The sequence below is a fragment of the Puma concolor genome, chromosome B2, assembly GCF_028749965.1.
Source record: "Puma concolor isolate L17-30 chromosome B2, mPumCon1.1.hap2, whole genome shotgun sequence".
NCBI classification, from domain to species: domain Eukaryota; kingdom Metazoa; phylum Chordata; class Mammalia; order Carnivora; family Felidae; genus Puma; species Puma concolor.
Window position 1 is genome coordinate 77630950 of NC_141671.1, and position 144179 is coordinate 77775128.

The 144179-nt window shown below is 39.4% G+C and overlaps 1 protein-coding gene and 1 long non-coding RNA gene across 2 annotated transcripts; one reads left to right on the plus strand and one right to left on the minus strand.

The window, feature by feature from the left end:
- Positions 1-377: 377 nt before the first annotated feature.
- On the minus strand, positions 378-30720 carry TBX18 (T-box transcription factor 18). The gene is made up of 8 exons (XM_025925708.2): positions 29908-30720; positions 28549-28753; positions 26271-26372; positions 22895-23066; positions 14846-15013; positions 11314-11378; positions 4938-5032; positions 378-3386 (listed from the first exon to the last, which is right to left on the minus strand). The coding sequence occupies exons 1-8, from the start codon at positions 30701-30703 to the stop codon at positions 2662-2664; spliced, it is 2328 nt and encodes a 775-aa protein (XP_025781493.2). The 5' UTR covers positions 30704-30720; the 3' UTR covers positions 378-2661.
- An 8415-nt stretch (positions 30721-39135) lies between these two features.
- LOC147581062 (uncharacterized) lies at positions 39136-106276 on the plus strand. The gene is made up of 5 exons (XR_015251370.1): positions 39136-41252; positions 42116-42183; positions 84564-84750; positions 101204-101502; positions 101821-106276. It is a non-coding gene; the product is annotated as an uncharacterized LOC147581062 (long non-coding RNA).
- The last annotated feature ends 37903 nt before the right edge of the window (positions 106277-144179 follow it).

Here is a 144179-nt window from a genome sequence, read left to right on the forward strand (position 1 = left end):
CCTCATCACAATGTCCCTTGGAATGTTTTCCAGTCAAGGGGTCTAGAAGTGATCTGTCATCACTGGTCAGTGGTAAAAGCGCCTCATTCTTGTATGCTTGCCCTTCTCCCCTGGACCAGAAACAAAACATACCACCATGTCCTTCTCTTCTTACATTTGAATTTTCATGTGTTCAACATTTGTCAGGGCTTCACCTTCAATGACATGGTCAGGGCACCAAGAAATTATATTTAACACATGAAAAATGAATGCCAGACCCATTTTGCCATGCCTTGTAATCGAAAGCTACAAAATTTGTGTTTGGGGTGTTCATATGTGTGCTTGTTCCTGGAACAACATTTATAGACACTTTAAATGATTACCCTCCAAAGTCGTAAAAGGGTTTAGTAACACACTTTAATATATAATTTCTTAAGCACTTTTTTAATAAAATACAGATATATAATTATAATTATCAATGCATGTATGTCATTTAATATAATGATAAAAGGCTAGTCTTTGAAGTGACATGGTGATTAATATTTACAGTAAAGCCTAAAGGAAACAGCAATTTGTACAATATTGCTAAATCAAAAAAATTAATAAAAAATTCTACTCGTATTGTGGTATCATTTCATATCACCAACAGCAAAAAGGAAAATGCTCTCCCTATTAGTATTTATGGGGATGGATCATTAATTAATTTCCATGTCTTATTAAGATAGAAAACTCTTGTTCTTGAACTGTACTAAGCATTAAGGCTGGGATGTACTCATGAGGACTTTTCCTAAATCTCTGTCAAGCAATCAACACCACACACAAACATCTTATACAGATCTACCTACTGGAAATAGTTTGTGTCCCTTCGTGCTAATCTTTAATTTAAAAATCAATACTAATTTGATGAATTGTTACAGAATCCATGGGGAAATTTATCAACATCCATAAACAGAGTCATATCCTGTGCAACTACTTTTCAAATAGTTATCAGCCTAAATATTTAACAGCCATGTTGTTTTAAAGTAAAGAAGCAAATCAGGAACTACACCCTTTCCCATCTAAACTAGGGAAGAGTTAAAGCAATTCTGTTTACAAATGGAAGGAAATCACACTGCTTTAGCTTGACAAATATATGAAAGGTCGTTAATGAGTCAAGGAACAGACGTATTACTTTAGTTTCTCAACAGACAGATGGTAATGCTCCTCACCATGCATTGTTAGCCTTTCTGATTCATCTCATAATGTGCTATCGAAGTTACTTGTTTTGAAATCTTCAACCATGTATACATTATTTTAGGGATTTTTCAAAAACTAATTCTGTTTTCATTTTTCCAGTTTTGAGGTCGAAAATGCTGCTGAGGTTAAAAGTTTTATAGATCCTTTATCATAATTAGTATCTTCCTCCTTCATCCTGTAAGAGGGTCTTTATAGTAATGGGCTTTGGCCTTTGCACTACAACCCCCAAAAGACAGATTGCTGGAGATAACCCCCTGAAATTCCTCACAGTGTTATTTAATACCATAAAAGCCTAGAATCTATCTGTTTCAGGAAAGACTCAGAGAAACAAAGTTAAGGAGGAAGGGAGGTTTCAATTTGTAGGAGTTACGAGACGTAAATAAGTAGCATAAATGCCTTTTTCCTTATAGATCATGGATCAGGAATCTCAAAGCAAAATGGAAAAAATATCCTGAATGAAAAACCACACTATAAAAATCTAAGGGATAGCTGACAACATTATTCCTCTTGATTTAAAAAGACAGACACTTCTCATTGGAATCAAAGAATTTGAGGTGGATTTATTTTCTTTTTACCATTCCACTCATATCATGTGTTCCTTCCCTGGCAAAAACTGGAATTTAAAAATGTTTACTAGGACATTCTTTAACGGTCTACTTAAACTAAATAAAATGAGCAAAAAACCCAAAATACTAGAAATTTATTCTCTGCAGATGAGTAAGTACCTCTTATATACCCAATGGAAAGTGAAAAGAAAGTACAAGCCTCTCTTCCACTTTACTTAAGTGAAAAATTATCATAGGTCATGGATTTTTACAGAACCAAGGTCATCTACTATCTGTGACAAACAAGAGCAAGCAAGAACACAAAAGCTAATCCTTCATGATTACAAATACCTCAGAACTAATACCAAGACCTCAACTGGCTTTTGCATTTTAGGTTCTCACATTGTGCCCAAGAATAACAGAAATCACAAGACTCCATGTGCTGGTTACTGTTAGTTATCAACACTCAAGTATGAAACTGTGTAGAGCATTTTTCTGATAAATTAAGTTATAAGTCTTGGTCTGGTTAGTATCACTGCCAAGTTTTAAGTTTGCTGTTTGGTTTTTAAAAGAGTCTGAGAATTTTGGTTAAACATTATTACTTATGCCAATACTCTGTGCAACTAGACGAAATGGGTGGGGGGGAGGGAGGATGTGGTTTTGTAGGCTGCAAAACTCCACATGCTATATACGGTATATGTATATACCATAGATAATTACAATCTCACCATGAGAAAGTCAAAACACTCAGTGAGCCTTCACTTCCTATTATATGTAAATCTTACAAGCTACTGATAGTTTCTTTTCATATTGCTTTCAAAAAAAAAAGAAAAAGAGAAAGAAAACAAGAAAAGAAAATACATTAGACCAATCTGAATATGGTTTAAACTTCAAGGATTCATCAGACCATATGTGCAGACACTTGAGATGATGACAGAGTTAAGCTTCCTAGGGTCCTAGAGTCAAAGAAACTCTGCTGACCCCCACTGCTAAGCAGGTGCACTCCTTCCACAGGGGGCAACATCTGCCGATCGGTCATGGTCCCACTCGGTGAGGACCCCAAGAAACTTCCTTGGGAAGAAACAATTTTCTCAGGACTGGCAGCCAGCTTGGGGGATGTAGAGAAATTATATCCATACAAGGCACAGGGGCTGTGTAACCTGAAAGTGTTATAGGAACCCTGATGGGTCTGGTTAGCAGCAAAGGCGTTGCTGGAAGGTGAAGGCATGATGTACTGGAGCTGGGGGGACATCCCCGAAATCTGCATGGACAAGCTGGTCTGTGGGCAGCTGAAAGTGTCCCCATCAGCGCCGCCCATGGACATGTTCACAGAGGTGCTGCTGCTCACGCCCACATAGGAAGGAGTCCTGGGCGCGGCGAAGGTCTCGCCGGTCTGGTTGGTGAGCCTGTTGTAAGTCTCGGCCAAGGATGTGCTGTATCGGTTGAGGGTGAGGCCAGAGCGGGCACAGGCAGAGTAGTCAGCTGGGGCCAGGCTACACAGCTGGCTGGTGTTGGGCCCCAGATGGAAGGCAGGAGAGGAGCAAGGGGAGCCAGACAAAAGATGAGGGTGGGTGGCAGGGACACCACTCCCAGAGCCTTGGAGCAATGTGGAGGAACTCGTACTTCCTACAAAAGAAGTTGAAATGTAAAGAGCAACGACTCTACAGCCATGTCTGCCTTTCGATTTTGTGAGCATGAGCGAGACACAGCTTGTCACAAGGAAGCCTACGCTGAACAACGAAAAGGAGATGCTTTTGTCTCTCAAGGAATTATAACTTAACTGAATTCCGACAGCAACATGTTAGACACAGATCCTCTCAATATTCCCAAGGCAAATGATCTCCCCAGGCAATAATTTTTTTTTTTACTGCAGAGGATATTAGGACACTGCCACATAGAATTTTCACATTTTCTCCCTCCATCAGCTTTCCCAAAGGCTTCGGATTTTTCTCTAATAAATATTACGAATACTGACTTTTCTGGCAACTTTATAAATTTCATCTCACTCTGTATCGTCTTCAGAAAGTATAGTCATCATCTGTCTTCTTTCCTTATTTTACTTTTTCAGCAGACCTTGCTCTGGGTCGATATGTTTTCTTGCAAGAAAATAGAAGTAACTTAAAGGAAAGAGCCAAACTGGTCAAAGACACATCCTGCCTCAAACACATCTACAGCTTCCCACCAAAAGCTTGTGTGCATCAATGGCTGTACCCCAGAGGGCTATTGCAAGAAGACAATAGTCTAGAACTTCAAAAATCTTATTTCCAACCAGAAAACAGGTTGGTGACTCACATGCTAACACGAGAGCAAAGGCCCACCATATAAACAGTCCTTTGAAACAGAGAGGGTGGTTAACCCTGGGTCCAATCAATAATGGTGGTGGTGGTCCTCTTCCCCTCTCTGGATTCGCTGGCAGATTGATGTTTGCAAACTTGACAGAAGTTAGGGGGAGAGGAGAATTCCAACAGGCTGGACAGGTTGTAAAGCCTTCATTCCTCCAGCAACAGTGTTTTATATAGCTTCTCAAAATAATCTAAAAGCCCAAGCCGGTCAATGATAATTATCTAAAACCCAGAATGTTAATTGTCACCAGGTTGCTGGGCAGGATCAGGCATAAAAAGCCTGAGTGCAGGAGTGGGCTGAGCTTCCTACCTACTGAGCAGAGAAGGAAGCATCATTCCTTGGCATGCAGCTCTCCATGAGGAAACACTAGCCTGAACTTGGGGGAAATACTCAGAGGTGAGCCAGAGGAAGTCTGCCTGAGTGTGCCTGACCTTCTCAGCATAAATCCAACAGGAGAACCGTGTCTACAGGCAATGCTGCTGAAGGAAGTGAAGAAAGAAGCTGGCAAGAAAGGGTGAACTGGGACCACCACTGGCGACTCCCTGCGCAGTGCGCCTGGCACAGGAGCTGACAGTCCGATGCTAATTTTAACAAGATGTTTAAGGGTGACATAAAGGTTGTGAAATATATAAACAGCCTAAAACATCCAAGACTTCACCTATGACCATTTTTCTGGTCCCCATCCTCATTCCACACAGAAGAGATGGATCCTGTCACAAGAGGATGTTGGTAATGAGGTCACCATTGTAGATGCAAATGACTCATTCATTTTTCAGTGCCCGAGCTTCCAGTCAAGAACTGGCTGTATCTATGACCCAGGAGACTTTGTTTTACCTTGCTTGGGAATTCCAGGGATATCTTCAAAGGTGAGAGTCCGCAGTGAAGGTCTCCAGAATGCGTATGACTCCACAAGGGCTTCCAAACCCATTCTAAATGGAAGGATCGGGATGGAGGCGGACAAAAGAAGCCTAGTTAGGAGCAGTTGGAGCTTTTGGCAGTAATAAGCAGCTCAGAAAACATCACCGGTGTTGATGGTGGCCCCCCCACATTGGTAGGGTAGGAGTTTGGCACAGGCACGAAGAAATGCTTCAGAGATGGGCTACATTCTGTCACCAGGTGCACAAGATGATGGAAACCACCCAAGATGTCCTGTTAACGTTCTCAGAAAACTAAGCCGACCTCGGAGAATAAAAAGCTGTCCCTCTGTGCTAAGGAACTGAGGCAAAGAGGTCCATCCTAGCTGATGTGAGTCCAAGGCCCTGCTGGGATCTGGAATCCACCCTCTTTCCCTGTAACATTACTTCTCCCTCTGATGAGCAAGGCTTTGTGACAAAAGCATGACCCTGTAAAGCCAATTTTGCTGAAGAGGCACTTCTGCCCATCATTCAGTGCCTCGGTAGCCAACTTTAGAAGAGCACTCATCCAAAGAAAACTGACTACTCTCTGGGGGGTGCAATCTCCACCACACCCAGTAGAGCCAGGATGGGCTCCCCTCCAGCAACAGGGAGTCCAGGAAGGTAGGAGGCAGCACTGACCTCTCAGCCCAACATGCAGAAGGAACACAGGAAGGTGATCTCACAGGCTGGTGTAGTATCTGGGGCTAGTATCAGCATCATTCTTTTCAGGCCTTTACATACACTTAATGAATGGATACTTAAAGACACAGGACAAGTTGGTTGTAAACCATTTACATGAAATATGTATATTTGAAAACAAGGGTAACTACTCTAAATACATACATAAAGGTATGTATGTATCTCCTACCATAAGTGATTCAGAATCTTCTTCTCCTTATATCAGATAACTAAGTCCTCTATGTTCTGGAAATGAGGCGCTTCACTCACCCATTCTCAAGACCTCAGTCTTCCCTCAACTACCACAGCCCTAAGCGATTTGTAGGAAATGCCTGCTTCCTGAGTGTCCAGCAATACTCAGACATCTCTTGTGATTGTCAAACACACTTTTATTTAACACAGATAATCTATATTTAATGCAAATGTTAAAGATCAGGTCTTTCTCTAATAGCTTGTGCTCAACTTGCTACTTCCTCTGGACACCTTGCATCCCCAAATAAGAACTATGAACAAAGACTACAGGAGCCCCCTCATCCTGGAGTCATATCACCTACATGACACGGGGAAAACTCTCTAAACACTCATAGTGAGTGCTATATGCAGATAAAACCATCTTATACAACTTGCCCTACTGTTCTAAGGTTTTACACACTGAATTTACTTCCTTAGAGTGTTCAGAGTATAGAATCTATTAATTTGTTGGCATCTATCATGACTCCACGGAGCATCACTACCACATCTTAGTGACAGAAGGGACAGCGATATGTGTGTGGATGCGTGGTGTGAGTATCCATCACCGGTTGTGTGTATGAGCCATCCTCACATGAGCACAAGCATGGACCTGGCTCATCTCTCAAGTCGTAAGCTCAGGGGGTGCTGCTTTTAAAGCACTTCAAAGAGCCATCACCAGCCCCACACAGGTGCTAGTACTGGGCTGCCAAAGGGGAACAGAGTGGACCCTGCACATGCCTTACACCTGGGCTGCACTGAGAGTGAAGGGCAGAATCTGGCTTTGGATATAATCAGTGTTGCACAGAGAGAGGATTATTTCATGGTAAGAACACTGGATTGGGGGTCAGGAGAATTGGGCTGTGGCTGCAACTCATTAAAATTCATTGTGTGACCCTAGGTAAACGTTCTAACCTCCCTGAACTTCAGTTTCCCACAAAGTGAGGATTCTTTACAAAAGCTCTGCCTCATTTCCTAGCGCTAAAATTGTTTGCTACTAAGTGATTTTTCCAAAACCAGACATCATATCTGTGGCTGACTACAAGCCAAATGCAAGATCACTCTACTCAGTAATATTTTACATACATGAAAGTATTGATTTGGGGGCAGTTTGGCAGCTTGGTCAGTCCCAAAACCCATGTAGCCTGCAGGTTGCATTTAATACTCAACTAATGAATGCTGGGGACTACTTATCTGATTCATCTATATTTAGCTTGTACTCAGTTTTTATGACTTTCTAGAAACAAGCTTTTTTTTAATCTTAAAGAATGTTAGGATGCAGTTTTGTATAAAACTGCTTTTTTATTACCACATGGATGAGTTCTAGTAATCACAGTTCTAAGTACTAAGGATACCAAAGTGGTCACGGAGTGGTCTCGAGGGGAGTTTGCTAAGAGGTAATTAATAAGCATCCACTGGACTTAGACATGTATTAACTGCAGAGATGTGCATTATTGCATTATCTGTTTTAGTTGTGTAAACTTTACTATGCTTCAAATACAAATCCATAGACCAAATTCTTGGAGAGACGTTACTGATCATCACAAACGTATAATCCCAAGCTTTAAAGGGATGCTCTAAAGGTGACATATCAACAAGTCAGCTGACTTGGAGCTATCGATATTTTTCTCGAGGCTGCTGTTTCACACTGCAAGTTCCAGAAAGGATTTCAGATATTGTGCAGGAAACAGTTATAAAATATTTATTAGCTGAATCTGGACTTTTTAAAAAAGGCCTTCATTTTCTCCAGTAATGGAGACTTTTCCCATCTAGTTAAAGAAAAGATAAAAGCACCTCCTGCAGGAGTGTAGCCAAGGCGATAATTTATACAAGATGCCTTTGAACAATTTCCACATTTTATCACCACCCTAATTTATGCTATCAAATGGCCAAGTTTATTTAGTAAAATGGTTATGTTTTTCCTGAAGTATTTAAAGCAGAGAAATTTCTGTACCTTCCTGAGTAAAAAATTTTATAGGGTCAAACCCAAGGCCTAACTGAAGAATGAAACTATTCTCAGCACATAAATTCTCTTTCACGTAGCAAATGTCTTGCAGGAGAGCTTTTAAGGGTTGAAGCTACTGATTCCTATAAAATAGGCTGTGGAGCCATAAATAACCAGGAAGGGATAATTTTTAATTAAAGCAAATTGTTTTATAAAGTTTAAAAAATCACAAGTCCATGTTTATTTCTTGTCCTGCTTAATTTGTTTATTTCATGTGTGGGGAAAAATAAAAACAGAATTTATGTTAAAAAGTAGTATCAACAAGACAACACAACCAGGGGTATTAAAGAAATATAATTAACTTTTTCTCTTGGGCTTTCTTCTCTATTTCTGTGAAAAAAATATCACTCCTTCCCCAAGCCCTCAACACCAAGGCACCCTCCAAGTCTTACATATAACTTACTCTTTTTTAAAGGAAAATAATAGGTAAGTTAGAAATCTTCAAAGCTGACCAAATCCGCTCCTCTATACATGTGTTTTTGCATTTATCAATAGAAAATGTTAAAATTAAATTTTTAAAAAGAGGATATTGATTTATAAATATTTAGCATTCCAAAATAAGGACTGAAGAGCTATCTATCATAAGCAGGAAAACTAATTTTAATAAGCTAAAAATTAAAATTATTTACTTCACTAACAAAAAGCTATAGATAGGTTCAACATGTTTTTCTTGTACTGCGACACTGCTTAAATAATTGGTGCAAACAAAAAAAATTTAACAAAGTGTTAAAACTTAAAATTTAGTAAGTGTTAAAACATAATTCATTATGTTCTGTATGTCCATTAAAAACTAAAAATTTTAGGGGCACCTGGGTGGCTCAGTTGGTTGGGCATCCTACTTCGGCTCAGGTTATGATCTCTCATCGCGTCGGTGAGTTCGATCCCTGCCTCAGGCTCTGTGCTGACAGTTCAGAGCCTGGAGCCTGCTTCGGATTCTTTGTCTCCCTCTCTTTCTGCACCCCCCACCCCACACTATGTTTCTCTCTCTCTCAAAAAAAAATAACGTAAATTAAAAAAAATTTTTTTTTAAACTAAAAACTTAAGAGTCAGTAAAGAAATAGGAACAAGCACTATGGATGCAACAACTCTATACTGGTAAAACAAAGGGAAGGAAAAAATTCGTATCAAACCTAGTATTTTGACTTCATGATACCAAACAAAGACTTAGTTTATTTTCACCAAACCCACAGATTTTTTTTCACTGACCAAATTTTAAAAACCCAATGTTTTTCATTATGCTGATGTTTCTAGAATTCTTTGTGAAAACTTGTCATATGCATCTCATCATCTCACTTCTATTTGTAGGCTCATTCACTATTGTTATCTATCCAAAATACACCTTTAAAAATATTTTTAAATGTATTGCTTCAAAAATGAACCGACAGTATACAAGCAGTGTGATTCTCCCAGTGTTGACAGCAGTGATGTGTTTGGTAGGTTAGTCCTATAGGAGAAGCTGGACACAGTTCCTGGCTATATATTCTTTACCCCTCAATGCTGCCTTCCTGGAGTTTCAGCGAGTTTTAATAAATGTATTCTCTGCTTTAAAAAAATAATGAATTGGAAGTAATGTAAGACTCTTAAATGAATAAATACTATACTGCTATAACCAAAACCACAAGATGATTCCATTAAGTGCTTGTCAAGGTAGAAAAGAAGTCACCCCAAAGGCTCCCTTCAGTCCCTCACCAGTGACCACCTCGGTTACTAAATTATTCAGCTTTTAAAAACTCCTCTGAACAACAAAGTTAACTAAGAGCTAATGTAACAGCAAAAGCCAAGCAAAGTTTTCTCCACACTGAAACAAACATCTAAAAAAAGACAGAATAATTTCAATATATCAGACAACAGGTATTATAGGAATACCTGCAAATCTTCTTACAGAATGAAGAATTTCAGAGGGAATTATTGGCCAGTCCTGTTATTTGTCAGTCTTGTTGATCTACCTGCACTAAGTTAAAGGCTACTCCACTCTCAGTGCATTTCAGCTGCATTTTAGTCCTCCCATTGCACGGTGTTTTAACAATGCCATTGCATATGAAGATGAAATCAAACCTCTTCAAGCACTTGAGTGTATTCTGAGAAAAAAATCTCTGTCTGCACCAACCTTGCCTGATTAATCAACTGGAAGAATGAAAAATCTGGACTACTACCTGACTGTTTCCTCTCAACAATTTTAAATCAAACAGTTCCTAAAACAAGGTAATTGGGATTTTGACTTCCTATAGACACAGCCTATGAATACCAAGTTTTCAAGAAGTATTAGAATAATTTCTGGAGTAAAATTATAAAACTTTATCAAATATTTCTTTCTAAAAGCAAAATGCTTTTAAAAACATTTAAGGCTGGGGCGCCTGGGTGGCGCAGTCGGTTAAGCGTCCGACTTCAGCCAGGTCATGATCTTGCGGTCCGTGAGTTCGAGCCCCGCGTCGGGCTCTGGGCTGATGGCTCAGAGCCTGGAGCCTGTTTCCGATTCTGTGTCTCCCTCTCTCTCTGCCCCTCGCCCGTTCATGCTCTGTCTCTCTCTGTCCCAAAAATAAATAAACGTTGAAAAAAAAATTTTTTTTAAAAAAATAAAAACATTTAAGGCAAAGCCTTACCCTGAAAAGGCCTCTGGAGAACGTTAGTCTATTATAACTGTTACTATCAATACTTATCTTAGAAAATGTTGCACCAAACTGTATTGGAATAGAGTCATATCAATAAATTCAAAAACCCTTGGCACACAGACTAGGGTGATCTGCTTTTTTGATAAAAGTAATAGAGTGGAATTCATTATTGTAGCTCTCCCACTTAGTACAAACACCATAAAACACGCCACAGAAAAAATAAACAAGTGTGTGGCTGTCAGCGGAGCCAAGACAAATTTGGAAACTAAAGAACATCAGCTCTCTTGGCAAAGGGGAGTAGTTTCATATTCTAGTTGGAAATCTGAGGGAAAGAGAAACCCCATCATGTTCGAAAGACAGAATCAATAGATTGTTGTGATATCACTAAGCAAATTCTAAACCGTGAGCAGATGCACAGAGGCTACTGACTTAGAATACTGAAGCCCCAGGGCCTGAAAGGCAGGCTATTGATTTGAGATACTGAAGCCCCTGTGCCTAAAGGGCAGGTCTCCTCAAGCCCCCTTCAGAGGTGGCCTGCACTGTGCACCCTGAGAACTTCCATTTTTCAGCCAGCATCACACATCAGAGTTCACCTTAGGAATGGGCAGACCCCAGCACTAGACCCAAAACTAAGTTACCTCCAAGGCCCAGTGTTAGCGACAAATTTTAATCCTCATCAGAAAATGATTTCAAAATCATGTCAGTAAATTTAACTCTTTACCTTGTAATGGAAAATTCACAATAAAAAGCCAAATATATTTATCAGAGCCAAAATGCTCTTCACTAAGACTTACCGGTTACGTCCAGAGTCTCGAAAGCCTTTGGCAAATGGATTCCTATCTATCTTCAGGCGAGTAATCTGCAGAGCAGGAAAAAAGTCATATCAAATATTAGAAATGTCAAGGAAGTTTATTAAAGACAGAAATGGTAGAAGAACTACAAGTAATTCCAAAATTGACTCTCCCCTATTTCTCAGGTATTTTATTATTTTAGCTGCAAATCAAAAGAAAATTTCAGAAATCACCTAGACATTCATCTGCTAAGAAAAAGACAATCCCCATCCATACTCAAACTCTGTAAATAAAATTTGTTTTGCTTTTAATATCACTAGAGAAGGAAATTCTGAATCTTCTCTTGATAACTTGTCCTTTGTTTTCAATCCCTCTGAACTAAAGCACTTCCATTTAACTCTGACATGGTTTAATCCTATTTTTATTGGTAATGGGTAACAGCTAATATCCAACTTCTATTTATTCAAGTTATTTATATGCTTGAATGCTATTAAGCTTCAACATATTCCTCTCTTCTTCTGAAGGTAATATACACTTCTTTAACTTATCTGCCTTTGTATTTTTCTTTGTCTCTCTTTGTTTTTTGGTTTTTTTTTTAAATTTTCTTTTAACGTTTATTTATTTTTGAGACAGAGACAGAGCATGAATGGGGGAGGGTCAGAGAGAGAGGGAGACACAGAATCTGAAACAGGCTCCAGGCTCTGAGCCATCAGCCCAGAGCCTGACGCGGGGCTCGAACTCACGGACCATGAGATCATGACCTGAGCTGAAGTCGGACGCTTAACCGACTGAGCCACCCAGGAGCCCCTCTTTGTCTCTCTTTGAATCATCTTTATGGCTCTCATCTTAAAGTTTTATTCTTTCCTGTTTTTTTTCTGTTGAATCCTGACCTGGTCAGAGCAATATAGTGAATGTCTAACCAGAGGTAACCCTACTGGAAGACTCTAATGAGATTAAATCCTATTCATGTAGTAGAAATAAATGATGTTTTAATTTTAACTAAAATTTGGGGGTAGAATTTTTACAGATGGCCTAATCATTTCCATTAAACATATTTTTTAGTTATACCATCTTGTAATTGAGACTAATAAACAACATCTCATCTATTTCTTAACAGATCTGCACCTTGCCCAAAGGAATTTACAGCCTATTTTCAAAGAAGCACATCATGCTTTGTTTTTTATGCTCTTTGGTTTAGTGGAATCTACCAAGTTAATGAACATACTTCCGATGGTACCATTTTGGCTAAGGACAAATGAAAACTATTGGATAACACTAAGACCAAAAAGAAAAAGGGGGGGCATCTTTGAAAAGTCTTCTGCAGTCCCCTATATTGTCCTCTGTGTGCTCTGTGCAGTACCTGAGATACATGTGCTCCACATGATACTGTCTTAGTATGTGGATAAAACTACCTTATAAAGGATATAATGTAAAGGTTTGCTAATTAATTCAGCATGACTGCCATTCTGTCATTGATGGAGTTCTTTATAATTCATTATGGCTTAATTCTTTGTTCATTTAAATAATATTTAAATAACATTAAATAACTTAAATGTTCATTTAAAGTAGTATTTCAAAAAAGAGTACAGATTTATATAATGGTGCCTTGTCTGAATAGAGATATACTACTATTATCATTATTTTTATTCCTGAGTGCATACTATGTATGCTGTAGTGAGAATTTTATACACATATTTCATTTAATTCTCATGGCAATTTATACGTAGTTATTATCCCAATTTTATGTTTTTTTTTTTTAACTGAGGCTTAAGTTTCCTATGGTTTCATAAGGTTACTTGGCAATAGAATTAGGCTGGGACTCTAGGCTTCAGAACCCATGCTAACCACCAGGCTAAGCTGCCTACCAATTTTCCATGAGTTCTTAAAAATAGTAGCCAAAAAGATAAAAAATGATCATTGCATTTTGTCATTATCAATTTCCTTTCTAAGTTTCTTACCCTATTAATTGATTGATTTGTCAATGTTTATCAACTGGTGTTAGTCACCAACATGTACCAAAAGCTTATTGTATCTTGTTTATTGTATCACAGAGGCTGGGAGAATACACACATTTGACATGGCTAATTTGTTTGTGCTTGAGACAGAGAAAGAGGCAGAGAGAGAGAAAGAAGATAACTGGGGTTCCTTAAAAGGTAGTGAATATCTCAGCTCTTTTTCTCTCTATGCATTTTTCCTAAAACAAAAAAAAAAATTCATTATCTGCACCTAACATATTTTAAGAATATCTTCCTAATAATCTCCAGTCCTTCTAAAGGTTAATTTCATGCTTGTTTCTAAAAGTCTATATAAAAGCATGACAACGTGAATGAGAGAACAGGACATCTTCAGCTGTGGGGCTGGCATCTCCCCATGGATGAGAGGGGATGAGCCTCCCAGCCCTAAAGTAAGATGCAGAGGACAGAATCCAAACCTCCTCATAAGCTTTAAAACAACAGAAACCACAACAGAGTTTAACATCTAACTGAGATGTAAATAAACGTAATAAGTGGAGAGCTAAAATAATTCTGTTGATCACTAAAACCTAAAGAAAAAATCTACCACATACCATATCAGCCTCAACTACATCACAATTTTTTTTTTCAACGTTTATTTATTTTTGGGGGGACAGAGAGAGACAGAGCATGAACGGGGGAGGGGCAGAGAGAGAGGGAGACACAGAATCGGAAACAGGCTCCAGGCTCTGAGCCATCAGCCCAGAGCCTGAAGCGGGGCTCAAACTCACGGACCGCGAGATCGTGACCTGGCTGAAGTCGGACGCTTAACCGACTGCGCCACCCAGGCGCCCCTACATCACAATTTTTTACGAAAACTCGCTGTAACTGCATGGACTAAAAAACTGCCTCAAATCAATTTTCCACTTACTTGACACAGCCTTAAAGAAATACATACACTTACCAATATCAAAAAGAAATACTTCACCTCTGAAATTATTACTAATTTTATGAAAAGATTACTCCACAATTGATCTCTCAGCTTATAAGCCTATGTATCACCCTCTGTCACAATTAAAGCCTATCTTGAAAGAAACAGCCCTTTTTGTATATGTACCAAAATGACTATATAAGATAAATGCCTCTGAAATATTTCCTATAATACATGGATTATAGTTTTAAAATAATGTATTATCTTTCAAATTCTACTTGTTTATTTCCTAGGCAATCTTTCATATTCTTCTTGTCTATTTCCACATGCTTTTTAATTTTAATTATGACTTTATCATTCAATATCTCAAAATGGAAAGTAAACCTACATTGCCAGTCATGAGACACATTCTTGTCTAAAGAAATTCTCGCGATAGTAGCCTTACTTGAAGAATCACAGAAAAAGAATTATTTTTATACACACACACACACACACACACACACACACACACACACACACACACCCTGGATGTCTTATATGGCAAATGCTTTATGACAGTTGGTAACACTGAGATACAGTGAAAAGGATAGCTAGCTTTCAATTTACCCCTGAAACGAAAAGTCTAGAAAGATACAAATTCTGAGAACAATACCTGCTGATTCTGATAGGCAGTGACAGTCGTGAAGACAGTTTCTGGGAAGGAGAATGCCTTTACTCCCTCCCCAGATGGAACAGGCTTGATGGGAGAAAGATCATCCCCGCAGTCTTTACGGATGACATGGACTCGTGGTTGGTATTTGTGCATAGAATGAAGAATAATCTGTATCAAGGAAAGAAGGCCAAAAATATCAAGAACTTCTGCCCAGTCTTATCACCATGACTAAATATTTAATGTGTAAGAAAAATTGGCAGAAGTGCCAGTTTAATAAAGTATATCAAAAAAATAAATAAAATATATCAAAATTGTAGAGGGAGGGCTAAGAAGTTATTTGTAAAATATGCATAAAACTACAAAAGGAAAAAGAGAGTCATAATTTTGGTGGAACCCTGTGAATAATCATGAACTTAACATCTAATTTTCTGTTTCTGAAAACACAAGAATAAATTCATCAACATTTTATTTTTTTTTAGTTTTTTTAAATGTTTATTTATGTTTGAGAGACAGAGAGAGACAGAGTGTGAGTGGGTGAGGGGCAGAGAAAGAGAGAATCTGTAGTGAAGTAGGCTCCAGGCTCCAAGCTGTCAGCACAGAGCCCAACGCAGGGCTCAAACTCACATACTGTGAGATCATGACCTGAGTGAAGTTGGACACTTAACCAACTGAGCCACCCAGGTGCCCCAACATTTTATTTATAATGAGCCAAATGGAACACAAAATCCAAATCAGTAAAACTAAAAATGAGATTTAAATGATTATTTAAATTCCACCACAATCATCCCCTAAAAATAAGTATTTGCACACCAAGGTTTTTCTTAAGAGAGCATTTTTCCTCTATTGGTGATGACAACGTGCCTATTCAAGGGCAAAAGGAATTTTAAGAACACCCAAGGGTCTGCCTTGTGTGTGGCTTGCAATATCCCTGGTTTGCCCAGAGAACCCAGTGTCTACACCTTCATGACAATGAAACTTTCAAAACCCAGGCACCTGGGAATGGAAAAGCTAATGCACTCAGACTCTACTAGGGAAATCTGATAATATGGTTCAGCTACCTTCTACCCAACGATTTCACTTCTGAGAATTTATCCTAAGGAAATATTTCAAATCCAAAACAGCACTTCATGTAGAATAGGCAGTGCACCATTTATAATGGTGGAAAAACAATAAGCCACATGAGCAGATTGGTTAGGTCAATGAAAGTCTATACAATGAGATAGGTGTTATTCAGCCATTACTAAAGCCTGTTTAGGACATTTTTAACCACAAAATAAAATGCTTCAGTTTAAACGTTAAATGTTCCAAGTTTATAAACTTATCACAATTATATGAAAATAGACAATAAAAAGAACCCACCAAAAGCTATGAACAGTGGTCATGTTTAGATGATGGGATTGTGGGTGAATTTTTTTCTCCTTCTGTATACGTTTTATGCTTTCAAGGCATAGGAGGTAGAGTAAAGAAATATCCTTGTCCAGTGAAATTTTTTATTTGCTGCTGAGAGTCCACAGTCAGGTATTCATTAATTAGTTCAGTTAACAAAGCTATATCTTTCCTGAGTTACACAATCTGAATTCAGACTTGGGAGTTTGGGAGTTAAGAAAAGAAATACTTAAACAAAGTCTTGGAAAAACACAGTGATTGACCTGCCTCATGTTTTTCAGGATGCAGACAGTTTAATGAAGCCAAATTCAGAATATTCGGTCAGCCCTAAAACAAACAGCTCTATACCTGGAAAGCATGTTTGCTACCATAAGAGGATGTCTCTACTCCCAGGCAGTAACGAGCGCAGTGGTCAATTTTGTTTTGTTTTTCACCCTAAAATTTCCTCTCAGGAGAGGAAATGCCTGGGTGGCGGATCTAATGATAGTGCCTACCAGACCCATTTGATGGGAAGGCGGTTAGTCGTATAAGGAAAGGGTAAGGGAATACAATAGCTCTCATGGTCACGTGTGGACACACACATGAATCTGCAGCCTCTGGAAAAGTCTCTTTCCAGATCTAAAAAAAGGAGAGAACTTCAATAACCCATTAGTGGCTCACAAAAAATCAATTTAAAAGGTCTCAACAAGAAACTTTTTAAATAAATAAAATTATAAAGTAGAAACATCGAGTGTGCTCCTTATAGTAAGGATAAGTACTGTTTTGCAAAACATTGTTCACTTTGTGTGTGTTTACTTACACTAGGTCATAATGTAACATGTACGTGTGGTTGTGTGAGCCAGGTAAAACACAAATGCAAGATTTATTCTAATGATTCTAATGATCAGTAAATTCCAGAGAAGAAAAAATGGAGAAAGCTACCTCACATCAAACAAACAAAAATAAATACATAGCTAATTTTGGAAGACTAGAATAAACTAACTTGGAATAAAGGAAACTAAAACTGATTTGGGTTTCTGTTTACTAGTCAATGAACGTAGGTTCTGATTTTATGAAGTCTTTGTTCTCTCAAGCAGATTTCTCCATATTGCTATATATACTTAAGTTTTATTTCCTTCTTTATATCCTTACAGAATTTCCAAGATGACCTAATGTGGGGTATACTGGAGTAAGGTATAGAAGTAGCTGATGTATGCCTATATTTGCACATTAAATGGCAACTGCCTATAGTAAACTGGAGATCGATCATTCAAGCAAAATAACGTGTTTTCAATATTATCTATACGGATTTAGTATATTCCTGGACGTTTTCAGGTAATGCTAAACAAGCCTAGCTCTTCTGAATAAAATAGCATTATTTGCTTTTTAATGATCTATCAAACTTACAATGATGAGTGGTCAATAACATTTTCCTTATTTAATAGAAGAAATAAAACCAGGAGAACTATTGGCCTTATAAACAAGGAGCCCACCATGATAATGCTGAAACTTAAATAATTATATCGGATCTGCATGTACCATGCATGCTCTCTGTTCTGTTTAAATGGAGGATTTTTTTGTTTTCTTTTTGGCATTACCTAGTAACATAGATAGCTACATGGACTAATGTTCATAAACACAGTTTTCTTTGATACATATTTTTTCCACTTTAAAGACACTAGTTCTGAGTCAAAAGAAGCATGATATTACTTATCTCTAGTATGAAGGGCCTAAAGTGCCTGAAGTTTGACAGACAGGCCAGCTGTGCCTTATAAAACAGCTCAATAAGGAAACATTACCTGCTGACTCTGGAAATTTTCTAGATGACCTAAATGCCAGTGTTGGAACAAGTCAAGCAAAGGGCCGAGGAAGAGCAGATACTTAGCTCCCTGCATTATTGGTGATGACTGGTACTGACTCATTTTAAAGGTAGGGGTCAAGACAGTAACATCGGATCACAAGCTCCATGGCAAGATGGCCTTGGTTTTGTCTCAGATGTGATGCTGAATATACAACACTCCTTACAAATATGTACTTTCAAGTTCATCACCTCATCTGATTCACTCAAAATCCTCTGGTTCTACTAAAACACATGAGAAAAACAAGCCTCAGAGCACAAAAGTGACATGCTCATGAACATGAACATGTTGGATCTCCAAGCTGTTACAAGTTTTTCTCAAGGAGATCTTGGCAATCTCCCTGGTAATGCCTTGCTTCCCTACCTGAATCTCAAGCAGAAATGAAAGAGGGTGAGGACAAACTTAGAGCTAGGGTGACTATGTCACCAACCCTTTGGCAGCTGAGAAAGAGACCCTCCACAGGTCTCCTGACTATGGCAAGCTGGCCATGCTTCCTTCCAAAGCACCCCAGCACTGTGGGTAGGAGTCCTGCCAATGTTTAAAGACACCATTACCTGTTAAACGTCTTCTAATTTTTCAGAGATGTTCATGTAAAATGTGTCCCTCCAGACAACAAACTCCAGATGAACAGGGAGCCATGCACATGATGAGAAGGAAATACCTTACCCAAGCATGCTAACCATCTACACATGGGTAGCCCAAGGACCGGTCTTGGCTGTATACAATCCAACGTAAAGCTGACTACAGATTCGCCATGAAGTAGAGATTATAAAGTCTTTACAACATTCAAGGATTAGTTGTGGAGGGGTAGGACATTCCAGCCTAGATTCTCTTCAATATTCCTCTCTAGATAATCCCTGGTATTTGGAAAGATGAAGTCACATTGAGGAAAACCTAGTAGCACATAACCTCATGTCTCATGCAGTTCTAGGTTCAGTCACAGCCCTGTGAAGATTTGAGTCCTATGTTAAACACACTGTGTTTAATAAAAGTCCCAAGTCTACATGCAGTTCTCAGGTCACTATGTTGAATGCTTATATACTTTTAGAAGAGTAAAACTGGGAGGTGAGAGGCCAAAAAAAAGGTAAGAAAGCAAAATTCACCTCTAATTTGTGTCTACAGCTTGATTAATTAGAAATTACTATCACTTCCTTCAGAATTTGCAGTTAGGGGGACCTTCACCATCTGATGACAGAGGGGTGAGTTCCTAAGAGGTCTCTGAGTCAAGAAAAGGACTACTGAATTAGAAAGTTCCACCATAATGGCACTACTATCTTCCTAGATGCTGAATCACATCAACAATAGAGTAAGAGGGGCACCTGTGTGGCTCAGCTGGTTAAGCATCTGACTCTTGATCTCAGGATCCTGAGTTCAGGCCCTGCATGGGGCTCTGCACTAGGCGTGAAGCCTACTTAAAAATAAACAAATAAACAATAGAAGGAAGAACAATTTCCTAATCTCCAATCTAACCTCACTTGGGGTCATCAAACTGAGTAAAAAAATACAATAGACACCTTCTTCATGAAGCCTTCCCAATCTCTCCTGGCTGAAATAATGTGGCATCTGTATTTCTCTGGGCAGACAGCATGATCATCTGTATGCATGTCTTCTCTCCCCATCTAGGTTAAATCACTGAAGGCAGAGACTATGGCTTTCTACATTATAATACATTTTACAAAGTCTTAAAAAATATTGTTTTAAGGGGCACCTGGGTGGCTCAGTAGGTTAAGCATCTGACTTCAGGTCAGGTCATGATCTCATGGTTCATGAGTTCCAGCCCTGCATCGGGCTCAGTGCTGACAGCTCAGAGCATGGGGCCTGCTTCAGATTCTGTGTTTCTCTCTCTGCCCCTCCCCCACCCATTCCGTGTGTGTGTGTGTGTGTGTGTGTGTGTGTGTGTGTGTCTCTAAAATAAACTTGAAAAAAAATTAATAAAAATAAATTTAAAAACATATAATTTTTTAAAGATAAATAATGGAAAAGAGCATCTTCCCTCCTACATTCCCCTCTAGTATCAACTGATTCATACATTTTTACCACGTACAAAGGCAATTTTCTTGCTTCCAAAATAGGTACATATCTTTATCTCCCTGTTTCCCACACTCATTAATTACCTACCCTGTATTAAAATATTATATCCTGCCATAACCTTAAAAGAAAAATTTCATTGATAGATGACACATTTCTCTAGATTTTACTGTTTTCTATGTTTTTGTTTTTCGTAAAAGTGAAATATTATAATTATTTAGGTATAAGCAATTGAATTTCAATTGCAATGTATTCTTTTGTGTTTAAACAAATGCTATGTGATGATTAATTTTATGTGTCAACTTGGCTGGTCCATGTTCCCTAGATATTTGGGCAAACACAGTCTGGATGTTGCTATGAAGGAATTTGTAAATTTTTTAAGTTTATTTATTTATTTTTGAGAGAGAGAGCATTAGAGCAAGTAGGGGAGAGGCAGAGAGACAGGGAGACAGAGAATCCCAAGCAGGCTCCATGCTGTCAGTGCAGAGCCCAATGTGGGAATCGAACTCAAACTCACAAACCATGACAAGACCTAAGCCAAAATCGAGAGTCAAACATTCAACTGACTGAGCCACCCAGGTGTCCCAGTGAAGTTATTTTTTAGACAAGGTTAATATTTAAGTCAGTAGACTTTGAGTAAAGCAGATTACCCTCCATAATGTGGGTGGGCTTTATTCAATCAGTTGAAGGCCTTAAAAGAAACAGACTGAGGTCCCCTGAGGAAAAAGGAATCCTGCTTTGAGACTGCCTTCATGCTTGAGATGCAGGATCAACTCTTCCCTGGGTCTCCAGCCTGCTGCTGTAGTTCTGGGACCTACCAGCCCCCACAATTACGTGAGCCAATTCCTTAAATAAATCTCTCTCTATGTATATATTTATACACATTCTACTGGTTCTGTTCCTCTGGAGAATACTGTTTGACAGAAAGTCTAATGAGATTACAAACTTTAAATTATATACATAAATTACCATATCTACATCAAATATTGCAGATACATTAAGTATTAGATATAAAGCCAGTTACCTGATGTGAAAAATTTAGAATTAGAAAGTGATTTAAATTACGGAAAGAAGTATGTACTTTATATATGACAGTGTATAGTTTTTAGACCCAATTATCTCTTTAAAAGATATATTCTTAAACTGTAGGACTCTGAAAAGTAGAAGATACTTAAGCTTTTGAAAACAAGTCACACTTAACAGTATTATTTTTAAATTAAAAATATTGTTTAACGTTTATTTATTATTGAGAGACAGAGAGAGACAGAGCATGAGCACGGGAGGGGCAGAGAGAGGAGACCCAGAATCTGAAGCAGGCTCCAAGCTCTGAGTTGTCAGCACAGAGCCTGACGCGGGCTTGAACTCACAGTGAGATCATTACCTGAGCTGAAGTCCGACACTCAAGCAACTGAGCCACCCAGGCGCCCCTATTTTTAAATTTTCTATTCCAAAAACAAAAGACCCCTCAATGAACAGGCTGGCAATATTTCAGTCCGCTCCCTCAATGAGACAGAAGAAACTAGTGTTCCTTCCCTGAAGTCAAGTGAAAACTGTTACAACTTGACTGTGTAAATAAAGAATAAAAACAGAAATAACTACTGCACTAAAATAGAGCATGAAGTTGGATTCAGAAATGAAATCTACTATGTTGCTTTTCTGATTTTTTTTTTTAAGTAGGCTTCACACCCACCACTGTGGGGCCTGAACTCAGAACACTGAGATCAAGACCTTAGCTGAGATCAAGAGTCAGACCAATTAAGCCCTCTGATTTTGTTTTCAATCATAAAAGGCAACAAACAAACAAAAGCAATGTAAAATAGATGTGTCTTAAAAATCTAGATACTGAATTTGTACCACAATGAAATTTATACTTGAATGTTTCTAAGGTCATTGCGTAAGATACTATCTAGCAGTTTACAAATCATACCCCGTCATAAGTGTATTACTAGGTTATGACAGTTTGCATTTTTGTTTGAAAAGATTTGCTTATAAATATGCTATCTTTATGTTACACTTTGAAAAATGAACTAGTTGATATTCGATATTCCTTTTATGTATGATGTGTTCTTCAAAAGATATTTCAATCCTGCCTCAATCAAAACCCTCTCAAATAACAAAAACCTAATAGAAATGCTAGCTTTTGATGGAAATCAGCATGTATCCAGAGTTACTTATTTATTAAAATAATAAGGTAGAAATATTGCCTACGAATAATATTGCATAACAATAAGGCATTAAAAATCACTATATTATTGGAATGACTGACTTTGATTTACATATGTTTCAGCAATTTTAAGACTAAAAAGAATTGTTACTGTAACATTTTGACACATTAGATTAGATTATAAAAATGGGACACAAATAGTGTAAGCCTAGACCATTACTGAGAAGCAATAAGCTTCAAGAGGGAAAAGAGCTAGATGCAGGCAGGACACAATAAACCATTATCCCTGTTGACCCAACTCCTAAGTATTCATAGTCAGACCATAATAATTAGCACCTTATAGGGTTTCAAACATATGTTTTGGCTAAAAAAGTCTGCCTGAGATTCTTTCATTTTAATACAAATGCAGTATCTAGTTTTAACCTATTAAATGTTTCATAGGATATGCTTCAGGCCACAGGCGTAGTCTCTGATGCAAATATAACCTTGATTTTGCACAGATTAATTAAGCACATGCTGACCAACCAAGAGAGGAATATTATGATCTGAGAGAAGTTCATGCCATTCAGTCAGACACAGTACATATATGTCTATACCACCAATGGTGGCACCTTAGGGAAGCCATCTACTCACATGGCCTTGGTCATCCAGTTCATTGTTGGTGAGCTTCAGCTTGTCAAAGCTGATCACTTGTCTCATCCAAGTCTCCCCGGAGGCAGGCGAGTCCGGATGAATGTACACCCGCGGTGGCACAGGGGAGTCAGCATTACCCGCCACCATCCATTTAGAGCTGTGGTAAACATACCTAGAAGGCAATGACAAGGCTCAGTATATAGAATATTGCTTTCTTGGAATTTCCAAGTCAGTAGAATCAGACAAACTGAATATCTTATTTTTTTTAAGTCTAAAAAACAATTTGCTCTTTACATCCAATACACATAAAATAACATTTCAAGCACTTTTCAAAAACTCTCGGAGGCAGCCGTGGTTTACAGACCTTTCAGAGCAAGTGATGTGTTAAGGGTTTATGCACATTATCACCACCATAAATTCAAGTATCTTCATTCTTATGATTCACACTTATTCACACTAGACATTCCATCTGCATACTGATATTTTCCATTTTTCATCTGGATATTCAATTGACATGAAGAAACTATTAAGTTGTCAAGCTCACCTTTAAGTGAATCTCAAAACACCTTGAGAGCTATACCTTTAAAGTGCCCCACTTCCTTTAAGACCACTTCCCATTTTAGGAATGTACAGGCTGATGAGGTCAATGGTAGAAAGGCAAGGGGAAACTGTCAAAAGTTCTATACTTTCATTTTCTTAGAAAAAAAGTTTAGCTATTATCATTTAGAACATTTTTCTAATTCAATTAAGCTAAAAATTGCAGATAATGTATTAAGTTTAACTTAAAAATTTTGTATAATGAAAAAATGTAGGTCTTTATAGCCTATATTTCTCTTTCTCAACCCTTATAAGAAAATTCTTCAGTTTTCAAATTCCACTAATAAAAATATACATCAAACTTTGAAAATAAGGGCATATCTAATTAATATTACTTTTCAAATAAAGAGACCAAACATCCTCTTCTGTTCATTTAAGTGTTTCAAATATATTGACTCCATAAGAACAATACATTTAAATAATAATGTTTTAGGTAATAAATAAGATCATAATATTCAATCCTATATTCAGATTATCATTTATTTTTCAACGTTTATTTATTTTTGGGACAGAGAGAGACAGAGCATGAACAGGGGAGGGGCAGAGAGAGAGGGAGACAAAGAATCGGAAACAGGCTCCAGGCTCTGAGCCATCAACCCAGAGCCTGACGCGGGGCTCGAACTCACGGACCGCGAGATCGTGACCTGGCTGAAGTCGGACGCTTAACCGACTGCGCCACCCAGGCGCCCCAGATTATCATTTATTAATGTTAATCTAAAATTCGCTAATTCAAAAACTAGAAACTAGTATATGATGATTCACTTAGAAAAGGGTATAAAATGAAATTACATACTTAGGTGTTTTCCTTCCATTTGTATTCTAAAATATGACATACAATTTAAAGCAATAATTTGTGAATAGTCTCAGAGAATTCTACCGGTGTTATATGCAAATTTCTTTTAGAAATAGCATGACAGATTTTCATAACATCTCTGGTAAGGCTCTCTGTTTCAACTAATGTCATATATTTTATTCTCTTTTGAGCTCAATATGCCTTCTATTCTTTAATTCCTTTCCTTGGGGAAAAAATAGATAATCACAAAATTAAAAATAATTTTTAAAAATTTCCCTGAATTGGTATAATGAATTAGGCTTTTGTGAATATTAATTTTACATTACAATAAATCACAAGGATTTTTAACAATCAAATATCACTCTTTGATAGCAGAAAATAACCAAAAAATTTTTTCTACTACTCCTAAAAAAGTTAGAAAATAAAATGCAAATCTTAGAAATTCAAGAAAAAAACTGCACTATAGTTATTCCAAAAAAATCCACACCCACCAAGAGAATACACATTACATGTTACATATTCTTTGTGAAACATTCTTAATACAACTGCTAAAACCAAACTTCTTGGTAAGCATTGTAAGTGAAAACAAATTAATGATTTACAATTTGATCTTTCAAAATTTGACATCTTAATACTATACCTGCAAATACTATACTAGCAAATTTTCTTGCTTTATGTGAGAATAATAAGAATCAATTAAGTCAAAGAAACCACCCAAAATACATGAAAGATATTTGGAGAAATAGGAGAGAAGTTTGGAAGAGAAAGGAATAATTTCTAAGCTCATTAAGAATTACATTATCTTTCTCAACACAAAAGCCAAATTAGAATATGGATTTTTAAACCAAGTATATTTAAGGACTAAATGCCTTCTAGCTTCTACCACGTAGTAGATAATTTTAGCAAACTCCTTAATGAGTTGTTTAATTAAAATCAGTAACAATACAAAACACAAATAATAAAACTGTCTTTTTTATTACCCATTCTTTTAGCATTCCATGTGCGCCTGTACTAATTGAATCTGTATACTTTTGACATGATAAGCCTGTTTCAAAAAAGTACTCCCTAAATGTTAAAAAGTGATGAAAACCAAATCTGACTTCATTAAAAAACTTACTAAATGCTCTAGCTGTTTATAAAAATTAAAAAATACATAGAAACAAAGAAGAACAAAATTTAAAGCAGCATCTTCTGATCTTCTACTCGAAATTTCCTTTTTTAAATGTTAGCATTTTTAACTCCTCAGGAAAGTAAAAAGCATTGTCATTGAAAACTGCTGATTGGCTTATTTGCAGAGGTAGGTTTGAAACTGAAGAATGTGTATCTTTTCCAACTTTACCTGATATCCAAATAAATATATACTCTTTCAAAATCTAAATATTACAACATTCTTTTTAAATCTACTGTGTTAACTACTAACCAAAAAACAACGGTTAACAAATTCATTACCAGTTTAAAGATGTCCTAATATCGTAATGAATTAGGAGATTGTATTTCCTAAATTATAAAAATCCTCAATAATTTTCTAATATTAAAGGAAATAAGCCTACCAACAATTATGATTTTGAACATAACAAGGTAAAGGGAATTTCTTTAAAGATCGAAACAATCACAAAGAAAATGAAACATTTCATTGAATATTATGTATACCTACAAATTTAACATTTCCTCTCAAAATCCTAATTGAAAAGTGAATCATTATAAAAGACACAGTTTAGCAACACTAAACTAGCCCTTATTTAAAGTTATCAATACTTAAAAAACACTTCTTCTATATCTGTTAAAAGCAAAACAAAAATTAAGTTTCCACATTTACTGTAAGAGAAGGCACCATCTGGGCTACTGGAACTGTCGGGAGTTGGGTTATAGACCTAGAAATCCTACAGGCTTCTGGAAACAAACATCATAGTTATCACAGATGAAACAGGCATAGCCTGTAAACTCCTAGCATTTTCTTATCCTCTTGTATCCATCTGATCACTGTACCTGTATCTTTTGTTGTCCACTGGCACAATGTCCATGGCAATGTAATATTGCTGGTGAGGATCTAGTCCTGAGATCTTCACTCTCATTGCTGGAAACATGCGCCTATGCATACGGAGGGGAGGAAAGAGGTTATGTGTTTTGTTTTTGTTTGTGATTAGGCATGGACAATGAATAAGCCAAGAAACCTAGGGAAACCTCTCTGTTTTTCATACGGAAAAATTTGTAGCATTCACTTTGGTAATGTAATTCAAAGAATCAGAATACAGGACACATCAAAACTGAGGCTTATAAATATAATTTGTTGTACACTGTCATGCACCGTGTTTACTGAAATGTCAGTACAGCTTAAAAGGAAAAGAACTGTACACTGAAGGAGTAACAGCACTAAAAAAAAAGCAGCTTATGTCTTAAACAAAAATCAATAAGCGTATTTACTTTAATAATACGAATAATAAAATGTTCCAAATGGTAGAAATAGAAAATCTGAATTTGTACAAGTGATAAAATATATTATAATGTGAAATTTTAAAAGGGTTATAAAAAACCACAAGGAGCCAATGTGCCATGCTATAACCAAACAATATGTTCTTTATTGAGACAGGACTTCCTGTCTGCAGCATGGTAAAGGTGAAGTGCAAAAGTTGCTCTAAATTTGAAAGGTATAGTAAAACTTCTTTATTGAAAGCAGAAACTAAACACAATGTATATTTACCAAATCATTCCTTCCCCCACTATACCCTGGAAATACTTTCTTATTTAGCTGCACTTACTCAAACTTTGCTAATTAAAACAAATGAAAATCTGCATTTCTCTAGGCTTCCCAGAGATGCATATCAGAGATGCATATCAGAGATGCTAAAGTACACCCAGCTATCCTTTAAAAAGGATACAGTAGCATGAGTAGAACAGTAAATTATTGTATATTAAAAAACAAATAGAGCAGTTCTCTTTTTTTAAACTTTCATCTAGAGATTTATGTCTAAGACCCTGCCAGTTAATCTAATTTTTGCTAATTTAACCTTGTAACACAAATTTTAGTACTGTTATTTACTAAAAACTTTTTCTATAACACTAATGCCATTTAAGACCACTTCCAGAGTAAAGAAAGTCCATTATTCCTAACTAGGCATGAGAACAGTTTAATATGCTGCTGTTTTAGTGTTATTTCAGTGCACCTGTAAGATAAAGAGTAAAGGTCTTTAACTACATCCTTTATAAGACAACTGTTGCTTTGTGTTGTTGAAGACTGAATTTGGATCATTAATAAAAGCTCTGTGAAAATGTAGAAGGTAGCATATGGATTCAATAAAATATGTTTTTGTAATTTCTAATAAGTTTGGATACTTTTATGCTATCCAGGTTTTTGCCATGTGTATTCCCTGAAAGAGTTGCTGTGCTTTTTAAAGTTCTTTTTTAAGAAGATATTATTCATAGATTTCACTGCACTAAATGAACTGAAAACTTTAACATGCAAATACGTCCGTGCTTCCCTCAAATTAATGGTATCTGTCCAACAAAACTATTTATTTTACTAATGAGTGTGCAAATTTTACATTTTCAAAAAACAGATATAACTTCTTACATTTTTGCGTGTGTGGTATCCTTCAACAAATTTAGGCGAATGTGTTACATTTCATTTAGAAAAAAAATGGAACCATGTAACTGGATCCACCAACAGAATGGTTTTTAAAAACCGGGTAATTATTTTTGCAGCGATTGTACATGTATTACTGATAATTCCAGTAACTTTTCATTCTAATATAATATCAAAATAGCACAAGACGTTCTTACATTGCTAGGAAATCTTTTGATAAAGAACCAACTTGGAAGTCCGGAATCTTTTTTAAAAAAGAAGCAAATTATAGTTTTCTAAAGAGTAAACTGCGCTTTTTAAAAACGGACGGGTTAAGGAGAGTCGTCTGTTCCGTAGTTCCGGAATCGATAACTAGAGCCTAAATAAATACGTGGACAGACGTAAACAGAACCACGAATTTGGAACTACCCAGCACACGGAGTATCAACCGCAACAGCCACCGCTTCGGCGGGGACGGTGATTTTCTCCCTAACATCCAAGAGGGCGGCGGGGCTGTGCCCCTCACCGACTGCACTGCGGTGTGGGCAGGCAAAGCCAGTCTCAAAAGTGAACCACAACCCGGGCCTTGTCTTGTCCGTACAAAAGTGCTAACCAGAGACTCCACAGCTCTGCAGGCCCTCCTTCTTCCTAACCCATCGTGGGGTGAGGCCAGGGCCGGGGCGTTCGCGACAGATCGCCCTTTACCTGCCCGCCTTGGTGATGATCATCTCCGTGCCGATCTCGTGAAAGCGCTTCCAGAGCTCTGCTCCCTGCAGATCCACCCGCGGGGCCTGCGGCGAGGGCAGCGGGGTCCCCGGCCGTGCCAGGGCGGGCGCGGGGGACCCCTTCGGGGATCCTCCGGGGGACGCCAGCGGGGAAGCGCCCTGCAGGAAGCCGTCCTCACAGCCGCCTGGGCAGCAAAGGGCAAAGAGGGGTAACTGGTGAGGGCTTTGAGAGGGGAAGTCGAAAGGGGAGACTGACTCCTGGAGGGCGGCTGGGGAGACCAAAAGGACCAGGGAAAAAAGGGGGAGCTTTCGTGCCTTCGGATTCTTCTAACAAACTGGTCCAGGAGTAGACAACCGCTCTGCCTACCAAAGGGACTCGACGTGCAAGCGGAACCCCCGAGTCCCAAGGCACGAGGGCCGCGTCCACTCCTCCCTCCGGGCCTCCGCCTGGTCAAGGCCCCAAAATAAGTTTCGCGCCGCTGCCAGGGTCTAGATAAGTGCCCAAAAGAGTCTGAAGTGGGTTCCGGAGTCCAGACCCCCAGTGCAAACCCCGGCAAACCCGAAACGCACGCTGCAAAACCGCCTGGCGTCTGGATCCCTGGCCCGAAGTGCCTGGGCCTCCCTTCCCGTTAGGCTTCCGAGGCGGCTCGCTTTGGGCCCGGCCGGAGGCATCTTCTAGAAAGCTCTTCAGACTCCACTCCCGCCAAACTCCCCGACCGCCCTGAACTCCTTAGCCAAGCAGCGAAGGGATGAGAAGGGAGCCAAAAGCCAGCCCACGGTGGCCGTCGGCCTTGGTGTCGGGAATCCAGAGGGGTAGGGAAGGGTTCGGCTACCCCTCGGGAAACCACGTTTGCAAATACACCGCCCTCTTCCTGGTTTGCCCAAACTGTTTAGGGCATTCGTTCCGGTTTCGGGGGGGGGTTATGCCGTCGCTCCCCCCACCCCCTTGTTTTTAAAAGTTAGGAAAGAAAAAAGAGCACCCATTGGCTGGAACCCCAAGGGAGGCAGATGCGGAAGGCAAAGCCCTACACCGCCAAGAGCCGAAAAGAGCAGCGGCTGAGGGCGCGGGTCGCCAAGTGGGCTGTGGCAGCCTGAAATGCGAGGCTAGGAGCGGCATTTTAACCTTCTGGAGGGCGACCAGAGTTGAATGGCGAGAGCGGCCAGGGCGGCAGTGAGCTTCGCGCCGGGACACCCAAAGCCAACGCGCTGGTGGCAGAATTGCCTCAGGCACGGACGGGTACCGCGCGCGCGCACTCCTACAACTCGCCGAAGTTCAGATTCCCCGCGGGACCGGGAGGGACGCGCGGGGAAGAAGTTAGGCGGGAAAGGGCCGACTCACCCACGGCTCCCCGGGAGCCGCAGCTCCGTTCCAGATCTGCGCAGCTCCGGGCGGGCCCGGATACCGCCCCAGCCGGTGGCGGGAGTGCAGCGCCTTCGTCTCCCTCAGAGGATCCCTTTTCACCGGCGCCACCGCCGCGGCTACAGCCTCGGTCATCTACGGCCCCCGCAGCCTCTTCCGCGCCCAGCTTTCGTCGCTTCTTCTGAAGCTGTTGCTGCTTCTCGGCGCCTATCAGCGCCTCCACCGAGAAGGCGTGCGCCTTCAAGCTTAGCATGCTGCACGGCGAGCCCCTCCGCTTCTCGGCCATCCCCGCCGCCTGGCGCCCGCCCGCCCCTCGCGCATATACACTCAAGCGGGCACACGCACACACTCGCTCTACTCCCCCACCAAAATTTGAACGGCTCTCGGGGCCTCCCGCAGGCCGATCTGCCCCCTTCCCCGCCGCGGGCAAAAACAAATTTGGCGTTTCCTCTTTCTCGCTTGGGTTGGGATCCGAGGAACCAGCGACGCGCCCGCCAAGTTTCCTTCCCTCGGTCTCTCGCGCGCGCTCTCTCACTGATGCACTCCTTCGCTCCCACCCCCTCCACCTCCTCCTGCTGCTCCAAGATCTGCTTCGACTGATGCGCCAGAGAGGACTACCATGGGTAAAAAACACTCTGCGGACACAAATTAGGGATTGTAATTGAAATTTGTTGCCTTGATCTGTCAGCACTTCCAAGCAGGAGAGCGGTGGGAAGAACTTGCTCATTAGTGTCAATAAAGCGGCAGGGGTGGAGTCTGAGGCCATGTCAATCATCTCGCAGCCCAGCCAATCAGGAGGTGCCGACTCCGCGCAGCCCGCGCCCACTTCCTTACAAGGTTGCGGGAGGAAAAAAAAAAAAAAAAGGGGTGAAAAGCGCCGCCGTCTGGCTTGGAAGTGCCAGCCGCGGGCGCTGAACCCAGTCTTTCTGGCTGCCTTAACCCATTCCAGCCCCTGAGTCTCTAGTTTTCCTCACCTAGACCTGGAAAGTGTGAGGCTCCTGGCTTTAAACCGAGTTGATCACCAAAGTTAGAATATCAAGACTCTTCCAAAAAACCTTAAACTCCAGTCGGACTCCCTTATCACTTAATTTTGCTACAACTCGCAACATTTTCGGGTGGAGACAATTCACAGCCACGAAGCCCGCCTTTTCTCATTTAACATTCCTCATTTAAACATTCCTGCCTTTAGTAGCGCCCATTCTGTGCCACGAATGGCACTAGGGTTGCTTATTTATGTTTGTTTCTTTACTTGTGTTTTACTTAGCGGATTTTTCTTGGGGAACGTGTGGGAATTCAAGATATATTTAAGTCCTTTATATTTAAGAGAGCGAACTTTTTTTACATTATCGCTTAGTCTCTCATATTTACTAGTCTGTAAAAGCACGCCCTTTCTGAAGCCTCCCTTTCCTCTCAAAGTATGATAATTAATTTCAAAACGTAAGTCTTAGGATTTTAATTCTGTGTGGTTTCAATGATAAGGACTTAGCTTCAAAACCCCAAAACTTCGCACGATGAAATCAGTTTTAAGGCACGATAAAATTTCCATTGCAGCTTTTTAAAAAGCTGTAATTTAACCTAACTCCATATTTGTCCTGCTTTAGAAAATTTGCCACTTCTTTTCTCAGTTTTTTTAAGAGTCAACTTGTTTCTTCAAGACAAATTAAAAAAAAAAAAAACGCTTTTTAATTGAATAACACCAAACATGCATCTGTACTGTTTGTACTTTCAACTCGATTTTTTTGTCAAACCCCAAATGCGTTTGGTGTAAAGAGAGCAAATTTCGTGTAGAATAAAATTCCTAATACATATTACTCTTAAATCTTTGGCATAAAAGACACAACAAAGGGTTGTTGTTTGCTCACTCGCTCAATTCAACTTCTACAACCGCTGGGTTCCTCATTATCTCCGACTTCTCTCTAAGCTTTCAGTAGAGTAATACAGGGAGCAGCTTTCGCCACTGAAATCTTTGTACCGCAGCTCCCGGGAACATGCGGTTCCTCTGAGGTAACCTTCTAGAAGAGAAGGAACCTGAGCAGGCGGTGCCCTCGGTTATCCACGAACTCGCCGCCCTGCGGGGCCACAGCAACCTGAGTCAAAAACGACTCGGCAACACCCTCGCGGAAGAGGGCTCTTTTAAATGCTTAAGAAACCGATTCAAGTGGAGGGAGAGGTTTTGCATTTGTAAAAGAAGTCTTTGCACAGTCTGGAGCAGTGCAGACCCCGGAGGGCGCCCCAGGCGGGTAATACAGCCTAAAATGTAAGCGCTAACCCGATTTCTGAAGCCTGGCGGAAGGGGAAGCGGGCCTGGGAGAGCACAGGGTTCACCTGGAGGGCTTGGGCTGGGAGTGAGGGCGGAAGCGGGGTGCGCAAATGCGGCTGGAGGCTGCTCCGGGAGCTCCGCGCACTGGGCGTCTGAAGCCCGCATTGGCAGCGTGCGAGGTCCGAGCGCCCAGCTCCAGGCCCAGGATCTTGATGACGCGAAGGAGCGACCCACGGCTCCTTTGAGCAGCCCTTGAGACCTCGGAGGAGTGTTTGAGGCCCATGGGTGGAGTCGCCGGGGCTCTCAGGCCTACTCCGGCCCAGTGGCCCGAGAAAGAGTGGCTCATCCTGAGAAACCTGAGGCCGCAGCACGAACGCAATTTCCAGACGCGAAGCTTGCTTTGTAGACGGGTTCTTGTCCATTTATATGCTCCGAAGCTCAAATTCATGTAGGAGGGACTAGAGCGCCTGCAAGGGCGCTCTCCGGATCATGCAGCTCCAAGGCCTCCACTATCTCTCTGCCCCTTCTTTCACCTTTACCTGGGGCAGAAAGGGACACAGACCCCGGAACCCACAGACATGGGAGAACTTGCGTCCGCATAGACGACCAGCTGGAAAGATGGACCTCACAGACACCCAGGATGTCAGATAGAGATAATCCAGGTGTGCGCTGGGCGCCGAGGGCAGGAGGAAGCGTTGGTCCCTTTAGTCTAGGTCCAGACTGGGCTTTGGGAACCATAGCGGTGGAGCCCGCGCTGCCGCTCGCAGCCTGGGAGTCGCGCTGAAAGTGGATCAGGCTTCCGGAACTAGCAGGACCAGCTGTACTCGACCCCGCAAAGCAGCAAGTCGCAGACCCCACCGCACCCGGACCTTTGCTCCGGGAGAAGGGACGCCGAATTTCTCCCAGACGTGAGAAGGAAAGCAGGCCAGAGTCCGCGGGGAGGGGGGGGGGGCGGGGGGGCGTTCGCGGCCTTCCGAGGGATGGCGAAGCCAATGCCCTTACAAGGCGTTTTCTCAAAAGCGTGGCTGGCGCGTGCCAGGGCCGAGCCAGGGCCTTGCACGTCGCGAGTCTAGGGAGCAAAAGAAACGGGGACAGGATGCGAATCCTCAGAAGAAAAGCTCGGTGGAATACGTGTGCGCGTGTGCACATGTCTGTATGTGCTTGTGTGCACGTGAGTACGCCCGTGTGCACTTGTCTATACGTGCCTGTATGCGGATGCGCGTGTGTGCACCTGCGCGCGTGTAAACGTGGGTGAGAGCATATGTACAGGGAGCGTGCGCCTCCTGTCACTTTAAGAGAGAAAAATGCCTGTTCCCAGGTCGTGCTATATTAAGGAAATGATTAAAACTTAATTAAACCGTCAGGCCTCTGGCAAGACTATCCAGGCTCTATTTGTAATAAAAGTCATCCAGGGAAGAACATTATCAGCGTGGGTCTGTCTCTGAGACTCGGCGAGAGGGGAAAGGACATAAGAGCCTTGAATGTCCAGGTTTGGAAGAATGGTACCTAGTGGAATCTGTATCCAGCCAGAGAGCAAAACTAAGGCAGGGGTAGGCTAAAAAGCATATCTGGTTCGTCCCGTTTCTTTCTTTCTCTTCCTTTTCTTTCCTTCCTTCCTTCCTTCCTTCCTTCCTTCCTTCCTTCCTTCCTTCCTTTTTTTTCTTTCACAGTTTAAAATTGGATCCTTAAGAAAGATTTTTTTTTTAGCTCACTCTTTCTGTAGGCTTCTGCTGTGCTTTTAGCCAAGACTTGCACTGTATATCTATCTCTATACCTGTCTATGTTTGGAGATAGCTTGCTGCTGCTTCTCACCTAAGCTACTATTGTTTATATTTTTGCATTTCGTTCTGTATTTTATATTTTTGTACTTTATTTATAAACAACTATTTTTAATTCCAAATTTTAAAACCCTATGAGCCAGGATTTCATTCTCTAAATAGACTTTTTTTGTTTTTGTTTTTGTCTTTCTTTTACATTTGACAATCGATGTAAGAGTTTCTAACCTCATGTTTGATTTCCCAGACTCAAGATCTGACACAGGGAGATTTACCCTGGCATACAGGAGAGTCTGTTTTTTGCCCTGAACTCGAGGCACAGCACGTTGTCTCCGAATTTCCAAACAGGCAGGATCTGGACTTCCTTCCCATTCATTGAAAGACATTTATTATTCGCTAAAAGACTAGCCTAGCAAGAAATAGAGTAATAGAGGGGAGAGTCGGCGTGAGGGAAGGCCCAATCCAATTACCAAGAGGGATTCTTATTTGGCTGCCTTACTTTGTAACTTGATCTGGGAAGGAGCCCTATCCTAATTGGGGGCCACGGATGCCAGAAGCCGCCCAGCATCACGGGACTGTGCCACACACTTGGGCAAGGGCTCCCTCTCTCCTCCATTCCTTCCCCTACTTTCCCCACTCTCTTCTTTCTCCTTGTACATACTCTTCTTCTTGCCTCTCCCTCTTATTTGGGTTAATAAAAATAATAAGTTGCAACCTGCCAGCTTCCAAAGTCTACAAGAATAAATTCAGGTGGCCAGAGTCTGTCTGGCTGCTCCTTTGCCGGCTTCTCTGTGGAGTCTCTGGCTACTACTGCAAACCCAGGCCCTGCGGAGAGAGTGATCCAGAACCTCAGTTTCTCACTGCTCCCTCATGGCACACACAGACAGGCATCTCTGCGTGTGTTGACGACTGTTAACCATTCTTCTCTTCCACAACAAGTTTCTTCCCAATTCTAATCATCTGAGACACAATGCGTCCACAAAAGAACTCCAGCAGCCTATCCAAAGAGCCCTTCAGGGCTCCTCAGGGCCCAGAGAGATTGTCTTGCAGTGTTGGTTTTTAAATCAAGGATCATTTCTCGGTGGGGCTTAGAAGAGTACAGAGTTTTGGTAGAGCCAAAGGAGAGTGTGTTCTGAGGTTTAGCTTCCTTCCTCCATCCCTCTCCATCTCCAAGCACTCCAGCATCCAGAAGGAGAAGGAAGGGAGAGAATGATGCCTCTGACCTACCAAGTGGAGGGGTTGGACCTGTGATGTGTCCATAACAAAACTCACTCTGCTAGGCTAATGAGCTTCCCCATTCATGCCCAATTTCCAGCAGTATCTGCTCTCTGTCCACAGAGGATACAATTATTTTTCACCCTGTGCTAGAAAAAAATCGCTGCCTTCACTTGGTCATTCATTGACTCACACTCCTCCCACAACCCTACAGTTAGGGGTTAGTAACAGAAATGTCCGAGAAAGGCCACACTTTCTCTATCACTAAAACCTGATTCAAATATAAGATGGCTTGAAGGAAGTAATGGTAACATCCAGATGTAAATGAATACTAAAGATGGGTAGTTGGATGTTGCTGATACCAATATTGCAACAGGTCGATTTGGATATAAATCAAACTGAGACAATGAGTGGGGAAATTAAATAATATCCTCTAAGTAGTTAGTGGGCATTTTAGTAGCTTATGCTATATAATACTATGTTTAAATTGATTTTTAAAATACATACCTTCATATTCTTTCAATTAAATATTTAATATTATTTCCCTATAATCCAAGATTATCTTGAATCTGCTGCTTACTAAAATGAATTGAAAATGTAACTAAGTATCCCTGTCTAGGCTCCATGTAAGAAATACTAGGTATGGTTTTTAGCTTTTTGTAAAAATTATTACATCCTCTAATTGGCTGTAAATTGGGGCCTGTTCTCATATTTCACAACTGCAGATACCAAAGTTCTTAAACAGTGGAAATTTTGTGCGCATTTATATAACCTGCTGAAAGTATAAATAATGAAGAATGTGACTGGAATTTATTCATATTTTTCCACTGACAGATGAGACATTTCAGTTTCAGCTGAATGAAAAAATTTTTACCAGAGTAATTTAAAGTTAGCACAGGAATTGCACAAAAAGAAGTAAACTATAGAAAAATATTAATAGCATTGGGAATGAAGCCTGAATTTGAACACGTGGGCAAAAAGTCTGACAACAAACTGACGTTTCTGCATGACTTTTGGTTTTGTTTTCTTTTCACTTCTAATTGTGTGAACTCTCTCATCCTTTAAGAAATGTATCATGAACAATCGAGATAAATGAAAAACGAAGAGGTTAGAGTTCTTTTTCCTTTAAAAATATAGGGGGAAATACAAAAATATTAAACTTTGCATTAAATAAAATAAGCTTACTGGAATACATTTCCAACCTGGGTTTTCAGGAAGAGCCAAATGAGAATCTTCAAACAAAAGCCTAAAGAATGGTAATAACAAGAGGAACTCTAGCAAAACATTTCGATGTTTGGGAAATGCTGCTTGTAAAGAATCCTCAAAGTATACAATACTGCATTTCCAAATCCAGCCTCATGAAGAAAGAGGGAGGAAAAAAAACCTATCTCAGGCCATTGGTAATAGGTGATGTAAATTTAGAATAACTAGCATTTCTAGAAAGACTTCTGCTTTTTTATGTTAACCTTTAGTCTTTGGTGCGGGTTCCTTCTCATATTACATAAAATGTACTTTAAGAAGCACTCACTACCTGCTACAGATGTCCAGGAAAAAACTGAATTATGGAAGTCGGAAACATATGGCAGTTGCCTATTGCACAAGGAAGGTACATATGAAAGTTATAAATTTCTTTCTTTAAGTCAGCATTGTAAACGCATTTTATAGGGTTCACAGTATGTATTACATCTGTAGATTTAATTTTTGAAATATACATTTTTGGAGATATTTGTGGTTTGGGATTCTATGAGAAAGAACTCATCTTGATGTGTTAGGAATAAAGGGGGGAAAACCCCAAAAAATAAACATGTGGAGAAGCAAACATCCTTCTTTTAATTTCCCAGCTGGTTATACTGAAAAGGACATCAGACCATCTATTGGCAAAGGATGACTCACAACAGGGGTATTGCCCGGCAGCATAGCGGTCTGAATTTATTGAGAGAGATCCCTCTTCGAAGAAGCAGAGATGTCAAGTTGGGGAAAGCCAGCTTGGGGCCGATAGAAAAACCACCAGATTAAGAACTGGATCCCACAAATGTCAAAAACCCACCACCAGTTCACTTTACTGTTGAGGAAAAAAAAAATGCCCACCAAATCGCTGATCTTTTTTCCATCAAAAGATTAGATTTAATTTTATTTCATTTAACACCTTTGAAACTACATATTTTGATTGCAGTCATAATATTATATATTCAGTATATCGATGGATACCAAGTACTAGCAACTACCAAGGTATCTTTCCTTAAACCTTCAAAGTGATTTTAAAATAATCCCTCCAATTTTCTACCTGAAGCCCCCTGTGGTATCTTTAAGTTTAAATTTAATTTGTGGATTTTAAGAGTCACAGCTCTCTTGTTCAACTTTATTTGGAGAAATGTTAGAAGCAAGTTATGTGAAAGAACTTGGTCAAAAAGGAGTTTAAACAAATATATACTTGTTTAAACACCCTAAAAGCAGAGCAACTGCCTACAGGTAAGGTCGCTGTGGGTTCAAGTCAAGAAAACGGTCCTCAGATTTGCTCCGTGAAAGCCGGAGGCTGATCTCCCACTTCGGTGTGCTAGAATGAAATTTACCTGGGGTAGAAATAATGCAGAATGATAGCAGATGTGCCCTTTCTGGGCATAAGTTTTATTTGGTTGTGTTTTGAGTTTCCCTTTGTGATCAGTTGTTGAGTGGTCGGTCACCTGCATGGATTTTCTCTCTTTCTCTCTCTCTTTTTTTTCCAGTTCCTGTCTTACCGAAGGCTAGTCCTGGCCAGACTTTTAACCACTTGGTCTATGTGGGGCGGTAAGAAATTGAGCTTTCATTATTGGGGGCTTCCACTTAGGCGGAGACAGGAATCGCTGAGGCGCAGAAAACAATACCAAATTCTTTTCTATCTGTTCACAGAACTTTGTGAACAAGGCGAGTGCCAGGGCAATTTCTGATTTCCTTCTTTTCCAAGTTTTAGGTCACTTTCGAGCTCCCATCCTTTCCTTCCCAAACCATTCTGCACCCTCTCCTTAACATTTATAATTAGAGCTCTTCAAGGAGAGTTCCCCCAAAGCATTTCTCATTCAATAACAAAAACAGCAGTAACAATAAGAAATGAAACAATCAGTTCAGTTTCCGGGGAGCACCCTAGAAATTTCTGGGACGGATCTGGCTGGTAAAACATTTAGGAATTCACATTCCCGATGAGGTTCCACGTCTAAAATTAAAATCCAGTCTGGATTTCTGAAGTTCATTTTTCCTTTGGTCAATATGTGCGTTTTCTTTCATTTTATTTGTGTTCCCTTCTGGATTTGGTGCCTTTTTTCCCCCCCATTGCCGAAGACAATCTGATTTACAGTTTGACTGAGAGTTGCATTTCTGTTTAGAAGGTGAAACGTCCAAGTCAGTTAGCCAAATTATTCCCCGACGGCTCCAATATTGCGCCAGAGTCCCAGAGTCAGTTATTTTTATGTCTGACTGTATTTCAAATGTGCAGGGTGATAAATAAGACCCGCCTCAAGCTGCAAACTATCTCAGTGTGATGAAGAACAATTGACAAAAATTAACCCAGCCAAAGCGTTGGGGTTTTCGCGAGCCGCTGGAGCATAAATCAGCGTCGCGGGCGGCTTCGGGAAGCAGCGCGCTCCGAGCCGCGCGCCCGCAGCAAGCAGCAGCGATTTTCAGCAGCCGCTGGGCTCGCCTGGCCCAAGTGAATGGGGCTTAGTCGCGGGGATCCGAGCGACCCGCTGACTCGGTCCCGAGTTCAGAGTTATCCTAGAAAGGAACACAACACGTTGGGGGAGAACGGCATGGCTACGCCTTAGCGACCCCCCCCCCCACCCCCAATTCACCATCGAGAATTCTCCAGTGGGTGTGTGTGTGTGTGTGTGTGTGTGTGTGTGTGTGTGTGTAAAATCAAAGAGGACTAAGGGAAGCAAACTTGACGCGGGGTGGGGTGGGAGGGCGGTGATGAGCATGGAGTAACAACCTCCACAGTGTCTGGATCCCGGAGAAGGTCCTCTGCTCAAGTCACTTGAAAGGGATATTCGTCTTAGCTATTCACAGTTAACTCTTCTTACGGGAAATCAAGGGTGGCTCCCGGGGAAGTTCTCCGCGGCGGCGCCGTAGTTGTTGGCTGTCCGGCGCCCGCCTGCGCATTCGCTTTTCAATGCACACGCCCCATTCCGGAACCCCGGCTCCCGCCAAGCCCTCGCGTTTTTTCCGGGAGCGAGGCGGCTGGCCACGGCGCCCCGGGACCTGTAGGTCGGATAGGGCAAGGGGCGCCCCGACCGGCTGCCGCCGGCCCTCGCCACCTGTTGGAATGGTAAAGCCCAAGACCTTGCGCTGCCTGTGGCGGCGGCGACGCGCGGCTACAGGCGGACCCGCGCTTCAGCGGCCAAAGGGAATCCCAGCCGCGGGTTTCCGTTGATAAGTGTAAAGAACAACCCTCTTGGTGCTAAGTGCACAGTAAGTGCGAACAATAAATAGATCATTTCCCGGGGCATCTGTCTTGAAAAGGCCCCTGCTGTTCAGAGCCCGTAGGGAGTTATTGATTAGTGTGGGCGCCCGCGCCCTCCCCCCACGCCCCCTGTCGCCTGTGAGAGGGTACGAAGCCTCTGTCACCGCCTGGCGCGGCGTCTGGCTCTTGCTAGGGGACTGACAATAAGGACCATCAAGCCTCTCAGAAACCTCCCCACACCCTTAAGGCCACACCACCCTGCCGGCGGAAGCCTTGGAATCCATGAAGACCCCAGGCTTAAAGAGTGCGTGCGTGAGAGTGCGCGCGTGTGAGGCTTGGTCTGCCTATCTCGGTTACCACAGTAGAGCCGAGGAGGGAAACGAGTGGGGTAGAGAAGACGGTTCGTGTGTTGTATCCATTTGAATTTAGAATTTCCTTTAAAAACTAGGTTACAGAACAAAGTGAGTGAAAACTTAAGACCCCCTCCCCCCCCCCCCCCCCCCCCCCCGCGGGGAGCTCTAGTTCCGGAACTGCACGGGCCTCACTTTTCTGCGGGCAGCGCCAGCGGGTAGGGTGCACACCGCGCTCGCAGCTGAGGTCCCGCAGCCGCGGCCGGGGGAGCCGGGGCCTCCTTGTGGCTCCGAGGCTTGGCGACGCACGCGCCCCCTCTCGCGCTCCGCCCCGCGCGCGGTCCCGGGCCCTAGCGGTCCTCGGCAGCCGCGCCTCCCACCGCTTCCTCACCCCGGGGAGTAATCTCCAATCCACCCTGACCTCAGGCCTCGGCCTGCGCCCAGGCCAGTAGTCCGCCCTTCCAGAGCACTCCGGGACGGGACGGGCGGGGTGGAGGTGGCAGAACAGGCTGCGCTTGCGACGCGATTCCGCACGGGTTTGTTTCGTGACCTTGATCACGTCCCCGCCTTAACCTCCTCAAAGTTACAACTGGGATAATCTTTGCCGGACTCGCCCGCCGGGTGGTGGGGTAATAGATTGCGGCGGGGAGGCAGAGAGACTGTCAACTATCCCGCTGTGTGCCTGTTCACAGCCCGCCCCAGATATTTGGAGGTGGAGGTTGAGGTATTCAGGCCCTGGCCTGCGGCCTCCGGGAGGAACTGGGCTCGTGGACGTTTAGGCTCCTTGGGGCCCGCAGCGCTTCCGGAAGGCGGGCGGGCGCGGCCGGAGCGCCGGGTTGGGACACAGGGCGCCCTTGGCAACGTTGGCCGCATTGCCCCATCCCGGCCCGAAGCAGAGCTGCCGGGCCCGGCACGTCCCGCAGACTCAGGCTTGGCCCCGCGCCCCGTACTCGGCTCCGGGCTGACCCCTCCACCTCATCGCGGCGGTGGGCAGCAGCCATGGGACTCCGCAACCCGCGGCAGGAGCCGAACGTCGGCCTCCGCAACCTAGGCTGAAAGGGAAGCCGTGTGCGTTGTCCTGAAGCGCAGACGCTATGGAGACCACCCAGAGCCGCGCAGGAGATCCAGCCTCAGAGAAGGCATTGGTTTCTGACTTTGCCAAACCCAGGCGGAGAGTCTCTCCAGGAAGAAATGAACTTTTTCTCCCAGAAGTCTCCCAACCTTTCACAAAAATATAAAACCGTCTGGATAATGAAGCATCTACCTGGACGGAGAGACACAGTTGAAAATAAAAGGTAATTAGAAGGAGGAACCTGAAAGGATTAGTAATACATGTTTTCTTTGCTCTTGAATACAGGAAAACCCCAGAGTTTTAATGCTGTAATGCAACCAACCCTGAAACAGAAGACTTAAATCTCCCCAAGCCCTGGGCCAACCGGCGGCCGGTTTTTCTCAGCTTCCCACACGACCTGTTACCATTATCATTGCCCCAGATATGGGTTAGGAATAAACTTCTCCCCCATTGCCATTGCCATGTAAAATCCCAGGGCGCACCACCTAATAACTTCCTTGATTTCTCTCATTAGTGAGGCTCTCTTTTTTGTTTGTTTTGCTTTATTATTGTTGTTTATAAAGACACATTTCACAAGTTCTTTAAGATCAGCTGTTTCAAACTGCCTCACCTTCCTTCATAGCAGACCAAACAATGAGTGCAACAAAACCTGTGTATGGAGTAGTGATCTAAGATGGTCATGAGCTCTCAAATGCATAGTTATTTCTAAGAAGACTTCATTTTTTAAAAAAATGAAAAACATTTTGGGGCAGTTACAGTTACATTAGTACATATTGTGGAAATAAGCTTGCAGTTAGAGAAAAATTATTAGAAACAGCTGTGATGTTAATGTTTAAAAACCCAGAGTACTCAGTATGCTCAGTATCTACTTTTCATCATAAGTTTTTCTTGTGCATCCACATAATGCACTACTCTCTGTGTATAATATAAGACACTTGTTTAATAAAGCAAGTGATTGTCTGTGTCAGGGAGATTTGGTCCTCTCTGCCTCTCTCAGTCCATGTGCAGAGCAGATCAAAGGCCTGAATTACCTCTGCCTTTCCAAAGACAGCCAGATGGTGTCTTGATTTTTTTTTCTTTTTTCAGATTTGTTAGCAATAGAATGCAAAGGACGAAAGAATCTGTGTGATGCTACAGATGAAAGCTCTACCCAGGTAAGTTATTTTTTAATTAATATCATGCATACCTTATCTTATTTCACGGAAGTTTTGAGGACTCTCATGAGAGTGCACCTAATAAACATGAAAATGATGAGTAAATGAGTAGAACAAGGTAAAATAGAAATCACATGCTGGGGTCAAGATAAGAAGAAAATAAGAACCCTGATATGTATGTGGAATACTAGACAGTTATTAAAGAAGAACTTTAAATTTGTCTCTGAGCCTCCTAGCAGGAAGAGTGAAAAGTGAAACATGATCCTCAATGAGCAGAAGGAGAAATCATATCAGTTTCTTACAGTAAGCAGCGTATTCCTTGTGGTGGTGGTGGTGGTGGTGGTGGTAATGCTAACCATGACATTCCAGGCACCATAGCATGTTTTACATGCTGCTCTATTTGTGAGACCAACTGCTCCCCTCCCCCACCGCTTCCATTGTGATACTCTTTTTGGGATATTTTTACTTTGTTATGGTTGATATAAACCTGTTTTTCAAGCCACTTGGGTGGCTCCGTTAGTTAAGTGGGTTGGTTAAGTGTCTGACTTTTGATCTCAGCTCAGGTGTTGATACCAGGGTCATAAGTTCAAGCCTCTGAGTTGGACTCCAAACTGGATGTGGATAAATAAATAAGTAAATAAGTAAGTAAGTAAGTAAATAAATAAATAAATAAATAAATAAATAAATAAAGTTGTTTCTCTACATAGAGGCAGTTTGATGTCTGGAAAGAACTTTGGATTAGAGAGACCTAAATTCAATGCTGGCTTCTGCACTTAGGGTTCTGCTGTAACCCTTGGCAAGGCTCTTAATCTCTCTCTGAGACCCAGTTTTCTTTGTAAAATGGAGACAATCTATCCCATAGGTTTATAGAGAGGGTATTCCAGAGCCGGGCACTAAGAGACTTTTTTTTTTTTTTATAAATGTTAGGTTATTACTGCTGTTTTTTATTGTCATTAACATAATACAAACGTTAGGTTCCTTTCTATTTTTCCACAGCAATGTAATATTCAAGAGTACTTGTACTTTTGGGTTTCAGAGCAAATGAGAATACCAAAGTTTGGACGTGAAGATCTTTTAGTACAGTTAAGTGAACAAGGTTTCTGAGTTCCCTTACCCACCTTTCTTGCCCATAGTGGTTAAACCTCTGGAGACACAAGAGGGTGTTGGTAAGATAGGCCTTGCGCTGAACCAGCAAGGGTAGGACTGGGTCCAGAGGCTGCAGGTCCTCTGGTGTGTTCTATACAGTAGCTCCACTCCTAGTCACCAGTGGATGGCAGCTGTTTGGATCACCTTGATATTGGTCACTGCATGAATGAGTTCCAAGAGGAGGCTGATAGATCTCTGAGTATTATGTTGGATGGGGGTGGAAGCACTAAGGTTTTACAGGTCACTACAGAAAGTCAGTATTCTATTAAATAGTGGGGATTTGGGGCAGGAACAAAATACAACGTGATAGACCCCTTTCCCCCACTCACTCTGTCTCTTACTGTGTAGAGCTTTTAAACTGAGTACTTGCCGAGGACCCAGCAGTGGTTCTAGGTTTTACGGAGACCAATTCTCGGTCCCGGACCCACCACCTTTCTTGCACTCTCCGGGCAAATGGCCTCTGAGATTTTCTCTTTCTGTCCCTCTTCCTTTTTCTCTCTTTCACCTGCTCAGTACCCACTAACCTCTCACCCTTCTCCTCCTGCTAAATCTTGCAGGTTGATAATGGGTTAAATATATCAATCTAGTCCCTATATTTGCTGAGGTTAGTTGTATCTTAAAAAAGTATGGAAACTTATATGTATGTGTTTGACCTGTTTTGCTAGATTGTAAGCTTCCCAAAGTCATGAACTTCATGCTGCTTATGCATTGATTGGCTGAATATAGATTAGCAGGTAATTTGTTCCAGGCAGCCCCATGACTAAGCTGCTAAGAAGCAGCGTGGCATAGCAGGGTGGGCAAAAAGTTGGATTCAGAAGAAAGGGGCTCAAGGCTTCGTTGTCTCTATCACTGGCTCCATGATCTTGTGTAATCATCTAACATCCTTAGCTTCTACCTAAAGTCTTTACATGGGGTGAACTCAGTGATGCCACATAGCACCAATACTTTATGATAGTGAATCCAGCTGAGAGTAATCTCCTCTTTCTCTGAATTAGCTCTCATGGCATTTTATTTCTCCATCATTTAGGCACATAACACATCCTTCCTTACATTAAAATTATTGCAAACTATTTCTTATCTCTATCATGCCATAAGCCCCAGGAGTGCAGGAACAGTGTCTGCATCAGTGTTTCCAAAAGAGCTATTCCAGTGTTTTGTACCACTGTACTCAATAAATATTTTTGAGTGAATAAAATCTTACCCTTTATTCATAACATCCACTAGTTTGGTGTAAAAAGAGGGAAGGCTAAACTTTGGGAGGGCTGGCACACCTAGGCCTCATTCTGTGCCGAGTCCTGCTGTCTTATATCCATGTCAGCCAGGGTGCACAATCAGGCTTGTGTTTGTTGTTTCAGGGTATAGGCCAAATGATCTAGAACAAATATCCAGCTCCTTTCTTTAGCAAATGCACAGAATGTGATAGAAGGAGAATAGGCCTTATGATGGCAGAAGAGAGAGGCACATGAGGAACAAGTTTTTTCTCCTCATGAGTGTAGACAGTGGGCATTGAACAATGTGGTATGCAGCCAGCAATGGGGTCCATCCATCTCATGAAGGGAGTTCAGCGAGGCCTACCTGTTACTGTGGCATGATTTTCTTGGCCATGTTTGCCAACTCCCTGAAGCTCTTGCAGGGAAAGGGAGGTGGAAAGGAAGAGTGAGAAGACAGCCATACTCTGTTAACGGGTGTGCATCTGGATTCCTCTCCTGTCTTCAATAGATTCTGGAATATGGCTGTAGGCAGAACCAGTAAACTCTTTTCTAGACCAGTCCTGGTGGGAGAAGGATCTAGTAAATTCTCACAAAAAGGCACTTCCTTGCTACTTCCACCACTGAGGTCACTGGGCCTGCAACCCTGCCCCTTCCTCAGTCCTCGGTGTTCACCTTAAACTGAAGCCCCTCCAAGCAGCCCTTCATGCTGTGGCCCTCCCAGAGCCTCAACCTGCCCCAGCTGGCTCGACAGTCTTACACTTCCACTTTGAAGACTGGTGCTTCTGGAGCCTCTGCTGCTGTTGTTCACTGCCCTCAAGATACTGATATGATCTCCATAGTCATCCCAGCTTCTCATTGCCAGGCCTGGGCTCACACTTGGGACTTGAATGTTGGAAGCCCTGCTGACATGTTGCCTTCTTACCTGTATCGAGTTGGGCTGCGGTGGTCCAGATTACTTGCCTTTTCCACCTGCTGATTCTCCATTCTCCCTTTCCCAGCCCCACCCCCAGACAGCAGTGAAGGTCCCTGTTAGTGAGTTAGTACACTCCGGCTATTCCTTGAAAAGGTCCGATTGGCAGATCCCAAGGGTGTGGAATAGTACTTCCTGTGTACCTCTCCTCTTATGCACCTTTGTAGTGCAAGAAGTTGCCATGTACCCACATATGAAGGCTGGAGTCTGTTCTCCTTTGGGCCAGTTAGGTTTCCTTGAGGTCAACTGGCTGCATATTCATCCCCATCCATTTATGGTGCATTTATTATGTAAGTCTCAGACTTACCTATTTTAGAAAATTTCAACATTCTAGAAGTTATTTTTTTCCCTTTCTTTAGCATGTGAGAGAGAGAAGGGGAGGGGCAGAGAGAGAGAGAGGGAAATAGAGAATCCTGAGCAGGCTCCATGCTGTCAGCACAGAGCCCTATGTGGGACTCAAACTCATGAACCATGAGATCATGACCTGAGTTGAAACCAAGAGTCAGAAACTTAACCACTTAACCAACTGAGGCACCCAGGTACCCCTAGAAGTTATTTATTAGTCATGGAAATTAATACTAAGTGCAGTCTCAGACAATCTCTGAATAACAGTGGAATAACCCAATACTAGTTTGCTTCTCATTTACTTAAGATCCCCATGTGGGTCAGGTGGCATCTTTTCTCCAATTGTTGACTCAGGGACCTAGGCTGACCTCTTCTTATAGTTATACCATTCAGAACTTGACTTCCAAGTTTGATGTGGAAAGGGAAGAGAGAATGTGTGGGGAAAGCATGCCCATTCTTAATTACCTCAGCCTGGAAATGACACGTGTGACTTCTGGTCACATTCTGTTAGCCAGCAATCATTCCCAAAGCACCATGTACCTACAGAAGAATATGGGAAATGTGGTATTTCCTTTTTCCCAGGAAAATGGAAGTAAAACAATTTGATGTCTGAGTAGCTTTTTCTCTGTCACAAATTTTGAGGAGAAACTCTTCTCTTTTCTGGACAAGGGAACCTCCAAGCTAGTATGACCCATACTGAAAGGGCAAGGAAAATAGAAAACACTGTTTAATCAGGTACAAAAGCTAAGATGATTACTATAGGCCAGTAGTTGGGTTTTGCTCTGTGGAGCTAGTTCAAGGACAAAGTTCTCTTTGAGGTCAGGGGGAATTACATTCTGTGAAATTGAAACCAGGTATCTGGAGGCAGATGAAGATGTGAGGAGCCAAAGGATATCCCCTTATTGTAGAAACAGCCATATCAGTGTGAAAAGCCCTAAATCCATCTAGTCCAGATTTCCATAGTCTTTTTATTACCAGAGTCATTTCCAGTGTCTTGAAACTTGGGAAGGTTTAGCCAACAAGCTATAGTGATATTCCAAAGTCCAGGAATTAATCACATCTTTTCTGGCCTTTTACTTTTAGTCCTAATACATACTATCAGCACTCTGCCTTCCTTCTCGGTCTTGGTTAACATTTTATTTGTATCTTTAATGATTTAACAGATGTCAAATTTTGTTATGGATTTGACAAGGGCTGACATTGCTCAAACGTCTTTGCCCAGGTCTGGTCCATTTATGAGGGGCTAACAGACCACTGATGTCATTTTCATGTGCTTTGATGGAAGTTTTAGTGTCCCAACTCCCCTGTGGAAGGAGTTTTACACTTCTAAAGTGGTTGCAGCCTTCTTGTTAAGTTCTTTACCCAACACGCTTTTGCATTTTACCTTCTTACTGAACAGTTTTTGTAATAGCGTTTTAGAATATTTGGTTCAACACTAGTCAGCTCAAATTTTCCAGATGAGATGGATCGTTAATAGAAGAAAACTTGAAATCTTCAGTTTCTGGGAGAGATGATGGGCATTGTACATCGATCTGTATTTCTAGTCTTCAAAGAGACTAGAAAAAAAAAAAAAACCCTTTGTGTTGTCTGCCCTTAGAACAGTTGCATTTATTGTTTAAAATAGCCTGACATATTATTCTCATTCCTGAACTTATATGTGAGTAGGTCTTAGAAGTCCTGCCAGAACCTTAGAAACTGCTTGATTGGTTAGTATCCACTGGCCATTAAAGTACCCAAAGAAGCTCTGGCCAAAGAGAGAAACTAAATGGAGATCCATTGAATGCCAGAGACATATGTTGTGAACAGTGCTAACCATGGAGAAGATCTGGCCTTCACCTTCAAGAGTTTATAGCCACATGAACTGTGTGAAAAATAAAAAAAATAAATTAACTGTATTAATAGAGCAGGAAAAGCATGGTCAGAGGCAGACCAATCATACCTGAAGGAACCAATCATACCTGAAGGAAATATTTGGCTGATATCCTTTTAGGTGGAAATATAAAAAACTGTTCACGTAGGAGTCAGGACCAAATGAAGGAGTAAGAATTGAGAGTTTTATTTCTGGTGCAGAGCCCTTCCCTTATTGCCTGTGTGACTGTGGGGGGAGTTCTTTAACCTTTATAAGCCTCCTTTTCCTCCACTGAAAAATAGAGCAGTGTGGATCCTGGCAAACACATTAACTGATTGTGTGGATCAGATGAAACAGTATATTTGAAAGTGCTTTAAAATGGTGAAGTGCTGGGGCGCCTGGGTGGCGCAGTCGGTTAAGCGTCCGACTTCAGCCAGGTCACGATCTCGCGGTCTGTGAGTTCGAGCCCCGCGTCAGGCTCCGGGCTGATGGCTCAGAGCCTGTAGCCTGCTTCCGATTCTGTGACTCCCTCTCTCTCTGCCCCTCCCCCCTTCATGCTCTGTCTCTCTCTGTCCCAAAAATAAATAAACGTTGAAAAAAAATTAAAAAAAAAAAAATGGTGAAGTGCTACATCAAGGTAGAGGCAAAGAGAGGCCTTAATTCTGTACTCTCTACTCTCCTTCATCTGCCCCCCACCCTTCATCCACACACAAACTGCTGGGACTCTTTATTGCAGTGCAAGAAACACTTCTGGGTGGAGGTGGTGTGAATGTGAATGTTTTTTGGTATGTTATTTGGCACCACAAGTATATGTAAAAACAGTGATTTTGGTGAAGATCTTTTTCTTCCCTAAAAGTTTGCTTCCAGCTGCTGAAATCATTTACTCTGTGAATGGAAACACAGTTTAACTCCAGTAGGATGTGGCACTTGGTGGTGACACTAGACCAGTTCTCTGAAAATCAATTTGCCAAATTACCAATGGCAGGAACCCAGCAAGCATATATCTTTTACCAGGTAGAGGAGAGTTTGTAAAGAACCTTTTTCACCCGCAGAGGTAGAGACGGGCAGAGCATACACCTGCAGAAATAGAAAATCTGTAAAGTGCGTTTTAAGGAAAGCTCATCCATTCACATCTCCATGTTGAGTCCTGGAGAATTGCTTCAGCAACTGAAATGTGACTCATGGAAAACTGATAACTGAGCTACTCTGTCAAATCATCTATGAAAACTACTGGTGTGATCAATCACCAAAACTAAACTTTGACAAAAATTCAGCAGCAACTCAGTGAATTCAACAACTTGGTCAGACTAGTAGAGAGTGACAACTGATTTAAAAGAAAATGGGGGGGCGCCTGGGTGGCGCAGTCGGTTAAGCGTCCGACTTCAGCCAGGTCACGATCTCGCGGTCCGGGAGTTCAAGCCCCGCGTCAGGCTCTGGGCTGATGGCTCAGAGCCTGGAGCCTGTTTCCGATTCTGTGTCTCCCTCTCTCTCTGCCCCTCCCCCGTTCATGCTCTGTCTCTCTCTGTCCCAAAAATAAATAAACGTTGAAAAAAAAATTTTTTTTTTAAATAAATAAATTAAAAAAATAAAAGAAAATGGGTTGGGTCTACATTGCTTTTGCCACTGTGTGTGTGCGTGTGTGTGTGTGCGCGTGTGTGTGTGTGTGTGTGTGTGTGTGTGTGTGTGTGTGTGTGTGTTTGTGTTCAGGAAGAGTGCTGCAGTGGTGGCTTTTAGGTAATGAGGGTTTTCAAAACTGGGTGAGAGTTAGGATCATAGTTTTCTGTAGTTTATGCACTTTGGAGCAGGATCTAAAATGGTGTTGAGGATAGGAGGGGAATGGAGGCAAATGCTCAGTGTGAAATGTCCAGCAGAACCCAAGTGTACAGGGCCTGTCCCATGAATACTGGAATCCAGGCACAGAAAAATCAATCAGGTTTCAGAAGCATCCATACCAGGTTTACAGCTCTGGTTAGAAATGGCTCTGGGGCTCCCCAGGTGGTCAGAAATGTGGGTTGGATGGCATCAGTGCTAGCATCTGAGAGCAGTGAAGGACCAGGGTGGTTCATGCTGGATCAGAAGCCAGGAACTCCATATTCTGGCCCCATTGTTTCCCTTAAACTGATGTATACCAGTGCTTCTCAAATTCTCTATGAAGGACTTTATTTTTAAATTTCTAATCCATTTAGGACCAACACATGGTCCCGGTATCCGTGACATACACTCAATTTGTGCCACATGTGACTTACCGAATAATTTAGATGATACTTGAACTAGTCTACACTGAATTCAGTGAGATGACTATATTGATCATGGTGCATGTATCTGAAATGTCAAATTATTGGGTGTTTTAAAGTGTTCTCAATTTTTGATCTTCTCTCTTTCTGAGCTAATAACAGTTTGTGGACTGTCACTGGAAAAGGTGTTTTCTTTTTTCTTTTTTTTTTAATGTTTATTTTGGGGAGAGAGTGCATGTGAGTGGGGGAAGGGCAGAGAGAGAGGGAGACAGAGGATTGATTCCAAGCAGGCTCTGCACTGACAGTTCGAACTCCCGAACCGCGAGATCATGACCTAAGCCAAAGTCAGACGCTTAATCAACTGAGCCACACAGGCACCCCTAAAATATTTAATGGTAATATTAAACTTACCATTGAAAACTACATTTATTGGTTTATTTTTAAGCCCTAAAATGCTGTAAATGCATATTTTGCTACATCTAATTATTATTTTTTTAAATGTGAAATTTATTGTCAAATTGGTTTCCGTACAGCACCCAGTGCTCATCCCAACAGGTGCCCTCCTCAATGCCCATCACCCACTTTCTCCTCCCTCCCACTCCCATCAACCCTCAGTTTATTCTCAGTTTTTAAGAGTCTCTTATGCTTTGGATCACTTCCTCTCTTTCTTTTTTTTTTTTTTACCTTCCCCTCTCCCATGGTCTTCTGTTAAGTTTCTCAGGATCCACATAAGAGTGAAAACATATGGTATCTGTCTCTCTCTGTATGACTTATTTCACTTAGCATAATACTCTCCAGTTCCATCCATGTTGCTACAAAGGGCCATATTTCATTCTTTCTCATTGCCAAGTAGTATTCCATTGTATATATAAACCACAATTTCTTTATCCATTTATCAGTTGATGGACAGTTAGGCTCTTTCCATAATTTGGCTATTGTTGAAAGTGCTGCTATAAACATTGGGGTACAAGTGCCCCTATGCATCAACACTCCTATATCCCTTGGGTAAATTTCTAGCAGTGCTATTGCTGGGTCATAGGGTAGATCTATTTTTAATGTTTTGAGGAACCTCCACACTGTTTTCCAGAGTGGCTGCACCAGTTTGCATTCCCACCAACAGTGCAAGAGGGTTCCCATTTCTCCACATCCTCTCCAGCATCTATAGTCTCCTGATTTGTTCATTTTAGCCACTCTCACTGGCATGAGGTGATATCTCAGTGTGGTTTTGATTTGTATTTCCCTGATGAGGAGTGATGTTGAGCATCTTTTCATGTGCCTATTGGCCATCTGGAATAGGTGTTTTCAAAGTTGGTTTCTACTTGACAGTTTGCTAATGCAGATGTGGGAGGTTGACTCATCTTTCAAATATTGTGATGCTTCCTCTATAGGTCACTGTCAGAGGATGAGATTTTTTTTTTAAATGTTTTTATTTATTTTTGAGACAGAGCATGAACGAGGGGAGGGGGGCAGAGAGAGAGGGAAACAGAATCTGAAGCGGGCTCCAGGCTCTGAGCTGTCAGCACAGAGCCCCATGCGGGGCTCGAACTCATGGACGGTGAGATCATGACCTGAGCTGAAGTCGGCCGCCCAACCGACTGAGCCACCCAGGTGCCCCAGAGGATGAGATTTTTAAACTGCACATTAAGGAGTGCTTCAGAAAATAGAAGCTTAAAATGCTGGTTTAAGAAGATATTGGTTGTCTTGTAGCCTCCATTTTCCCTCCTCCTTTAGTATTAGAACCACAATCTCTAGATATGGAATAGAAACTGCATTTCCCAGCCTCCTTGCAACTGGGAATGGTCATTTGCTAAGTTCTGGGCAAGAGAATGTAAGCAGAAGTGGTATGACACCTTCTGGGAAGGCTAAAAGGGAAAGAAATGGAATGTGGACATAACTGCTGGGGCTCTACCTTTGATATGTTTAGCTGCCGTGAGAGTGAAAGCCCTGAAAAGCAGAGCAACAAGACAGATAGAACCTCCATCCCTTTTACCATGGACTCAATGTGCCACACTAGGCTGCAATATCAGAATGGCATGAGGGAAAGAAATAAGATTTCTGTATTTTTAAAGACTGTGCTATTTTGGTATTTCACTTATTTGCTAGATGCAATCCTAAGCAATGTAAGTACAATTTTAAAATCCTGATATTTTTAGTAAAGGATGTCTTTAACAAAACATCCTTATTTTCCCAATCCTTAAACAGAGAATTTAAAATATGATTTAATCTTTTTATGATTAACAAGAATCACCACTAAGAGCTATGATTCTATGTGCCAACGTCTAGGGGACCATGACCACCTGCTTGTGCGGACTGGGTTTTAAGATTGCTTACCTTGTCAGCTCTACCTCTTTCTACTTTCAGTGGTCTGCATCTAGAAAGTAGAACAATCTTTTTTAAAAAAGGTTTCTGCCTCTAGATGGCTGCAATATGGAAATCAAACATATTAAAACTGGGTAGATCAATCCTGCCTCTGTTTATTAAACACTTACTAATGTGCCAAGCCCTGAGCCAGATGCCAGGCATACGTAGATGAATCAGTATAATTCTTGCTCTCAGGTTGTTAAAAGTCCAATGGGACAGTGTTAGTGACATCAACAAAATATTCTAGGAGTATGAAAGAGGGAGCTATTATTTTGTCTGGTTCTGGAGTAAGGTTGTTAGAAGAGGCTTCACAGAAAAGGTGACATCACTGGAACTGGGTCCTGATGTGGGATACTACCACAGAAAGAAGTGCTGATCAAGTCACTTGTAGGGACACAGTTCAGGAGAGTTATGGCAGTAGTGCAGTAGCACAGGGAGGCTGGGACATGTGGCTGGACAGGAAAGTTGAAGCCACATTTAGAGGGACTTTAAATGTTTTATTTAAGATTTTGGTCTTTGTGGGAAGTTGGGAGCATTGAAGTGTGTTGTTTGTTTTATCTGTGTGATTCTAAGCAGGACATAGATATGACACAATCTCTGAGCTTAGGGAAATAAGTCAGACAACATAGTGAAAGATATATTGAATGGGGAAAAGATGATAGGAATCTACTGCAGTAGAGTATATACTGTGATCTACTACAGTATGGATGAGAACAGGACTCAAAACGTTGGCCATGAGGGAGAGAGATGCTTGTGAGATACGTTTGTAAAGAAGCAAGAAGATTTGGGGGGTTGGTTGTATATGTGGGATGAAGGAAAGGGAGGAGTCAGTTTCAATGTGGGTTATGATACTGATATCAGACTCAAAAGGAAAATAAATTTTATGCAGAAGGTTGGTTTTAGTACAACAGGGTATGTTAGGATAATGCCTAAAGAACATTACATTTTAATGTTTTCTCCTCTGCTGACCTCAACAAATGTGCCTGCTGCACAGTAACAAATATATGTTGAATTAACGATGAAATAATTCAACTAATAAGAAGATCTAAGGAGGAGATAGGGATGTGGAAGTCAGCAGCATCTGTGTGATGCTTGAAGCTGTGGAAGTTGATGAAATGAACCATCAAAAGCATGAACAGAGGTGAAAAGAGAATTTAGGAACCTTAGGAAATCTTATTAAGGAACAAAGAGGAGAGCTAGTGAGGACATCTCAGAAGGGGTGATCAGATAAAAATGTGTCCTTGAAAACAAATAGGACCATTTTAAGACTGAGATGGTGGTGAGTTCTACTAAATGATACCAAGGAGGTAAGTTTCATGAGGACTAAAGTCAATAGATTTGGAATTAAAAGTGACAATGATCGTTTAGATCAACTTCAATAGAGCTATCTCTGTAAATCAGCTTCTCTTGAGTGATGACTCTTACACTTCGGTGTTCATCAGAAGCATCTGGAGGGCTTGTTATACACAGAGTTCTGGGTCACATACATCCGCCCTCATTTCTGATTCAGTAGTTTGGGGATATTTGCATTTTTAGCAAGTTCACAGGTAATACTACTGCTGCCAGTCCAGGACCATACTTGGAGAACCACAGCTATAGAAAGTCACAGAGAGAAAACAACTGGATTATTTGAAGATGAAAGAGAAATACTTTCCTAAACTCAAAGTTTCCAGAAAGATAAAAAAAAGAGGGGAAGGGGGTACACTGTACTCACCAATTAAGACTTCGTCACCTCCTGGTGGAGAAGCAACAGAATAGATTCTTCTTAAATATTTGAAGCTGAAGAATTTTTCTCAAGACATGACAAACTTCTGTTTTCTGTTCTGTATAAAATAAAAGTAATAATAAAACCAACCTCTGTGCATTGTTCTTGGGAATAAATGAAATAATATGGTAGTGATATGATAGCATTCATCTCACTGTTTGGTGCTCAAGTAAACAATTGTTGAATCAGAGCATAGACATTATTTATTCAAAAGCAAAATAGCCTATACATAAATTAATGTTTCTGGTGATAATAAAAATTGCCTATGCAAATTTCCAGCAGCCCTCCAAAATATGTTTTTATAATTGGTACTCCATTGCTATCAATAAATTATAAATTGAGCAAACATAAAAGGTTTGGTGACTGTTTTCAGGGACAGTGGAATTTAATACTACATACCTCAAAACTTTTTCCTTCTTTCTCTCTGAATATGTGGTCTGCCAAAATTTCTGTCTCCTGAAATATTTTCATCTGGTCACTTTTTAAAATAAACATTTAAGTTAATCACTTAACATTTATTTCACTAATGTGACGAGTGAATGTAAATCACTAAAATGAGTTTGAGGAAAGACTATGAAAATCCAATCAAATAAAAAAAAAATGTGAATGTTTGCCGAAGAATTTAATAGGAAGCCAGAACAAACACTGTCAATATTATTTATTTAAAAAATGGAGTATTCATTTAAGTCATGCTGTGATTAAGTAATGAATCCACAAGACTAGGTAAACAAACCAGGTTTTTGAGAAATAAAATTTAAATATGTCTCACAAATATTCTAATCCAGTAATTATATTTAGGTAGACAGTAGTTATTGATTGTGCCTGTTATAATTATATAACAATGATATTTTAAAATTGTGTCTGCATATTAAGAGAAGGAAAATATCTATAATATATCAACTCCATATAATTCTCCTGAAGATTAAATAATGTATATAAATGTTTACATTACTTGGAACAAAGAAACATGATGATAATAACAATAATAAACACAATAGCTATTACTAATTTTGTCTGAAATTATGGTTAAGTCATTCTTACTACATTAACCTAATTTAATCACTATCACTTCACCATATAGTAGGTGGATATTACGCTTAGCCCTACTTTACAGATAAGGGAAATTAAGACTTAGTGAGGTGAAGTAACATCCTAAGTAGCACAACTAGTAAGTAGTGGAACCAGTATTAGAACCCAGACCATCTAGCTCCAAGGCTATCCCCTCCCACCCACTGCCAATACAATGTAAGACGCCCATGTGTTGGTGTGTATAGTATGCATGCATCTAATAGAAATGTTAATAAGAGAAAGCGTAATACTAAATATGTATCCAGTGCACTTAATTTGAAGTATTTAATTACAAAGCATGCTTGAAGTTAACTTGAATACAGAAAATGTGTCTAAAAGTAGATGGTAATCATGTAGATAGTTATCAAAACATGCCAAATGCTACACACACTTTGCAAGTCATATATCTCAAGGTCTTATATCAAGAGTAGATAAAGAACTCTAACAACCCAGTAATAAAAAAAAACTGGGCAAAGAATCTGAATAGACATTTTTCCAAATAAGGTATATAAATGGCCAATAAGCACAAGAAAAGATGCTTGATATCATCAACCATCAGGGAAATGTAAATCAAAAGCACAATGAGATACCATTTCACACATACTAGACTAGGATGGCTAGAATCAAAATGTCAGAAAATAACAAGGGATAGTGAGAAAAAATTGGAACTCTCATACACTGCTGGTGAGAATGTAAAAAAGTACATAGCCACTTTGGAAAACAATCTGGCAGTTCCTTAAGTGATTACACACAGGTTAACGTATGTCCCAGCAAATCCACTGTTAGATATGTACCAAAGAGAAATGAAAACCATAGTTCACCCAGAAACTTGTATAGGAATATTTATAGAAGCATTATTTTTTAATAGCCAAAAGATGGAAATGACCCAAATATACATCAACTGATGAATCAGTAAAAAGGGTAGATCTACACCATGGAATGCTATTTTGGCCATAAAAAGGAATGAAATACTGATATATGCCATAACATAGATTAAACTTGAAAACATTATGCTAAATGAAAGAAAATCACACAAAAATCTGTTTCTGTGCACTCACAATGAGCTATCTGAAAGAGAAATAAAGAAAATAATTCCATTTACAATAACATCAAGAACAATAAAATGCTTAGGAATTTAACCAAGGAGGTGAAAAAAATAAGTGAATTTAACCAAAGAATTTTCTGCATGTTGAAATCTATAAGGCATTGATAAAAGAAAGTGAAGAAGGCATCAGTAAATGGAAATATATCCCATTTTCATGGATTAGAAGAATTAATATTGTTAAAATGTCTGTACTACCCAAAGCCATGATAGGTTCAATGCAATCCCTATAAAGATTCCAATAGCATTCCATATATATAATCAAATATTATTCAGCCATAAAAGAAGAAAATCCTGCTAATTTCGACAACATGAATGTAACTGGAGGGCATTATGCTAAGTGACATAAGTTAGACCCAGAAAGAAAAGTACTTAGTAATCTCACTTGTATATGGAATCTAAAAAAGCTTAAAAAAGGAACAAAGAATTGATTGGTGGTTTCTAGAGGCTCACGGGGTGGGAGAAGTGGGGAAATGTTGGTCAAAGGGCACAAACTTCAGGTATAGGATGAATACATACTGGAGATTTAATGTATAGAATTGTGACTATACATAACAATTTTTTATACTTGAAAGTTGCATGGAGAATATGTTCACACCCCTGCCACACACACACAAATGTAACCATAGGAGGTGATGGATGTAACTAACCTTATTGTGGAAATCATTTCACAGTATTTACATAAATCATCATGTTGTACACCTTGAACTTATACAATGTTATATGTCAATTATATCTCAATGAAGCTGGAAAAAAAAGAAAAGAAACCCAGTCACAAAAGACCACATATTACATGCTTCTGTTCATACGAAAAGTTCATAAAGGGAATATATATAGTGACAGAAATCGGATCAGTAGTTACCTAGGATTGGAGAGGTTGAGGAGTGGTGGTAAGTGAGTAGGGGGATGACAGCTAAAGAGTATGGGGTTTCTTTTTGGGGTGATTAAAATGTTCTAAAATTGACTAATGATGTTTGCACATATTTGTGAATATGCTAAAAAATCATTGAATTTGTACACTTTATGTAGGTGAATTGTATAGTACGTGAACTATATCTCAGTAAAGCTGTTAAAAATATATGAAGCACTTTTTGTGCAGGTGTACGTATGTGTGTATTTATTTATTTATTTATTTATTGAGAGAGAGAGAGAGAGAGAGAAAGAGAGATACCAGGGGAAAGGCAGAGAGAGAGAGAGAGAGTCTAAAGCAGGCATTGCACTGACAGTGTGGAGCCCAGTGCAGGACTTGAATTCACAAACCCCAAGATCATGATATGAGCCAAAATCAAGAGTCTGATACTTAACTGACTGAGCCACCCATGTGTCCCTGTGTGTGTATATTTAAAAAATGATTGGTGTAGGTGGACAGGACCAGAGAGTGCCAAAGATTTGATCACAACATTATTAAAACACTAAATACTGCCAAATAATTTTTTATAATAATAAGATACAATAGAAATCCAGAAACTGATATTTTTACATATAAAACTTAATACATGATGAAACCTTACAAAATAGTGGGTCTTGAGATATTTAATAAACCTAGTATTACATTAATTAAGATTTAAAAGAATTCAGAGCCACACTCAAACAAAATAAACTTCAGGTTCAAAGCAACACTATAAGCAGAAAAATAAGCAGTAAAAAGCATTGAATATTTCTCTGATTTTTAGAAAAATAACTTACTAAACTGAAAGCAATAGAATTTCAGTGAATTTAAAAGCAATAGAATAAATAAAATTTAATACAATAAATTTGATCCTATAAAATGAAACATTTCCTTAAATAAAATTCATTCTTTTTTATGGCTGAATAATAGTCCATTATATTTTTATACCACATCTTCTGTATCCATTCTTAAATTGATGGACACTTTGGCTGCTTCCATATCTGGGCTATTGTAAATAATACTGCTATAAACACAGGGGTGCGTGTATTCCTTTGAATTAGTGTTCTTGTATTCTTTGGGTAAATACCCAGTAGTGCAATTGCTGGATCATAAGGTAGTTCTATTTTTACCTTTTGGAGGAATCTCCATACTGTTTTCCACAGTGGTTGTACCAGTCTTCATTCCCACCAACAGTGCACAAGGGTTCCTTTTTCTCCACATCCTCACCAACACCTGTTGTTTCTTGTTGATTTTAGCCATTCTGACAGGTGTGAGGTTATGAGCTCTAGTGTAATGCTAAGCAAAATAATCCAGAGAAAGGCAAATATCATATGATTTCACTCATATGGAACTTGAGAAACAAAACAAGCAAAGGGAAAAAATGAAAAAGAGAAACAAATCAAGAAACAGACTCTTTGTTAAAGAGAGCAAACTGGGGCACCTGGGTGGCTCAGTCGGTTGAGGGTCAGACTTCAGCTCAGGTCATGATTTTCACGGTTCATGAATTTGAGCCCTGCGTCAGGCTCTGTGCTGACGGCTCAGAGTCTGGATCCTGCTTTGCATTCTGTGTCTCCCTCTCTCTGTGCCCCTCCCCTGCTCACACCCTGTCTCTCTCTGTCTCTCAAAAATGAATAAACATTAACAAAAATTTAAAGAGAGCAAACTGATGGTTATGGTTAAATAGATGATGGGAGTAAGGAGGACACTTGTCATGATGAGCACAGGGTGATGTATGGAAGTGTTGAATCACTATATTATAGACTTGAAACTAATATAACACTGTATGTTAACTAACTGGAATTAAAATAAACACTTAAAAAACATACTTCTCAAGCCAATTTTGGTAAATATTATATATTACAAGTAAACTATTATAATTTGAAATATTACATATTGAAAATTGTATTATAATTTGAAAACATATGCATTTTATCAATAAAGACTTTTAGTTGGCAATGAAAAAATAAAATAAATTCCCTAAAATAAAAAAGTGAAGCAACCAACAGAATAATTTTAAACAAATATGACAAAATATTAATATTTAATCATATAGAGTATATAACATTGTACCTCAATAAATAGATGTGCAAGAGACCATTTATATAATATAAAATGCCATTAACAAATAACTGTAATAAAAAGAATTTGGCTCAATAGCAATAAAACACAAATTCACTAATGATTTAAATGTTTACATCTATTAAATAAATGCATTAAAATGGATGATAATGCTGATAAGATTTTAGTAAAGCCAGCTCACTAATTTTGCTTTGGTGACATTGTAAATCATTATATTTTTGGTAAAAAAAATTGTCAGTCAATACAAAAACCATATCCATATTTACATGCTCTGATTTGATAATATTAGTTATGTAAATTTACTTTAATAACCCAAAGGAAAAAATACAGTTATATATATGTTGATGTTTATTATTGAAATTTCTGGAAAAAAACTAAATATTCAACAAGTATTTATTAAATTAAGGTCTGTGAACTTCATGGAATAGTATGCAGTCATTAAATCAGAAGTATAATGACTAGCAACATGAACAGATGATTATGATAGTATGTTAAGCAAAACAAATAAGCAAAGCCTCAAAAAAAAAAAAAAAACCCACCAGAATACAAACTTATATCAACTACCTAAAACTATTATATGCATATGGACAAGAGTTAGGAGGAAGCACAGGAAAAAAAAAACATTTGATTTGTTAGAAGAGAAGAGCTGTACATAAATATTTTAAATTTTATCTCAATTTTCATTAATATTATAGGCAGAAAGTGAGAAATATGCAGTATAGCTGAGATGATGTGCTGTCAGTTACACTTAGCAAAGCTGGTTGCTATAGCAATAGGTGAAGTAAAACAGGAGTTGAGGATATAAGAGGCAAAAAATTAGAGATGTCCAATACGGTTTATGAAAATGTTAAAATAAAAAAACATTTTGCAAAATATGTTTAAGGTATTTTAGGAAAGTTTTACCTTAATATTCAACTCCTTACTCCATGTTTGGGAAATAAATTGCTGTAGGAACCCAGTGGTGGGTTCATAAGAATGAGTGCTGAAATGAGAAGCTCTTGTGTGAGGTCAGAGATGGTACATAAAAACTGAAGAAGTAGATTAACTCATGCTGAGCCCAGCAAGCCTCAAGATGGGACCAGAGGGCTGTGAAACCAAAGATGCTGAAGTGCAAGAAAGGCAGAAGCAAACATCTTGCTTTATAATCATCTGGAATGCTTTTTTTAAAGTGTTTTTTGTGTTTTTAGAGAGAGGGAGAGAGCAGGGGAGGGACAGAGAGAGAGACAGAGAATCCCAAGCAGGCTCTGCATTGCCAGCGCAGAGCTTGTCACAGGACTTGAACTCACGAATTGTGAGACATTGACCTGACCCGAATTCAAGAGTCCGATGCTTGACCAGCTGAGACATCCAGGCGCCCCCATCTGGAATGATTTTTTTTTTCAACGTTTATTTATTTTTGGGACAGAGAGAGACAGAGCATGAACGGGGGAGGGGCAGAGAGAGAGGGAGACACAGAATCGGAAACAGGCTCCAGGCTCTGAGCCATCAGCCCAGAGCCCGACGCGGGGCTCGAACTCATGGACCGCGAGATCGTGACCTGGCTGAAGTCGGACGCTTAACCGACCGCGCCACCCAGGCGCCCCTGGAATGATTTTTAAAATCATCATGCTACTTAGTTTGCAGAACAGTGGAAAAAGATTCACTCTCAACCTACAACAACCATACACACACAAACACACACACACACACACACACACACACACACACACACACACACCAGATAACATGGAAAATCACAGTATTTATGAAGCCATCAGAAATTGAGATCATAGGGTAACCAATTAATCCAAACTCTAAGTAAGCACAAGTACCTCTAAGGAGAGACAGCACAGGAGCAGGGCTTACCTAGTGCAGGTCTTACTGGACACTGCACAAGCTGGTAAGAAAAAGTTTGCTAAAATCTTCAACAAATTGCTCAAGGCCAAGGGTGGGATAGCATGAGAATACAGAATGCCTGAACACAGTAGAAAACAGGGGAAATAGCACCACTTTCAGGTTCTTCTCCATAGACCTCAAAAAGTGCCTACCAAAACAGCAAAGTGAGAGTCCTAAAAAAAGCCATCCTAGGGTCTGCAGGAGGGGAAAAGCAGCCACAGTAGGAAGGTGATAAAGACTTGCCTGGTTCCTTCTTTTCTATTTTTTTACCCCCTAAGGAACAAAAGTCTTAAGCTGCTGGGAGGAGTGCAGCAACATTTGTTGCACTTTATGGTACTGGTGAAGACTCATACAGTTGGTGGAAGGAAACAGAAAAATCTCTCTGAGGGAGGTGCAGGAACATTTCCAGTCCTTGACCATTAGAAGTCTTCTACAGCTGGAAGTTAGGTCTTCTTCATCACCAAGAAGACCTCACCCTTGCACCCCAGAGACACAGTTCATGCCTAAAACTGAGGCTTAATCAGCCCTAAAACACAGACTGAGAATCAACAGCTAATAGCGGTCCACTGCCTGTAGAGGGGCACAATTGTGCAGAAAGACCTGTCTGAGGCACAGGAACGAAGGAAAGACCTAAACATGAGGGTGGGACAGACAAGGAGGAAAAGCCTCTGGCAAACCAGCCACCACGCTAAATACAAAGTACTTCTATGGGAATTTGAAACACATGGTGCACTGAGTGTAACCTTAGCAACAACATCCTCCACACCCATTTAAATTTCTGATTAAATTGACTCAGCCCCCATACTAGAGTCCTAGCAGAGGAAATGTTATGCCCATTTCCATGTATAAAATGTATTTCCTTTGCTCGCTATTGTACTGCACAATACATCTAGGTTTCAACAAAAACTACAAGGCATACAAAGAAGGAAGAGAAAAATACAACACAATTTCAAGAGACAAAGCAATTGACAGACTAGACCAAGATATAACAGATGTTGGAACTAGTGGACAGGGAATTTTAAATGATTAATATGTCAAATGATCCAGTGGAAAAGGTATATAATATGTATTATTAGATCGGTAATATCAGGAGAGAGATGGAAGCTATAAGAAATAATTAAATGGAAATGCTAGGAAAAAAAATCACTTTAGATGAAGATTGCCCCCCGTGCCTGCTTGATTCATCAGTAAAATCAATACAGCCATGGGAATAATCAGTGTACTTGAAAACAGACTGATGAAAATCACCCAAACTGAACAAGGAGGAGAAAGAAGAGAGGGGGAAACAGAACAGGGAACTCAAGATCTATGGGACAATAACAAAAGCCTAACATATGTATAATTGGGATTCCAGAAGAGAAGAAAGTAATAGGACACACGAAATATTTGTTCTTAAGAAATAACAGCCCCAAATTTTCCAAAATGAATAAAAGATTCCAACCAATAGATCCAAGAACCTCAGAGGATATCAAACAGGATAAAAACAAACACACAAAATACCCAAATATATTGTATTCATATTGTATTCATACCCAAATACATTGTATTCAAATTACGGGAAACCACGGACAAAGAGAAAATCTTGTAGGAAAGCAGAGAAATGAAAGACAAATTACCTACAGAAGAACAAATCTAAGAATAACAGCAGATTTTTTTTATCACAAACTGCTAATCATAAGATAAAAAGAGTCATATCTTTAAAATGCTGAAGGAAAAAAAACCTGTCAAAACTCTATACAAACAAAAATATCTTTCAAATATGAAAAATTAATGACTTTTCCAGAAAACCAAAAATGAGAAAATATGTTGCCAGGAGGTCCGTGCTGAAATAAATCCTAAGGAATGCTGTTCAGGCAGAAGGAATGTGATGCCAGACAGAAATTTGGATATACATATAGAAGAGTGCTGGAAATGAAATAAATGATGAAAAATATAATTCACTTTTCTTAATTCCTTTAAAAGATAAATGGTCTAAAGCAAGAACGGTGACAATGTACTATGTTATATATTATGTAAAAGTATTATATAAAATTAAAATGTATGACAGAAGAACACCACATATGGAAGCACATGTAAAGCTAAACAATACAGAGTGGACTCTGCTTAGCTAACTATCTAAATTTTAAACCCTAAGGGAGGTGCCTGGGTGGCTCAGTCAGTTAAGCATCTGACTTCAGCTCATATCATGATCTCTTGGTTTGTGAGTTTGAGCCCCACATCGGGCTCTGTGCTAACAACTCAGAGCCCGGAGCCTGCTTCAGAGTCTGTGTCTTCCTCTCTCTCCACTCCTCCTCCACTCAAGCTCTGTTTCTCTCTCTCTCTATCTCTCTCAAAAATAAACATTAAAGAAAAAATTAAACCCAGGGCACCTGGGTGGCTCAGTCAATTAAGTGTCCAACTTTGGCTCAGGTCATGATTGCACAGTCTGTGAGTTTGAGCCCTGTGTAGGGCTCTGTGCTGATAGCTCGGAGCCTGGAGCCTGCTTCAGATTCTCTCTCTCTCTCTCTCTCTCTCTCTCTCTCTCTCTGTGTGTGTATGTGTGTGTGTGTGTGTGTGTGTGTGTGTGTGTGTGCCCCTCCCCCACTTACACTCTGTCTCTGTCTCTCAAAAATAAATAAACATTAAAACATTTTTTTTCTTAAAAATTAAAACCCTATGGAAACCATTAAATCATTTTATACAGAGGTAAAAAGAATAAGTCAATAGTGGAGATAAAAAGGGAATCACAAAAAAATGCTCAGTTAATGTAAAGGAACAGAGAAAAAAAGAAAATAAAAAAAATGGAACAAATAAAAATCAGCTAGTAAGATGGCAGACTTTAATCCAACCATAGCAAAGATTGTATTAAATATAAGTCATCTAATCATACCAATTAAAAGACAGGATTCTCGGGGGTGCCTCAGTTGGTTAAACGTCAGACTCTTGATTTCAGCTCAGGTCATGATCTCAAGGTAGTGGGATAGAACCCTGTGTTGAGCTTCACTCTGATCATGGAGACTGCTTGGGATTCTCTCTCTCCCTCTCTCTCTCTGCACCTCCCCTGCTCACGCACATGCTCTCTCGCTCTCTTTCAAAATAAATAAATAATATTTTAAGAAATACAGGATTTTCAGATTGAAATCAAAGCAAGACTCAATTCTATGCAGCCTATAAGAAACCTACTTTAAACAGAAAACAGATTGAGAGTGAAAGAATGAGAAAAGATATATTGCACAAACTCTAATCAAAAGAGAGTAAGGGCACCTGGCTGGCTTAGTTGGTAAAGTATGCAATTCTTGATTTCTGGGTCATGAGTTTGAGCCCCACATTGGGGGTAGAGTTTATCTGGAGTAGCTATATGTGTGTGTGTATATATATATATTTAAAAAATAATCTCTACTCCCAACTTGGGGCTTGAAACCACAAACCTGTAAATTTAAATATAGTTAGCATATAGGGTAATAATGATTTCAGGGGTAGAATCCAGTGATTCATCCCCTACATCTAACACCCAGTGCTCCTCCTTAATGCCTCTTGCCCATTTAGTCCATCCCTCCACCCACAACCCCTCCAGCAGCCCTCAGTTTGTTTTCTATATTTAAGAGTCTCATATTTTTTCCCTCTCCCTGTTTTTATATTATTTCTGCTTCCTTTCCCTTATGTTCATTTGTTTTGTATCTTAAATTCCATATATCAGTGAAGTCATATGATATTGGTCTTTCTCTGACTGGCTAATTTCGCTTAGCATAATACATGCTAGTTCCATCCATGTTGTTGCAAATGGCAAGATTTCATTGTTTTTGATTGCCAAGTAATACTCTATTGTGTATATATACCACATCTTCTTTATGCATTCATCTGTCAATGGACATTTGGGCTGTTTCCATACTTTGGGTACTGTCGAAAGTGCTGCTATAAACATTGGGATGCATGTGCCCCTTCAAAACAACACACCTGTATCCTTTGGATAAATGCCTAGTAGTGCACTTGTTGGATCATAGGGTAGTTCTATTTTTAATTTTTTGAGGAAACTTCATACTGTTTTCCAGAGTGACTATACCGGTTTGCATTCCCACCAGCAATGCAAAATGGTTCCTCTTTCTCCACATCCTCACCAGCATCTGGCGTATGCCTGAGTTGTTAATTTTAGCCATTCTGACTGGTGTGAGGTGGTAGCTCATTGTGGTTTTAATTTGTATTTCTCTGATGATGAGTGATGTTGAGCATTTTTTCATGTGTATGTTAGCCATCTGGATGTCTTCTTTGGAGAAATGTCTATTCATGTCTTTTGCCCATTTCTTCACTGAATTATTTGGTTTTTGGGTGTTGACTTTGATAAGTTCTTTATAGATTTTGGATACTAGCCCTTTATCTGTTATGTCATGTGCAAATATCTTCTCCCATTCTGTAGGTTGCCTTTTAGTTTTGCTGACTGTTTCCTTTGCTGTGCAGAAGCTTTTTCTCTTGATGAGGTCTCAATAGTTCATTTTTGCTTTTGTTTCCCTTGCCTCTGGAGACATGCCAAGTTAGAAGTTGATGTGGCTGAGGTCAAAGAGGTTGCTGCCTGCTTTCTCCTTTAGGATTTTGATGGCGTCCTGTCTTACATTTAGGTCTTTCATCCATTTTGAGTTTATTTTTGTGTATGGTGTAAGAAAGTGGTCCAGGTTCATTTTTGTGCAGGTCGCTGTCCCGTTTTCCCAACACCATTTGCTCAAGAGACTCTATTCCATTGGCTATTCTTTCCTGCTTTGTCAAAGATTAGCTGCCCATATCTTTGTGGTACATTTCTGAGTTCACTATTCTGTTCCATTGATCTGAGTGTCTGTTTTTGTGCCAGGAACATACTGTCTTGATGATTACAGCTTTGTAATACATCTTGAAGTCTGGAATTGTGATGCCTCCAGTTTTGGTTTTCTTTTTCAGGATTGTTTGACTATTTTGTGGTTCATTACAAATTTTATGGATTGTTTGTTCTAGCTCTGTGAAGAATGCTGGTATTAATTTGATAGGGATTGGATTGCATATGTAGATTGTTTTAGGTAGTATTGATATTTTAACAATATTTGTTCTTCCAATCTATGAGCATGGAATATTTTTCCTTTTTTTTTTTTTTGTATGTGTCTTCTTCAGTTTCTTTCTTAAGCTTTTTATAGTTTTCAGTGTATAGGTTTTTCACCTCTTTGCTTAGGTTTATTCCTAGGTATTTTACGGTTGTTGGTGCAATTGTAAATGGGATCAATTCCTTGATTTCCCTTTCTGCAGCTTCATTATTAGTGTATAAAGACGCAACCGATTTCTGTGCATTGATTTTATATCCTGCGACTTTGCTGAATTCACGAATCAGTTCTAGCAGTATTTTGGTGGAATCTTTTGGGTTTTCCATATAGAGTATCATGTCGTCTGTGAAGAGTGAAAATTTGACTTTCTCCTTGCTGATTTGGTTGCTTTTTATTTCTTTTTGTTGTCTGATTGCTGAGGTGAGGTCTTCCAATGCTATGTTGAATAACGGTGGTGACAGTGGACATCCCTGTCATGTTCCTGACCTTAGGGGGAAGGCTCTCAGTTTTTCCTCATTGAAGATGATAGTGGTGGGTCTTTCATATATGGCTTTTATGATCTTGAGGTATGATCCTTCTGTCCCTACTTTCTTGAGGGTTTTTATCAAGAAAGGATGCTATATTTTGTCAGATGTTTTCTCTGAATCTATTGAGGGGATCATGTGGTTCTTGACCTTTCTTTTATTTTTTTTTATTTTTTTTTTTTTTCAACGTTTATTTATTTTTGGGACAGAGAGAGACAGAGCATGAATGGGGGAGGGGCAGAGAGAGAGGGAGACACAGAATCGGAAACAGGCTCCAGGCTCCGAGCCATCAGCCCAGAGCCCGACGCGGGGCTCGAACTCACGGACCGCGAGATCGTGACCTGGCTGAAGTCGGACGCTTAACCGACTGCGCCACCCAGGCGCCCCATTGACCTTTCTTTTATTAATGTGATGTATCACATTGATTGATTTGCAGATATTGAACCAGCCCTGCATCCCAGGTATAGATCCCACTTAATCATGGTGAATAATTCTTTTAATGCATTGTTCGGTCCAGTTGGCTAGTATCTTGTTGAGAATTTTTGCATCCATGCTCACGAGGGAAATTGGTCTATAGTTCTTTTTAGTGGGGTCTTTGTCTGGTTTTGGGATCAAGGTAATGCTGGCCTCAGAATGAATTTCGAAGTTTCATTCCATTTCTACTTTTTGGGACAGCTTCAAAAGCATAGGAGTTAACTCTTCTCTAAATGTTTGGTAGAATTCCCCTGGAAAGCCCTCTGGCCCTGGTCTCTTGTGTTTGGAAGGTTTTTGATTACCAATTCAAGTTCTTTACTGGTTATCTGTCTGTTTAAATTCTATATTTCTTCCTGTTTCAGTTTTGGTGGTTTGTATGTCTCTATGAATTTGTCCATTTCTTCCAGGTTGCCCAATTTATTGGCATATAATTGCTCATAATGTTCTCTTATTATTGTTTTTATTTCTGCTGTGTTGGTTGTGATCTCTCCTCTTTAATTTTTTATTTTATTTATTTGGGTCCTTTCCTTTTGATCAAACTGGCTAGGGGGTTATCAATTATTTTTTAACTATTTCAAAGAACCATCTTGTCTTTTCATTTATCTGTTCTACTGGGGTTTTTTTGGTTTGGTTTTGTTTTTTAATTTTGATAGCATTAATTTCCACTCTGATCTTTATTATTTCCCCTCTTCTGCTAGTTTTGCCTTTCATTTGCTGTTCTTTTTTCAGCTTTTTAAGGTGTAAGGTTAGGTTGTGTATCTGAGAACTTTCTTCCTTCTTAAGGAAGGCCTGTGTTGCTGTACACTTCCCTCTTATGACTGCCTTTGTGGCATCCCAAAGGTTTTGGGCTGTCGTGTTATCATTTTCACTGGCGACCATGTACTTTTTAATTTTCTCTTTAATTTCTTGGTTAGCCCATTCATTCTTTAGTAGGATGTTCTTTAATCTCCAAGTATTTGTTGTCTTTACAAAAAACTTTTTTTGTGGTTGATTTCAAGTTTCATAGTATTGTGGTCTGAAAATATGCAAGGTATCAACTCGATCTTTTTGAACTTGTTGAGGGCTGATTTGTGATCCAGTATGTGATCTATTCTGGAGAATGTTCCATGTGTACTCGAGAAGAATGTGTATTTTGCTGCTTTAGGATGAAATGTTCTGAATAATCTGTTAAGTACATCCAGTCTAGTGTGTCATTCAAAGCCATTGTTTCCTTGTTGATCTTCTGTTTAGATGATCTGTCCACTGTTGTAAGTGGGGTGTTGAAGTCTCCTACTATTACGGTATTGTTATCAATGAGTGTCTGTATGTTTGTGATTAATTGACTTATATATTTGGGTACTTCCATGTTGGGAGCTTAAATGTTTACAATTATTAGATATTCTTGGTGGATAGACTCCTTAATTATGATATAATGCCCTTCTTCATCTCTTGTTATAGTCTTAGTTTTAAAATCTAGATTGTCTGATATAAGCATGGTTACTCTGGCTTTCTTTTGGCGATCATTCACATGATAGATGGTTTTCCATCCCCTTCTTTCAATCTGGAGGTGTCTTTAGGTCTAAAATGGGTCTCTTGTAAACCACATATAGTCATATCTTGTTTTCTCATCCCTTCTGTTACCCTATGTATTTCGATTGGAGGGTTTAGACCATTGACATTGAAAGCGAGTACTGAAAGATATGAATTTATTGCCATTGTGTTGCCTGTAGAGTTGGAGTTTCTGGTGGTGTTCTCTGGTCATTTCTAGTCTTTTTTTGCTTTTGGTCTTTTTTATTTTATTTCATCTTTTCTCCTCTCAGAGAGTCCCCCTTAGAATTTCTTGTGGGGCTGCTTTAATGGTCCCAAACTCCTTTAATTTTTGTTTGTCTGGGAAACTATTTCTCCTTCTATTTTGAATGACAGCCTTGCTGGAATTCAGCATGTTGAATATATCCTGCCACTCCTTTCTGGCCTGCCACGTTTCTGTGGATAGGTTTGCTGCAAAGCTGATCTGTCTTCCCTTATAGGTTAAGGACTTTTTTCCCCCTTGCTGTGTTTATAATTCTTTCCTTCTCTGTGTATTTTGTGAATTTGACTATTATGTGTCTTGTTGATGGCCAGTTTTTGTTGAATCTAATGGGAGTTCTCTGTGCTTCTTGGATTTTGATGTCTGTGTCTTTCCCCAGGTTAGGAAAGTTTTCTGCTGTGATTTGCTCACATAAAACATCTCCCCTCTTTCTCTGTCTTCATCTTCTGGGGCTCCTGTGATTCAGATGTTATTCCTTTTTAGTGAGTCACTGAGTTCTCTAATTCTTACATCATGTTCTTTTGCCTTAGTTTCCCTCTTTTTTTTCTGCTTCATTATTCTCCATAATTTTGTCTTCTGTATTGCTGATTTGCTGCTCTGCTTCATCCATCCTTGCCTCTGCGGCATCATTTCAAGATTGCATCTCAGTCGTAGAGTTTTTAATTTCATCCTGAGTAGATTTTACTTCTTTTATCTCCACAGAAAAGGATTCTGTGGGGATTTTCAACCCCAGCTAGTATTCTTATTATCATGATTGTAAATTCTAATTCAGACATCTTGCTTATATCTGTGTCGATTAAATCCCTGCCTGTCATTTCTTCCTGTTCTTTCTTTTGGGGTAAATTCCTTCGTTTTGTCATTTTGAAGGAAGGAAAAGAATTAATAAAATTAAAAAAGAAAATTAAAAAGATTCAAAACAACAAAAAGAAATCAAATTAAGGAAGCTAGATCCTGGATACATTTTGGTCTGGTTGTTAAAAGTAGCTTGATGAATAGAGAAAAAAGGAAAAGAAAAGAAAAGAAAAAGAAAAAAAGAAAGTAAGAAAGCATTTAAAATTAAGAAAATGTATACAAGAAAATACAATAAAATGAATTGGATAAGGTAAAATAGAATAAAAAAATAAATTTCCAAAAAATATGTAGTAAAAATTAAAAAAAATTTTATATACAAATGGAAAATAAAAAATATTTGTTTCTCTTTCTGTATCCAAGAATAAGGAAAGAAAAAAAGGAAGAAAAGAAAAAACAAAGCCAACAACAACAAAAAAACCCCGAATAGATGAACCAGTGAACAGAATCCTTATGAAATTACATACAGTTTTCCCTAGAAGTCAAACTATGAAGCACTTTATAGTCCATACACTAATCAGGCAGAGAGACTTGTGGTCTCTTCTAGGGCTTGGTTGGTGCAGTTGGATGGGGTTTGGTGCAATGGCTCCATTCTCCACTAGGTGGCGCTCCTTAGCTTAATGGGGCAGATGGGTGTGGCACGTGTGCACGTGTGTGCATGCGCTGGAGAGGTGAAAATGGCATCACCCAGCTTCCCAGTCTCTAGCGTCAGAACTCTGTGCTCTACCCAACTGGCAATCAAGGACCCCTCCTTTGTCTCTGGCTTCCTTCCACTCCTTGCTTCTACACTATCTGCATCCAAGCTGTCAGCCTGCCAGGCAGCACCCCTTTCCATTTATCTTGGATGGGACTGTGTTTCCAAAGCCCTCACTTCTGAGGGCCCTGTGGCTTGGACCTGCTCTGACCCTCTGGGGAAGCATCTTGCTGAACAATGGCCAGTGCCGGAGCAGTCCTGCGATCACACTGCTGGAGAGACTCAGAGGTTGTGACTGGATGCTGGCTTGCCCCAGAATAAGTAGCAGCAGAGTTTCAGGGATTATGGTAAATCACAACACACAACTACGTCAGGTTTCACTGCACCCTGGCGTTTTTGTTCCAGTACCAGCAATCATATTCTCCAGTGTCCTTTGCCTGTGTCCCTCTGGTTCAGGCAAGTGTGGGTGCTTCTGCTCTTTCTGTTTATCTCCAGGTACTTTCAGGGGGAATGCTCTCCTGTACTCTCCCCACTTTCTCTGTCCTCTCTGAAAATATCGTTCCCTACCCCCTGAGGCTTCTCTCTCCCTCATTTCACCTCTCTGCACTGCATACCTGCCATGTTTTGTGGCTCAAGTTGTGCAGATTGTTGTGTTAATTCTCACATCAATTTTCTAGGTGTGAAAAATGGTTTAATGCTAATCTAGCTGCAATTCAGGGATGAGAGAAGCAGAGAACTTCCATGCTGTTCTGCCATCTTGGCCCCTCCCTGGAGTAACTATATTAATAGCAAAGTAGATTTCAGATCAAGTAATATTATCAGGGATAAAGAAGAAACATTTCTTGATGATAAATTATAGGTCAGTTCATTAAGAGGACATAATAATGATAAATTTTTATATACTTAATAACAAAGCTTCAAAATCCATAGAGCAAAAACTGATAAAACTGAAAGAAGAAATAAACAGATTTACAATAATAACTAAAGGCTTAACACTTTTCTTTCAGTAAGTAATGAAACAAGTAGATAGAAAATCAGTAAGGATATAGAAGATCTGAACAACAGTGAAGACTAATTTGTCTCAATTGATTTTTAGAAAAACACTCCATCAACATCAGCCAAAAAGTCAAGTATACTTAGAATATTTACCAAAATTGACTATATTCTGAACCACAAATCAAGCTTAAGCAAATTTAACAAAATTGGCATGAGACAAAGTATGTATTCAGACCACACAGAATTAAACTAAAAATCAATAACAGAATTAGATTCTTTTTAATTATAGAAAATTCTAACCTTTGCTTTGCTTGTTAGAATTTTGTTATCTGACCTCATTACTACTTCTTTTATATTTTAAAAACTATTGGTTGAATAAGGTAGAGTCATACCCTTTATAACAAGGGGGTCTACAACAGTTGGTTGAAGGATTCCTGGTATGGATGGAACAGTAAGAACCAGTCAGTGATCAAGGATAGGCAATTACATTTGGTCAGACAGAGCAGCAGTTCAGATATCCAGGCAGAGGAGGAAAGGATTAACAAGCATTCAGCAGCTATAGTTCAGAACTAGAAAGTCAGGACTTAAAATGCTAAGACAAATGTCCTAGGTTTTTCAAGGTTAAAAAGCTAGGTAAATCAGCAGATCAAACTAAGGCTTAGAAATTGGGTTCTGAGGCATAGATGTACTATGTCTCCCATCTTTTCTTGGGCAACACAAACTGGTCTCAGAGTGTGGTTTGACTGCCATGTAACAGCTAATACAATTGGATATACCTTTGTGTCTTTTTTTTGGTCATATTCTAAAATTATTTTTGTTTGATTGCTGGACTTCCTAAATTGACCTTTTAACTTTTTAAAATTTTTTTCTCACCTATTTTACTTTACTTAGTCCTTATGCTCTACTTTTTTGGAAACTTTCTCAATTTTATTCTCCATCTCTTCTATATCGCTTTTTATTTCTCCTATCATATTTTAATTACCAAAAGTTATTTTTTTCATGAAATGTTTCTTTTAAAAGTCCTTTTGGTTTATGAATGCACCATCTTCTGTTTCTTATCTTATTGTAAAGTAATAGCTATCTTCTCTGTGACTATTTTCCCAAGTTTTCATCTCACTGTACTGTTTCCTCTAAGATGCTTTTTCCTCTGGGCTTACATCTGATGTGGACTGAATTATGTCCCCTAAAATTCATAGGTTGAAGCCTTAACCCCCAATGTGGAGATATTTGGGGATAGGGCTTTTAGGTATAATTAAGGTTATCTGAGGTCATAAGGGTGGGGCCCTAATCCAATAGGATTGATGTTTTTATAAGAGACATCAGAGAGTTTACTTTCTTTCTCTGCCATGTGAGGACACAGCTGGACGTTGGCTAGATCAATAGAACAGAATAGAAAACCCAGACACATGACAAGATGTCCAACATCAATCATCTTTCTTTCATTCATCATTCTTTCCTGCTTTGTCAAAGATTAGTTGACCATATACTTGTGGGTCCCTTTCTGGGTTTTCATGTGTCTGTTAGCCATCTGTATGTCTTCTTTGGAAATGTCACTTGAAAAAGAAGTCAAGGAATTGATCCCATTTACAATTGCATTTTTGTGCCAGTACCATGCTGTTTTGATCACTACTACTTTGTAATATAACTTGAAGTCCAGAATTGTGATGCCTTCGTCTTTGATTTTCTTTTTCAAGGCTGCTTTGGCTATTTGGGACCTTTTGTGGCTCTAGACAAGTTTTAGGATTGTTTGTTCTAGCTCTATGAAAAATGCTGGTGGTGTTTTGGTAGGGATAGCATTAAATGTGTAGATTGCTTTGGGTAGTATAGACATTTTTTTTTTTTTTTTTTTGTTTATTTATTTTTTTTTTTTATTTATTTATTTTTTTTATTTATTTATTTTTTTTATATATGAAATTTATTGTCAAATTGGTTTCCATACAACACCCAGTGCTCATCCCAAAAGGTGCCCTCCTCGATACCCATCACCCACCCTCTCCTCCCTCCCACCCCCCATCAACCCTTAGTTTGTTCTCAGTTCTCAACAGTCTCTTATGCTTTGGCTCTCTCCCACTCTAACCTCTTTTTTTTTTTTTTTTTTTTCCCCTCCCCCATGGGTTTCTCTTAAGTTTCTCAGGATCCACATAAGAGTGAAACCATATGGTATCTGTCTTTCTCTGTATGGCTTATTTCACTTAGCATCACACTCTCCAGTTCCATCCACGTTGCTACAAAAGGCCATATTTCATTTTTTCTCATTGCCACGTAGTACTCCATTGTGTATATAAACCACAATTTCTTTATCCATTCATCAGTTGATGGACATTTAGGCTCTTTCCATAATTTGGCTATTGTTGAGAGTGCTGCTATGAACATTGGGGTACAAGTGCCCCTATGCATCAGTACTCCTGTGTCCCTTGGATAAATTCCTAGCAGTGCTATTGCTGGGTCATAGGGTAGGTCTATTTTTAATTTTCTGAGGAACCTCCACACTGCTTTCCAGAGCGGCTGCACCAATTTGCATTCCCACCAACAGTGCAAGAGGGTTCCCGTTTCTCCACATCCTCTCCAGCATCTATAGTCTCCTGATTTGTTCATTTTGGCCACTCTGACTGGCGTGAGGTGATATCTGAGTGTGGTTTTGATTTGTATTTCCCTGATAAGGAGCGACGCTGAACATCTTTTCATGTGCCTGTTGGCCATCCGGATATCTTCTTTAGAGAAGTGTCTATTCATGTTTTCTGCCCATTTCTTCACTGGGTTATTTGCTTTTCGGGTGTGGAGTTTGGTGAGCTCTTTATAGATTTTGGATACTAGCCCTTTGTCCGATATGTCATTTGCAAAGATCTTTTCCCATTCCGTTGGTTGCCTTTTAGTTTTGTTGGTTGTTTCCTTTGCTGTGCAGAAGCTTTTTATCTTCATAAGGTCCCAGTAATTCACTTTTGCTTTTAATTCCCTTGCCTTTGGGGATGTGTCGAGTAAGAGATTGCTACGGCTGAGGTCAGAGAGGTCTTTTCCTGCTTTCTCCTCTAAGGTTTTGATGGTTTCCTGTCTCACATTCAGGTCCTTTATCCATTTTGAGTTTATTTTTGTGAATGGTGTGAGAAAGTGGTCTAGTTTCAACCTTCTGCATGTTGCTGTCCAGTTCTCCCAGCACCATTTGTTAAAGAGACTGTCTTTTTTCCATTGGATGTTCTTTCCTGCTTTGTCAAAGATGAGTTGGCCGTACGTTTGTGGGTCTAGTTCCGGGGTTTCTATTCTATTCCATTGGTCTATGTGTCTGTTTTGGTGCCAATACCATGCTGTCTTGATGATGACAGCTTTGTAGTAGAGGCTAAAGTCTGGGATTGTGATGCCTCCTGCTTTGGTCTTCTTCTTCAAAATTCCTTTGGCTATTCGGGGCCTTTTGTGGTTCCATATGAATTTTAGGATTGCTTGTTCTAGTTTCGAGAAGAATGCTGGTGCAATTTTGATTGGGATTGCATTGAATGTGTAGATAGCTTTGGGTAGTATTGACATTTTGACAATATTTATTCTTCCAATCCATGAGCAGGGAATGTCTTTCCATTTCTTTAAATCTTCTTCAATTACCTTCATAAGCTTTCTATAGTTTTCAGCATACAGATCCTTTACATCTTTGGTTAGATTGATTCCTAGGTATTTTATGCTTCTTGGTGCAATTGTGAATGGGATCAGTTTCTTTATTTGTCTTTCTGTTGCTTCATTGTTAGTGTATAAGAATGCAACTGATTTCTGTACATTGATTTTGTATCCTGCAACTTTGCTGAATTCATGTATCAGTTCTAGCAGACTTTTGGTGGAGTCTATCGGATTTTCCATGTATAATATCATGTCATCTGCAAAGAGTGAAAGCTTGACTTCATCTTTGCCAATTTTGACGCCTTTGATTTCCTTTTGTTGTCTGATTGCTGATGCTAGAACTTCCAGCACTATGTTAAACAACAGCGGTGAGAGTGGGCATCCCTGTCGTGTTCCTGATCTCAGGGAAAAAGCTCTCAGTTTTTCCCCGTTGAGGATGATGTTAGCTTTGGGCTTTTCATAAATGGCTTTTATGATCTTTAAGTATGTTCCTTCTATCCCGACTTTCTCAAGAGTTTTTATTAAGAAAGGGTGCTGGATTTTGTCAAAGGCCTTTTCTGCATCGATTGACAGGATCATATGGTTCTTCTCTTTTTTTTTGTTAATGTGATGTATCACGTTGATTGATTTGCGAATGTTGAACCAGCCCTGCATCCCAGGAATGAATCCCACTTGATCATGGTGAATAATTCTTTTTATATGCCGTTGAATTCGATTTGCTAGTATCTTATTGAGAATTTTTGCATCCATATTCATCAGGGATATTGGCCTGTAGTTCTCTTTTTTTACTGGGTCTCTGTCTGGTTTAGGAATCAAAGTAATACTGGCTTCATAGAATGAGTCTGGAAGTTTTCCTTCCCTTTCTATTTCTTGGAATAGCTTGAGAAGGATAGGTATTATCTCTGCTTTAAACGTCTGGTAGAACTCCCCTGGGAAGCCATCTGGTCCTGGACTCTTATTTTTTGGGAGATTTTTGATAACCGATTCAATTTCTTCGCTGGTGATGGGTCTGTTCAAGCTTTCTATTTCCTCCTGATTGAGTTTTGGAAGAGTGTGGGTGTTCAGGAATTTGTCCATTTCTTCTAGGTTGTCCAATTTGTTGGCATATAATTTTTCATAGTATTCCCTGATAATTGTTTGTATCTCTGAGGGATTGGTTGTAATAATTCCATTTTCATTCATGATTTTATCTATTTGGGTCATCTCCCTTTTCTTTTTGAGAAGCCTGGCTAGAGGTTTGTCAATTTTGTTTATTTTTTCAAAAAACCAACTCTTGGTTTCATTGATCTGCTCTACAGTTTTTTTAGATTCTATATTGTTTATTTCTGCTCTGATCTTTATTATTTCTCTTCTTCTGCTGGGTTTAGGCTGCCTTTGCTGTTCTGCTTCTATTTCCTTTAGGTGTGCTGTTAGATTTTGTATTTGGGATTTTTCTTGTTTCTTGAGATAGGCCTGGATTGCAATGTATTTTCCTCTCAGGACTGCCTTTGCTGCGTCCCAAAGCGTTTGGATTGTTGTATTTTCATTTTCGTTTGTTTCCATATATTTTTTAATTTCTTCTCTAATTGCCTGGTTGACCCACTCATTCGTTAGTAGGGTGTTCTTTAACCTCCATGCTTTTGGAGGTTTTCCAGACTTTTTTCTGTGGTTGACTTCAAGCTTCATAGCGTTGTGGTCTGAAAGTATGCATGGTATGATTTCAATTCTTGTAAACTTATGAAGGGCTGTTTTGTGACCCAGTATATGATCTATCTTGGAGAATGTTCCATGTGCACTCGAGAAGAAAGTATATTCTGTTGCTTTGGGATGCAGAGTTCTAAATATATCTGTCAAGTCCATCTGATCCAATGTCTCATTCAGGGCCCTTGTTTCTTTATTGATCGTGTGTCTAGATGATCTATCCATTTCTGTAAGTGGGGTGTTAAAGTCCCCTGCAATTACCACATTCTTATCAATAAGGTTGCTTGTGTTTATGAGTAATTGTTTTATATATTTGGGCGCTCCGGTATTCGGCGCATAGACATTTATAATTGTTAGCTCTTCCTGATGGATAGACCCTGTCACTATTATATAATGTCCTTCTTCATCTCTTGTTACAGCCTTTAATTTAAAGTCTAGTTTGTCTGATATAAGTATGGCTACTCCAGCTTTCTTTTGGCTTCCAGTAGCATGATAAATAGTTCTCCATCCCCTCACTCTCAATCTAAAGGTGTCCTCAGGTCTAAAATGAGTCTCTTGTAGACAGCAAATAGATGGGTCTTGTTTTTTTATCCATTCTGATACCCTATGTCTTTTGGTTGGCGCATTTAATCCATTTACATTCAGTGTTATTATAGAAAGATATGGGTTTAGAGTCATTGTGATGTCTCTATGTTTTATGCTTGTAGTGATGTCTCTGGTACTTTGTCTCACAGGGTCCCCCTTAGGATCTCTTGTAGGGCTGGTTTAGTGGTGACAAATTCCTTCAGTATTTGTTTGTTTGGGAAGACCTTTATCTCTCCTTCTATTCTAAATGACAGACTTGCTGGATAAAGGATTCTCGGCTGCATATTTTTTCTGTCTAGCACACTGAAAATCTCGTGCCAATTCTTTCTGGCCTGCCAAGTTTCAAAAGAGAGATCAGTCACGAGTCTTATAGGTCTCCCTTTATATGTGAGGGCACGTTTACCCCTTGCTGCTTTCAGAATTTTCTCTTTATCCTTGTATTTTGCCAGTTTCACTATGATATGTCGTGCAGAAGATCGATTCAAGTTCCGTCTGAAGGGAGTTCTCTGTGCCTCTTGGATTTCAATGCCTTTTTCCTTCCCCAGTTCAGGGAAGTTCTCAGCTATTATTTCTTCAAGTACCCCTTCAGCACCTTTCCCTCTCTCTTCCTCCTCTGGGATACCAATGATGCGTATATTATTTCTTTTTAGTGTATCACTTAGTTCTCTAATTTTCCCCTCATATTCCTGGATTTTTTTATCCCTCTTTTTCTCAGCTTCCTCTTTTTCCATAACTTTATCTTCTAGTTCACCTATTCTCTCCTCTGCCTCTTCAATCCGAGCCGTGGTGGTTTCCATTTTGTTATGCATTTCGTTTAAAGCGTTTTTCAGCTCCTCATGACTGTTCCTTAGTCCCTTGATCTCTGTAGCAAGAGATTCTCTGCTGTCAGCTATACTGTTTTCAAGCCCAGCGATTAATTTTATGACTATTATTCTAAATTCACTTTCTGTTATATTATTTAAATCCTTTTTGATCAGCTCATTAGCTGTTGTTATTTCCTGGAGATTCTTCTGAGGGGAATTCTTCCGCTTGGTCATTTTGGATAGTCCCTGGCGTGGTGAGGACCTGCAGGGCACTTCCCCTGTGCTGTGGTGTATAACTGGAGTTGGTGGGCGGAGCCGCAGTCAGACCTGATGTCTGCTCCCAGCCCACCGCTGGGGCCACAGTCAGACTGGTGCGTGCCTTCTCTTCCCCTCTCCTAGGGGCGGGATTCACTGTGGGGTGGGGTGGTCCGTCTGGGCTACTTGCACACTGCCAGGCTTGTGATGCTGGGGATCTGGCGTCTTAGCTGGGGTGGGTAGGCAAGGTGCACAGGGGCAGGAGGGGCAGGCTTAGCTTGCTTCTCCTTAGGTGATCCACTTCAGGAGGGGCCCTGTGGCAGCAGGAGGGAGTCAGATCCGCTGCCGGAGGTTTGGCTCCGCAGAAGTGCAGAGTTGGGTGTTTGCGCGGAGCGAGCAAGTTCCCTGGCAGGAACTGGTTCTCTTTGGGATTTTGGCTGGGGGATGGGCGGGGAAGATGGCGCTGGCGAGCGCCTTTGTTCCCCACCAAACTGAGCTCTGTCGTCCGGGGGCTCAGCAGCTCTCCTTCCCTTTGTCCTCCAGCCTTCCCGCTTTCTGAGCAGAGCTGTTCACTTATGACTTCCCAGACGCTAAGTCGCGCTTGCTGTCGGAACACAGTCCGTCAGGCCCCTCCGCTTTTTGCAAGCCAGACTCGGGGGCTCTGCTTGGCCGGCGAGCCGCCCCTCCGCCCCGGCTCCCTCCCGCCAGTCCGTGGAGCGCGCACCGCCTCGCAGCCCTTCCTACCCTCTTCCGTGGGCCTCTCGTCTGCGCTTGGCTCCGGCGACTCCGTTCTGCTAATCCTCTGGTGGTTTTCTGGGTTATTTAGGCAGGTGTAGGTGGAATCTAAGTGATCAGCAGGACGCGCGGTGAGCCCAGCGTCCTCCTACGCCGCCATCTTCCTCTCCAGAGCTGAGTATAGACATTTTAATAATGTTTGATCTTCTAATCCATGAGCATGGAATATTTTTCCATTTCTTTTTGTCCTCTTCAATTTGTTTCATAACTGTTCTATAGTTTTCAGAGTGCAGACTTTTTATCTCTTTGGTTAGGTTTATTCCCGGTATCTTCTTGTTTTTGGTGAATATTGTTTTTGGATCAATTCCTTGATTTCTTTTTCAAATGACATATCTGATAAAGGGTTAGTATCCAAAATCTATAAGCAACTTGTCAAACTCAACACCCAGAAAGTAAATAATCCAGTGAAGAAATGGGTAGAAGACATGAATACACACTTTTCCAAAGAAGACATACATATGGCTAACAGACACATGAAAAGATGCTCAACATCACTTATCATCAGGGAAATACAAACCAAATCACAATGAGATACCACCTCACACCTGTCAGGATGGCTAAAATTAACAACACAGGTAACAACAGATGTTGGCAAGAACATGGAGAAAGGAGAACCCTCTTACACTGTTGGTTGGAATGCATCACAGAGTGGTTCAGTCACTCTGGATGTATGGAGATTTCTCAGAAAGCTAAAATTAGAACTACCCTACAACCCAGCAATTTCACTCTTAGGTATTTACCCAAAGGATACAAAAATACAAATTTGAGGGGTACCTGGGTGACTCAGTCAGTTAAATTTCAGCTCAGGTTATGATCATTATCATGAGTTTGAGCCCCACATTGGACTGTCTGCCATCAGCACACAGGGTCTGCTTCAGATCTTCTGCCTCCCTCTCTCTCTCTTGCCCCTCTCCTGTGTGCACATACACTCTGTCTCAAAATAAATAAACCTTTAAAAGTTCATATTCCAAGGAGCACATGCACCCCAATGTTTATAGTGGCATTATCAACAATAGCTAATCTATGGAAAGAACCCAAATATCCAACAGCTGATGAATGGATAAAGAAGATGTGGTATTTGTATATATGTAATATACAATGGAGTATCACTCATTCATCAAAAAGAATGCAGTCTTGCCATTTGCAACAATGTGGATGGAGCTAGAGTGTATTATTGTAAGTGAAATAAGTCAGAGAAAGACAAATACCATATGATTTCACTCATATGTGGAATTTAGGAAACAAAACAAATGAACATAGGGGAAGGAAAAAAAAAGAGACAGGGAAGCAAACCATAAGTGACTCTTAACTATAAAGAACAAACTGAGGGTTGATGGAGAGAGCTGGGTGGGGGATGGGTGATGGGTATTAAGGAGGGCACTTGTGATGAACCCTGGGTGTTATATATATAAGTGATGAATCACTAAATTCTACACCTGAATCCAATTTTATCATATATGTTAACCAACTAGAATTTAAATAAAAACTTGGAAGAAAAAAAAAAGAAGAAATGAACCAGCAAATAAACTGCTCACTTTTCACCCTCCTTCCTCTCAACAGCAGACTGTTCCAAGTTGTTATGGTTCCATGCAGAAATACCATGTGACCAATTATGCAGCCTGTGCTTTCTTGAGAAGTTGTGATGAACTGGCAATGCACCTTCTTGCATTTGCTTTCTTTTTTCTCTGCCTGTTTCCTTCTCCCCTTTCTGTTTTTTCATTGCGATTATACTCTCCAAAAATGTGGCAGCATATTAGCTTTGCTTCAGGATCTGCTTTTGTTTAGAGCAAAGGTCCTCACATGTTAGTGTTCATAATAATTACCTGGGGAATTCAATAAAATGCATATTCTGATTCAATATTCTTGGGTTGGGACCTCAGATTTTGCATTTTTTACAAGCTCCCAAGTGATACCAATGCTGCTCATCCATGGACCAGATTTTGGGTCACAAAGCTGGTATGAGAAATGTTGTGGTAACAACCTCTGGTATGCTGTGGCATTACAATCATTAAAGCTCTCACTTCTTGTTGATTGGGTTGAGGTGCAGGTGGATGACATAGCATTAGAACATTGTGTCAACTGTACTTTAATATTATGAAAACAATGATAATTATAAGGATTGTGGTGTCGGGTGGCTGCTTTTGACATCACCAGAAGCCTTGCAAAAAGAAAAATTATAGGTTAAAGACAATTTTTAACCTGTGTCATGCTGTGATAGCCAGAGGACCTTGTGGCAGCTTTGGAGAAACTTTCATCTTCTGCAGCCACAGGAGTGACTAGGCTAAAATGTGGGCCTTTGATCTGAGTATAAAGATGGCAAGTCTGCAAAGAAAACTAAATGTGCAGCCTCAATAGTTCTTGAGGTCTGATAGGGAAAGAGTTGGGATCCTGATAACTGGGAGGAGAACATTTGTGTGAATGAGCCTGAGGACCATTAACTCCTAATTTCTCTGAATTCCCTGGCCATCCGAAGCAAGTCCTTATTTCTCGCCAGAGGCCAGGAGTCTCCTCTTCCCTGGACAGTATTCAATGACCTAACCTTAAGGATAATCCCTCAGAAGATGATGCTGGTTGTCATTAAGGTCTGTCACCTACCATATTTCATTGCCTTCAGATAAAAACCTGGATCAGGTCTCAGCACAGCCTGAGGAGGGAAGTACAAGGCTGCTTCAGGAAGAAACAGTTACATGGCAAAAGCACTATAGAGCCAGGATATATACACGTATCAGCAGGAGCATGAGAAGACATGGAGGATATCAGAGGGCCAACTAGGAGAAGGTGCAGTATGTGAGTGGATAAGAGAGAGTTCATTATCATGGGGATCTCACATACGATTTCAGGATCCAGTCATGTCAGTATGGCAAGTATGTCTATACCTGGTCTTAATTTGCTGAGCTGGGCATGGAAGCAGCTTATAGTAAATGAGGAATTGATGCTAGAACAGAGATCGTGTCTTAAATCGGGTTCAGCCATCTTATTCTGTGAAAGGGCCAGAGAACAAATATTTTGTAGGCTATAAGGTCTGGGTTGCAAATGCTCAACTTTGAGGCTCTCGCAAGAAAGCAGTCACAGATAATAAGTAAAGGAATGGACGTGACTGTGTTCTAATCAAACTTTATTTACAAACAGGCTTTAGGCTAGATTTTGAACCCAGGCCTTAGTTTGCTGAACCCTGTATTAAATTAAATTAAAAGCAGCATCATGTGATAGAAAGAGCTAGAGTTTTACAGAAAGACAGATCTGTATTTGATTCCTGGTTCTACTTACTAGTGTGTATCATGCAAGTCACTTTATTTCTCAAGCCTCAATGTTCCCATTTGTTACAGTGGGCCTTATAATCTTTCATGTTTTTGTAATAATTAAATGAGATGATGAGATAATTTTTGCAAAATATTTGACATAAATATATACAAAGTCCCCATAAATTGAAGCAATTGTTTTCTCTCTTTCTTCTTTCTTTCTTTCTTTCTTTCTTTCTTTCTTTCTTTCTTTCTTTCTTCCTTCCTTCCTTCCTTCCTTCCTTCCTTCCTTCCTTCCTTCCTTCCTTCTGAACAGCACCAGGTATATAACCCAGAATATTTCAGGTATTTAATAAGTGCTGCTTACAAAAAAAGAGAAAAATCAGCAAATTGCTGTCTGCTCATGATGGGCTTTCCCAACATATTTCCTTTTCTTTGTATGAATGCACTAATCACCTGTGCATAAGGTGTGTACAGTACTTCTAACAGTAATTGTAAATTATTAAATTGGGACGTTGCCACAGATAAGTCTCATGACTTTCAGTCATGTGAATGAGTTTTCCAAAAGTCTGATCATGAAAGAAGTTGTTTGATGACTGATGTTCTGCTTGGAGCTCTGCTGCTCAAATGTATTTGGCTGCCTGAGGATCTTTCTTCTCCTCTCGGTCTTCTCTAAGTTTGAGAGAGCCTGGGCGATTTTTGAGACTTGCAGTATATTAAACAATAAAGAAATGCCAAATAGAGTAAAAATAATGTGATGTGATGTATTTTAAACGTTTATATGGAATAAAATAAAGCTTTTGACTCTCAAAATAAAATGTATTATATTCCCTTTTTAGTATAGACTGTCATGGGTCTGAATATGAGGCCTATCAAGAGTGTAAGACTAGGGCATATAGACTTCAGGGTTCCACTCCCCTGAGCTTGACCCTGCTCAACTCATAAGACTTCTAACTTGTTGGCACTTTAAAGCATTTTTCAACAACTGTTTTATGCTTCTGAGAAATAGTTCTACACTTCCATAAAGTGCACCTGGAAATATTGGTGCATTTTGGATAATAGCTTTCATATTTCAAAATTAGATCTGATAACTTACTCTATGGTGGAATGAGAAAAACAGAAACTCAGCCAGAAGAAATACTATCAAATACACTTTAGGTTGATGTACCTAAAACTATGCATAGATAATGAGTTGTATCATCCCACTTGGGGGAATATGTTTTAGAAACAAATGCTCTTTTTTTTTTTTATGAAGTTTGAACAAATGATATATACATAGGTAGCATTAAAAGAAAATAATGACATATCTTTTTAATGTGGGTTGGTATAAATTATCTTTGGAGTCTTCTGGAGCTAAAATGCTTTGCAGTAATCTTTATGAGTGTCCTCATGCCCACAAAATTGAGTAATAAAGACTATGGGGACCCAGGCACAGAATCTTTTTGTAGACAAGGGGTTCAAGAGATGACAAGGGAATGTGTCTCCCTTATGATTACATACACTTGGACATCATTCTGGCTATCAGAATTCTAACTATATCAACAACTATTTTTAGAGGAATATATTATGTCAGGTACCCTTAAATGTTCATTTAAGTCTCCTTTAGAATGGTTACTGTTTCTTATCATTGCAGCCATACAGCTGAGGACACAAGCGAGAACTTGGTAATTATTTGTGGAATGTTTTTAAATGAATATGCTATTATATTTGATCCTCACACTGACCCTTTATGAGACATGTATTATAAACCCAATTTTATAGACTAGAAGCTGACGTAGCTAGTAAGTAGTAAAGATTCAATTTGACACCAACTCTGCCCAGAAGTCCGGAGGGCAGAGTACTGTGACACGGGCATATGGAATTGACTTGATGAGGCTTTATTTGCATATAAAAAAGTACATCACTAACAAGGAGGAGCCTGCCCCATGTGAACACTCACCCAGGGCCAGAAGGGTAAGTGCGTAGTTTTGATCCAACTGAACTTAAATGGTCATGATATTCCATAGGATCTATTCTGTATCAGACCCTGGGATAGACATTGGCTTATGCTGTTTCTAATTCTTATACCTGTGATGTTTTCGTGGAAACCTGGGCTGAGATTTCAGTGAGCAACTGGGAAGTGTTAAGATTGTATTTTAATTATTTGGTTTTTCTGTCTTATTTTTCCTTTTAGAGCCATATATTCAAGGGCAAAGATCATGTTTTATAATGAGAAGCAGCATGATATGATGGAAAGAGGTGAAGTTTTGCAGTTAAACAGATTGTCCCATCTTATGGACAGTGAAACTGAGAATTAATCAGATGAAGTAACTTGTCCAGTCATACTGCTGTTAAGTGATGGAGTCTGGATGAGAATCCGGGTTAGTGTAATTCAAAAGAGAATTACTATGAGAGTACTATGAAGTACTCTCCCTTCCTTCATATTCCCGAATGACAAAGGATCAAGTTATGTGATGGTGATGTTGTTTGGTCCTAATGTATAGTTGGATCCTTTCTGCACTGGTCACGACATACATCTAGGTTTATTGATGTCTCATATTTTTACACTTCAAATCTGGGAAGATAAATCAGACAGTGGAAACAGGTTCAAAAGAATAACGAACATATTAGTTGCTGTGTACAAATGTTTGAAGGTTCATTCACTCATGTTAATTATATTGTAATACTTGACTTTCTGTAAGTGGTGTACTCAAATCCCAGTTGTAGCTTTGATTGAAGAGGTCCTTCTTCCAGATGGTAAAATCAGGCTTGTGTGGCTTGAAAAGTAATGCAAAATCTGACCTGTGATAGCTTTTAGTTAGGTTGAGCTACAACTGACCACACTGCTATGTGAGAGCTTCCTTTTCTCAGACACATGGCAGACCTAGTTCTGTGGAACCTGGTAAAGTGATGCTTTAAGCTGAGAATGAAGAGCCATGTCACCTAAAGAGAACTTTGGCAGACTAGGCATTTCTGTGCAAGTGAGCCAGGTGTGGGGCTCTTTCATTACCCCAAGCCATCTGGGAGCACCCTAGATCAAGAATTCTGCTGCTGATAACTTTTCTGACCTTCTGTGGAGATGATGTGTGCAAGAATTCTACCCAGAGTAGACTGAAGGCTAATGTTTCAATCTTGTTGCAGAGCACTGACCACAGAGACTGGTCCTTGCTGGGTGGTCTGGAACAGTATTGTTCCAGTTCAAAAGAATAAATTGGAAACTTGCCTGCATACACATTCATGAAACAAGTCTCATGTGTTCTGGCAGAAATCAGCCATAAAGTGCTGCATTCTGAAAAACTGGTACAAAATCCAAACATCAACATGGCATATTTAAATGTACTTAATCATTTATTCTTTCATTAAGAAGGATTTATGGGATGCCAACCATGTGCCAACCAGACACTCTTCTAAACCACTGAGGCTCAAAGACGAATGGTATACAGTCCCTGCCCTCCAGTAGCTCACAGTCCAGTGAGGGGACAGATGTATATTACCAGGCAGTTATAAAACAAGGTGGGATATTATTGGCAAGTATAAAAGTGCAAAGGATATTATTGGAGCACCAAGAAAGGACCTCTAAACCAGCCTGGTGTGCAGATGGGATTTCAGGGAGACTTCTTGGTAAAGGTGGTTCTCATGTTGTCTTAAAATTCATGCTGTGGTATACCTGGCAAAATATAGAAAGATTAATAGTCCCTGTAGAGAAGCTTGGAGCAGTAAAGCACCAAGTAGCAATGTGCTTTTTTTGAAACTGTCATGGAGATAATTGTTGATGGAGCCCAGTTAGGATGACTATAATAAGTCCAGAAGGCATATTATCTTCTTTGTTTAAATTCATAGCCGTAACGCTCCCTCTTAAGTTCTAATTTGGTATGATCTACAGGTATCCATAACTTGAGTAATAAATCAGAATTCACATGATGAAATTTGAGTGTCCGATAATCGTTACCACAAAATAACTGTGTTCTGTTTCTGGATAAAGATGCCTAAGGCTTGGTAGGCCTCATCTGGTTTCTGCAGGGACCAGACTGCTGAATTAAAGAGAGATATAATTGAGACCCCCATCCCTGCATCTTTTAGGTTTTGGTGATGATACTAATCTCCACCATCCCTCCATGGTTTTTGATTTACTATCTTGGTCCATGAAACAAGAGCGATTTTAAAGGTTTCCATTTGGTTTTCCCCACTATGATAGCTCTTACTCCACAAGCCAACGATCCAATGTGGGGGTTACTCAAACTCCCTAACATGTCAGTTCCAACTATATGGTAGAGAACTGTGGAAATGGCCACTAGGTGGGTCCATAGAACTTGGAAGTCAGACTTTAGCATTTATTACCTGGCATTTGTAAGTCTAACAAGGGGACCATGATACTTTGGGTCTCTGGGATTCAATGTCATTTGAGACTCTGAATCCAGTAGCCTTAATAAATTGGTATTTTCCTTCCCCCAGTGTACCCAGTCACCCAAGTATATGACCCTAGATCCCACTGGGGAAGAACTGGGGGAAATCATTACAATTTGTACTTTTTACAATGTTACAGTGTTCTTCCTTCTAGAGACCCTTTCAAGTCAAGGAACTCTGGATCTGAAAAGTGACTAAGGGTTTGTAACTTTTCTCTGATTATAGAAGTTAGGCACCATTCTTGTTGGCTACTGGTCCATTTTGTCCCTACAGGTGCCATTAACCATCTCCATAACTCGTTATAGATCAAGACCCCTTGGCTACTCCTTTGGTCTTGCATGTCATTATCATTATGGTAACTTTTTTTTCCACTTTTTTTTTCTTTTGCAAAGTGTAGTTGACATGTAATGTTACATTAGTTTCAGCGGTATGACGTAGTGATTGCACAACTCTATATGTTATGCTATGCTCACCACAAGTGTAGCTACCAATCTGTCACCACACAATGATATTACAATACCACTGACTATATTCCCTATGCTGTACCTTTTATCTCAGACTTATTCATTTCATAACTGGAAGCCTATATCTCCCACTACCCTTCACCCAATCTGCTCATCCCCCCCCCCCCCACCACACCTCCTCCCCTCTGGAATCATCAGTTTGTTCTCTTTATTTATGGGTCTGTTTCTTTTTATTTGTTCATTTTTTTTGTTTTGTTTGTTTTTTTTTTAGATTCCACATATAAGTGAAATCATACAGTATTGGTCTTTGTCTATCTGTCCTATTTCACTTAGCAAAGTACCCTCAAGGTCCATCCATGTTGTTACAACAGTAAGATCACATTCTTTTTAATGGTTGAGTAATATTCCATTATATATATATATATATATATATATATATATATATATATATATATATATGTTCATATACCATATCTTCTTTATCCATTAATCTGTCAGTAAACACTTGGGTTGCTTCCATATCTTGGCTATTGTAAATAATGCTTCAGTAAACATTAGGGTGCATATTTCTTTTCAAATTAGTGTTTTTGTTTTCTTTGGGTAAAGACCCAGGAGTAGAATTACTATAGTATAGTAGTTTTTTTTTTCTATTTTTAATTTTTTGAGGAATCTCCATAATGTTTTCCACAGTAGCTGTACCAATTTACATTCCCACCAATGGTGCATAAGGGTTCCTTTTCCTCCTTGTTCTTGCCAATACTATTTATTTCTTGTCTTTCTGATTCTAACCATTCTGATAGATGTAAGGTGATATCTCATTGTGGTTTTGATTTGTGTTTTCCTGAGGATTAGTGTTGTTGAATATCAGTGTCTATTGGCTATCTATATGTCTTCCTTGGGGAAAGTTTTAATTCTATTAACTTGGGGTTTTTTGGTGTTGAATTGTAGAAGTTCATGTGTATTTTGGATGTTAATCTCTTATCAGATATATCATTTGGAAATATCTTCTCCAATTCAGTAGGTTGCCTTTTTGTTTTGATGGTTTCCTTCACTATGCAAAAGCTTTTTATTTTGATGTAGTCCCAATAGTTTATTTTTGCTTTTGTTTCCCTGGCCTTAAGAGACCTATTTGGAAAAAAGTTGCTAAGGCTGATGTCAAAGAGATTACTGTCTTCTAGGATTACTTTTCTTCTAGATATTTTATGGTTTCAGGTCTCTCATTTATTTCATGGATTTAATGAATCCATTTTGAGATTATTTTTGTATATGGTGTAAAAAAGTGGTACAGTTTCATTCTTCTGCGTGTAGCTTTCCAGTTTCCCAGCATCGTTTATTAAAGGGACTGTCTTTTCTCCATTGTATGTTCTTGCCTTTTTTGTCATAATGGATTGGTTTATTTCTGGGCTCTCTATTTTGTTCTCTTGATCTAGGTGTCTATTTTTGTGTCCGTATCACACTGTTTTGATTACTACACGTTTGTAGTATATCTTGAAATCTGGGATTGTGATACCTCCAGCTTTGCTCTTTCTCAAGATTGCTTTGGCTATTTGGGTTCTTTATTATGGTAATTGTAACATCTTGGTTTCTGGTGGTTATATACCTAGCCTCTAGTACTTTACAGCCCCATCATCTCCTATAAATATTAATGAGCTTAGTTCCATGATTGCCTTTTCTTCAGTCAGCCCCAGCCTACAGAGGAGAGCTACCATGAATTCCTCCTAGTGATGCTCATGCCTCTTCTACCACTGCATTTTTAGTGGCCTTAGTAAATTATATGTTCTGTAGGCTTTACTATGGAATGTAATCTTATTCCAGCATGCCCACTTCCCTTTGCCTCTTTATTTCTTCCTGTACCATCAGCCTAGGCAACCCACACATTTCCATTCCTCTCAGCATTGGCCACAACTTTTTCTAAGCATCTAGGAGCTACTCTAGTAGTGAGTTTGCTGCATCATCTAGGGTCCTTACCAAGGACTTAAATATAAATATGTTAGCTTGGAGATAGTACCCCCAAGCCAACAAATTTTTGCTCATTTAATTTTATATTCTTGATACCTGGGTATACATTCTAGATACCTTGTATCAGTCTGAGTCTAATCAGGAAACAGAAACTACAATGTAATATGAACAGGGACAGTTTAATATAAAGAATTATTAAACTATATAGAGGAGTAACTATAAGGATATAGAAAGGACTCTAAATTTTTTTTTAAGTTTATTCATTTTGAGAAAGAGGGAGAGAGGCAGGGGGGAAGGGCAGGGAGAATCCCAAGCAGGCTCTGCACTGTCAGCACAGAGCCTGAGGTGGGGCTTAATCCCACAAACTGTGAGATCATGACCTGAGCCAAAAACCAAGAGTCAGATGCTTAACTGACTGACCCACCCAGGCATAGAAAGGACTCCAAAGAGAACCCTTGGCCTGAGGAAGCATCCCCATGGAAAGAACAGCTTGGAAGGAGAGTCCTTCTGCATGGCTAGGCTTCAGACATCACTGGAGTAGATGTGGTTGCCAATACTGGTTGGGATGTTTACTGGGTTTCTTGGGTCAGAGTGGTCTGTCATTGTCCGGCAGCAGGAGTTTAGGCAACCTGAGGCTGGTGGGCAGGCACAGAGGAAAAGTTGGGGTGCCACTTCCAGGGCAAGTCCTGAAGCATACCAGTGTTAACAGGAAGACTGCAATGGGGTGGTCACCAACAGAAGCTGTTCAGCTCTAGATACACTTTTACACATAAGACCTCCCATGTCTCAATAGTACCACTCCCTAGTTCTTGCTCACTAGTGAAGAAATTCTGACCCTTCCACAAAATGAGAAGACACATAGTTCCAACAGTCTCAAGGGAGCTCTGCAGAGCCAGTATCCATCCTCAGTGGTGTCCATGCAGATGGCTCTATCCCATATTTGAGGGTCTCAGTTTTTCCCAAGAGGGTCCTTAGCATAAGGACCTGCCTTGGGTGAGCATTCAAGCCATCTCTGGAACTCTGATATGCAACTCTCTGAGCTGCAGTGTGCTGCCCAGCTGTGTCTGCTCTTCCACTCCAGGAAGTAAGGGCCTCTTTGTAAGCTACCAGAGAGATGCTCTGGCTCTCATGCTTAGCTTTTAACTGTCTGATGATGGATCAGTTTCTCATCATCCCTCTTAGGGCATCAAAACAACCTCGCAGTGGCCACCTTCACTATTCTTGTAGTCATTGCTACCTCAGCTCTTTCAAATGCCTGGATTGTTTCATCTTCAAGGCGTTTACTTCCACTCATTTTCCCAGATCACCACTAATGAAATCGTTAGCAGTTGAGCTGCTAACTTGTTCCAGGGACTGTCTATGCCTCACTTACCATTCAAGATGGCATTGTCTTTGCCCTCAGGTGATGAGTAAGCCAGCCTCATGTTCTCATCTTACCATCTGTTTTCTCAGACCCCCCTTAGTATCTCTTGCATTACTTCATGCCTATTGAAAGCAGATGCCAGGATGGAATTAGACATGTAAGAGATTTATTGGGAGAAGCTGGAAAAGGTGGAGAGAGCCTTTAGACTACATGTAGGTCTGACATCTATGGAATGAAAGAAAGAAGAGACAAGGAAATTGGATTGGAAAGGAGGAGTCTTGAACTAATGAGGCTAATGAGGAGGCCTCAAGCAACATCAGCCCTGGAAAATTCCCACCTCTTGCAGGATGGGGCCTGCCTGAGTGCCCCTACAGTGCTCAGTCATTGTCTGGGAGGAGCCCGTGGGAAGTGTGCTCTTGGTGTAAATTAGCTTAATTTGCAGCCCAAAGAGGCAGCAGTGAGAGGAGGAGCATTAGCCAGTTCTGTTCCCAACAGTAGTAGATTTGAACAGCACATTTTTGTTACTGCCTCTGGGAGTCTGTAACACAAAGCAAACTTTCCAGCAGTCATAAAGGGGGTGGTTGATGAATCAGAGCATAAGAGTTTGAAGAGATATCAGCTGTTCAGGTTGAAGTAGCATAAGTGGGAGGAATGATAGAGAAGGGACGAGGCTTGGCAGGGTCACAGGACTAATGGTGTCCTGATTTATCCCAACAGAGTTGGAGTCAGGTCAAGAGCTGTAGCAATTAGTGGTGGTTGATGAGCCATCAAAGGTGGGCCTGAGGGCCTAGTTCCATCTAGTCTGCCCACATTTGCATTTTGCCTTCATCCAATGAGGAGTAGTTGTATGTTCTGAGTAGTTCCCGTGCTGCATAAACACTATTTGCCCCTCCAAATCTATTCTCCACTCCACCCTGCTCTGTATCCTGAAAGCTGGCCTCTAGGGACTACATCACTAAGTGCTCTTGCCCTCTGGTTTCTATTTGAGTCAGCCAAAGGAAAATGCTTTAGGAGATCAGAGAGAGGGAGGAAAGAGGTCAGGGTATTTATTCTCCCAGCCACCTACCTGCCAGGTCACAGTTTGACAGTGGCTGTGTCTTTCTATCAAAGGTTTTGGCTTCTGCTAGCTGGCCGTGCAGTATTTCACCTGGGGATAGGAAAAACTTCCTGATAGGGTTAGGCCCTCACCATTGCTTGTCGGTTTCCCCTAACTTTGTCCACAACTTTGTAAATAGTCTCTTCATTAAACTCTATTCGCCCCTTTTGAGGGTGCCATCTTTCCCTGCTGGGATGGATCTCTACTGGTACCATCCTTTTTTTTTTTATCTCTAAATCTGCTTCCTCATTTATGAAACAGTGGTAAGAATAGGACCTATATCATAGAAGTTAAGAGGTAATGTAAGTGAAATTTTTAGTATAGTTCCTAAAACATAGGCATTAAGTATTCAATGAATGTTAACTGTCATTGTCATTACTATTATCATTGTGATTATCATTTTTATTCAGGAGCCAGTCACACTGGGACCAAGATAAGAATGTTGAGGGTTCGACTTTCCCACCAAAACCTCCACTCAACTCAGGATACTTGGCAAAACATACGTGCAACCAAAGGTTGGGTCCCATTAGACCCATTACATGATAAATCCACCTTTGCCAATTCTTGTGATTGATAAAACTCCCAGCAGGATAGTTCTGATCATTATTTCTGAGTGTATTTGTAAGGCCAAAGGTTAATGCTATTCCCATTTATTAATCCCTTGCTGCAAATTAAGCTAATTTAGAGAAGGAATTCTTAATCAGTAGTATGAGGTAGAGGAAAAAAACTCTTTAAGGATTTAAAAAGGCACTACTACAACTTATAGAAGCATGGCTTATTTCATTCTCAATATGTCGTAGTTCCCAAATATATAATATATTATAGTGGAAAGAAAGCAATGCTTAAAAGAAATGCTGCAATTTGTCCACATTATCTGTATAATGATTCTCATGGCCCCATTATGGCTTAATAGTTAATTTATTTGGTCATTTAGGAGATAATAGTCTTCATGAGGCTGAGTTACAGGTTTTATCTCCACGTAGGCCTCATAGCACAAAGAGATATTCTTCTGCATGATTGAAACCTGTACTCATAGCCTGATATTCCAACTTGCAAATGAATGATGATGATCACAAGTACAGTGAACAGAAAGTGGGGGGAATATTTTGTACCAATCAATTCTCATGAGTATAAGAAAATCCAAGTGCATGTTTTTCTCTGAGTAGGTAAATAGTATTATTTTCCTGTGCAAAAGGCTATTTTTAAAAATGTGAGTGGAATAAATTGTCATGTGAAGAAAGAGCAATGTAACATACAAGTTCTAGTAATACACACTTAGTGTTTGTATTAGTTTCTTGGGGCTACCATAACAAATGATCACAGGCTGGGTAGCTTGAAACAACACAATTTTATTATCTCACAGTTTTGGAGGCTAGAAGTCCAAAATCAAGGTGTTAACAAGGCTATGCTCTCCCTGAAGGCTCTAGGGGAGGATCCTTCTTTGCCTCTTCTTAGCTTCTGGGGGTTGCCAGCAATCTTTGTCTTTCCTTGGCTTGTGTCAGCCTAAATCCAATCTCTGCCTCTGTCATCTCATGGTCATCTTCCCTGTGTGTCTGTGTCCAAATTTCCTTCTTTTTATAAGGACACCAGTCATACTGAATATAGGCCGTGACCTCATCTTACCTTATCCACAAAGACCCTATTTCCAAATAAGGTCATGTTCACAAAGTTCTGAGTGGACATGAATTTTATGGGGACACTATTCAATCCATTATCATGTCTGTCACCCTAACTACTCAAGGGTTGGTTCATCTCTTAGGGGTTCTTTTAAGCGATTTTATTTCTTTTCTTCTTTAATATTTTATTTCTCTTTTTAGCCTCTTTTCTTTTCCTTATTTGATTTGCTCATCTGGGGAGAAAGATTTAAGTTACACTGTTTTGGCGATTACACTGCAGACAGGCTTTGTCTGTGGGACAAGTGGTTTGTCACCCCCACCTCCACCCCATGTGGTATAGACTTAACGTTTTCACTATCTCTTTGCTCTATGGAAGATATGGGTTGCTGGAGAAAGAAGATTTCAGTGAATGATGAGCCGCCAGCAGGCTTCTCCACATGGTGTGTTATAGTCCAGAGACCTTGATGAGATACCCAGCCAGGTAATTCCCAGCTCTCTGTTGCCCACCCCACAACTTCCTCCTTCCTCATGTTCTCTTCCTTGAAGCTACTCCTCAGAGGATATCCTTGGCAAACAGACTTCCTTTTAGCCCCACCTAATATATCACTTTTAAAAAGTCTCACAATTCTTGCCCATTTCCCAGCATATGTATATTAATAGTATTAAACATGTAGAGTCGACGGTTTGTTGGAAAGGAGAGGAGCCATGGAAGCAGAGAGAGAGAATCTTATATTTCCAGTCCCTCTCTGTTTAGCCTCTTCCCCACCCTTCCCCAAGTAAGGAAGGGTTGTCAAGCCAATTGTTCAGTTGGGGATGATTGATTGGTGGTCTGATGATCAGAGTTATTGTGTTCATGCTCACGCATTCATGGGCTCTCTTCCATGGTCCTCCATTGGGCTACTATGCAATGAGATGCCCAAATGCATCTGGTTTCTCCATCAAAGCATGCCTCTACTTGTCAGTCATCATTTTGATTTCTGTACCGTATGACTGGTCAGAAGATGGTAACAGCCTAATATGGATTGGGGGTTAGGGATAAGAGGTTCCACTTAGCTGTTTAGACTATGCTGCATGCACAATCCAACCGACTTTAACCTTCACTTCACACTGGATGTGATTGGGCAGGGCTAAGCCAATAAAAGAGAAACAAAACTCCTAGTGCTTTGCACTTTGCTTCCCTTTTACGTGTGTGTGTGCTAGCACTTGTGTCTCAGCAGGAGCCTCTGAGGAAGGGTGATTGTGGGTGAAGAATATGCATATTTTGAATCCTTTAGCCAAATATCCTGAACAACCCAGCAACACTTCTCTAACAAGTATGTTATAAACAATGTCTAGAATAAGAGAGCTGCTTTGTGGACTTAACGTATCTAGGCCATTTATTCGTTCAAATAACTGGGAATTTTGGCAGCCCGTGTTTGATCCCAGGCGGGCCATTTCAAAGGTGAAACTGTTACATTGTTACTGGAGATATGCAGCATGTACTTTGAAAGCAACTTTACACGTATTTATTGCATTGATGCACAACAAAAGATAATATCACTTTTAGTGGCTCTGACTAATATGTTACTAGCTGGTCATTAGAACCTAATGCTTATGTCTGTATAATACTTCATTTTTACAGGACACAACACTCTTTTAATAATGGTTTTAATTAAACATTTTTTATTGAACATATTCAGTGACAAGCTTGGAAATTGTGACAATATTTTACATCCTGTCATTAATTGAATATATATTGGAATCTAGTTCTTTGTATTATCAAAACAAAGGTTATTATAATTGTGAAGAATTTTATTTTTGAAAGATCTATTATAGGATCATTGGTTAAATTGGAACTTAGAAATGCAGATCATTTCAAGTTATACTAAAATATATATTAAACCATTAAAGTCATTGAAACCAGCAGGATTCTTAACTATCTTAAATGGGTTGGCTGAACAAATGCTAAGTTTAAAAATCTCAATATATACAAAACTTTGACATAATAAAATAAGTGCTTGCTCTATTTCATAAAAATAAGAGGATGATATTTTTAAGGAATTGAAATTTTATTTATATCCAAGTTTAGTCATTTGGTTACTCATTTAACAAAAAAAGCCAGACTGATATAAAGATTATTAGAAATATATATAAACAAAACTATTAGAAATATTTTGTTACAGGTAGCATACAATTATTACCTGTAAATTAGTATAGCCATGGCTGACAGATTTGATATAGAGAAAAATTTTCCATAAATTGGGAAGAAAGTGAGAAACATGATTTTGTGGGGCCTTTGTTCCAGAAGTTAAGTGTACTATTTGATGGGACAAACTGCTACTTGCTTTTACCCACAAAAACATGAAAAATTTGCTGCTCTAATATCATTAGTAAAAGTGCATTGATAATTGCTTGTCTGTAAGGTTATCTTTGCTGAAACTGGTGACAAAGTTCTTATGTAAATTTTATTTACAAATATACATGTATGTCCCACGATGTATCAAAGGCAGCATCTCTTTGGGCACCTGGGTGGCTCAATTGGTTGAGCATCTGACTCTTGATTTCAGCTCAGGTCATGCATGATCTTGTGGTTAGTGAGATCAAGCCCTGCATCAGGCTCTGTGCTGATAGCATGGCCTGCTTGGGATTCTCTGTCTCCCTCTCTGCCCTTCCCCCATTCATGCTTGCTTTCTCTCTCAAAATAAATAAATAAACTTAAAAAAAAAAAAAAAAACAAAGGCAGCATCTCTTCCATATATTTTACCTCATTATGACTTTGTCAGTGAACTTGCAGGAAATGGCTAGGTAGCTTCATTTTGAGCCTAAGGAAGGAATGCCTATAACCAGAGTCCAAGGAGAGCTCACTGGGGGGGAAACTAAAGCCCACAAAAATTAAATACTTATCCATGGTGACCCAGAAAATCATTAAGCCCAAATCCTTTGACTCCTGAGACAAGTTCTTTTTTCACTCTCATTTATGATGTTATATGCCTCCCTGTGGCACCTTCTGAACATACCTCTCAGTGTGTGCTTTGGCATAGTTAAATTTATTGAGGCTGTTAACTGGACCTTGAAATGGTGCGTTCCACTTTGTGGTGTTAGGCAGATTCAGATGTAAAATCTGAACTGGGTCCTTATGACCACATAGTGACTTCAGTCCTTTTGGATAACTTCAACTTAATATCACTGGAAATTCCTTGCATGGATCATGAGCAACATGTGACCCCCAAACTCTTCTCAGTTCATTATAATCTTTCATTTCTTCCAAGGCATCTGAACTGGATTTTTCCCGCATTTATGCTGTCTCATCCCTTAATTGTTTAAAGACATATTTAACTGTATGAAAATGAATATTGAAACTGAATTGAATGAAGATGAAAAATATTTGAAAAGTGTTTGCGTTGCTTGCTTTTTTTTTTTTTTTTTGGCTTAATTGTTCAAGGCTAGTTAACTGCAATGTTACCAATTCACTGCTAATGAGAATGAAAACTGCCAACTATCCCATTCTTTGTTCAAGATCCTGTGCTACTGGGGTTCTTCTCATGGCACAGGCATTGTTCTTCCTTGTATCCATGGCTGTGTCTGTTAAGACCTTTTATACAATAGCCTCAGAACTCTGGTTGCAATTAGAGTTTTGATTAGCTGTCAGTGATGTCATAGCCATGGTTATTTTAAATCCACTGTGCTAAGTGTTTTCCTTTTCTTAATGTACTGTAGAAATTCCATTTCTTGACAGCAATAAGACACTTCAGGCAGTGTGTTTCAGGGCCAATATTGCACTTCTCATGGAGTTAAGACACTTGGCCTTCAGCCTCATGACTTATAACACAATCTGAGTTATGCTATAATCACCCAGATATATACATGGCCTGTTGTGTTTTATTGCTTAAATGGAACCTGTCCCAGCGCCTCATCATCTGACAAGGTGGGAATATAGCCCCGAATGACTGTTCAGATTCCCACTGGGAGTTGCATTTGGTCAGATCTCCTTTAGCCGTTCAGGGGTTGCACTAAAACCCTGGAGGCTTTTGGTATATTTACCACACAACAGAAATCAAAACTTCCAGCATCTCAGTTCTCGCTGCCAGACTGCCCAACTTAGGTTGCCAAATATCTCCCTCTCAACACATTTATTGAACTTTAAAATGGCAGAACAGCATTGAATGAAGTCCAGTAATTTTTATAGGATATATTTTAGTCACTAGACTTTGAAGACTATTCCAACATTAATTATAAAGTTTCTGTGTCTGGATAACATATTGTTAACAGTTATTTTGCAAGTGCTAATGGCAAGATGGAAGAGTTCCAATAATTTTATTGAGGAAGTAGCAATTAAAATGTTGAGCACTACAGGGTACATACAAAATAAAAATAATTTTGCAAACATGGCACTGTACTTCATGACAAAAATGGAGATATACTCTTGATTTTCAAATAGATATGATGATTTTACATTTCCACCTGTTTTTATTCAGGGAAGATCAAGAGGTCTCTTTTTTGTTTGTTTGTTAATATTTAAAGGCGGTGTAAAATGCCAGCGCTCCAGGCTAGTTTGATATTATTTACCACAACATCATGAAATGATTTTAAGACAAGTTGTTATCCATATTTCTTTCAATAGCAAATATCACTAAAATGAGATCATTGGCTTTGTGTGACAATTTATGACTCTGGAAATGCATGAGCTGTCTTTTCTAAAAACTTTCAAAGACCTCATCTTAGTGTAGTTTCCCTCCAGAGCTCTCTTGTGTGACCACCCGTCTTCCAGACTCACCCTACCACAGTCAGCCAGCATCTTTGGGTCACGAGCCTGTCAGAACCCTGAGAGCAGAGTGATGGACAGTAGGAGGCAGCAGGCAGGATGCAGAGCCCTCCAATACACACTGTTTCAGGGCAAGACCCAGAGGGTTAAAAGGATTTGCCCAAGGTCACACGGCTGAGGAATAATCAACGGTGCATGTGGACTCGGTCCAGAAGTGTGTCACTTTTACCACATTGCTTGTGATCATTTTACATTCGGAGTGCAAATTATTAATTGTAGAATTGAGTCAGCTCGAATCAAAACAAACTGATAATCTGTCAATTTGGTGACATTACATTTTGAAAGGGATTTTAGACCAAGAGTGCAGCTGCTTTCCAACTTTATTTGATCACCACTTTCTTTTTTAGCCATATTCTGATTGCTATGTAACTCAGGCCTAGGCTTCTCTCATTCATTTGGTGAAATAATTCTTTTACCTAAAGAGTAATCTGTATTTTTAATTTTAGTTTATATCCATAGTTGGAATACTCATCAGCACTGGCTGATGGTATCAACACTATGCTATACTATCACTAAATAAAGTTTCCTGCTAAAATATTTTATTAAGGTTCTGCTTTTGGGGAATCGATGTGCATTCTCCCGTGGTTTTCCTTTGTGGATCATTTCTTAAAAGCACCTTTTCTCTGGGGCACCTAGGTGGCTCAGTCAGTTGAGCGTCCGACTTTGGCTCAGGTCATGATTTCTTGGTTCATGAGTTCAAGCCCCGTGTCAGGCTCTGTGCTGACAGCTTGGAACCTGGAGCCTGCCTCAGATTCTGTCTCCCTCTCTCTCTGACCCTACCCTGCTCACACTCTGTCTCGTTCTCACTCTCTCTCTCTCTCTCTCTCTCTCAAAAATAAACATTTAAAAGACAAACAAACAAACAAAACACCTTTTCTCTGAAGGATTATCCAATCAGGAACCAACTTTTTTTTCCTCACTCAAGAAAAATAAGCATACAGAAACTGAAGTTATCAGGAGTTTTTCATCTACTTTTGCTAAATCAAAGGGATTTTTAGAAACATTTTTATAGGGCAATTCTAAGAAAGAAAATAATTCTCGTTAATGGCGTTTCTTCTTTTTTAACTTACTTATTTATGGAATTAATTATTATATTCTTCTATTACTTCATTTACTCAGTCTTATGGATTCTAAATATTAAAACAGATTATTAGATTTCTCCTTAGCTTGCTTAACTGTTTTGTTTAATAACACATCAAGGGCTTATGAATATCAATTAAATAATTCCTCTAGAGATTCATAATCTAACCTAAAAGCAAATACTTCTCTAAGCTGCCTTCCTGTAAGAGGACTTATCATTTGTTGACTTACTGCTTCTTATGAGAGGATTTATTTTTATTTTTTAAAAAAACATTTTATTTTTTATATATATTTTTTTTTTTCTATTTTAGAGAAAGAGAGCATATGAGTAGGGGAGAAGGGCAGGGGGGAGAGAGAGAGAGAGAAGAATCTTAAGCAGGCTCCACATTCAGCATGGAGCCCAACTCAGGGCTTGATCCTACAACCCTGGGATCATGATCTGAGCCAAAATCAAGAATCACTCAACTGACTCAGCCACCCAGGTGCCTATATTATTTATTATTTTTTACTTAGTATATATTCTTGGTTTATATTGAGTGAATCTATTACTACTCCACCTTTGCCTTATAAGAAGCAAAGTATGTCTTTTCTTCCTCTTATGCTCAATGCGTTATGATGTATTCACTTAATAGATGCTCAAAAAACTTATAATCAGATGGAAAGCTGAAGATATGTATTTAATTCATGTGTTTTTTTTCTTCAGCAAAATTAATCTCAATTCTTGAACCACAGAAACCTGTGTTTAGAAAGAAATAATTATTGATTATATGTAAATGACATTGAAAATTTTTCTGATTTTCCAAGTGATTTTTAAAACTGATAAATTAACACATCAGAACATGGAAGAGGGAGAGGCTTCTTGCAAGAACCAATATAAGGGATAGATAGTAAGCTTTCCATGAATTTCAGCATAAAAATGTCAGCCTTCTATTTTGCTAACATACCTCGAAGAACAGGTACAAAATCGATTTTGAAGTACAAGTTTTTAAAGCTAGAAATAAAACTTGTATAAATAGAATTTGGTTACAAAGGTGACGGTGGAAAATAAAGTAATCTTCCTGTTGGTGGTTAGGCCCCCCGTGGGGCCAATTAGTGACTTTGTCAAAATTGTATGTCAGGTTCTGAAATAGTTAACCTCCAAAAGGTGTACAGTTTATCCCCAGGATGGACATAAGTGATTGGACAAGTGTCATTAAAGAGAACTTGAAATAATAATAGAGGAGTCACAGGAAATAACTGACACTGAAAGTTTTTATGATTAATACTTCAGAAATCTTTCCTCTTGATTTTGTTTCATGTCCTCATGATGCTGTGGCTGTTCTATCAGATATTAAGAACCAGAGTTTGGACTAGACACAGTGTAGCCAATGAGAGGCAAAATCCTCTAGAGTTTAATGGTTTGGGCTTTGAAGACTGACAGATATGGGTTTGGTTACAGTTTCCGCTTTCCTGTCTATGTGAAGTTGGAAAATCCAGGTGTATATGACTTCCTTTTACTATATTGCTTCTAAACAGAATGGTAAGACAATTACAGGGAATGAAAGGGCAGACAGCCTTTCAGAATGTATTCAAAATACGAGTTAAAAAAAAATTTTTTTAATATTTACTTTTGAGAGAGAGAGCGAAAGAGAGAGAGAGAGCACGAGTGAGGGAGGGGCAGAGAGAGAGAGAGGGAGACACAGAATCAGAAGCAGGCTCCAGGCTGTCAGCACAAAGCCCGTCATGGGGCTCGAATTCACGAACTGTGAGATCATGACCTGAGCCAAAGTCGGACGCTTAACCGACTGAGCCACCCAGGCACCTTGAAAATATGATTTTTTTTTTTTAATGGAAGGGACATTTTATATTAAAAAAAAAACACGTGTTTCATGATCTTGTCAAATTATCTAAGAAGACAATTTTTTTTTTAGTTTAAATTCAAGTTAGTTAGCATACAGGATGGTCGTGGCTTCAGGAGTAGTGAAAACAAGTTTTGAAGATGCTCTTACTGAAAGTGTGCTCTTATTCAAAGGCTTCTAGATGATTAACACAAGATTTTCTTCCTTTTCCAGGGCATATAGCCAGATGACTATATACCAGAGCGTCTTATACCAAGGTGCAGCCAGATGACGGAGTTCTCGTCAATGGAAGGAAAAGTGGTGATATGTAGCGTTTCTGAGCTTGGTGCATAAAAAATCTCCCATGATAGGCTCTCTATGCTCTTTTCCTTCACATGAATTGATGCAGAGGGATATGGCAACATTAGAAATTGTATGTTGAAGCTGGTGGAGCCACAATATGGAAGGAGCCTAGGACCCTGAATCAGTGCCCAGAGGCGAGCCCCAGTTAATCAGGAACACTCATTTTGACGGTAATGAGTGAGAAATAAGTGTTGGAGCCATTATAAGCTTTGCTGTTTTTTTTAAATAGTAGAAAACAATACTTTAGTATTCTAATTAGTATCTAGTATAGAATTTATTTTCTTTCATAATTTATTATATATTAACATTAGAAGTGCTGCTTGTCAGCTTTCAATGATGTCATTGCAAATGCATGCAATAGTTCACAGTGAATAAATGTTTATCTATTTGACCACATCATCGCTACACTGATTTTTACTGTTCTATGTCATCCCTGAATTTACAAAAATACACAAGAAGCTAGTCCAACTTCAATTTTTCTTTCACAGAGCCCACATATGCCCCCATCTCCACCTTGACACTGGAATTCTGATTAAAATGAAACAGCAATAGAACAGAGGTCAAGAACTTGGAAGGATTCATATGGAGGAAACCAGGTACAGCTTGATTTAATATCAATATTTCATGTGTTCAGAGAGTGGAGTTTCAGGCTACAAGATAACAGCCCATCATTTTTATGCCCTTCCATCTGTGAAAAGCTGTTCCTCAAAGCAGTGTGTGAACAACCTAGCAGCTTTTCATTTAAGCACCATATTCTGAAAAAGAGAGCAAGAGAGATCTTTTGATGTATAACCAGACTCTAGGAATAATTAAAATCCATGGATTTTTAGGGCCAGACTCATAAAGAATGAACTTACTGCTAAGGAAAAGTACAGAGCACAAATCTTTAACATAATGAAAATGTTGCCTGCTGCATATACAAAACAAAGTCTACACCATATACTATCTGTCAGTGAAGAAACAAGGGTGTGGATTTAGGAGATAGTAGAATAGGAGGAGCCACAGGAATAAAATAAAATGTTTAAAGTGAGGGTTTGGCAGGGGGTGGAGGGAGGGATGAATAGATAGAACATAGGATTTTTAAGGCAGTGAAAATACGCTGTATGATATTACAATGATGGAATACATGCCATTATACATTTGTCAAACTCATAGAATGTACAATACCAAGACTGAATCCTAATGTGGACCTTTGGTGATTATGATGTGTCAATATAGGCTTCACCCCTTCTAACAAATGTACCACTCTGGTGGGGAGATTGATAATGGGGGAAGCTGCCCATGTGTAGGGATAGGGAGTAGATGGGAAATCTCTGTGTCTTCTCTTAACTGAACCTAAAATTGCTCTTTAAAAAAGTCTTTAAAAATTTTAAAGAAAAATCCAAGATGTAATGCATTAAAATTTACAGGGTGAGGTTTTGTTTAAAAAGTATGAATATAATAATAATAATAATAATAATAATAATAATAATGCAGATAAGCCCCATTAAACCAAGTCCCATTGTAAAACAGCAAAGCATAAAATAAAAGGGATCCATATTCTCATATTTCTAACAGAACTCCTGGAATAATGCAAGGCGATAGAAGAATCAGGGGTTTCTTTCCCTGTCTGTCTTCCTATCACTCATGTGGCATTGTGGGAAGCATTGGTACAAATCTTGGACCAGGGTCCTTAGGTCCCATCCCAGGTTAGGGACTCATTAGGCAGGTACCTGGCTTCCCATTTAGGTATCCAACAGTACCCACAAGCTTTAAAACACCAGAGGACATTGTGGTAACAAAAAGACAAATTAGTCTGAGGATGACCCAAAGATGGGATTATTGCCCCATTTAGTATACTTTTGCAATCAGATTTTTCCATGGAAAGGCCTTTCTCTGTGAAGTCTATTGGAGTCATAGGAGCAACTTTTCAGAAAAGTAGCACTTTTGCTGAGTCATACCTAAATCATAACAACATGAAAATTCCAACAAGTATACATTTTGTAAATGAACCATCTTTCTTCCAAAAATGATTCTATCGCATCTCTTCTGTCACATCTCTCAATTTAGGAATTGTAAGCTACTTCGGTATGTCATTCAGGTGAATCATGGAAGTACTTTAAAAAAAAAAACAAAAAACTTCTTATACATAAGGAGATGTAACTCTGAGGCGTTTTTTGAGTCCCCATTCATTTATTTATTCCACTTTAACTAAACACCTGCTATGTTCTAGGCCTTAGCTACTAGAAAGACTCAAGGAATAAATAAACAACAACCAACAAACAAATAAGCAAAGCATTTAACAGTTATAGATGTTATGATATAATGTGAAGTGTTGACTGTCCATCATTTTGCTTCATCCTCATGATAACCCTATAAAGGAGGTACTGGTAGGATCCTTTTTTTCCAGATGAGCAAATAGGTTTAGAGTGGTTAAGTAGCCCACCCAAGATGGTAAAGGGCAAGAGCCCAAGTTTATTCTACCCTAGAGTGTCTGCTCTTAATCTCCAAACAATCATGTCTCCCATGGTTTCTACTCTGGGATACTATTGTGTACTCTATTGATAGGGATAAGTGTGCAAGCAAGTAATTTTAATACATCAAGAATACACAATGTGATACTGGAGCACAGGACAGAAGAGAGAATAAATGTGCAAGGTAGAGGTAGGAAAAAGAAATGCTATTACATGGGGGTTGCCAGATGGAGAATCAGGGACAGACATTGCGAGCAGAGAGGCATTGTGTTCAAACCCAAAAAGGCATGAATGAGATGGTGCAGCAGTGATTAGATTCTCAGTATGGAAGTTAGGCTGAGCAGGTAGAGGCCAGATTATAAAGCATTTTAATTGCATGATGAGCACTAGGTGATGTATGGAATTCTTGAATCTTTATATTATGCTTCTGAGAGTATTCTGGAATTGAAATTAAAAAAAAAAAGAATTCTAAATGCATAGCATGTTGAAAAGGTCCTTAAGCAGAGATATTAGGTGGATATCCTCCCCGCCCCACACACCAAAAGTTTTTGTACTGCAAGGAATAGACAGAAGGGCACAGTGCTGATGGGTGGGCAGAATGATGTCCTTTGTATTTTCATTTTTTGTTTCACTTCTGAAGATTTTATTGTAGATGATACAGTAAGATTTATGTCTTGTAGAAGGAGCCATATATAAATCAGGCATAATGACATCTTCCATGTATTGAAGACTTACTATGAGCTAGTTGCTATGTTGGAAACTTTGCATGTTATTTCGTTAATCTTAAAAAAATATTTTTGCAAAGATGCTGCATTTGTGTTTCCCTAGCAGATATCTGTGGGACAAATCTCCATTTCACTGATGAGGAAATGGAAGCTCTGAGAGTCTAAAATACTTGCCCAAGATAATACAACTGTTAAGTAGGAAAAAACAAAAAAAGGAGCTCCAGTTACATTCTGAACAAGGAAAGTAGAGTTAGATGATATTTGCAACCTTCCATGGCTGTTTTTTAGAAAGTCTCAATACTTTTGTAATCACACTTAATATTTGGAAAATGTTGGTCAGGATAGATTTTCAATCTTCTTATTACGAAAATAATTTTGCAGTTAGAGTATGAACTCTAAGGGAAAATACCACTGATAAACACAGAACAACTCTCTTGTATTAACAGCAATTTACATAGCAAATCTAAGGAGATTGTGCACTACTATCAGATAAACACTTTTTTTATATTGATGTCTGGAACTATACACTGACTGCTTGCCATTCTCTGCAGTGGGAGTTCAGGCAGCATGCAGCCAAACTAAAATAGATTTTATAACATCAAATTGATTTTTTTTTTTTTGGTATTTGCCCTCGGTGTAGCACCATTTCTCATATACTTAAAGCTGACCTAAGTTTGGGAAATTTGCCAATCAATTGTTCAGACTTCTTTCTTGATTTTATAACCCATAGGATACTATTGACCAACACAGGAAAACATCTGTTATAAAGAAAGCCAAAAGCTACTAAGAACTTAATAATAGATGGTCACCTTGTCCTTTTGTAGGCACTCCAGAGTTGGATATTAAATTCAACCAACTGAGTTATCTTTAATTAATTACATTCTTCTAGAGGCTGATGCCTCACTTTGTCCAACTTTTTACAAGGTAAATAGGATAATTTGCCTAATGATTCCAGCATTTAGAGTAGAGCTGGGGAGAGAAGTAGAAGATACAGCACCATTCTTTTTCACTCCTTAGCAGAGGGGTGAAGTTCAGCCAGAGGTCTTGTATAATAGGAGTTTTTAGAGGATATTTAGTGAGGTCCCTATTGGAACATTATCTGTATCGCGAACAACCGTATATCATTTGATAATCATGGGCAAGTTTCAGCTTAGGAAAGACTTCATGTTGATGAGTTTTAAGATGGGGAGGTCCCAATTTTGAGGATGCCAACATACTTCTATCCTATCAAATCCCTCATGTCAGGCAGGATTATCTAGCAGAGGAGTATCGGTAGGGGAAAAGGAAAGAAGCTCGCAAGCCATCCTGGACACCAGGAGGTTTTCACACACCCTTCTTGGCCAGAATATAAAATGAGGGTTCCGTGGCTTTCAAAGTCTTTTAAAGCTTAATACACTCTGCTTCTAAGTTCTGTCATTTGCTCTCAGTTGAAAGCAGGGCTTTCCCTGTCGAACCTGTACAGCCAGGGAGAAAGAGTTCCCAACAGAGCTGCCTGCTGCTGTTTTCAGGAATTCTCCATGCTCCTTATGTTCGGATGCAGCTAGTACTGCTCCTGTGCAGCCAATGGGAGCTCAGGCGCCAGCTCACGTGGTTTTACTAGCTGGAACACTTGTAGAAATGGCCTGGCCATCCAAACCCGGCTGTAGTTCTCCATTCTTATTGTTTTAGTTCTTGTAATAAATCTTCCTTGGCCTGCTAATTCATTGGTTTTCAAAATTTTGGGGACGCAACCCCGTAGTAAAAAACAAAATACATTTGATACATACCTGCACACAAATATACAATTAAAAATATTTTAATGTTTATTTATTTTTTGAGAGAGAGAGAAAGACAGAGAATCTGAAGCAGGCTCCACGCTGTCAGCACAGAGCCTGAAGTGGGGCTCCAACTCATGAACCATGAGATCATGACCTGAGCTGAAATCAAGAGTCAGATGCTTAATGGGCTGAGCCACCCAGGCACCCCACAAACATACAATTTATACAAAAATTTCATTAATAAAAGTCAGGTAGGAATATAGACAAGAGTCTTGCCCCAATTTTATTGTAAATCTGCATGCCATTAGCAGAGGAATGAACATTAAATGTACATTGACAGGTAGCTTTGACCAATGAGAATGCATAAATATTGAAAAGAAAGGGATTTGGAGAGACAATCATTGAGGTACACACAAGAAAGCTGGATCCCAGTCCAACTCAGATTCTAATGACATCAACTGGGGAGAAGCAAATGCTCAGAAACAATACTTTCTGAAGGAGTTGCTTCAAGGGCTCAACTATTAAAACAAACTTCATTTTACCAATTGCTCTTGAGGCAATTGAAAAAAGGACAGATAAAGGCTTTCTGGGATTTCATGCAAGTTACCAACTGACCTCTCTGATGCTATCAAGATTGACAATGGGAAGAGAGAGAGACACCGAAAACATTTGCATAGATGCTGCTGAAGTATGCTGACCCAACTAGGAGACTGATTCACTGGGAGCTCAAATAGCCAACCTAGACGGTGTGCTGAAACAAGTCTCTGCGGGGAAATGGAACTTGACAATCCCATGCATTTACAGTGTACGATTCTGTCTCTTTGTTGGAAGAAATTCATAAAACTCAATTACAAGGCTCAGAAACAGGGATCTGCTTTAGCTTAAATCTTAAACAATATCAGTAACATGGAGAGTTATTAAAGAATGTTTACTTTCCAAAGAAAATAAATGGGTCACTCAAAACTAAATTCAAATGACTGAACAATATGAGAAAAATTCAAATTTCATAGTAATAAAAATTTTAATTTCTAGTAACAGCTAGCAGCTATTCTTTAGCTTAATATTATTATTATTATTATCATGAATGGCCAATTTGATTGGCGATTCAGGGACATGGGTATTCATGCTTATCTTGCTGATTTATGGATAAGCTGATGACTTATATCTAAATAAAAACGTTTATTCCCATTCTTCTAGCATTTCTGCTTCTATGAATGTATTTAATCCAAGCATATCACCACAGATGTACACAAACATTGATCTATAAGGATGTTTCTTGAAGCCTGGCTTATAATAGAAATAGTACCAAAAAAACTCTGTAAGCTTCAATTTTCATGCCTGTGAAAACAAGAATAACAGTAGTACCTACCTCACAGAAGCATTCTGATAATTAGATAAGATAATCTACCTAAAGCACCCAGCCCAGGGCCTAGCAGATAGTAAGTGCTTGTTCTGGTTATTCTCTGTTTGCCCCCCATGTCCTTTCTTAGTACTGCTCTGTCTTTCTTAGTACTGCTGCCAACACCTCTTGCTTGCTGGCCCCCAGTTGAGTTTGCCCAGTAGCCCGACAGGAGGTACTGGCCAGAGACTTCCAGGGAGGGAGGAAAGAGAGGGCTTGGGGTATTTCTTTTCCTCTCCCTCCTTATTTTAGAACTGCTTTCTCATCAGCAGCTGGGTCTCTCTCTATCCATGGCTCCCATGGCCCCAGCTTTTTCTCAGTGAGCTCCAGCAACACTATTTCCTTCCGTTGACCTTTAGGATTTCCCATTGTTGCTAGTCTCTGGATGCCTCCACATCCTTTGATTATTTCCAACATCTAGACAAAAAGTATCTTCACTAAAGTGTCTTTATTTTTTTATTAAAAAAAATTTTAATGTTTATTTATTTCAGAGAGAGACAGAGCATGAGTAGGGGAAGGGCAGAGAGAGAGGGAGACACAGAATCCAAAGCAGGCTCCAAGCTCTGAGCTGTCAGCACAGAGCCTGATTCAGGGCTTGAACCCACGAACCACAAGATCATGACCCGAGCTGAAGTCAGACGTTTAACCAACTGAGCCACTCAGGTGCCCCTTCACTAAAATGTCTTTAGTTGAACCTTATGGTGAATCTCAGCTGACACCCTGACTAAAACACTCCTTTTGGTTAGGGACAAAGAGGATAATGTTAATAATGGTGATTACTGTGTCATTGTTATAATTATCAACTACTTCTAAACTTTTTTCCAAATCTTGGTCTTTGAATTTCTATTTTTCAGTATACTATCCATTGTCCTGCTTCTGTGTCTTTCCAATATAATTCTGTCAGCTAATACTGTGACTTTTGGTACTTGGTTACTGAGGCTAGCAGAAACCTTGAGAGGTTGGCCAATTTATTCTCTTGCTTCAAGGTATAAAATATGTTTCAAGGACAGACAGGAATCTACACTGCTATGCCCTTCATCCTCTTCATGTAGGGAGAATTAAAATATGGTAACATAAGCCCAAAAGTCAACAGTATGAAAATCACTCAGCACATAGAGTAATGAATCCAATCTTGTGTCACTCTTCTTCCAAGTGGTGGACAGGAAAGGGTAATGGACAAAGGGAGCAAAAGTATTGTAATTCAAGGCTTTCTAGAGCTAGAAGTTCCCAACCAGGTATTTAGAGAAGTAGTCACTGGTAAATGGTGGACAACCAGTCTATGGATTGGGCCCTGGTATAGAGACTCTGAACTAGGATTGTCCAGTAGGCCTCTTCCTGATACCTTCCTGAGGCTGAAACTGGCATATTATCGTGGCTCCTTGGGGCTATTTATATTTGACTTTTCTTAATCAGCTCCAAACATTTGAATTGAGTGTATTGCCATTGTATTACTTCCATTTTTCAAAATAAGCCTAAGAGAAACTATATTTTCAACACTGCATTTAAATAAGATTATAGGACAGAGCTGAATTTGACTTTCACTTCAAATAACACTGTTGACTATATCTGCAAACTAGCCAAGAGGTTTTAAGAAAATCGCTGTATTTTATAATTTATAAAATGAAACTTCAAGTGATCATACACACATATACACACACATGTATTTACTTTGCCAGCTGTGTTTTTTTGGGAAGGATTGTCCTTTACTCTGAGATAGTTTCTACTTTTTTGGTGTTAAAATAATCTTCCTTTTTAAAAAATTTTTGTTAATTTTTGAGAGAGAGGGAGAGCAGGGGAGGGGCAGAGAGAGAGAAGGGGACAGAGGATCCATAGCAGGCTCTGTGATGACAGCAGAGAGCCTGACTGTGGGGCTCAAACTCATGGACTGACCTGTCAGATCATGACCTGAGCTGAAGTCAGACACTTAACTGACTGAGCCACCCAGACACCCCCCCCAAATAATCTTTCTTTTATAAAATTATAATAATGAGCGTAACAATAGGTGCCAGGCCCTGTATTAAGTGCTTTGGCTGCATGTAGCAGATAATTCATCTGTAATTTTTAGGAGAGGACTATGAGGGGAGTACAGCTATCATCCCCATTCTGAATAGCCTAGTTAAGCATCTTCTCCCAGGTCCCACAACTATTAAGTGTCTAATTTGGAAACAACCTAGATAGTGTGACTATAAAGGCTAAATGGTACTGTTTTCTGTTATTAGATTGCAGTTGCTTTTTGTTAGTCCATTTATTTGGGAAAACTTGTCTTGAAATCCCAAAGTACAGAAACTAATAGACTCTCGTCTCCATTCACTGTATCTGCTCCTGCATTGCACATAGCCTTGATAGCAGGAGATAGTGTGGGTGGGCTTGAGATGCCTTGTCTGGACCACTGCCTTTCCTGAGGGGTCAGCACAGTCAAGGATTGTAAAGGTAGGTGAGATTCTGATAGCACTACAGAGCCTTCCACAAAGTCACTGACCACAGCACCAAAAGAACCAAAGAGGGAGGCTTTGTAGCTTTCATGACACCATGGTGTGGTGTTGTTAACTTGGTGCTATCACCAACCCCCATTGCAAAGAACACCACCATTACCATAAGAAAGCAAACCTTACTGAAGCAGCACATGCTGAGAAAATATGGCCAGGGTCCAGGAAGCTGTTTGTAGAAACCACACCCAGCTGAGAGCCCTCACCCCAGCTGGAGAGTCTGGTTATTGTTTGGATCAGCTTGTAAGGTCCCTGTGGGACTCCTTTGCTCTGTGTGATGGTAGCCGTAGAGTACAGACTCTGGGAAGTAGGGTCTCTCATGCTGCTACATCCCTCACCTAATATAGGGGCAATGTATTCTTGCCAGGTGTGATGTAGTATGAAAGGTTAAGTTGTCTCAATTAGTCTGTGCATGTTCCAGAAGTTTACTCTAATAAAGTAAAAGTATTCTAAATGAAGCTTTTCCTAGAGTTGGGGCTTGAGGGGAATTTGGAAGCTACCTACTCCATCCTGCCAGTACAGAGAAGAACATCTATACTAAACCACAAATAAATGAACTAAAAACCAGGCAGAACGTTGGTTCTCTAGTTACATAGAAACATGAATCATCAACCAAACAGTATAATACATAGTATAGAAAATTCTGCTATTCAGTCATCATCCATATGGGTCATAAAAAGGGCAAATACATACATGAGCAAATGTGTATGTTGTATGTATATGAAGACAGCTTTGTGCTCTCACCTGGGAATCTACATCTTTTTATTCAAATCTAGCCATGCTCTTTTTATTGCCAATAACACACTGCTTAGAGCTGTTCTTTAGTGTTTGCTTTTATTCCACACCAATAATGCAATGTTTGAAGTTGTCCTTTAATGTGCCTTTATTATTAATAATAGCTGCCATTGACCAACCCCCTACTTTAGGTCAGCACCATTCTGAGCAATTTATACTTACTATCACCTTTATTTATTATAGCAACTCCAAAATGCAGGAACTATATTCACATCTTAAAAATTAAAAAATCAAGTTGAAAAGTTATAATTTCCCTAAGGTCAGGATGTCAGGACCACAGTTGGTATTTAAACTAAGCAAGTCTTGGGGCGCCTGGGTGGCTCAGTCGGTTAAGCGGCCGACTTCGGCTCAGGTCACGATCTCACACTCCGTGAGTTCGAGCCCCGCGTCGGGCTCTGTGCTGACCGCTCAGAGCCTGGAGCCTGTTTCAGATTCTGTGTCTCCCTCTCTCTGACCCTCCCCCATTCATGCTCTGTCTCTCTCTGTCTCAAAAATAAATAAACGTTAAAAAAAAAATTAAAAATAAACTAAGCAAGTCTTGGGGCGCCTGGGTGGCGCAGTCGGTTAAGCGTCCGACTTCAGCCAGGTCACGATCTCGCGGTCCGTGAGTTCGAGCCCCGCGTCGGGCTCTGGGCTGATGGCTCGGAGCCTGGAGCCTGTTTCCGATTCTGTGTCTCCCTCTCTTTCTGCTTCTCGCCCGTTCATGCTCTTTCTCTCTCTGTCCGAAAAATAAATAAACGTTGAAAAAAAAAAAATTTAAACTAAGCAAGTCTTTCTGACTCTAAGATCCACTCTCTTTCCACTACCCCAAGGCTCTCTCTTTTCAAACAATTATTCTCCAATGTGTAAAATCATTGTACTTCTGCTGCTAAGACAGCAGCTATAGAAGTATCCTGACCCTTCCTAGCCCCACAAGGCCTGTCCAGCTTAGGGGCTGAGCCACAGGACCAAGCCTGGACTCTTGCTGCTCCCCACGTATTGGATAAGATTACAGATCTAAGGTCTTAGAGATCTGGTTGTGCCAGTTAGTGACAAGTAGGTGTTGACAAAATTAGTCTTATGATTGCTTAAAGAAATAAGTTTACTCATTTTATAACCATACAGAAAAAGTTAGTTGATAGAACTTTGGTTTGTGACCAACTTTGTCACATGGAAAGTATCTTGATTTTGGTGCTTTAGTTTTATGTCAGTTCCCTATTGGGAAGTCTGATCTTATGATAGTAGAGTTGGGTGCCAGATCTGTAAAACCAAAGGAAAACTTGAATATGTGGTGGGTTTCAGTGAGTCAGGGTGATCTTGGTATTCTTCCACAGCACAAATTTGTTTTTCTCAAATGGTCCATGCCTTTGGTCATGTGGCAAATAATCTAGATAATAGACTTGAGAATTTTTGATGATGCTTCTGTCATGCTTAAACAGAAAATTTTACTTTAATTTGGAAATATAGCCTAAAAAGCAGATTTCATGATGCAGTTTTGAAATTTATTTCAACAAATACTTATTGAGCATGTACTATGTGTCCTAGGTGCTGGAGATAAAACAGTGCACAAAACTGATAAAAGTTCCTATGTTCATGTAGCTTATGGCCTATTGCAGGAAGATAGACAATAAGCAAATAAATAAAACACATAGTATATCCAATGATGCCAATCCAGTACTATGGAGAAAAGAAAATCAGCGAAAATTAGTGAAGAGTGATGGGGTGGGAGGAATATTGCAACTTTTTATAAGGTTATCAGGGAAGGCCTCATTGAGAGAGTGAATCTTGAGCCAAGACATGCAAGAGCTGAAGGTATAAGACAGGTGGATATCAGAGGGCACAAAGTATCAAGGCCCAGAAAGTGTGCCTGGCATGTTGGAAAGTTGGCAGGATGGCCAAGAGGGATAAACTGGGCAATGAGAGAGCAATAGATCAGTGAGAGAGGCAATGTGTCTCTGTGAACTGTGGTATAAACTTTGGCTTTTTCTCTGCGTTGAAGAAGCCACTGGAGGGGTTTAAATAAAGAAAGTACTTATAAACAGGATTCTCTAGCAGCTGTGTTGAGAATACATATTATTGAGAATAGAGGGTGACATCAGTATATTAATTTTCCATTCTGTGTAACAAATTGCCACAAAGTTAGTGGCTTAAAATAACATGTATGTATTATCTTACAGGTTATGTGAGTCAGGAGTGGGTAAGTTCAGTTGGGTCCTCTCTAGGCTGCAGTCAAGATGTCAGCCAGGGCTGGGTTCTCATCTGGAGGTTTGACTGTGGAAGGGTCTGCTTTCAAGCTCCCTCTGGTTGTTGACAGAATTCATTTTCTTGCAGCTGTAGGATTCATTTAGCTGTCTTCTTCAAAGCCAGCCATGGAGAAAGAAAAAGAGAGAGTTAGAAAGATAGAGACAGACAGACAAACTCTAGAGCAAGTCTGTTAGTAGTACAGAGTCTTATACAGCATTACATGATCATGGGAGTGACATCCCATTACCTTGCCAAAATGCATTGGTCAGGAGCACATCCCAGGCCCTGCCTACACTTGAGAGAGGAGATTACACAAAGGTGTGAATCCCAGGAAGCTGGGGAGCATGGAAGCTACCTTACAGTGTGTCACCACAGTTAAGAAAAACCAATTAGGAAGCTCTGCCAATGATCCAGGCAAGAAATGTAAGAATTAGACTAGAATAATTAAAGGAATCATTATATAATCTTACTTGATTCTCCTGTGCTGATGATGACTTGGACTGGACATGACTAACATGGATGTGAGATAAGGTTTAATGAGATACTTCAGCAGTGTTGACAAATGAAATGAAGAGTCCTTTTTCATTTTCCCCCCATGTGTCTTCTGAATTCATCTTTTTTAAAATGTTTATTTATTTATATTGAGAGAAAGAGAGAGCACACACCAGCAAGGGAGGGACAGAGAGAGAGAGGGAGAGAGAGAATCCCAAGCAGGTTCTGCATTGTCAGCTCAGAGCCCAACATGGGGCTCCATCTCAACAACCAAATGATCATGACCTGAGCCGAAATCAAGAGATGGACGTTCGATCAACTGAGCCACCCAGGAGTGCCTTCGGAATTCATCTTTATGCAAAATCACACCATTCTTCCACACTTGGATCTAAAGTTCCATTGTAAATCTGAGAGTGCTCATTTGATTAGGTCACTCAATGGTGCAACACAATAGCTTTGGGCCCAATATTGCCTATAGACCTGTGAAGTAACTGGAATATCTCTATCCTTGCCTCAATCAGGGCCAGAATTGTTATGAAGTCACCTGGCCTTTTTTCTCTGTAGCTTCTTGCCTTTCCACATAAAAAAAGTGGTGATTTTAGTGTTTCTGGAATTTTGTGATATTTCTGCAGTGTTCTCTTTCTTGAGTAAATATGCATGACTCTATTCATTAGCACTGGTCAAGAAATTTCAGTTAGTCTGCCAGCAGGTCTGTCAGATCAGTTTGCCCTCTCTCCTCTTCTATCTGTCTTCTCAAATTCTTCACACCTTTAAAATTTCTTAGAAATATTTTTTGATTCACCTCACCTGCAGACCTAATTGCTTCATGCCCACACAGCCAGCCTAGAATCTGTACATAGAGACTGCTTTCTCTCATAAAAACTTCCCACAGCCTATAGCTCCTTATCTTTTGTAGTCAAGAAAATCTCTCTGACCCCACGCTTTTATGTCCCCCAGCTCTCAGTCTGTTATCCCCAATCACCAATCAAATGATTATTTAATATTTCCCATAAACATACAAGGCTCGGTGGAATACACTGTGCCAAAACCACTATGAAATATGTGTCCTGAAGACTTCACATTCTGATGTCTCTCTGGTTGTTATAAACACATTAGGACAATAACCCTGTGTTGGTGCCACAGAAGAGTGCAGTCCAAGAGGGCAGCATTGCTACCAGATTTTTTAGAAGGGGCCATTTTAGTCATGTAGCTCGTGTGAGTCAGAATTCCGGCGCTTCTTTGAACAGGCTGCACTAAGCAGACCTGCCTCTGACACACTGCAGCTCTCCTTTAAGCCAACAAGAGCCTCTGGGCTCTGTGAGTCATCCTTTCCCAGGTTATTAAGGCTTAGATAGAGATTTGATAAATGACAATCTAAGTTGTTATAGCTAGTTCACTTAACCCTTCATCTGGAAGTCTATCACCCCACAGTTTTCTAGTTCTTGCCAGAAAGACATCTGAGCAAAGCATATGGATGCCCTGATGGATGTTTAACTAGGCATTCAAATAGTACTGGATGATAAAAGGGAAATTTTACAATGGATTCTTCAAGTAGCTTGAAGGAAAGAGTAAAAAAAAGGGTGTGAGCTTTCTAGAGAGTCAGACTAACATTTAATCACAGCTTCCTATGGGCACGTTTCTCATTTTCTTGGAGTCTCAGCTTCCATTTATGTAAAATGGAGGTATTAATACACCACCTATGGTTCTTGATAGAATTAAATATGAAACACACCCTGCAGAAGTCTGGGGACCTCAAAGCATTTCCCACTTGTAAAGTAGGCAATGACACTTCTACAATCAGAACTCATCTGTGAGGCTGCTTAGTGAGCAGAGTCAACATGCTGGTGTCAATGGCCTTGCCCTTGGGAGTCATATAGATTCAGAATTTGTCCTGCTATCTTCTGCTTCCTCCAGTCTTGGCTAAAGGAATACGACAAAGCAATAATAACTTTAGATCAGTTTTAAGCCTGCTCATAAAATATGGAAACAGCCAGGAACCAGAAGATTCTTAAATCTGCTGAGGACTAAGATGGAGGCATCAAAGAGATTAAAAAAAAAAAAAAAAAAAAAAAAAAGCATAGCTTAGCTTAGAAGCCAGCAGTATGTTCAAAGTGACTCATTTGGTATTTATTTTTTTAATTTTAGAGACAGAGTGCAAGTAGGGAGAAGGACAGAGAGAATCTTAAGTAGGCTCCATGCTTAGCATGGAGCCCAATGTGGGGCTCAGTCCCAGGACCCTGAGATCATGACCTGAGCTGAAATCAGAGGTGGATGCTCAACTGACTGAGCCGCCCAGGTGCCCCTGACTTATTCGTTCTTATGTGAGAAGAACCCTACAGAGGTCCAGGTAAGCAGGAGAGGATTTTGGAGCTGGACACTTCAGGTTTTTCAGGCCATGCCAGTCTTCTCAATTTCTCTCTCTACACCTTCATGTGTTGGGAAGCTGAATCTGTGGGTGTCCGGAAGGAGTGTGTGTGTGGGTGGGGGAAGGGGGAGGCTGATAGTGTATTTCATTTAAGAAAGAGTAAGATGGAAGATGGAATTAATCATTCATTGCTTTGTATCCTATTCAGTGCTTAAGCAGTCCATGTTTTCTACACTATTGTCCTGTTATCTTGGAATTACAGCCTAGAAAACTTAATTTGTGCCCTATGTACAATATCTTTAGGTTACTAAATATTGTATAGCTATGTGAGCACTTTGGGAAATCACTGTTATCTGTTGATTTTTTTGAACCAACAAGTAAACAAATAATCTTTAAAAAATAACCAGAACTGTGTCTGGATCTCACTTTGGTATATAAATATTTTTTAACAGGTTATTTAAGGGCTATCAACTGGGTGGTCTTTTTATTATATTTTCTTTTCCAAAGTTAGTTGACTATAATTCACTTTAAAAAATCTTGCTGTATATCTAGCCTTAGCATAGGGGAAAAAAAAAAGGAAAGAAACAACCTGGTATCTGACATTATGTCACATTATTAGGATTCATTACTAGTCAAACTCTACTCATATCTGAAACTTGTAAGTCCTGCTGTCATTTCTAAACAGTTGCATATGAATGTGCAAGATTAGAAACTTGCTATTAAAAAGAGAGAGCTTTCCAAAGAAGACATACAGGTGGCCAAGAGACACATGAAGAGATGTTCAACATCATTAATCCTCAGGGAAATTCAAATCAAAACCACAATGAGGTATCATCTCACACCAGTCGGAATGGCTAGTATCAAAAAGACAAAAAATAACAAAGGTTGATGAGGATGTGGAGAAAAAGGAACTCTCATGCACTACTTGTGGGAATGTAAACTGGTGCAGCCACTGTGGAAAACAGTAGGGTGACTCCTCAAAAAAATTAAAAAATAGAAATACCATATGATCCAGTAATTCCACACCTGGGTATTTGTCCAAAGAAAATATAAACACTAATATGAAAAGACATATGCACCCCTATATTTATAGAAACATTATTTATAATAACCAAGATATGGAAGCAGTCCAAGTGTCCATCAATAGATGAATGTATAAAGAATATAGAATATATATATATATATATATATATATATATATATATATATATATATATATAATGGAATATTACTCAGCCATAAAAAAGAATGGAATCTTGCCATTTGTGACAGCACAGATGGACCTAGAGAATATTATGCTAAGTGAAATAAGTCAGGCAGAGAAAGACAAATACCATATGATTTCACTTATACGTGAAATCTAAAAACAAAACAAACACAAACAAAAACAGACTCTTAAATACAGAGAGCAAGCTGGTAGAGAACAAACTGCCAGAGAGGAGGCAGGTTGGGGGAGAATGAAAACACAAAGGGATTAAAAGGTACAAACTTCCAGTTATAAAGTAAAGAAATCATGGAGATGAAAAGTACAGCATGGATATAGTCAATAATATTGTAACAATGTTGTATGGTGACAGTGACTACACTTATCTCAGCGAGCACTGAGTAATGTATTCAATTGTTGAATTAATAGGTTGTATTCCTGAAACTAATATTACATTATATGTTAATTATACTTCAATAAAAAAGAAAGAGCTTTAAATTGATCCTCTGTCTAATTGTTAAGCATCTAAATGGTATTTGAAATTTTACAAAACTAGGAGGTATAAGACAAATGCCACAAAATTTGTCACAGCTTCAGAAATTAAATGATCTAACATTTTGGGTGTTTCTAACTGCTGAGGTATATTTTTTAGTCAATAAGAAAAGTATTACTATTTCTATTTTAAGGAATATGGACCCAGATGACAACTAAGAGCAGGCAGATTATCAGTCTATGCCCCCAGAGTGGTTTTCTCCTTGTGACAATCTTGCAAAATCTAGTACAACCTGGTTTTCTGGTGTCAAAGGTCAGAAATGTTAGAACTGGGAGAAAACAAATCCAGCAGGTGAGGAACAAATTAGGAATCTCAAACCTAGAGCCCATGGTTTGGGGAGGGGAGAATTGTGATTTTAAAATAACAAACAAAATCTTAAAATTATTTTAGATATAAAATTTAGAGTAGATGTGTGGCCATTCTAAGTTCAGTCTTAAAAATTCATAGTTAAAGAAAGGAATAAGAATAAGAGAGGATCTGATGGTAATCTGGCTGTGACATCTGTCACTCTATTGATGGCCAGGGTTGATTTGGCCGACCTGGGTGTCTCCTTCCTCCCTCATCACTCCATGTGCATCCCTCCCTAAGCTGTGTGCTCAGTGGAAGAGGATGTCCATCTCTGATAGAGGAGGACCATTCTTCTGTCAAGGGTATATGACTAACTGTGCTCCCCTTCTAGAACCTCCAAACAAGCTCTCAAGGTCCATTTGTAGGAGAAGGTAGGGTAGTCAAGCTTTAAAGACTCCAGACACATCCAAATGAGATGCTGCATGTGGCAGTCTGCCTTTCTTAAAAAGAAGAAGAAGAAGAAGAAGAAGAAGAAGAAGAAGAAGAAGAAGAAGAAGAAGAAGAAAAATGAAAAAAAAAAATCAAAAAAGAATAAGAGAATCACAGAAAATAGCCATGAAAAATTAATCTGAAATTCATCTCTAGGCTCACACCGGGACAAATACCACAGACATTAAAATCGTCCTGGGTAGCAAATCACAAAGCAACTATTATTGCCAGAAAGTTCTTCCTTATAGCTAACCTCCTTTCTCATGGTGCATGTTAAAAAACATTTTCTCTTGTGTAGTTTTCATTGGAAATAAAATCATCCAGATTCCTACTTCCATGGGATAAGGAGAAAGTACTAAAGAGGAAACAAAGTTTAAATGATGTTGAGAGTATTTTTCCATAAGTGATGAGCTTATTCAAAACATTCTTGGTAAGTGTCCTTTTTTATTTTTTTATTAAAAAAATTTTTTAATGTTCATTTATTTTTGAGAGAGAGAGAGAGAGAGAGAGAGAGAGAGAGAGAGAGAGCATGAGTGGGGGAGGGGCAGAGAGAGAGGGAGACACAGAATCCAAAGTAAGTTGACCGCCTGAAGCCTGACACAGGACTTGAACTTATGAACAGTGAGGTCATGACATGAGCCAAAGTCAGATGCTTAACCAACTGAGCCACCCAGGTGCCCCTTATAGTGTTCTTTTTTTTTTTTTAATTTTTTATTTACATTCTGGTCAGTTACCATGCAGTGAATATTGGTTTCAGGAGTAGAATTCAGTGATTCATCACTTACATACAACACCCAGTGCTCATCATAACAAGTGCCCTCCTTAATACCCATCCCCCATCTAGCCCATCCCCCACACACATCCCTCCATCAACCCTCAGTTTGTTCTCTATCATGGAGAGTCTCTTATGGTTTGTTTCCCTCTTTCTTTTTCCCCCTTACCATTTGTTTTGTTTGTTAAATTCCAGATATGAGTGAAAACATATGGTATTTGTATTTCTCTATTTCACTTAGCATAATACACACTAGCTCCATCCACATCATTGCAAATGGCAAGATTTCATTCTTTTTGATGAATGAGTAATATTCCAGTGTGTGTGTGTGTGTGTGCGTGTGTGTGTGTGTGTCTGTGTGTATACATATATGTATACACACCACGTCTTTATCCATTCATTAGTTGATGGACATTTGGGCTCTTTCCATAGTTTAGCTATTGTTGATAATGTTGCTATAAACATTGTGGTGCATGTGCCTCTTCAAATTTGTGTTTTTGTATTTTTTTGGGTAAATACCTAGTAGTGCAATTGCTGCATCATAGGGCAGTTCTATTTTTAACTTTTTGAGGCCCCTCCATACAGTTTTCCAGAGTGGCTACACCTGTTTGGGTACTGTCCTTCATAATTGATTCAGATCAAAGGTAATGGATTTGGACCACAGGATTTAGTCCTGTGTCTCAAGACATAAATGGGTGTCTGACAATCACTCAGTGTATTTGTGTTTAAGCTGGCAAATTCAAAGGCTGTGTATTAAGTGATACCTTCATAGAAACAATCAGTGTGAACTTTTATTTATCTGATCCTACAACAAAATGAGAATGTCTAACTGGAAACAAGCAATTACTCTGATGTTCAACCTTAGTATTAAAAAATATGGAGTAGGCATGTGCTAATAAGGTGGGCTTGGGGTTCGTAAAAGTGCTGAACTATTCGTTAACCAAGGGAGATATCATAAATCAAAGGGAAAAAAGAAAGTAGTTTTGTGTGGCTTTGGGGTCCTGTGTTCTGGAATGGCCTTGTCTATATGCTAATATTATACATGGATAAATGCTTTACATCTGCTACTACCTCACTGTCATATTCAGAAGAGGAACAGTACTATCCATAAAGTGTTTCAGTTCCTGTCGAAAACACCACATAAATATATGGTAATGTATTATTATCATTATATAGAGCAGAGGCCAAAAACCTCTTGCCAAAGTGATCCTCTAAAATTTTACACCTATTTCATGCATTAAAAAAAGAAATGTGTAGCATATGCTTTCACTTATTTTACGATTAGCTCATCAAATTTGTGTTCTGTGAGGATAGAAAGCCAAAAAGCCTGTGTCTCTCAAGGCCCTTCCTCCACCCCTATGCCTGCCTCCTCTTCCAGCGTTGTTTTTAAAAGGTCTGGTCTCACAGGCCCTCAGAAGCAAAGTTAAATTCAAAGAAAATAATAATAACTTGCATTTGTGTTGCTCTTTAACGTTTACAAAGTGCTTCCATGTAATCTCATTTGAGTCTCACAACTACTCTCTGGGGTTTGCAGGGCAGGGAATAATACTCCCATTTTACAATTGTGGAAACTGAGACAGAGAAGAAAGGCTCATGGCTTGCTTCAAATTATCCAGTTAATAACCAGCAGAGCTGGGTCTTAAACCCAAGTCATCTGGACAATTAATTTAATAATACTTTTTCTACTCTGGCCAGGCTGCTGTGCTAGACAGAACTCTGAAAGGACCCTTAATGGGGCATCTGGGTGGATCAGTTGGTTAAGTGTCTGACTCTTGGTTTCGAGTCAGGTCATGATCTCACAGTTTGTGAGTACAATCCCCACGTCGGGCTCTTCATTCATAGCGCAGAGCCTGCTTGGATTCTCTCTCTCTCTCTCTCTCTCTCTCTCTCTCTCTCTTTCCCCTCCCCTACTCATGCTCTCTCTCTCTCTCCCTCAAAATAAATAAACTTTTGGGGTGCCTGGGTGGCGCAGTCGGTTAAGCGTCCGACTTCAGCCAGGTCACGATCTCGCGGTCCGTGAGTTCGAGCCCCGCGTCAGGCTCTGGGCTGATGGCTCAGAGCCTGGAGCCTGTTTCCGATTCTGTGTCTCCCTCTCTCTCTGCCCCTCCCCTGTTCATGCTCTGTCTCTCTCTGTCCCAAAAAATAAATAAACGTTTGAAAAAAAAAATTTTTTTTAAATAAAAAAATAAAAAAATAATAAATAAACTTTAAAAAAATTATAAAAAATAAAATGACCCTTAATGCCCCTCACCTTTATATAATCTCCTCTCCCAGAGTGTCCCCAGAAACTGTAAATATAATAATATATCGCTCCTGTGATTATGTTACTATATATGCAAAAGAGATTTTGCAGTTGTAATTAAGATCTCAAATCAGTTGACTTTAAGATATAGAGATTGTCTGGGTAAGCCTGACTTAAACATAGCAGCCTTAAAGTGTGGGTCTAGGGGCGCCTGGGTGGCTCAGGTGGTTAAGCGTCTGATTTCGTCTCAGGTCATGATCTCATGGTTTATGGGTTCGAGCTCCACATCAAGTTCTGTGCTGACAGCTCAGAGCCTGGCACCTGCTTTGGGTTCTGTGTCTCCCTCTCTGTCTCTCAAAAAAAATCAATAAACATAAAGAAAAAATACGGGTCTAGAGACAAGAGATGGAGGAAGCCAGAGAGATTTGAAGCACAAAAATGATTTGATGTGCAGGATATTCTCTGTTGCTGGCTTTGTAGAACCTTTCCTAATGACACGGAATTCCAGCAGTTTCTAGGAGCTAAGAGACCTTGCCTATAGCCAGCAAGAATATGGGGACCTCAGGTTTACAACTGGAAGGAACTGAATTCCATCAATAGCCTAAATGAACTTGGAAGTGAATTCTCCAGAGCCACTAGATGAGAAGCCAGGTTGGCCAACATCATGATTATAGCTTCACATGCTATGAACGGAGAACCTAGTCATACCATGCTGAACTTTGGGCCTACAGAACTGTGACATAATAAATGGGTGCTGTTTTAAGCTGCTAACTTTGTGCTAATTTGTTATACAGCAATAGAAAACTAATAAACCACCACTCATAAATATTTATTGAATGTTTATTACATGCAAGACAGTAACTTTTATTTCAGATAATTTTATTTTGTCTAGAGGGCCGGTTTAGACAAAAACAAAAACAACCTTCTCCCCCAAATCCCAGACTTACTGTGGTAATATTAATATTTCTCCTTACTTGTGGAAATGTAGAGAATTTCAATCCCTGTCCTCTTGAAGGTAAGCATGACTATGACCCGTATTCTGACCAAACAAAATGGAGGGGGACTGACATATGTCTCTTCCAGGACAATGGCTTCAAATTCCCCATGTTCTCATGTTCCATGATGAGGAGCACCTATTGGCCTGGGTCTGGGGAACAGAACTTCCCACCATCTGCTTTGGGCATATAGCGTGGGCAAGACATAAACCTTTGTTCATTTTAGCCTCTGAGATTGCTGAGTTGTTTGCTTCCACAACACAACCTACCCTATCCTGACTGACACATTTGCCTTGAAAATACGCTCTGGAAAGCAGTGTGGAGGTTCCTCAGAAAATTAAAAATAGACCTACCCTATGACCCAGCAATAGCACTGCTAGGAATTTATCCAAGGGACACAGGAGTACTGATGCATAGGGGCACTTGTACCCCAATGTTCATAGCAGCACTCTCAACAATAGCCAAATTATGGAAAGAGCCTAAATGTCCATCAACTGATGAATGGATAAAGAAATTGTGGTTTATATACAGAATGGAGTACTACGTGGCAATGAGAAAAAATGAAATATGGCCTTTTGTAGCAACGTGGATGGAACTGGAGAGTGTGATGCTAAGTGAAATAAGCCATACAGAGAAAGACAGATACCATATGGTTTCACTCTTATGTGGATCCTGAGAAACTTAAGAGAAACCCATGGGGGAGGGGAACAAAAAAAAAAAAAAAAAAGAGGTTAGAGTGGGAGAGAGCCAAAGCATAAGAGACTGTTGAGAACTGAGAACAAACTAAGGGTTGATGGGGGGTGGGAGGGAGGAGAGGGTGGGTGATGGGTACTGAGGAGGGCACCTTTTGGGATGAGCACTGGGTGTTGTATGGAAACCAATTTGACAATAAATTTCATATAAAAAAAAAATAATAAAAAAAAAAAAATAAAAAAAAAAAAAAATAAATAAAATAAAATAAAAAAAAAAAAAAAAAAAAAAGAAAATACCGGACCAACATGTAATACTGAACCTCATAAACACTGACTGCCATCCTGCTACATTAGCAGTAAAGCCAAGTTATCTGTTCTCAGGACCTTTTGCTGAATATATTTCGGGTAAAGAAAAATAAATCTTTATTTACCACAATTTTTACCTCCAAGTGGATGAGAGGTGAGGAAAGAGATGGGAGGAGTGGGATAAGACCCAGGAAAAAAGGGAAAACGAAAAAGAATGCAGCTTTCTGACTGAGCAACAGTTACTGACTGGCCACAATTAGACTCTGTGAGGTCCTCAAATATTAGTAAAGACAGCCCACTTTCCATAAGGCGTTGAAACAAGTCAGTCATTAGTGTAACAATGAGTTAAAAGGAAGAAATCATGTACCTTAAATATTTTAAGGTGCTCTATTCTCTAGGTTTGCTGGAACATGCTATCCTGATTGGGGGGAAGGAAATCAAGACTGTAAGCAAATTTTTATGAGGGTTTTCACATTTCACATTTATCAGTTTTATTTCTGTGGAAGACCTACAGTATAGGTCTGTATAATAGCTAAGTTGAAGAAACAGTCTTTATATCCATATCAGAACATAGCCAGTAACAAATAAGTCTTAGAATTTTGCAATCATCCTTATAATCATTCATCAGCTATATTCTTGTTTGTTTTTTTAAGCCACAGCATTAGATAAAATATTCCCTTCTTGTTAAGATAGTCATTAAGGTTTACAAATTTTAAGTGAGCTAACTTGAAAAAGTTAACCATACACAACAAACTTATTTTGAAAATAAACTTTTTGGGTGGGGGGGGGTAAATTCCATATAACTGCTAACAAGTCGAGGTCAAAGTAAGCGTCTGTCGAAAACATTATTTCAAGAAGTTTTGATATGAAGCAGGAAACTCTACATAATGTTTAAGCTCTTGGTTTCCAGGCTCATTCCATCGTCACTATTTTTTCACTTATTTACTAAGCAGATTAATCAACTCTAGTCATCTGTTTGTAAAGTTTTTCAAGTAGATTTTTCAAACTAAAAGTTACAAAATTTCTTCAGAAACTTGAGAAACTTTCTTTTAAAACTTTTATTTCTGGAAAACAAAATCAAAATGGGCTATTTTATTTTTCTTTTACTTACTTTTCTTAAAGTAGAAAAAAGAGAAAGATAATCTCAAAAGTGTGATTGGACTTTCCTTACCTTTGTAAATCAATTTTTATATTTCAACATAATTCTGAGGAAATTAAAAGTTAAATATCTGTCAAGTCTCTCTCTAATATTATAAAATCATCACTTACAATGGAAGATATGACTTCCATGGTATAATAAATGGGTATAGATTGTGAATTCTGAAGACACCTCCCTCCCCCCATAATTCTAACTGCAGTGGACATTTGGAGTAAGGAATAAGCCTTACCAAATCCAGTTTTTTGGCATGAGTAGGGGGAAGGGTACCCCAGAAGGATGAAGGAAAGCTAGCCTACATAAAGCTAGTATCTGGTACCTCACGAAGTTTCCCATACTTTCCCCATGGCCATGTCACGTTCTTCATCAGCATGTTAATTTCAAACTAACAGGTGATTTTTCCTTAAATGATCAAACTTTCTCTTCAGAAAATACATGCAATAGCTAATTCTAATCTGGCCATGAAACTAGAGTGCCGTTGAAGTCATAAAAGGGCCAAGCTTTTAAGTGTGAGTTTTTTTCCTTTCCTCTACAAAAGAAACATACATTTAGTATTTCTTTATTTAAAGACATGCCCGCCCACAAACATCTGAGAAACATCTGTAGACAAAATGCCAAAATGCATAGTCGAATTTTGACTCACACCTCACCACCCACCAAGACCCCTGTCAACTCACAATAAACACCTTTCTAGCATCTGCCCCAGAGAAAGAAACGCCACATTACCCAAAGGTCAGAGCAAACAGATGTCACTTATTGCAGACCCTAATCATATCCATATCCAACCTTAGGAGGTCTGTAGTGAAAGCCGACTTCTGGAGTCAAGTTTTCTTCAATTAGAGACGCTCATCCCTGTGTCCTCTCTCCTTCTCACTGGAGTTAGGGGGCCTTAGAAGTGATTGTCTCTGGGGCTGTCCCTGCGCTCTGCTGACACATCTCATGATTGAGCACAGAGGTAAGAGAAACATCATGGTTGGCCAGCACCCTAGCAGTCTTCCTGCTTCTCATTTTGACATATCTGGAATACTCTTTCAAGAGCAGGTCCTGCATCAACTTCTCTGATTCCCTGTGACAGTCTCAGGACTGCTCTTCCCTATTCTCATAGCCTTTTGTACACATCTTGGTACCTCCATTTAAAGACTTCATCCTATTGACTAGCATCAGTTTACATCTGCGACCCCCATGAGACTGAGTTTCCATTGGAGGAAGGAAGAAGGAAAGGAAGGTAGGTAGGATGAAAGGAAGAAGGGGAGGAAGGAAAGGGAGGGTAAGGGATTCATATGAAGAGGCTTCAGGAAGACACAATGTTGGCAGTGTAATTTAGTAGATATTTTTTTGTTTTGCCTTTATAAACCAATAAAGCATAAAGTTAAATTCAATAATATGTTCAGTATCTATGAGAGATTTTTATTGTCATTTATTTCTTTATTTTTAAGGTTTTAAGTAGGTTCCATGCTATTGGTGGGGCTTGAACTCACAACCCTAAGATCCAGAGTCACACGTTTTATGCCCTGAGCCAGCTGAGCTCCCCCTGTAAGAGATTTTTAAAAGGAAGAGTATGGATTTTTTTTTTTTTACCTTTGCCCTCTGTTTTCTGGTTGGATTTGGCCAATAACAGGCAATGGGAGAAAGTTAGAGTTGAGAAGGCATGGGGGACATGAGGTCAGGGTATTTCTTTCTCTTCAGTTGCTTGTGAACCTCTACTAAAGGCCACAGTCTCAATCATATGACCCTTACTCTCTCCTTCCCTTGTCTCTTTAGCCCTATGGGTGGTACCAGCTTCCCAACATTACTAGTCCCAGAGAACTGCAGTGTCCCTTATTGACTTTCCTGAGCCTTGCTCATATCTTTGTAAATAGTCCTTCATTTCATTTGACTCAATTGTCTTTCTGGAGAAGGCCATTTGTTTTCTTATGGGACACTGACTGAAGACAGTAAGACACATTCTCTATCTTCAAAAGCTATTTGAGTAGGCAAATGAAATTAAATACACAAATAAATATCATTTAAGGAGAAATGCAATGAGGATCATAAATAATTTAGAAATTAGAAGGTACAGAGTTTCAAATTTCATAATACAATGCTGTACTTGAAAGAATTGAAAAATTCTTTATCGGGGCAACTGGGTGGCTCAATCAGTTACAGGTCCAACTTCAACCCAGGTCATGATCTCATAGCTCATGAGTTTGACCCCCACATTGGACTCTGTGCTGACAGCTCAGAGCCTGGAGCCTATTTCAGATTCTGTGTCTCCCTCTCTCTCCCTGTTCCTCCCCAACTTGCACTCTCTCTCTCTCTCTCTAAAAAAAAGCAAAACATTAAAAAAAATTCTCATGATTGCAAATAAGAATTTGAAAATGGCTTATAGTTGAATATGATATATAAATAAAGCAAAATAAAATTCAGAAATATGACTTACTTTTCATAACAACTTTCAGTCCCTGCCTGCCTCAAACTCATGTAGATGCAGATATTATATAGCTATAACCTGAAGGCTTATCTTTTGCCAGTTCTTGAGACAGTCCTGTCCACAGCTGTCCATACACTAAGAGCTCCATTCCCAGTGGCTAAGGTCTAGAGCAATCACGCTGTCATAAACCTAGTACCTAGTGATCCTGGAGTGGCTTCACATTCTCCCTGAAATCTTCTCTCTATTCTTATGACTGAGCATCTGTTTTCTATGTGTTTCTGTACCAGTTTTTCCCTACTTGAACTAAAACCTTAGTCTGACCCTTAGACTATAGATTGGAGCCTTCCAGACAAGCCTTGTCAACTTACCTCCCCTGGAGACAGAACGGTGCTCTAAGATTAGACTGTGCTTCAACAATGACAATAACCACTTCCCCTTATTATCTATAAAGTGATCCTTTTATATTATTTGTAAATCTCACCAAAACCATTCAAGATATGAGCATCGTCCCCTTTAGCAGATAAACCACAACTCAGAATTAGAACTACCTAATGACTTAACCAAAGCTAAATAGCTAACAAGTAGAAAATGCAGGGTCTTTCATTCTAGAATTTATGATCTTTCTACTCTATTTCTCTGCCTCCTCTCTGGAACTTTGACACAATTCACTGACGCTTAAGGGTCTTCTCTTCCAGAGATGCCAGCACATGGGATCCTCAGAGATCAATGCCAGACCAGAATGGGCCTGGATTTGGACAGCTGGGGAAGAAGCAGTCTTTGTTCCACTGTCCCAGCTCTACCTAGAACAACCTTATTCTCCTTGAAGGCATTAAGACTTAGCTTTTAGATCATACAATATTTTTATGACAATTCTACAAAGCTCTGGCATTATCCAAAAGACATTTTAAAATACATTTTTTCTCTTATGAGAAAAGATAGATGCACAAAAATGTAAGCTTTAAGGGATGTTTCTTCATACAACCATAACTAACCTGAAACCTCATCACATTAATGTTGATTTTTAGAGAAGTCTCATTTCATTCCTGATCACCAGAATTTACAGAAGTGAAGTGTAATACCCCTAAGAGTTTGAAGATTTTAACTAATTATAAACAACTCCTGTTTGCTCTAAATTAAATGATTCCATTGAGGTATAATAGGGCTTCTTGCTTTCTTTTCCCCTCCCTTCTAAGTTTTTCAAATAAAATCTATAAAATAAAAATAATTATTAAAGAGGGGTTGTTGAAAAAAAGAATTATTGAACATCTCTGTGTACATAGTACTGGTCTTCACACAGTATAAACAATTTTAAAATATCCATTAGTTGGGGGCGCCTGGGTGGCGCAGTCAGTTAAGCGTCCGACTTCAGCCAGGTCACGATCTCGTGGTCCGTGGGTTCGAGCCCCGCATCAGGCTCTGGGCTGATGGCTCAGAGCCTGGAGCCTGTTTCCGATTCTGTGTCTCCCTCTCTCTCTGCTCCTCCCCCGTTCATGCTCTGTCTCTCTCTGTCCCAAAAATAAATAAACGTTGAAAAAAAAAAATATCCATTAGTTGATTTTATGACTCTAAACCAGGTTCTTGAGATGTTTGTTGATTACATACAAAAAATAAGAGATGTCTTTTCTGAAAGGAAGTTTCTTTAAAAGAGTTGATAAAGTGTCCCCTTGTTCCTTCACATCTCTTCTCTTCAGATCCCTATTTAAAAGTTATTTACAGGTTTGCCCTTTTGTATGGACTTCCCTAGGTCTTTTCAATATGAAGAAAGACCTGTTATTATAATAAACAGGTAAGCAATGCTAGTTGCTGTAACAAAGCCCCAAATGTATAATGGTTCAAATACAATAGAAGTTTATTTATTATTTACAAAAGTTCCAAAATACAAGTGTCTGATTGGCAGATGGCACTTTTCTCAAAGGGGAAATACAGGAACACAGGACCTTTTTTCCTGTGCCTCTGTCATATTCAACCTATCCAAGGTGTCCATGCATACTTGCCTCAAAGCAGTGGAATGGGAAATAGCATAAGGAAGGTTCTGCATGGAGGATTTTATAGGCCAGTCTTGAAATGGTAAACATTGCTTCCATTTACATTTCAGTGCCTGGAACTTAGTCATATGGCCATATCTAACTACCAGGGAGGTTAAGAATGAAGTCTAGCTGTGGGTCCAGAAAGAAGAAATGGGTTTATTGAGTCTACAGTGTAGGTTCAGATTCAGACCTGGGTTCAAATTCTAGCTCTGCAAATAATTCTCACGTGAGTCTTCATGCCTCTATTACCTTACCTTTTAAGGGATAATAAAACCTATTTCAGCAATTGTTGCTAAGTTTAAATAGAATAACAAATATACAATGATTAACACATAGTATTTTTTTTAATCTGAAAGGCCAAGATACATTCTTGTTTTATGGTTATACAGATTTGTATAATTATGGATTTTGTCTGGTCCCCAAAAGCTTTGTGATATCAAAATTCCCTCCTTAATATTTTGAATATTCAGCAGTATTTCACAAATACATCTATGTTACCTAACAACCTAATTGACCATTAAAGAAATACCAGAAATTACTGGTAGTGTATCTTTTACTGATTATCCAGGTTTTAAGTTACTCCTACCAACATTTTACAAATTATAATGAAAAATTGGCTTTTTTTCTATTTCACCATAGTTGGTTTGGCGAATGCATACAATTTGGGGGAAATAAAAACAATGGCCACAGTGTAATTGATCCATAATTATGGCTTTTAAATCCTGTGACTACAAGAAGGAGATTAAACTCTTAAAATTCACTTCAAAGGTGAAAAGGCTGCCAGTCTTAAGCATTAAACCTTCATGCATAATCTGGATTCAGAAAAGCATCTTGCCATTTCAAAATCAGAAGTCACCCAATAACCAAAGATTTACAATAATGAAAAGAATTATCAGGATTATTTTTTGATAGGCTGTGCAAATTATATATTTTCGCCTCCCTTTTGTTCCCTGGGATAAATTTTAGCCACAGTTTTTCTTTTTCTTTTCTTTTTCTTTCTTTTTTTTTTCCTTCTTCTGCTGCTGCTTCTTCTTTTCTTCTTCTTCTTCTTTTTTTTTTTGTTTGTTTTTTGTACCAGCAGCCATGGGATTTTTGCCAGAACTGAACTCAGCCACTTCCCTGGGAATGTTGTCCAGTTGCTAATTTCACTACCGGAACTGTGTTCCTTCGCATTCTGGCCTATTTCCATGCATGCCTCCACTGGAATAAAGGGTCTGACAGTTCTGTGGATAATGGTAAACATATGTAGCCAATGCTGTGCAGTTCTTTTAAAGCCAGAAAGCATTAGTAGGTATTTCAGTTGCTGGCAACAAGAAAAAACAATGTAAGGCACTTCATCAAACACCAGAACCCAAAGAAAACTACACATCAATGATTTTAATATATAGCAAGAGTTTCTTCTTTCATTCTTTCTTTTCTAAATCATTGGCTAATTAAAAATGAAAGTCAGACTATTATGACAACCTAATTCCAAACTTTAAAACTACAGGGGAAAAGGCTGGGTTGAGGAGGAAAGAGAATAATACAACTTGTTTATTTTGGATACTATTCCCATTTCAAGTTAGGCTTTTTGATTCTTTAAGTGTACAAGAGAACTTTGACTTTCCTGAGTGCACAAGGGAAAAATTACATGTTGTGATGTCATTGCCTTGAAGATTTCTCATACCACTGAGTACATTAGTCACACTGTCAATGTCAAGGAGATATAAAAGAAAAAGGGGGGAGGGGAAACTATTATCTTCCTATGAGAATCAGTAATGATTTTTCTGTGGATGCATTTCTTCAAAATTGATTCCTAAATTACAGTGGAATTTAAGAGAGCTCTTTTAGAATATGTAATGACATCTGTAGCAGGTCATCTTGGGGTGTTATATCACCAGCCTAATAAAGACATTACTATGTAATGGTAACTAAGAATAAAATGAAGACTACTTTGGGTGGTGTCTTATTTGCTACATAACTTTGACTCTTCTAATTATTTTATTATTCTCTATCGTGTATTGGTGATTACAGGGAGACATTTTCTTCTAAATGTACTAGAAAGTGATAATCTTCTGAGGTTCTTGTCTGTGGTGTTAAAGTGATATGGGTGTCCCTAGCCTCTTGATTGTTTGCTTTTGCGGTACAGCTTAGCAGCTGCCTCCTTATTTGCCTAGAAAACCATCCGACACCCCTCGCTGTCTGCTTAGTTTCATGATTTTTGGCTCATTAGAGTCCCTTCCAGTGTAATGGAGGACCCTGCCTGACTGAATGTCTTTAAGACAGAGTGGAGCGATTCACCCCTAAACAGGAGCTTTTCTACCTAAACTCAGAACGAGTCACCCACAATCAGACAAAAAGGTAAGGAACCAATTGGAGAGAGCCAATGGAAAGAAAATCAGAGGTATTTATTAGACCAAAAAGAATTCTACTTGACTGCAGTTGAATCCAATATTAAAATGTTCAGTTGGCTCAGTTTCCTGGAGACTGTCTGATAGACATATACCTATTCAAACCTCTTGATACAGTGGTGTAAATGAGCCAAAGCAAGTAGGACCATTGAATTTCATTCTAATCAGCAGTTACCTTGGATACATGAGTGGGATGGAGAATAAACTTCAAAAAAAATGGAGTCATTTCACAATTGCCCAATATTGACTTGGATGGGGGTTTCTCAGTCTTGGCCCTATTGATGATATTGGGGCCAGATAATTCTTTGTTGCCGGGGATGCAGAGCTGTCCTGGGCACTGTAGGATGTTTAGCAGCACCCTGGCCTTTACCCACTAGCTGACAGCAAGTAGTACCTCCACCCTAGTTGTGACAATCAGAAATATCTCCAGATATTATCACATGTCCCTGAGAGAGAACAAAATTGGCTGTGGTTGAGAAATACTGAATTAGGCATATCAGTGTCTGCAGCCTGAAATAAGAGGCCAGGGATTGATTGACCTTTCACTTAAGCAACAGTGTTTCAAAGTGTAGGAATGGTGGCCAGAATGCTTGACTGTTAGGAAAAGAGGGGCAGTGAACTATATAGAATGGGATCACTCATAAAATAAGCAAACTGTTTCACTTACACTTTGTGACTCCCCACCCCAATAAAATGAATGGTTTGTGCTGGAATAGGAACATTCTGGTAATAATAAGCCCATCTATTTAATTATTGCACATTACATCTCTATAGAGATATAGGTATATAGATAAAGGTATAGGTAGGCAGATATAAATAGTTCCCAAAGCACGTTCCTCAACACAACCTCAAGCAATTCTCTCAACTACCTGTAAAGTAAGATGAGCAGGTGTTCTGGTTACTCTCTTTCACAGCTGAGGAAACTAAGTTTCAGAGAGTTTAGGTGATTTTTTTCTAGATTATACAGGAAGGGTTTGTTTCAAATCCAGGGTTTCTATTGTTCTGCCTCCTTTTAAAAATGAAGGTTAAATGGAAACAGGTGGCATATGTTTGTGCTATAAATCTATCTAGTTATGTATCCCATGAATAGAGGAAGAGAAGCATCTCCTTCCTTGTGATAAAGAAGTTTCAGTACGTGTTGGCTAAGATGACCCTTGGATTGGGACTCCATGGAGTTCACATCGAATATTTACCAGTTGGGCTATGACAGCACGTTCTCACCAGCAATAAATAAAATAATGTTTAATTCTCTCTCCCTTAACATCTAGAATTTGGATCTAATTTGGAGGAAAGGAATCATGTTCTCAACTGTGACAATGCTTTAAGCAACTTCTTGAATTCATTTAGCTGCCACCGCCACTGATCCTATTGTTTTGTTTTTTACATCATCAGATTTTGATCAAAGGGTTCACAAAAATTAGAAATACAAAGAGCAGAGCATGCTGTGCGTCAGCTGCTGGTAGAGAACAAATTAAACAAACGGCATGCTTCATCACAGCCTGGGACCCACCAAGCCGCAGTTTCAAATGTAGCAAATTCGTAAATAATTTCAAATCCTTTTTTATTATCTTTTATAAAAATAAAGCTGGATGGACACTAGATTAATAAGCACTCTCTGAGATATAGAACACCCAGAAGAAGAACATGTTATCTTGTCAGGTCAAATGCTATTTTTTAAAATTAGGTGTGTAATAAATACAAGCAACAAAATAAAGAAAGAACTTTTTCATGAGTTCTGAAATGATTTTCTTTGTGTCATAGTCCACCATGATAATCAAGTGTTGATTGATTATCAACTCATTTGTTGGTAACTCATTAACAAATGATGAGTTGTTGTCAATTCGTTTGTAGAGGTTTTAAAAACATTTTTTATACAACTAATGCATGTTCTTTTTTTTTTTCTTTTGAAAACAGACCATATAGAGAAGAAACTAGAAACCAATAACCTTTGTCTCTAAGAATGTATATTGCTAATTTGGGGGTATTTTATTCTAGTATTTTTACTGTGTATTATCATATATATTTAATTTTAAAATCATGTAGGTACTATCTGACATATAAAAAACCCATAAGCTGTCAGGCATAATAATAAACTGGCACAGCTGAACCTACCACTCAAAGCAGGGACTAGAAAGTTATGATTAACTTGGCATTTTCCCCTGGGTTCCTCCCCTACTGTCTGCCTGCTTTGCTCCCTAGTCTCAAACTCAGAGATAACCTCTATCCAGGGATTCTCATTTGGGAGCAATTTTATCTCTCAAGAGACTTTCCACAATATTTGGACACATTTTGGCGGTCACAGCTGGGGCGGGGTTTACAACTGGCAACTAGTGGAAGGAGGCCAAGGATGCTGCTAACCATCCAGTAATGTAGAGGATGGTCTCAGACAACCAAGAGTTATTGGCTTCAAATGTCAAGAGGGCTAAAGTTGAACAACCCTGTTCTCTTCTGTGTGCTGGATTTATCACGACTGTGCTTAAAACAATAGTTTTGTCACACATACGATCTTAAGAGTTTGACATTTAATTTTGCTGTTTTGGGGGTCTTGTAAAAATAGTATCAAGTTGTATATAGTATTCTATTACTTGCTTTTTTCTTCTTAACTGTTTTTAGTTTTCCTTTAATATTTTGCCCATCTATTTTTACTGGTATATATTACTTCCTTATGTAAATGTGCCACAATGTATTTTTTATTCTATTGACAATGAATATTTTGTTTTGTTTGTTTATTGCTAATACGAACAATGCTTCTCAAATTTTTTGTACAAAGTTATGGATGCACACGTTTAACAATTTCTATGAAGTGTATATTGAGGATTGAAAATGCTAGGTTGTAGGGGATGTAAGCTTTAAATTTAAAGGATAATGCAAATTTCAATGTGACTGTACCAATTTATATTTGCACCAACAAAATATATGATTTTTCCTTGATCCACATTTCTCCAGCATTCAGTATGTTTTCCTAATTCTTGCCTATCTAGTGAATATTGAAAGGTAAATCAATGTGGCCTCAATTTATGTCTCCTGAATTACTGGCAAGATGGAGCATCTTTTTATATTTTTATTTACCATTTCTGTTTCTTCTCTGAGGATCTTACTTTTCTCTGAAGTTTATTAATGTTTTCCATCTTATTTGTCAGATGAAAAAGACTTCCTCAATGGTTTGTGACATTCCCTCTCTTGTGGAATATGCTCTTCTATATACTTATGTCTGTTCTAAAGCTATCCATTTTGTTTCATTCATCTGTCACTTCTTTGCCAATATCATATGGTTTTAATCACCAGGACTCTATATTACATTTTATTATATGGTAGTGTGAGTGTGCCTTCAATATTTCCTTTTTCAGGATTTTATAACCCATTCTCATATCTCTATTTTTATGACCTAGTTTAATATTAGACTCAGTTTTGATAAGCTAGAAATATTCATACATTTTGGTGAATAAATGATTTATCATGAATATGTAGTCTCATTCGTAAACATGGCATGTCTTTCTCTTCTTTTGTATCTTTTGAATCTCTTCTGTGGTTTACTTCATAAAAGTCGCTCTTTTTGCTAGTTTTTATTATTTTTTTTCTAGCTATTTGAGGTTGCAGGTTACTATTGTGAATAGAATTTTCTAACTGGTTATTGCTCACATAAAGAAAATTTACTTTGGATATTTATCTCCTACTTCACCCCTGTGCTGAATTGTCTTCCTTATTTTAAGAACTTTTAGTTGTGTTACTTTAGTTCTAAAGCTAAAAGAATTGACATGCACATGATAATTTTTCTCTTCTCTTTAGGCATGCCTTTTATTTCTCAGTATTATCTTACCGTGTTAGCCAGAAACTTAAACCCAAGTTTACCAATAGTAGCAGGGAGCAGGGTCTTGTTTGTTCTGGACATTCTTGGGCCCCCTGCCATTGCTTCACCATTAATTATGGTATTAGCTGTAGGTTTAATGTACATACTTTTTATTGTGTTGTTATTTCTAGCCCATTCCTAGATTTCTAATTAGGAATGAGTGCAGAACATGTTCAGTTACCTTTTCTACATAAATGATACTGGTAAATTTCAGAGAACTAAATGTCTCAACAACTCTACAGTGAATCTCCTAAAGAGAGAATATTTAAGATAACATATGGCAAAAGCAAATATGTGTATTTCCAATCAGTACATTGGAAACTAGTTACAATGCTTGCATGCTCCACTTTCTAGCTTAGCTCTTAAGATGTCCTTATGACTTTCCAATATTGACCTTGGCTAGCCAACAGCCATTCCCTCTTCTTCCAATTCTACCTCTTGGTTACTTGACTGTATTTGCTGTTGTCTAGGACTACTCCTGCATATTCATAGTTTCAAAAATCCTCAGCCAAAAATAACATGATGCAATAGTCCAAAACAACTCAAAGAGAGACCAAAACCTGAGATTTAAAAATCATTTCTATAACGTTGTTTCAGTTTGAAGGGCTAAATCTATCTGGTTCAGTTAATTCACCATTTACCTCCATTAAAAAAATAAAATAAAATATAAAGGCAGGTTTTTCCATTATGTCCTATAGTACAGCATCTTATATATTATTATAATAAATAAGTAAGAATGCTTGTTATATATAATACTCTGCTTGTACTTCTTAGTTAAGTCTCATTTCATGTAACAATCTTCTTATATCTATCATAAATTGAATTATAGAAAAGAGTACTCACATTATGTTAGATAAATTAGTAAGTTGCTAATATTTATCTCATGATAATTCCTATTCATTTAAAGATTCGTTATTTTTAGATAAGAAGTATGTTTTTTGTACCATTATTTCTGCATAAAATCTCATTTTCTGTGAATTGTGAGTCTAATTTGCTCCCTAAATGACAGAAGACATTTCCAGCCTGGAATTTACTGTATCAAATGATAACTTTATTCAACTTTCTTTTCAGTTTTGAAAACTCAGCCCGTGTTTGGTCATCAGTTTTAAATTTCTGACATCCCGAGACTATGAACAAGAGGCTTAAAAATGACATTTTCATTTTACATGTCATAAGTGTCATTTAAAAAAAATTCCCCTTATTTACAATCTTCTCCCTCCCCCTGAACAAAACTTCTTACCATCCATTCTCATTTCTTGTTCTCTCTCCCTCCCTTTCTCTCTTTCTCTTTCTCTCTCTGTCTCATCCACGCACACCCGCCTACACACAATTGCATGTGTACCTACTGAATAGTTCCAATCTTGTTGACCCGTTTTGACTCCAAGTCACTTTAGACAGCAGCTAAGGAAACAGTGTATGAGTTGTGTTAGGAAGGCTTTGGGTCAGAGCACCTGATCGCAAATCCTAGTTCTTCCACCTTCCACCTAATCACTCTATGCTTCATTTTTGAAAAATACTTATAATGGAGCCTTGATTTTGTTGAATATTTATAATAATAGTCCTTTCAAATAATATTTGTGAACATCAAATAAATTGAATTGTTAAATATTCAAAACATTGATCAGTATGAAAAATGCCTAGTAAGTGTAGTTTATTTGTATTATAACGTCATACTAAACAAATTGGCTTTGAAGGAAAGGAGGACAAGGATAATTTAATCCTTCAAATGTCTATAAGACAAGTGCATGGGACTGAAAAATGATCAAGCATTATTCTTAACTGTGCCAGAAATAAAGTACTAACAGAAACAATCTCTTGAAACCGTGATTGAAAATGGTTACATTAATGCCTATGCCTGGGAAAACCAGCAACATGTATGGATGGAGATGTGATGTACAGCCATATCTCTGATATATTTTGTTGTTAGAAACACCATACCAAAAGTAGAAATAACATAGACATATTCTTTGTTCATCTGGGGGGAAATTAACTGCTACCCATTAATGGTTCTTACCGTCTGGATGTAAGGTAAGTTAAGGATGACATTCAGCTGTATGTAACATAAACCCAGAATATAGTAACTTGTCCACTGGGGGATTTTTTTCTTTTCATCACATAACAACAAGTATGGAGATACACCATCCTGGGCAGGTAGGGGCTCCAATGGTCAGCAGTGTCCTTGGCCTCTTATCTTTGCTCTCCCATTCTTATATAGCTTTCATCCTCATGGTTGCAATATGATGGCTTCACATCTAGACTCACACTGAAGTTCCAGACAAGAGGAGGGAGAACAGACAGGTACAAATAGGAGGAGAGCCACAACTTGCTCGAACACCCTGGCAGAATTCTGCTTATTGTGTTTTTCTTTTAAGTCAGAGCTGTGTCACATGACAGCCTTCATTGTGAGGGCATCTGGGAAGGTCCTTCACTAGGCATATCACCACTCTTTTTTTAAACACTTAAAAAAAATTTTTTTTAATATTTATTTATTTTTGGGAGGGAGAGAGAGAGAGAGAGAGAGCAAGGAAGGGGCAGAGAAAGAGGGAGACACAGAATCTGAACAGGCTCCAGGCTCTGAGCTGTCAGCACAGAGCCTGATGAGGGCCTGAACTCATGAACCATGAGATCATGACCTGAGCTGAAGTTGGAGGCTTAACCAAGTGAGCCACTCAGGCACCCCAGGCATATCATGACTCTTAACAAACTAGGGTGTCTGATAATGAGGGAGAAGGAGAAAGTGAACATTGGGCAGACACCTAGCTGTATCTGCTACACATGTCTTACCTCTGGCATAGATATCAGCGTCATGAGATTACAGTTAAGAAAACAAAGGCTTTGAGGGCCATACAAATATAACACCCTAGGCATAGACTGGACTTTGGGCCTGATGCTAAAGGTAATGCTCTGGAATAACTATATCATGCCATGCCTCAGCAATGAGATCACACAAGACTCAGGTCCAGTTGTACCTCCTCAATCCCGATTGTCTAGGCAGTTCTAGCCCAGGAGCTTGGGCCGTCCCAACTTGAACTAAGGACCTAGGAACTCTTTTTTAAGACTTAGGTGTCACTTTTTTCAATGTCACTTTTTTCAACTGTATTTTCTTCACCCTCCTCTTTCTTTAGTCAGTGGAAGGCAGCATGGTACCATAAAATAGTGTAAAGGCTCTAGAGTCATATTACTTGGCTTCAAATCCCAGCCCTACAACTGGCTCACTGTATAACTTTGGGTAAGTTTCTTACTTTATAGGCTTCAGTGTCTTTAACTGTAAAATTGATGTAATAATATCTCATTGAGATATCACAAAGACTGAATTAGTTTGTATGTATAAAGCTCTAAAAAGTGCCTTGAACATAAAATGTTGCTATTGTAAATCAGATTTATAAGTGCACATTTTTAATATATTTTGCTATTTATGAATATTACAAAGTTATTATGTATACTTTACATTAAACAAAATGTACAGATTATGAGTATTCAGATTGGGGAGTTTGAACTCTTGTGTATACTTCCTCAAACAACATACAGAACATTTCCATCATCCCTGGAGGTTCCCTCATGTGCCTTTTCAGGCATTTCCTCACTTCTATCCCACTGTCTGACTCTATCACTGTAGAATGGCTTTCCTTATTCTTAGACTCCAGATGAAAAGAATCATATACACTGTACAAATCTTTTGTGTTTAGGATCTGTAGCTCAACACAATTAAAAAAATTTTTTTTTAATTTATTAATCTTTGAGAGACAGAGAGAGAGCGTGAATGGGGGAGGAGCAGAGAGAGAGGAAGACACAGAATCTGAAGCAGGCTTCAGGCTCTGAGCTGTCAGCACAGAGCCTGATGTGGGACCCGAACTCACTGACTGCGAGATCATGACCTGAACCTAAATCGGACACTTAACCAACTGAGCCACCCAGGCGCCCCTGAACACAATTTTTTGAGATTCATCCATGATGTTGAGTATACTAGCTTTTCAGTCTTTTCCATTACTGAGTAGTATTCCACTATTTGGCCACTTGGCAGGGTTTTTTGTTTTGTTTTGCCTTCATTCCCCTGTTAATGGAAATTCAGGATGTTTCCAGCTTTTAGCAAATCTGCATAGGATAGTTATGAACATTACTATGTAAATCATTTTGTAGACATGCACTTAGTTTTTCCTTGGATCAATACCTGGGAGTGGAATTGGTAGGTGATGGGATAGATGTAAATTTACCTTCCCACCCATTCCCCAAAGTGCTGATACTATTTTATACTTCCACCAGCAGCATATGAGAGTTCTGGTTGTTCAAGAACCTCACTTATATTTGGTTTTGCCAGTCTTTTATGTTTTAACCATTTTCATGAGCATGAAATGGTGTTTATTAATTAAAAATTTGAAAACTCTGAATTCAGCTTCTTTAACTGGTTCACTTTATCAAACATGCAAGGAACTCTTAACTCTTCAGGAAAATAGAGGGTGAGAGAACTCTGGTGGGCACAACAGGGATCTGGGGATCTGAGGATCTGGGGATCTGTTTCTCAATAGAATTCACCCATTCCTCCCTCCCTTACTCCCCATCCAGAGATTCCTGGTGAATTCCAAGACTTTGGTCCATTCTGGGGTGCTTATTAGTTGTCATTAGGTTCCCCACTGTGAGCTTAGGATTTGGTTTTCTGGATGAGCCACTCAGTTCCTATTCATCCTTTGGCTTTCCAGTTTCCTAAATTTTGTTGGTGCCTTTAATCTCCCATTTCCCCTCCTCTTTCTGGATTTGTCTTTAAAAAAAATCCCTTTATAGCTGTTTTATTGGGGTTGAGGGAGAAAGTGAAGGTAGATGGATGATTACTTGATTCTGCCTTTGCCCAAACATCTCTCCCTTTGCCTTCTGCGGCCTCTGCAGCCCTACTCATGGTGAGATTCTGAACTCATTAAGAGCAAAGGGGCTCCAACACAGGCTCCAGAGGAAGACCAGGCTTCATTTTTCCCTGACCACCTATAGGGGGGTGTGATTTGGGATGAGAGCCTTTTCTCCTGTCTGTCCCTTCATCTGTGAAATGGAGATAACAATAGTACCTACAATTGGAGGAGTAATTGGCACATTTATCACATGTAGAACAGCATCTGCAACATAGTGGGTTCTTTGTAGATATGAGACATCATGCCTGTTGTTACTCAAACTAGTGGTGTGAGAAGGTGAGTTGTTTCCTTTGGAGGGTAAATAGTGGCAATGGTGAATGTAACCCAAGTAGAGTTTTTAAAAACTCTTTGTAGGTCTGTGTATGAAAATATATATTGTAAGATTTATTTATTAATTCTCTTTGTGCTTATTTGATCCAAGTTTATCTTTGTACTATGTATAAGTAAAGATATAGCAGACAAAATTGCAAAGCTTGCTTACTAATTCCATTTGTGGTTATTTAATCCAAATTTAAATTAATCCTTATACCTTTTATAAATAAATACTTAGCAAACAACGTAACAGTGTAGGAAAAGATTTCAAAAGGCTTGTTTAGCTTTAAGAGAACATAGTGCTACTGATTTGCTTTATGTTTTAGCACATCAATTATATGGAAAATTTTATTTCCATAAATATAACATATGGAAATGAAGTTCTTATTCATTAAAATAGGTATAGTAATAAATATCTGTTAGCAGTTAATAGGAAGAAATTAAACATTTTTTTCCAGTAATATAAAACAGCTTTATGTTATATGTTAATTAGTGAGATGGTAATTATAGTCCCACAACTTATATAAAGATAGTATACTTGCATACATACATAATATGATATTGAATGTAGATAGCTCCTAAATATCCTAAAGTAGGAAAAAATGCTAGCGTATTTTCTAACTAAACTTCTATGTAGTTAGTGTTTTGAACTAAACTCAGCTGCCTATTTTAGATAGCTATGGCAAATGGCACATTTTACTGTATGTGCGAGTGGAGTGTAAAGGGTAAGGTAAGCAAGGTAAGATGTAATATGGTATAGACTAAGGTCAGCAGCGAGGTGAGAGGGATGAGTGGCTGGAGGGGAACTGGGCAGTAATGCCCTTGAGGTCAGGTAGAGGAGGAAGAGCTCCAGTGTCAAGAACCACGTGTCAGCAGGGGAGTACCAGATTTAAGCAGGGAGTATACAAAAATCATCAAGGTGAAATCAAGGTCTAAAGGATCGGCAAAGAGAAAGACACTGGGAAGCAGAAGGGGCCAACTAGGACAAAGTTGTGTGCAGCTTTGTCCAGAGGCTTTCTGAATTTAATGGCCTGGCTCTATAGTTGCTTGTGTCAATCGGAAAAGGTAGTATGGCACCTGGTAGCAGGAACCTGATGTAAACAGTATTGTCACGTGTAGTTCTGTGTTCTTGATGGTGGTCAGTCGGGTGTGGGCACAAGAGGAGACACAGGAGAGAGTCAGGGAAACAAAGCCTACTATACTCATGGGTCCTAAAGACAGGAGGCATGCCACACAGGACCACATGGGGAAGCATCAATGGTAGTCAGGAGGCAAGAGTGGCAGGGGAGAGAGAATCTAAGCCACAGCCTTTGTTGGAGTTTCTGTGGGAAAGGCAAGGCAGGGAAGCATACAATAGTTTAGGATTGGCTAGTCTGAATAATTTCCGTGGGCTCTAAATTATAGGAGTGGTCCTTAGTTGCCTGGCACCTAGCTCTGGGGTGATTAAGGCGAAGGAATATTGCCGCCAGATAAAGGAGGTATGGTTTTGGAGTGGTTTGTACATCAAACGCATGTTCCCAGCTGGCCTTATGCTATGTCTAAGAATTGGCTAACCCAAGAGGAGCAGTCTCTCCCGACAGGTTTTTCAAATGTCAAAACACCACAATATACAGAAAAAAAAAAAAAAAAAAAAAAAAAACCATAAACAACACACATGTTAACCCCTTAGTTAAACAGAATTGTTTCTTTGCAAAGAATTACATGAATGAATGTGGTAATTGTTTTCCACTGTAAAAATTAACCCCTGTTCAATCAAGAGTTAGGGCATCTATATAATTATAAAAGGCACAGCTGGTTACAAACTTGCTTATATATCACCTCATTTTATCACTGTTTACGCATGTGTAAAATGAACTGATGACCATAAAATGTTATAAGATTACTTTCTTGGGAAATTTGGTCATTACCATTTTTGTTAGCTTCAAACTGGTATTTCCTGCTTCATCTCTCTAGAGATTATGGGGTGTTTCACATGTTCCATCCTTTCCTTAAAAAAATTTTTTTTCAAAACTCGAAATACTCTAGTCTTATGTACTTTTTTCCTAAAGGAAAATAAACAGTCTGGGAAACAAATTAGCTCTGCAATACATAGATTCTAAATCTATGAAGATTTGCACCCCAAAGCTACGTCCTGCATTCTATCTATAAGACTTGGATTTTGATTTTTAGTAAAATTTACCAAAACTAAAAAAAAAAAAAAAAAAAAAAAAACCCACATTTGAGCACTATCTCTGGGCAATGAGTCTGCAGTTGAAGCCCACACTGCAGATGGTGAAGGACTGCTTACGTCCAGTGTGATTAAAACGGTGTAGTGGCAACAAATTCAGTTTGTACCTTGTCAACTTTTTAAATTTTTTGGCTATATCCCTTTTAGCACGATATGCAAGAACCGTTTGGTGTCTATGAAATGTCTTCTATTTTCAACATCTTGTGACCATTCACCAGCTCTTTTCTCCAAACTCAATATTTCAAAGAAAGTGAAAGAGGTAATATTCAAGTGATCAACCCACAGCACGCCTTAACACTCACTGAAACACTTTTAGTATAATCCAGTGTGGGACTCCCTCATTGTTCCACAGTCCTTATTCCCAGCTTCTAGCTCTGCCAGCCTTGGCCCAACTTCTGTGCAGGGAAAGATGACATTGTGGCTGGTACTACTGAATGTAATTGCATTTACTAATAAAAAAAGAAAAGTAACTACCATTTCTCAGGCACCCAAGCTGTGCCTGGAATTTTACTTTCATTATCTCTTCCTCAGCCAACAATCCTATTAGTAAGTAAATAATACAAGAATGTTAATGACATTCATTAACAAGCATTGTACTGAAACATTTCAAAACATTCTTTCAGTCCATTTCATTTATTTTTTGTACTGAAACTTCTAAAAATATAATCCCAATATAGGCTCACAATAAGCACCAGTAATGTTGGAACTGAAGTTCAGAGAGGTTAAATAATTTTCCTGTGGTCACAACATGTGGTCTAGAAGAGCCAGGATTCAAATCCAGAGCTGTTGACTCAGGCCTCGGTGTTTTCCCTAACACCATTCTGGGTTGTCTGGATCTGCCTACCCATGCATGAGGAGAGCCACAGACCAAAGTTTTCAGATAGACCCTAAACTTCTTAAGGGTCATGACTCTATCATTCAGCTTTGTATCCTCCACTGAGCCCAGTCCTGCACTTTATGAACAATAAATTCTGAGAGAGTTGCAAGATACAGGACAAAGTACAGGGATTAAATATGGATACACTGTCTTTGAATCTTGGCTCCATCCCTTACCAGCTGAGTGCTCTTAGAGCTAATGTTGCTAGAAGTTTTATCATAAAGAACTTGTCCATAAGGAGTAAAGCTATTTGGGAGTTTGTCTTATGTTGCAGAGCAAGCACAGAGGAGGCCCAGTGGGTGGTCACGTGAACATTCTTCTGAGATACCCTCTGAAGCCATCTTGGCTATGGTTATGTTGCACAGCCTCCCTGAGCCTCAGTGTGTCAACTGTAGAAGCTGGATAGTTACAGGGAGCCTGTGAGGTCTCCACAGATTAATGTGTATGAAACGCTTATCACAACTACCATT

Coding starts and splice junctions, on each gene's coding strand:
- TBX18 (XM_025925708.2), bottom strand. CDS start 30,703: ATGATTGACATGGCCTCAGACTCCACCCCTGCCGCTTTATTGACACTA. Junction 28,754..29,907: donor CGGCTCCCGGGGAGCCGTGG/GTGAGTCGGCCC, acceptor TTTGCTGCCCAG/GCGGCTGTGAGGACGGCTTC. Junction 15,014..22,894: donor AACTGGATGACCAAGGCCAT/GTGAGTAGATGG, acceptor TCCTTGATACAG/ATTATTCTTCATTCTATGCA.